Source organism: Saccopteryx bilineata, chromosome 3 (genome assembly GCF_036850765.1).
Source record: "Saccopteryx bilineata isolate mSacBil1 chromosome 3, mSacBil1_pri_phased_curated, whole genome shotgun sequence".
NCBI classification, from domain to species: domain Eukaryota; kingdom Metazoa; phylum Chordata; class Mammalia; order Chiroptera; family Emballonuridae; genus Saccopteryx; species Saccopteryx bilineata.
In genome coordinates, this window is record NC_089492.1 from 68,657,136 (window position 1) to 68,801,314 (window position 144,179).

Sequence of the window (144,179 nt, forward strand, 5' to 3'; positions counted from 1 at the left end):
TTTCATTTTTTCTAGGCAATCATTTTACACCTTTGCTGAGAATACTGTAGACAGCATGCACAAATATTATATAAGAAAGGTAATAAAAGCAATAAAAATAAGCTATAATTCTTCTTCCCAAATAAACGTATTATTAAGCTAATGTTAATTTTATGGTTATGCTAATATTGAAGTCTAGTAGTTAGGCTGAAATAAAAAGATCTGAGAGGAAAAGTAGTTAATATGGGAGAAATTAATATATTAAATAGCAAACAAAATTCATTATAGACTAATAACACAGGTCACAATAGAATTCTTCTGCAAAGTTTATGGAAAAGTAAACTTACGTTAAATAGTTAAAAGGTGACAATATGAAGAAAATATTGATTTTTGAGTTAACAGAGTTAAAATGAAATGCTTATTTTTCTATTTACTTTCATCTAAGCTTAATCTTTGCCTTAATTTTCTCATTCACAAAATAAGAACAAAAACACCAACTTTGCAGAGCACTAAAAAATAAATTATAAGTCCTGTTTCCCCACTGTGTATTATGGTATTGGAAATATGCTCTACTGAAATATTTTTCAATTTATTAAAACATTAAAAATCTCATATATATAATAGGAAAAAATACAATTTCTGTGTATTTTACATGCTTTGTTCTTTGACCTGTCCAGAGCAAGGGGCATCCTTACATGTTGTAGGACCTTGGCAGTGAATCAACTTTTCTTTCAAGAATGCATACTGGGAGACATGGGGTTGCAGACTATAGGCTTTTGAACTAAAAGGGGACAGAGAAAGCAGCCATCTAGTTGGATCAAGTGGAAGCTAATTAATAAGTAGAGAAAAATAAACTATAAATAAAGGAGATATACAAAATACTGAGATTAGTACATTCTGGGTATTGTTTCAAACCCGATTAGCCCCTCTTGTAAAAGATGAAATTGAGGAAACCAAGTTAATGAGAGATTAACTCCAGGCAGTCTCAGTTGGAGTCTAAACTCTAAGCTGCTTTAGTCCACCATCATCCTGTAACATGCAAAAGAGGTGTGGAGAGAGGAGCCTTAATTCTAGTCCAGCCCTGAGACGCTGCTGGGCATTGAGCCCCTAGCATGGGTTTTGTAGTGCTTACTATTCACTGTCCATAAAATTCCATTTTCTTGAGAAGATCTCTGTTCTTTAAGAAAATTATTCCTGACTAAAACATCCAGGAAAATGTTAAAATTCTACCATGCATGGTAAAAAATAAACAACAAACATTTAACAAAATTATTTCAAAGCAAATATGTTCATCTTTCTTTTGTTGCTTAATATTGAACAGTGTCTTTACATATCTGCACTGCTAGAGTCATTACATAGGCATGCAGCTTATTGTATGAGATGGGGAAAATAAAGATGCTTCTGGGGGAATGGTACAGATTGTCGCAGAGACATGCCACATGGCTCTCTGCATATCTGATTCTTGTTTTTTCTTGTCTGTTTCCCTTCCAAGTGAGCCTCAGCTCCTATTGTTAGTTTTTCATCCAGATACTGTGACTTTTTCTTTTATTGTGGTAAAAAACATAATGTTAATTTTACCATCTAACTATACAGTTCAATAGTGTTAAGTATATTCACATAGTTGTGCAATAAGTCTAGAACTTTTCCATCTTGTAACACTGAAACTATATCCATTATATGGTAATTCCCCTCTCTCCCCCTAGTCCTTGGTAACCACCTTTCTACTTTCTGTTTCTATAATTTTGACTACTTTAGATACTTCATATGAATGAAATCATAGTATTTGTCCTTTTATGGCTAGTTTATTTCACTTAGCAGAATGTCTTCAAGTTTCATCCATATTGTAACATGACAGATTTCTTTTTAAGGCTGTGTAGTACTCCATTATATGTATATTGATATTTTCTTTATCCACTTATTTGTCTATGGACATTTTGGTTGCTTCAGTCTCTTGGCTATTGTGAAGAGTGCTACAATGAACATGAGTATGCAGACATCTCTTCAAGATTCTCTTTGAATGTTTTGTGTATATACCCAGAATTGAGATTACTGAATCATTTGGTAATTCTGTTTTTAATGTTTTGAGGAATCTCTGTATTGTTTTTCATAATAGCTGCACCATTTACATTCTCATCAACAGTGAACAAGTGTTCTAATTTCTTTTCAACCTTGCTAACACTTGTGATTTTCTATTCTGTTGATAGTGGCCATCCTAATGGTGTGACTTGATATCTCATTGTGGTTTTGATTTGTGTTTCTTTTATGATTAGTGATGTTGAGCATTTTTTTATATGCGTATTGCCATTTACATGTTATTTCTTGGCAAATTGTTTAAGTTTTTGGCCCATTTTTAATTGGGTTATCTGTGTTTTATTGTTGTTGTTGAATTACAAATGTTCCTTACATATTCTGTATATTGACCTCTTATTAGATATATGATTTGAAAATATTTTCTTCCATTCTGTATGTTGTCTTTTCACTCTGCATTGTCTCCTCTGATGCACAGAAATTTATTTCTAAATTTCATGTAGTATTATTTTTCTATTTTCACTTTTGTTTTCTATGCTTTTTAAAAAATTGATTTGAGGAAGAGAGAGAGAGAGAGAGAGAGGAAGGGAGAGAGAGAGAGAGAGAGAGAAGAGAGATGAGACGCATCAACTCATAGTTGCTTCACTTTAGTTATTCATTGATTGCTTCTCATATGTGCCTTGATGGGGAGGCTCAAACTGAGCCAGTGACCCCTTGCTCCAGGTAGTGACCTTTGGGCTTAAGCCAGTGACCTTGGGATCATGTCAGTGATCCCATACTCAAGCCAGCAATCCCATGCTCAAGCTGGCAAGCCTGTACTCAAGCCAATGAGCCCCCTCTCAAGCCAGCTACCCTGGGGTTTTGAACTGGGAACCTCAGCATCAGAATTCATGCTCTATTCACTACACCCCCACTGCTCAGGCTATTTCCTATGCTTTTGATGTCATATCCAAGAAATCATTTCCAAATTCAAAGTCATGAAGCTTTTCGCATATATTTTCTTCTACGAATTTTATAGTGTTAGGTCTTTAATTCATTTTGAGTTAATTTTTATATATGAGTCAAGGTAAGACCCAACATCATTCTTTTGTACAGGGATATCCACTTTTGATCTTTCCCCATTGTGTAATCTTAGCACCCTTGTTGCAAATCATTTGGCTAAATATACAAAGGTTTATTTCTGGGCTCTCTATTCTGTTCTATTGGTCTCTCTTTTGTTACGCCAGTACCACACCATTTTAATTACTATTACTTTGTAATGTGTTTTGAAATCAGGACGTGTGAGGCCTTTAATTTGGCTCATTTTTTAGAAGATTGTTTTGTATACTTGGGGTCCCTTGAGATTTCATGTGCATTTAGAATTTTTTTTCCTATTTCTGAAAAAACATACCATTGAGATTTTGATATGAATTTTATTGAATCTCTAGATCACTTAAGCAGTAAGGACATTTTAAAAATATTAAGTCTTCTAATCCTTAAACATAAGATATCTTTCACTTATTTATATTTTCTTTGACCTTTTATAATAGAAAAAAATACTACAAATATTTTGTAGACTCAAGTCTTCCACCAAAAAAAAAAAAAAGACTTTTACCTCCTTGGTTAAGCTTGTTCATAAGTATTTTAACCTTTTTGATGCTGTAGTAAATGAGATTATTTTCTTAATTTTTTTCCTGTTGGTCATTTTTAGTGTGGAGAAACAACTAACTGATTTTTGCATATTGATTTTGTATCCTGACACTTCACTGAAATTATTTATTAGTTATAACAGTTTTTTGGTAGAATCTTTAGGGTTTTCTACATATAAGATCATGTCACCTGTGAATAGAAATAATTTTACTTTATCTTTTTTAAATTTAGATGGCTTTATTTATTTTTTCATGTCTAATTGCTTTGGCTAGGATTTCTAGCACTATGTTGAATAGTAAGGGTAAGAGTGAACATCCTCACCTTGTTCCTGATGTTAGGAAAAAAAACCTTTCAGTCTTTACCATTGAGTATAATGTTAGCTCTGAATTTTTTATATACAGTGATACCTTGAGATACAAACAGACCAACATACGAATTTTTTAAGATATGAGCTGCGACCTGGTCCATATTTTTGTTCGAGATCCAAGTGAAATTCTGAGATATGAGTCATGATTTGAGAAGCTACTGCTAGTTGGCGCAAGGGTCCAGTATCAGCAGTTTGATATATGAGTTGACTGACTTACGAGCTCGGTTACAGAACAAATTGAACTCGAATCTCAAGGTACCACTGTATGCTTCTTACAATGTTGAGCTAGTTTCCTTCTATTCCTAGTTTGTTGCCCACAACCTTTTTGTACTTGATCTTGCCTTAAAGATCCCTTTTTTCCCTTCCTTTATTAACAACTACTTACCTATATAACAAAATGAGCAAATGAATGAATTACATGTTCTTAAATAGGCACAGATAATTAAAAAACCATTAATTCTCTTTTCTTTTTCTCTCTCCCAACAATGCAAGCTTATCTCAATGGTTCATGGAGTTTTGTAGCTGACAAAAGTTAGATAATATCTATAAGCTTTAGAGAATTCATAGATTATGATTGTGGGAACAATTTTGTATTCTTGGTGATTTATCCCTATTGAGGATTGTTAAAATCTCAAATTATTGTTAGTGAAAATAACAAACAATTGATATATATTTTTGAACTATAGCTAAAAACCAGAATTTGGAAGATTTAATATGGAAACTAGCACTCTGTTTGTAATAGTAGCAGAGTAAAAGAAGAAATCATAGACCTCCTCAAATTATTTACAAAAATTATATGATAAATTTAGATATATTATTACCTAAAATTAGTGTTTGCTATTTTTAGAAATCAACTTATTGAGATAAAGTTTATATCATTTGCTCTTTTTGAAAGATAAATTAACTTAAGGAATGTATTTAACAGTTTATTATGCAAGAAATATCTTTAATGCTTTTAAGATTATTTAATATAATTTTTTTTTTTACAAAAAAATTTTCAGTATGGAAATGCTATTTTGTGGCTCTAAAATCATAAAAGTTCCCATGACTCCTTTTCTAAGTGTCTAGTTAAGACTTCATTTGCTGGGCTGATGATAGTAGTTGGCTCTAAGCCTGAGCCATAGCAGATGCTGAGGTGGGATAAGGAATGAATGAGGAAAGAATACAGACCCTGGAGTTAGATATCCTGGATTTAGGTTATCCTTGCCTCTTATTCCTTTGTGTTTCAGGACAAGCCATGTAACTCTCTCAGTCTCTAAGTTCGCCAGTGAAAAACATAGAATATAATAATAGTACTTGTTTAATTTCTCTCAAGCACTGTTTGGATAATCAAGTTAAATAATACCAGTGGAAATATTTAATAAACTCTATATTGCTATATTATTGGTAGTACCTCTAATTGTAATAACTCTCCTTCACACATATCTTAGAGCAGAGATGAAAATCTCACATCATATAGGTCTCTCATATGTAGAAAAACACAGGGTGATCAGCCTTCCAAAGATGTCTGAAGCTTGAGGTAGCATTTGGAAATTTAAAAGTATAGAACTGGAATTAATTTATTTTAATATAATCCTACAAAAAGGAAATAATTTATACCTTTTTCAAATGAAATTTAACTTGCCTATATTTTACAAAAACAAGGTTATATTTGTCATTCTTAACTAATTTGGGCTTTCAAATGTTCTGAAATGTTATTCTGCCATTTAATATTTCCTAAGAGTTTTCTACTTTAGTTCAATTCTGTGAAGCCATGTTCCATTTTCCAAATTGCATGTTTGCTTTGCATTGCTTTAACAGGAAGTGATCAGAGCTATACGGCCAGTAGTTACAGCCATCACAGCCAGACACGTACAGGTTCCCATTAGATTTGGACAGATGGTAGAGGAACAGTGGAGCCAAAAACTGGTGGTCCATGCCTTTATTCTAGCCTCACAACTGGCCAGCGAGTAAAAACACACAGGGCACCAAAACCCACTTACACAATCTCCGTTTTCACAACCAGGAGAATCTTTTCCTGTTTTTCCCAGAATCAAGGGTGCCCCACTAGCTTCAGCCCCCTCTGGTTCCCTATCTCCTTCTTTCTGCACAAACTCTGCAACAACATGGCTTCCTTCCTCCTCCTTCTTCCTCTTCTTAAAACTTTTTTGCATGAAACCACTCCTCCAGCACACTTTACATAACAAAGCTCCCTCCCAGGCAGGAAGCTAATTAGCAGTTTCACGTGGGCGGTGGCCATTTTTTAACAATAAAAGTGAGCAACTTAGAAAATACAAATTTTACAAACTAATTTGTCCAACAATAGCCAAGAGAAGAATTCTGAGAGACTGGTAAATCAGAAAGTTTGAGGGGAGGGGAAAGAGATGGAGGAAGCAAGGGAGGGAGGGGGAAAGAAAAGCATAGGTATTTTATGCATTTACAAAGCATCACCTGAATGTAGAGATAGACCCTCTTCTTGGAATAATCCAGTGAAGTAAAATTACCTTAGATTATGTTAAAATTGTCATTGGCGAGGGGAATATTTATCTAATTCCATAATTGTTGAACAAACCGATTGTTTCAAGTGTGAACCAAGCGAGTTAGGTTTACTTGTATTTTGCATTGTCGTGGGGCAGCACCATGTGTGTGTGGTCTATGGAAAGCTGTGGTGCTTGCCCTCAGGGAAGCAATTGCAAATTGTGGACTGCCTGCCACCATGGGGAGGGAAGATTGTTTGTTATTTGTTGGAGAAGGGGATTTCCAAGCAGCCTGTTTTGCTGTAGAGTCCAGAAAGAGAGAGGGAGTGCTAAGGGGCTTGGGAGTCCTGCTAAGGCTGATGGTGGGGGCCTGTGAGTCCAGAGAAGGGGAGTGGTCTTCCTTGCCTGTTTGCTTGTCTGCCTTTATGAGACTTTAATAAACAGAATGGCCCACCATTTTCTGGCTCCACTGTTCCTTACAGTCTGCCCAAATCCAATGAGAACCTGCATAGCCATGGCTACTGCCACTGGCCCTACAATAACGCAACAAGAGGTATTTGACTTTAGCCGAATTATATTTAGGGTGTGGGACAGGAACTTCTGACTTCGTAAAGCCTTATTTTTCCCTAGGTGTTTTGTTATTTTAGCCCCCTGATTTTCACCGATTTTGGAATTTTGAGGAAAAAACAGAAGAGTACAATCTACCCAGAAGAGCAGTAGAGAGCCTATCAGCAGTTCTATTGTGTCTCACCACAGGGAAATGATCCTCTTGGGTTGTGTGTGGGGCATTATCCGGAAGTGCCCAGGGCCCAATAAGGCAGCGTGCTAAGGGGCATGTTGTTTAACTGGTCTGTTCTTGGCACCAGCATCTTGCCTACAAGTAATAGTTTGAACCCACAGACTTGGACATTTTTATAAAATGACATATTAGAGGAGTTTTGATTTTACTGAGACAATAAAGCATGAAAAGAAAATGAATTTATTCTATGAAGTGGGGAGTTATATGCTATTTACAAAGAATATATACTAATGTATTGCAAGCTGTGTTCTGTAAAAAACTCTATCAGGGAGATTCTTATTGAAACCAGGCATTTTGGTTTAAATAGAGGAAACAAAAGGTTAAAGTCAGGCCCTTTAATATGCTAATATGAATCGCCGAAGCTCCCAGCAGACCTCAGTATACTTTCTCTTTCATGGAGTAGCTAATAGAACTATGTGCACCTCCTTAAAACTACATCTGTCAAGCACTAATTTGGAATTGACTGCTATACAGTTAGTTAATTTAAACAAATGTTAAAACTACCCATAATAAACAATGGGGTTTTGATATTAATTTTGAATTCCTCTCCTATCATCGATGCTTGGCCTGGTGTAAAGGAGATTACATTTATTGGGCAAACAAGTTTGTAACAAGTGTCTTTTACGTTTGTTTCTTGTATTGGGGCAGTGCCATTTGTATGTAGTCTGTGGAAGGCTGGGGGGGGGCTTGCCCTCAGGGCAGCAGATTGAAAATTAGGGACTGCCTGCTTGCTTGGGAGGGGTGATTGCTTGCTATTGTTTGCCAGAGAAGGTTTTTTTTTTCTTTCCCTAGCCTGTTTTGCTGAAGAGTAGAGAGAGAGCGTGAGCTAAGGGGCTTATGAGTCCTGATTTCTGCCCAGCATGTTTGGTTGGTGAGTGCTGAGAGCCCTGCTGAGGCTGGTGGGGGCCTAGGAGTCCGGAGGGTGAGGCCAGGTTGTGGAACTGGAGACCGAGTCAGGGCTTGTGAGCCCTGAAAGTGGGAAGCAGTTTTCCCTGCCTGTTTGCTTGTCCGCCATTATGAGACTTAAAAAACGGAATGGCCCACCATTTTCTGGCTCCACAGTTCCTTTACTCTCTGCCCGAATCCAATGGAAACCTGCTTGGCCAAGGCAGAGGCCCCTGGCCTTATAACATTGTTCTCTTCAATTTTTTTTTTTTTTTTTTTTTTGAAACCTGCTAATATCTCTGTGTGTCCCCAGTTCTCATTTTACTGTCTGCCCTGCATTTGCTGGGCCCTTTTCAGAACTGTTGGGCAAATAAGTTTGTAAAATTTGTGTTATTTGGTTTTGCTCACTTTTATTGTTAAAAATGGTGCTGGCCACATGGATGGCTGTTGCCCAGTGATACGCCTAATTACCTTCATGCTTGGGAAGAGGTTTGGTTATGATAGAGCTGTGATGGTGAACTGATGACATGCGTGTCAGCAATGACATGCGCAGCCATTTTTGATGACACGTGTCCGCATGCGGCTGCATACCAGAGAAATATGGGGCCACATGCTGAGAAGGATGTTTCATCCTCAGCTCCTGCACGGCCAGGTGCAGTAGCTGAGGATAAAACATTTGCTGTAGTGTAGACACTCTGTGCCGGAGGTCTGTAGGCCAAAATAACAGAACTCCAGCACAGAGCATCTAGTTCTGGGACTTCCAGTTAGGCCGTTAAGGGAACCTTTGACCTCATTTCTGGCGGGTGGAGCAGGGAGCAGCGGAATGCCACGGGGGATGCATCTCTGGGGGCCCTGTGATCGCCATTACCAGCAATCACATAACCACAGCAACCATCATCCAATCTACTGTTCTGAGGTGTCATGGATTTCGAATTGACCATCATTACTGAGATAAGTGAGGGGGAGACTGGGAGAGGCGAGGGCCTGTGTTATGGGTGCCGTTTCCCGCCATTAGAAATAGCAGCAGCCATCTTAATTTACATAAGATGCAACTTGCAGAATTTCAAGACAGCATCTGGGCTCAGGTGTTTGTCGACTTGAGGTCAAAGCTTGAGAATCTGGAAAGGTGCCACTTGGAGAATCAAGAGGAGTGCCACTATGAACAGGAAATTTGGAGTGGCTGGAACGGGTTACCAGATACTTTTAGCACACTGAAAAATATAGCAATGGCTTTACTCACAATTTTTCCCTTTACATACTTTTGTGAGACCTTATTCTCAGCGTCAAATAATATCAAAACCAACAGAAGAGACAGATTGACAGATGAAGTTAGTAGCGCTTGCTTGGGCTCGAAGTGTACAAAATACCAACCTTCAATTGAAGATTTAGCCAATGAAATTTAGCAACAAAAAAGTCACTAATAGGCAGGTTAGTTAAAGAATTCCCCCTCCCCCTCACTTATCTTAGTTCACGGCACCCTACACAAGTTAAATAATATCAAGACCAACAAAAGAAAATGACTGACAGATGAACAAAGAAGTCACTAAACAGGTAAGTTAAATAATTAGTTTCTGGTTTATTAAATACAATTATATATAACAATTATACATTTTTGTTATTTAAACTATAAACATCGCGAAATTATGGTTTTTTTCTCAAAGTGACACACCACCCGAGTTATGCTCGATTTTTTAGTGAATTTTGACACACCAAGCTCAAAAGATTGCCCATCACTGTGGTAAAGTGTGCTGGAGGAGGGATTTTGACACTGAAAAGTTTTAAAAGGAGGAGCTAGGAGGCCATTTTGGAGGAGACAATGTTGTTGCAGGAGAAGCAGCAGCCAAGATTGAGGTGAGCAAATGGGAAAAAGGGGGTGACTGAGGCTAGTGGGGCCTTTGATTCTAGGAAAACTTGGAAAAGATTCCCATGGTTGTGGTACTGGAGAATGTGTGAATGGGTTTTGTAGCCTGTGTGTTTGTTTTTACTCACTTGCCGAGTGCAAGGCTAAAAATAAAGAAAATGGCCCACCATTTCTTGGCTCCGTTGTTTCTCTACAATCTATCCAAATCAAATGGGAACCTGCATGGGCCAGGCAGCTGTGATGGAGGCTGCAACTACTGGGTCTATAACAACTTTTAATATTAATTGTAGAGAATTCTTTTTTTTTAATTTTTTTTATTATTTATTCATTTTAGAGAGGAGAGAGAGGGAGTCAGAGAGAGAGAGAGAGAGAGAGAGAGAGAGAGACAGGGGGGAAGAGCTGGAAGCATCAACTCCCATATGTGCCTTGACCAGGCAAGCCCAGGGTTTCGAACTGGCGACCTCAGCATTTCCAGGTCGATGCTTTATCCACTGCGCCACCACAGGTCAGGCAAGAATTCTTGGTACCTCGTTTTGTTATTGCTTTAAAACCGAATTTTTGTTAAGAAGGGTTTCAATGACTACTTTTAAGGAGATTTTGTTTTCTTCTAATGTGCCCTGAAAATGCCTGTAGCTAGTTAGTTAAGAATGACCTTGATTAGCATTTAATTCTGCAACATTGTCTCAGTAGAGCCCAAGCTCTATGTCTATCAGGCATCCTTGATTTGACTTCCCCATAGAGTGGGATACTCCTGCTCAACAGCAGGGCTGGTGGCCTCTTCAAGACTACTCTTGAGGTGGCTATGAGGATTCTACTTATCAATACCGAGACCAACTGTCACCAGAAGAAAGACACAACTGACACACAAGTTAGTTGCAAGAATCACATAGGCAGTTCAATACTCACATATCCTATGGTGTGCCTGAGCACAGCTTAGGGGGCTTCCTTCGGCATGCTCCTCTCAGCTCTCCTTGGACAGAGAGGTGTGGAGACAGTCCATGTTCAATGTTGGAATCTGGGCAATTACTGCAGCAGGGGGGCCTCTTAGTCTTAGTACCTTTTCTGGCCTACACCTTCTAACAGGTGTCAATCTACAGGATTATCACCTCAAGCCACCTTTTTGGGAGTTCCTCGCAGGGAGTCCTTTTTATATTAATCTACTAAAATGTCACATCAACCACTTTTAAGGGGTTCCTAGGGAAGCTTCTTGTTTATGTTTACCTACAGAGTTTTGACATCAAGCCACTTCTTATCTATATATAACTTCACAAACACGCTAACTGGGCCCTGCGTGAAAGGTAGTCTGCCTATCCTATCTGTACACACTAGATTAATTCCTATCCAGACAACAGAGCCTTATTTACTTCCTTAATTGCTTTTAATATTATATCCTAATTATTTCTATATATTTAATTACTATAACATTATATTACTGTAACAAACATTGTGAGTGCTGTCTTGATCTGTGCTTCACATACATTGTGCTTCACTATTCATTGAGTCTTGATCTGTGCTTCACCTACTTTGAGCTATACATTGAGCTATATATCCTTTTTAATTTCCCCCCAAAGCCATATCTGAGAAGTCCCTTGAATTCAAAAATCAAAATATTTTTGCCACATTTTTAGAAATTGTGAGAGGTATCTATCCTCTACTAGAAATGTAGGGATACCTATTCCTAGTCTTCTGGAGTCCACATGGTCCTTTTCACTGTTCAATAACTAATCACCTTTTTACCAGCAACCCAATTTCCTCTGGGCTATTATGTCTATCATTGTATTGGTCTCGGTGGAAGGATGTGCCAGTGATTTAAGCAATTGTCATCTACTCTGCTATACCTGGCTTTCAGATATTAGAGCAGGGATTATATGTAAATTAATATTTCTCCTTTGCTAGCTGGCCTCCTGTTTATCGCAGGCACTAGGTGGAGACAAGAAGGTCGAGGGAGGAAGAAGGGATGAGCTCCTTCCTCTGAACTGGCTGTTCCTGTCTCCGGTGGCCCAGCAGGGGTGTTTCACTCCTGTAGCTGCAGTTGCTTTGGTATCTGTGTCCAGTTTCTTGATGCATTTCTAGAGCCAGGTTTAGGCATATCAGCAGGAGCCTGGCAGAGCAGCCCTCTCAGGGGTCTGAGTCCAGATTCACAGGCCTTTCCTTTGAGCTCTCAAGGGACCACCAGCAGCTGGACTCTTCTTTCTCTCTCAGAGGCTGATATCAGCTGTGTAGGGTTTCTCCTAGTTTCTGGATGCTGATAACCCAACCTCTTCCCTTTGTTCTGGAAGCTCTGGGATGGTAAATGCTTACTGCAGTTATTACCTCTTTGTTTCTTTAGCATTCTTATTTCCTTTTTCAGCCTTTTAATTGCCCATATTAAAGTCTTTCTGTTACAATAACTAGTGTGACTTCTGTTTTGCTGACTGACTGACGGCCTTAGAAAAGTCGGAAGCCTTAGAGTCCAGGTTCTCCTTCTCCTTCCTTTGGATTTTGAAAAGGCTGAAAATAAATAATGGTTGGAGCACATTTATCATAGCAGGAGAAAACTGACTTTACTCTTTTTGTTGTGAAGCTGTAGCCAAGGTTCCTGTTTCCTAGTCCTCTGGAGCTCCCTTGAGGAATTTTGTTGCCAGGCCTGGTTTTACAGCCTTCATTCAAGTCCGAGCATTCCCTGATGTTCTTCCAAAAATGCCTCATATTAGCCAGAGTCATATTTAGATGCCTGGAGCCAAGGAATCCAAACCCTAAATATCAAAAATGTAGTTAAAATTTAGTTGATTCACTGACATCTTTACTGTACTGATGATAAAAAAAACTCCAAGTTTCACAGAATTGATCTAAGATGGGATTTTTCCAGTCAAGGAGAATACTAACACTAACGTGTACTCAAGAGGTAGGATCATAGAATTGTAAAGTTCCAAATGATTTTAAAAGTCATTTTTTTCTACCCCTCTTCTTCACTGATTCAATGTAGGATGTACTCTATAATATCATCTCCACTTATCTTCCAGCCTGTGCTTGGAAAATTCTACTGTTGGGAGATCACTGCCTCCCAGACTGCTCAACCTGTATTTGAACAGCTCTAATTCCTGGAAAATTCATATTTTTATTCATCTAATTTTAATTTTCTATAGCTCTTAATTATTGGTACCATTATTGCCTTCAGGAGCAATGGAGACTATGCCTGATACTTCTTTAACAAGATATCTCTAAGTATTTGAGAATTTTTCATCATGGTGCCCTTTTCTGCTGCTTACCCCCTAGTCACACACATAAATACACATAAAGCCTTCTCTTTTCTGGATTATATAGTTTAATCCCCATCCTTCTCTTCTTTTGTTGAATTATATTTTAAGTACCTTGGGCAAATAATGGTCTTTATTTTTAATCATCATTTTAAACTAATCCAAGTCCATCTCCAAATAACATTACACCACTTTACATATAGTACAAGTACCCTATAATGGAGTATTCTCAGTTCTTCCCTCACATTCCTTGTGATAATGCTGGCATTCATTTCATTTATTCATATGCTATCATCATGCAATGCATTGTTACCATTATTACTTTAAACAGTTATATTTTATGTCAGTTAAGATAAGAAAATTAAAGATTTTGTTTTAACTTCATTTATCTTTCTCTGATGCCCTTCCTTTCTAAGTTTCTGAACTACCATATTTCCCCATGTATAAGATGCACCTTGTTTGGGAAAAATTTTAGGTCTAAAAACTGAGTACATGTTATACAGTGGTTGTAGATTTTTTTAGTTGCATTTCCTTCTTCTTCGCACTTCTTTTTGCACTCATTGTTGTAGATGAGTAAAACTTTGAATTCAAAGTAATTATGTAATACATTTTTTTTTTCAAATTTCAGACCCCAAAATTAAGGTGCGTCTTATACATGGGGATGTCTTATACATGGGGAAATACGGTATATAATTTTCTTCTCCTTGAAGAAAGTTTTTATAATTTCTTACAGGGCAGGTTTGCTACTGATGAAGTCCTTCAGTTTATGCTTATCTGAGAAAGCCCAATTTATTTCAAGTTTCTTTCTCCTTCACTATTAATGGATACTTTTGCTGAGTATAAAATTCTAGGTTGGTAGCTTGTTTTAAGATTTTAAATACTTCATTCAATTCTCTTCTTGCTTGCATGGTTTCTGCTATAATTCTTATCCTTGTTCTTCTATAAAAAAAGTTGATTTTTTTTTTTAGATTCTGGCAGATGGTAGAAAAACTGTGGAGTTGGAAAGCATTGGGCCATTTCATTTAATAAAGTCTCACAATGGTGGACAAGCACACAGGCAGGAGAAACCTCTTCTCCGGCACACAAACAGCAAAATGGCCCCTCACAGTAGCGAGCAGGCAATCTGCCATCTACAGTCCCCAATCTCTCTTGCGGGCAAGTACTCATAGCCTTATATAGGCCATACACACATAGCACTGATATGTACCCATACACCAGTCAGGCAAAGTGCTTGCAGCTGATAATCCCATGAACTAGCCTAACACAGCTGCCCCACATAACCTCTGAGTTTTTAAAAGATTTTTCTCTGTCTTTGTTTGTCTGGAATTTGAATAAAACATGCAGGGTAAGGTTTTTTGAAATTTAACCTGCTTGGTTTTATCTGCATTTTCTGTTTCTGTTATTTGATGTCTTCCATTAATTCGGGAAATTTTCCTATCATTATTTCAAATGTTCTGTTATGTTCTCTTCTTCTCATATTCCAATTCCACATGTTACACCTTTTGAAATTATCTCACAATTCTTAGATGTTCTGTTTTATTCTGTTTTTTTGTTTGTTTTTTATCCTTTGCACTTTAGTTTGGGAATTTTCTAGTGATGTATAATTTTTAATTGATGTGAAATTCACAAACATAAAATTAACCATTTTAAAACATACAATTTAGTAGCACTTAGTACAGTCACAGTATTTTCCAAGTACTATTTATGCCTAGTTCAAAAATATCTTCATCCCCACAAAAGAAAATTACCCATTGGACAGTCACTTCCCATCTCCCTCTCCTATCAGCTCTTGGCATTCATCTGTTTACTTTCTCTTTTGATTGATCTATTCTGGATATTTCATATAAGTGGAATTATACAATATGTGACATTTGAGTCTGGCTTCTTTTACATAGCATACTTTTGCAATTCATTCAAGTTATAGCATGTATCAGTATTCACTCCTTTTAATGGATGAGTAATATTCTATTGTAGGTGCATGCCACATTTGTTTATTCATTTGTCTGGATAAACATTTGGGTTGTTTGCACCTTTTGGCTATTATGAATAGTTCTTTTAGTGACCTGTTTTCATTATCTTCTCAAAGGAGCTCAGTCTTTGTTTTCCTTGGCTATTTCTACTTTACTGATGAACCCATAAAAGGCATTCTTCACTTGCAGTGTTTGTAGTTTATAGCATTTGATTTTATGATAGGAACTGAGGTAAAAAGGCCTGTGATGTGAGGTTTTATGTTCATCTAATAAGAGGCTGGGCTGTATTTAATTTTGTTGTAGCTGTAGGTTGCAGAGACTTCAAATTCTTCTAATGCTCTGTTTTTATCTCTTTTTTGACTTTGGGCTTTCCTAAGCATTTCTCCTGAGAGAAAGTCTGCATCTTGGATCTTTTTCCCTATAACCGACTATTATATGGAAACCCTGTTGGTGTGGTGGTAAGGTGTAGGGAAGAGAAGCATTTTGTAATCTTATGATTAAATATGCATCTTTTTAAGAGCTTGTGTCCTTGGGCTGTGACCTTCACAAGTGTTTCTTAGCTTTCCCCTATTTGCTTAGGTGAGACAAGAAGGCTAGAGGGGGCTGGAGTGGGGGGAAAGCCCTTTCCCTAGGGGACATAAAGCTCTAATAAAGTCTTTTTCCTGGAGAGTAGCTGTAATGCCAGTAGGTGAGGCCAGACAGGTTCACATTGGATTGGGGCAGATGGTAGAAAAACTGTGGAGAGAGACAAGATGGCGCTGGAGTAGGCGAACGTACCAGCATCTACCTCCCAGAACCAATGTGGATTACAAACTAATTTTATGAACTATCAACTGGAAAAACCAACTTTGGACTAAACTAAAAGGACTCTTCAACCCAGGAATGCTGAAGAAGCCACCCAGAGACTGGTAGGAAAAGCGGAAACGCGGAGAGGGCTGCCCAGCTTCTCGGAGCGAACGGCAGCAGGGAGAGACTCGCGTGGCGGGAAGTGAGTTTAGCAGAGGGGAAAGGGCCCTGAGCCCCAGGAACAAAGCCCCAGCCTGCAGCCCCAGAGCACAGAAGAAGCATAAGGACAGTATTTAGCTGGAAACAAGTCAGGATACTGTTTGTGAGAGAGTCTGATTTCGCAGACCCAGGATCCTTCTTAAAGGGACCACGCAGAACATCTCTCTCACAAACACTCACCCAGGGCTCCTGGAGACGGAGGGAGAGGGGAGAGAACCACAGTAACAGGAAGAGAGTGCAATCTAGGAGGCATAGGGAGAAACATTTTTGGGAGATAGCCACTCTAACCCCTGGGACGAGTCACTCCCCAAAGCTGAAGTGAATATTTCCCCCGGAAACAGCAATACCAGCAAAGGGAAGCAGGAGAGCAGCCAAACAAGCTCCCCCGCGGCATTCAGAGCAGAGTCGCATAGAAGGAGGGAGCTTTCGGGTCTACGGTAGTGAGTCTTAGGGTCCGAGCTGCAACGCCCCCACCCACATGGCTGAGGGCGCACCAGAGAGCGGGCGGCAGCGGGAGACAAAAGCGCGGTTCTGCTGGCAGGGGCGGAAGCCGGCTGGCCACCAGTGGGCTCAGGTGTGAGCTCAATCTTGCCCGGCTAGGGAGAAGGGGGCGTGCAAAAGCGGCTAAGCTCAGCTGCTGGCAGCCTGTAATCCAGCCTCCGGGAGAAGGGCGGGAAACCCAGAAAGGGTAGAAACCAGCCCCGGAGCAAGGGCAGAGGAGCACATCCCTGCCCCGCCTGTGCAACCCAGGCTTGCGGTCTGACTTGGTAGCAGGCTCCTCCCACGGGGGTGGAGCCAAAAGTCCAGAAGAGGTGGAGTTCCGCTACGAAGCTGAGCTTGGGCACGCAGCCTTTCCTGGTGGTAGAGCCAAGGCTAGCAGCTGTTCCTTGAGTGGGATCATCCTGCAAAGGCAGGGCGAAAGCTCGGAAACAGGCGGAGACCCGCAGCTGAGCAAAGGTGCTCGCCAGTGCCCTCAGGACCGAGCATAACATCACACACGGGGGCGGGGCAAAGGCCAAGGCCACCAACCCTTGTGCACCCGAGCACGTGATCACAGCCACTCTCGTGAAGAGAAAATGCGGAGGCAGAGAAATACAACACAAATAAACCAAGAGAAATCCCCAGAAAAGGACCTAAGTGAATCAGATATAACCAAATTACCAGATGCAGAGTTTAAAATAACGATTGTTAGGATGCTCAGAGATATTAGAACCACCATAGATGGCCATTACAATAACCTAAATAAAGAGATAACAAATATAAACAAGGACATTGAAATAATAAAAAAGAATCAGACAGAAATGACAAATACAATATCTGAAATAAAGAATACAATGGAAGGAATTAAAAGCAGGATGGATGAAGCAGAGAATCGAATCAGTGAGTTAGAGGACACAATAAATAAAGGCATGGAAGCAGAGCAGAAAAAAGAAAAGAGACTCAAAAAGTCTGAGGAAACTCTAAGAGAGCTCTGTGACAACATGAAGAGAAATAACATCCGCATCATAGGGGTTCCTGAAGAAGAAGAGAAAGAACAAGGGATAGAGACTTTGTTCAAACATATTATAGTGGAAAACTTCCCCCAATTAAGGCAGGAAAATATTTCACATGTTCAGGAAGCACAGAGAACTCCATTAAGGAGAAATCCAAAGAAACCAACACCAAGACACATCATAATTAAATTACCAAAGCTAAATGATAAAGAGAAAATATTAAAAGCTGCTAGAGAAAAAAAGACAATCGCCTACAAAGGAGCCCCCATAAGGATGACTTCTGACTTCTCAACAGAAACACTTGAGGCCAGAAGGGAATGGCAAGAAATATTCAAAGTAATGCAGAACAAGAACCTACAACCAAGACTACTTTATCCAGCAAGGCTATCATTTAAAATTGAAGGAGAGCATGACCAGGTGGTGGCGCAGTGGATGGAGCATCGGACTGGGATGCGGAAGGACCCAGGTTCGAGACCCCGAGGTCGCCAGCTTGAGCGTGGGCTCATCTGGCTTGAGCGAAAAGCTCACCGGCTTGGACCCAAGGTTGCTGGCTCCAGCAAGGGGTTGCTCGGTCTGCTGAAGGCCCGCGGTCGAGGCACATGTGGGAAAGCAATCAATGAACAACTAAGAAGTCGCAGCGCGCAGTGAAGAACTAATGATTGATGCTTCTCGTCTCTCTCCGTTCCTGTCTGTCTGTCCCTGTCTATCTCTGCCTCTGTAAAAAAATAAAATAAAATAAAATAAAATAAAAAATTGAAGGAGAAATAAAAAGCTTTACAGACAAAAAAAAACTAAAGGATTTCACTACAACCAAACCAAGGCTGCAAGAAATGCTAAGGGACCTGTTGTAAACAGATCAAAGGAAAAAAAGAATATAGCAAAAGAGAAAAACAGTTTTAAAGAAAAAAAATGGCAATAAACAATTACATATCAGTAATAACCTTAAATGTTAATGGATTAAATGATCCGATCAAGAGACATAGGGTAGCTGCGTGGATAAGAAAACAGGACCCATACATATGCTGTCTACAAGAGAGACACCTTAAATCAAAAGATGCACACAGACTGAAGATAAAAGGATGGAAAAAAATATTTCACACAAATGGAAATTTAAAAAAGCTGGGGTAGCAATACTTATATCAGACAAAATGGACTTTAGAACAAAGACCATAGTTAGAGATAAAGAAGGTCACTACATAATGATAAAGGGAGCAATACAAAAGGAAAATATAACCATTATAAATATCTACGCACCTAATATAGGAGCACCTAAATATATAAAGCAGACTTTGATAGACTTAAAGGGCGAGATCAACAGCAATACTATAATAGTAGGAGATTTCAATACCCCATTAACATCATTAGATAGGTCCTCAAGAAAGAAAATTAACAAAGAAACAGCAGACTTAAAGGACATATTAGATGAACTTGATTTAATAAATATCTTCAGAACCTTTCACCCTAAAAGAGCAGAATATACATTCTTTTCAAGCGCTCATGGGACATTCTCTAGAATAGACCACATGTTAGGGCACAAAAGCGGGCTCAACAAATTTAAGAAGATTGAAATCATATCGAACACTTTCTCTGATCACAATGGCATTAAACTAGAAATCAACCACAATAGAAAAATTGAAAAACATTCAAACACTTGGAAACTAAATAGCACGTTATTAAACAATGAATGGGTTAACATTAAGATCAAAGAAGAAATTAAAAAATTCCTAGAAACAAACGATAATGAGCATACATCAACTCAAAATTTATGGGACACAGCAAAAGCAGTCCTGAGAGGGAAGTTTATAGCATTACAGGCATACCTCAAGAAGCTAGAAAAAGCTCAAATTAACAACTTAACCCTGCATCTAAAAGAATTAGAAAAAGAACAGCAAGTAAAGCCCAGAGCTAGTAGAAGGAAGGAAATAATAAAGATCAGAGCAGAAATAAGTGACATAGAGGCTAAAGAAACAATACAGAGGATCAATGAAACCAGGAGCTGGTTCTTTGAAAAGGTAAACAAGATCGATGAACCTTTAACAAGACTCACCAAGAAAAAAAGAGAGAGGACTCAAATAAATAAAATTAGAAACAAGAGTGGAGAAATAACAACTGACAACAGAAATACAAATATTGTAAGAAAATACTATGAAGAACTGTATGCCAAAAAACTAGACAACCTAGATAAAATGGACAAATTCCTTGAATCATATAATCTTCCAAAAATCAATCTGAAAGAATCAGAAAACCTAAACAGACCAATTACAACAAATGAGATTGAAACAGCTATCAAAAAACTCCCAAAAAAGAAAAGTCCTGGGCCTGATGGCTTCACAAGTGAATTCTACCAAATATTCAAAGAAGAACTAACTCCTATCCTTCTCAAGCTATTTCAAAAAATTCAAGAGGAAGGAAGACTTCCAAACTCCTTTTATGAGGCGAGCATAATTCTGATTCCAAAACCAGGCAAAGACAACACAAAAAAAGAAAATTATAGGCCAATATCCCTGATGAACTTAGATGCAAAAATCCTCAATAAAATATTAGCAAACTGGATCCAGCAATATATGGAAAAAATCATACACCATGATCAAGTGGGATTTATTCTTGGGAGGCAAGGCTGGTACAATATTCGCAAATCAATCAATGTGATTCATCACATAAACAAAAGAAAGGAGAAAAACCACATGATAATTTCAATAGATGCAGAAAAAGCATTTGATAAAGTCCAGCACCCATTCATGATCAAAACTCTCAGCAAAGTGGGAATACAGGGAACATACCTCAACATGATAAAGGCCATCTATGACAAACCCACAGCCAACATAATACTCAATGGGCAAAAATTAAAAGCTATCCCCTTAAGATCAGGAACAAGGCAGGGTTGCCCCCTTTCACCACTCTTATTCAACATAGTTCTGGAAGTCCTCGCCACAGCAATCAGACAAGAAAAAGAAATAAAAGGCATCCAAATTGGAAAAGAAGAAGTAAAACTATCATTATTTGCAGATGACATGATATTGTATATAGAAAACCCTAAAGTTTCAGTCAAAAACTACTAGACCTGATAAAAGAATTTGGCAAGGTGGCAGGATATAAAATCAATACTCAGAAATCAGAGGCATTTTTATACACTAATAATGAACTGTCAGAAAGAGAAATCAGGGAATCAATCCCCTTTACCATTGCAACCAAAAAAATAAAGTACCTAGGAATAAATCTAACCAAGGAGATTAAAGACTTGTACTCAGAAAATTATAAAACATTGATAAAAGAAATCAGGGAAGATACGAATAAGTGGAGGCATATACTGTGCTCATGGTTAGGAAGAATAAACATCATTAAAATGTCTATATTACCCAAAGCAATTTATAAATTCAATGCAATACCAATGAAAATACCAATGACTTACTTCAAAGACATAGAACACATATTCCAAAAATTTATATGGAACCAAAAAAGAACACGAATAGCCTCAGCAATCCTGAAAAGGAAGAAAAAAGTGGGAGGTATCACACTTCCAGATATCAAGTTATATTATAAGGCCATTGTACTCAAAACAGCATGGTACTGGCATAAGAACAGGCACATAGATCAATGGAACAGAACAGAGAACTCAGAAATAAACCCACAGCTCTATGGACAACTGATATTTGACAAAGGAGGTAAGACAATACAATGGAGTAAAGACAGCCTCTTCAACAAATGGTGTTGGGAAAACTGGACAGCTACCTGCAAAAAAATGAAACTAGACCACCAACTTACACCACTCACAAAAATAAACTCAAAATGGATAAAAGACTTGAATGTAAGCCATGAAACCATAAGCATTTTAGAAGAAAACATAGGCAGTAAGCTCTCTGACATCTCTCGCAGCAATATATTTGCTGATTTGTCTCCACAGGCAAGTGAAATAAAAGACAGGATAAACAAATGGGACTTTATCAAACTAAAAAGCTTCTGCACAGCTAAAGACAATAAGAACAGAATAAAAAGACAAACTACACAATGGGAGAATATATTTGACATAGCGTCTGATAAGGGGTTAATAACCAAAATTTATAAAGAACTTGTAAAACTTAATACCAGGAAGACAAACAATCCAATCCAAAAATGGGCAAAAGAAATGAATAGACATTTCTCCAAAGAGGACACACAGATGGCCAATAGGCATATGAAAAAATGTTCAACATCATTAATGATTAGAGAAATGCAAATTAAAACCACAATGAGATATCACCTCACACCAGTCAGAATGGCGCTCATCAATAAAACAACACAGAATAAGTGCTGGCGAGGATGTGGAGAAAAGGGAACCCTCCTGCACTGCTGGTGGGAATGCAGACTGGTGCAGCCACTGTGGAAAACAGTATGGAGATACCTCAAGAAATTAAAAATCGAACTGCCTTTTGACCCAGCTATACCACTGTTAGGAATATACCCCAAGAACACCATAGCACTGTTTGAAAAGAAGAAATGCACCCCCATGTTTATGGCAGCATTGTTCACAATAGCAAAGATTTGGAAACAGCCCAAGTGTCCATCAGAGGATGAGTGGATTAAAAAGCTTTGGTATATATATACTATGGAATACTACTCAGCCATAAGAAATGATGACATAGGACCTTTTACAACAACATGGATGGGCCTTGATAACATTATACTGAGTGAAAGAAGTAAATCAGAAAAAACTAAGAACTATATGTTTCCACACATAGGTGGTACATAAAGATGAGACTCAGAGACATGAACAATAGTGTTGGGGTTACAGGGTGGGGGGAGGAGAGGGAGGGGGTTGGGGGAGGGGAGGGGCACAAAGATCATGGCTTTTCAGCATTGGCCATATTCCCCCCTTAATCTATAGACAGACAGCAAATATTTACGTATGGTGTTCCCACTATAAAGACTGCTGTCTTAGGGACAAATGCTGACAAACTATTTCAGCAGTTCCTCCTTCTTCAAAGACTTATATGTAAACATAGAGCTCCATGTTTCATAGGACATACTCAAGCTCACTCCATGCTTCCTGGTGCTTTAGCACAAGGGAATGCCCCCCCCCCCTTTTTTTTTGTATTTTTTCTTTTATTTATTTATTTTTTGTATATTTCTGAGGATGGGGATGGGGAGGCAAGCAGACAGACTCCTGCATGCGCCTGACTGGGATCCACCTGGCATGCCTACCGGGGGGAATGCTCTGCCCATCTGGGATGTTGCTCTGTTACAACCGGAGTCATTCTAGCAACTGGGGCGGAGGCCATGGGGCCATCCTTAGTGCCCAGGGTGGATTTGCTCCGGTGGAGCCTTGGCTGTGGGCGGGAGGAGAGGGACCGGGAGGGGGGAGAGGGGGAGGGGTGGAGAGGTAGATGGGCGCTTCTCCTGTGTGCTCTGGCCGGGAATCGAACCCGGGAATCCTGCACACCAGGCCAATGACTCCGACGGGTCTACCATATCATGCTTTTTACTTAAAAAAAAAAATTTACATTTCTTTTGAAAGCTGATGAACAGGAGACACCAAATCTACCTTCTTTATTAGATCTAGCTAATAACACTGTTCTGTCTTTTTTCCAAATAGCTCCAGATATATGGAAAAGATTTATATAGGCGGATGGGGATCCTCAAACTCCTCAGCGAGATCTTCTGAGAATGGCTTTTAAGATACCTAGAGGCAGAAAAAGCCCAATAGAGATCAGGGGGAACTACCAGCTTTTAGGATACACCCTTAAAGGCTCCAGCACCCCAAAGGGGTCTCATAGGATGCCATCTGGGTCCTGCTTCAATAGTGGAAAGGAAGGTCATTGAGCTAAAGCCTGCCAGGCTTACACACCTCTGCTGTGAGGAAACAGGGACACTGGAAGGTGGACTTCCCCCTCGCTCCTCTAAGGGAGGGTTCAGTCTCTTCCAGGCCTGCTCCAGCCACCTATGACCTAACCTTGCCCAGAATGCTGGGGTTTGCCACTGAAGGCTGAAGGTGCCCAGGGCCGTCGACCCCATCTACGACACTGTGGACGAGCCTAGGGTATTTCTTCCAAGAAGCAGGTAAACTGATCTCATTTGCACAAGGGCCACTTAACTATGTTTTGCCTGAATAGTCAGGTTCTTTATTCTTCCCTCAAAGATCTCTGTTGTGGGTGTTGATAGTCCTATTTTCTGCTGCTTTGCTTAATATATAGTGTTTCCTTTATTCCTCCTACCTCAATGCCCCACTCATATTTCAGGCTGGGACCTACTCTTAATTTAGAGCTCTCTTTCCTCCTTTTGCCAACTTGTATTATGAATTTACCTTTGCCACCCAGCTTAGTGTATCCCAAGGTTCTCTTTACCAGGCCACAGTCACAGAGCTCCAGGGAAAAGCAACCTGGTCTCAACTCTCCAGGCAGAGGAGAACAGAAGCTCCATATCCACGCATGCTGCAAATGGCTTTTTCCAGTCTACCTGAATCATTACCAGCTAGAAGCAGCGGTCATTGGGACTTGGACATGAGCTGCAAAGTATAGAATGGTGACAACAATTCCAGTGCCATACGGACTTTTCCTGTGGGGAACTTTCCTGGACTCCTGCTCCCTGTGACAGCTCCTAACAGACTGAACTGTGGTTGGGTTGCATTTTTCAGGGATTTGGCATGGTGAGGGGGCCAACTTGGACTTGGGGAACATGTTAAGGACACTACTCATTTATGGATTCTTGCTGTATTGGCCAAGAGTTTGCTTAAAGGCTTTTAATCACTGTAAAAAAAATAGAGGACTAGATGAAGAAGATGGGGCACATATACACCATGGCATATTATTCAGCTAGGAGAAATGGTGACATTGGATCACTTATAGTGTAATGGTGGAGTCTTGGTAGCATTGTGCGGAGTGAAATAAGCGAATCAGAAAAAAAAACAGGAACTGCAGGATTCCATACATTAGTGGGACATAAAAGCGAGACTGAGAGGCATGAACAGGAGTGTGGTGGCTATGGGGGGTGGGGGGAGGGAAGGAGGGAGAGGGGGAGGGGAGGGGGAGGGGTACAGAGAGAACTGGATGGAGGGTGGCAGAGGACGATCTCTCTTTGGGTGATGGGTATGCAACATAACTAAATGACAAGATAACCTGGAAATGTTTTCTTTGAATGTATGTACCCTGATTTATTGATGTCACCCCATTAAAATAAAAATTTATTTATATATATATATAAAAAAAGAAGAGTGAGTCTTAGACAGATGTAAAAGAGGGAATCTGGTCATTTTTTAAAAATAAAACATCGTTCAGACTTAAATATAAATAAAACAGAAATAATCTAAAAAAAAAAAAAAAAAAAAAAGAAAAACTGTGGAGCCAGAAAGGGTTGGACCATTCTGTTTAATAAAGTCTCACAATGGCGGACAAGCACACAGGCAGGGGAAACCACCTCTGAGGCAAACAAACAGCAAAATGGCTCCTGACAGTGGCGGGCAGGCAATCTATGCATCTTCAATCCCCAATCTCTCTCGAGCATAAGCACCCACAGCCTTATATAGGCTATGAATACGTGACTCTGCCTTGTGCTCACACACTAATCAAGCAAAGTGCTTGCAGCTGGTAAACCCACAAGCAAGCCTAACACAGCTGCCCCACAGTAGCCCTTTGTCATGAGAATGTTCTGTGAATATTTTACAAAGATTATGGCTCCTCTTCCCCTGCTAGAGCCACAGGTGATCTGTATTAGCTCTCAACACTGTGAATACCTAATGGAGTTTTGGAGGTAAACACTACCACAGTATAGGTATAGGAGGCCCCCAAGACTAAGGCCCCAGGAGTTTCTAATTCTCATGTTAGCACACATTCGCCTTTCCTCAATTTGTCAAAATCTACTATTTAAGATTTCCTACCAGTTTATTGCCCCAGAAGCTTCTGCTTTAGGTAAATGGATGTTGGGCAAATAAGTTTGTAAAATTTGTATTTTCTGAGTTGCTCACTTTTATTGTTAAAAATGGCCACTGCCTTACCTGACTAGGCAGTGGCGCAGTGGATAGAGTGTCGGACTGGGATGCAGAGGACCCAGGTTCGAGACCCCAAGGTTGCCAGCTTAAGTGCAGGCTTATCTGGTTTGAGCAAATCTCACCAGCTTGAACCCAAGGTTGCTGGCTAGAGCAAGGGGTTACTCAGTCTGCTGTGGCCCCATGGTCAAGGCACATATGAGAAAGCAATGAATTAGTTTTTATCACAACGAAAAACTAATGATTGATGCTTCTCATCTCTCTTCATTCCTGTCTGTCTGTCCCTATCTATCCCTCTCTCTGACTCTCTCTCTGTCCCTGTAAAAAAAAAAAAGTGCCATTGCCCACGTGAATGACATTGCCAGCTGAAACTGCCTAATTACCTTCCTGCTTGGGGAGGGCCATTGTTATGCTAATGTTGCTGGAGGAAGGGTTTTTGTGCCAAGAAAAGTTTGTGAGAAAGGAGAGGAAGGAAGCCATGTTTTGCAGAGTTTGTGCAGAGAGAAGGAGATGAGGAACCAGAGAGGACTGAAGCTAGGGGGGTCCTTTGATTCCAGAAAAACTCAGAGAAGATTCTCCTGGTTTTGGAACTGAAGAATGTGTGAGTGTGTTTTGGTGCCCTGTGTGTGTTTTACTTGCCTAAGGGTTGCATGGCTAGAATAAAGGAATGGTCCACATTGGGCAGATAAAATATATTATGCTCACTTTGTTAAAGATGGTGCTGCCCACGTGGAAGCCCATCGCCCAGGTGATAGTGTTAATTGCCCTTCTTGCTTGGGATGGACGTGATTGTATTAATGTGTGTTGGGCAGGGCTTTTGCATCAAAATGTTTTAAAAAGGAGAGATCATGTTGTTTGGGAGAAGAGTGATTATGTTCTAGGAGGAGCCCATGAGAGAGGAGAGAAAAAAGACCATGTGGAGGAGAGGAGAAGCAGCCAAGATGGCGGAGTGCTGAAGGAGAAGCCAGTTTGTGCAGAGTTTGTGTAGAGAGAAGGAGAGGGGAAACAGAGGTGAATAAGGCTGGTGAGCTAGAAACTTTTGATTCTAGGAAACTCGGATAAGTCAATGGCTTTGGGAGCCCTGAATGAAAAGGAAAGTGTCTTCCCATTGTGTGTATTGCTTGCTCACCAGGTGCAAGCTAGGATTAAAGGTGATAGCCCACCAGTTCTTGGCTCCATTGTTTCATTACCGTCTGTCTGAATCAAATGCGAACTTGCATGGGCCAGGCAGCTGTGATGGTGACCGTGGCTACTGGCTTTACAGCCCACTAGTTTTTGACTCCTCTATTTATCTACTATCTGTTCAAATCTAATGGGAACCCTGCACCTGCCTGGCAGCAACAGTAGTCATGACTACTGGCCATACAATGGATCTCGGTTATGACTCTGAATTTACCTGCTGCTCCAGATTTTAGGGTTGCACTTTACTCTATGACTTCAGTTCTCTGAGGAGTCAAAGAAGATTTGTTGATTTTCAGGTTCTTTTGCTTTTTCTTATTGTAAGGACAAGAGTGAGACTTCCAAGCTCCATATATATCAGATCTGAAGCCAAATAATTATTTTTGGAAACTCAAGAAAAGCTTTTTACCTTGATTATGTACTTTTCAGTTTCTCGGAATCCTCACAGTCAGAAAGCTGTTCTCAGTGTCCTGCTGCGTTCTCAGAGCGCATTGCTTCAGTTTGTTCCTTCCTTTTTGTCCCATCTTTAGTTAGCTTTGGGAACAGCCATTACATAAATAATCCCATGCCTGAGAGAGATTTCTTGGTTTTCCCCAACTTCTCTTCTGAAGCTGAATAATGACAAATGTACTAGTCTTATTTTTTTATTGTTCTTTTCTGAGTTTTCTGAAGCTTCTGTGCTTTTGAATTGTTTAATTTCTTAAGCTCTTGGCAAAACTGGTAGTTTCAGGAGCAGTTCTGATGATTCCCAGATTTTTAAACCTTTTAGAGGTTTACAGTGAAACTGGAGAGTCAGAAAAATTGTATACAACTTGTATATTGTATACAATGATAAATCAAAATAGGAAGTAGTAGGTGCTAAGTTGTAATGTCAGTGGCCGAGGCCAGACAGGTTCACATTGGATTCGGGCAGACAGTATAGAAACAGTGGAGATGGAAAGGGTTGGGCCATTCCGTTTAATAGAGTCTCACAATGGCAGACAAGCACGCAGGCAGGGGAAAATGCCTCTGAGGCAAACAAACAGCAAAATGGCCCCTCACAGTGGCGGGCAGGCAATCCGCGCATCTAATCAAGCAAAATGCTTGCAGTTGGTATACCAGTGAGCAAGCCTAACACAGCTGCCCCACATAAGTATAAATAAATAGAACAGACAAGAGTGCTATGTAGTTCTGAAGGTGGAGTGATTGTTGAGGGCTGGTTTGGTGAGAAAGTAGCTATCAAATAATCGTAGGAACAAAGCCTGGGGTCTGTTGATTGCAGAGACCAAGTTTTGGTCAAACTAGAGCTAATTTCTAGGCCTCAGTTGTGTTTCAGCTCCAGTCTCAGAAAAGCAGCAAGGACAGCTAGGGCAATACCATAGCTGACATCAGGACCAGCTGTGATGACTGATGACCCCTGCCCTGGTACCAGCCAATCAGTAGAGACTATGACCTTGAAAGGACACACCTGGAAAGCTGAAAAATATTCTATAGAGATCCTCCCCTGAAACCTCCAAATAAAAACCTCAAGACGTAGATTCATTGCAGCTCTCTCTCTAGCACACCCATGCCTATCTCTCCCCCCAACACACACCCTGACATGTATGTTCTTGCTTTCTTTCTCTTAAGTTTCAAGGGCCCTTCTTTTGCCTCTGTAATTTGTTTCCTGAGTCCAGTCAGCAGAATGGAGTCACAAGTTTTATCATTTTTTTTGTTCTCTGAAGTATGCTAAACATGTAGAAAATGTAGCAGTCATCCAGAAAAAAAAATCATTAAATGACACAATTTTCTTGTTTTTGTATCTCTTATAGTTTATCCTAAAACTACTTGGAGTATTACAAAAATCATGTTATAGCTAGAATACTACTTTATGTAGTCTCCTGGGAAGACATTAAAGAATGTTGGTACACATTGTAGCCATAGGCTAATTTTTTTCATTTCACATGAAATGAAGATAATTATACGGCCTACCTGTCATTCAGTTATGCTCTGTTGCAAGTTCTAGAAAAAATGATTAGGATTTTTAAGTTTGGCAGCTATATTATTTTAATTAGCTGAGCAGAGTTTAATTGCTGGATCATTTTTATTCAGTTAATATTATGCAGTGCTTCTATATACAATGATTTAAATGAGAAGACAGAGTTGTCTTCAGCATCAGAAAAATATCTGAAGTTGGATGCAATGTCATACGATTCCAGGTCTGGTACCTTTGTATGCATTGCAGGATGGGGGCTGTTTAGGATCATTGCTAAAAGTATTTAGGAAACATATTTTAGGTCATTTGGTGAACAGTAATTTCCTCCTCTTAACATTAAATTCCTGTTAAGAGCCTACATTATTGATACTAAGCTATTTTCAGTTCGAAAAGCTGCTAGAATAAATGACAAGTTGCCAAATCCAAGATTCTACATTTGCTGAAGTAGCATTAAAGCTACACTCTAGTCTTCAGACTTCAAAAGAACTCTTTTTCTCATAGTTAGCAATAACAAATGCCTTTTAGCACCCTGTATTACTTACTACTTCATAAATCCTCAAACTTAATTGAACATGCACTCTTTAATCATCCAATTTCTACATGAAGAGTCTCAACCAAGGGACTCCCATGGACGTGCAGACATGTAGCAAGCTCTTTGGTGAATGTGCTTCCTGAAAGTGATTAACAGTAATGAATTCAACTGTCTCAACAAGCACAGGGACTCTGCCTTGAAGCCTCCAATTGTACTGATGGTTTGCCACCCTGCCCCCACTCCATATGTTTTTCTCTCTGAAATGGAAAATTAGTATTTCCCTATCAAGCTTAAGACATATATCAAAATTTAGTTCCTGGGGTCAGAGTCAGATGCACACATCTCAGTTTTTGTAAAGGACTGGAGAAACTGTGAATAGCTTTGGGGTCTATTTTGAGTTCACTGGTTCTCAAATAGCTTTTTCCCTACTGCTCTTGTATTTTATTTTTTTATTTTTGCATTGGAATGGCCTAAAGTTTAGTGAGAAAACATGAAAATTAAGAATATTGATACATCAGTAGACTTCCGATAAAATAGGTTACATTGAATAGTTGTCAGAGGGAGAAACACTTTTTTTTTTAATTTACAAATTTTCCTGTGAATAAGAATTGCTTGAAGAACATGTTAAGATTCCTGAACTCTAGGCAGATGTTGTGCTTCCCTCCATGTGGAGAGGAACTCAGGAATTTGCATGTTTAACAAGCACCCTAGGGGACTCACATGCAGACGTTTTGAGCAATAGGACAGTTTACCACAGGGCATCACTTGTGTGGAATTTGAGATGGTCCATGAGCATTCCCACATGTAATACTATGAATGTAGCTGTTGGTAAAGCTTTCTCACTGCTGCTCTCTTTTGCTCCTGCATTGGAAGCCCCTAATGTTTAGTGAGAACACATGAAAATTAAGAATATTGATACATCAATAGACTTCTGATAAAACAGACTACATTGGATAGGTGTCAGGGAGCGAAACAATTTTTTTTTAATTTTAAGGATTTTTCCCCAAAGATCACTTCTTTTACCTCGTTATTTACCAATTCTGCAGCCCAGCGAGGTTGCCTGCAACTTGCGCTAGCTCATACATAAGTGGGCTAACTCCCAGTCCATTTTTGCTTCCACCATACCATGAGATCTGTATGTCACTCTTAATTTAAAAATTTTATTATGACCAAAGTCACTGAGCTATTCTAACCTACTGCTGGCATTTTAGACAGCAAAGATAAAAAAAGTAATATAATCATGAGCCTAGAAAAAAAAGTAAAATACCAGTATTCCACCAAATAGATTAGTAATTATACAGGCAGAAATAAAGGACAGACATAGCTTCAGGGAGTTCTTTTGATCTGTTCTTTGTAAAAAAACAAAAAAAAACCCAACCCCAAAGCTTAATGTGTTCATACATGATTCTCAGTGACTCCTAGAAACTGCCTTTGTCACTAAAATACAGAACAGCCACAGAGTAACAAAAATCGGACAATTTTGTTCTTGTAGTATCTGTTTCATGTCATTTACAAATTCAGACCATTGAAACTGTCAAAGTAATTTAGTGACAAAATGGTCGGTTTCTAACTGCAATGTTTCTTCCTTTTAGGAATTAACATCATATCTTAACAAAAACTCATTTTAAAAAAAGTCACTATATTTATTTCCCATTATATATTTTACAAAATACATATGTCTCTATGTTGCTTATATTGGTAGCTGCTAATAAGCATTTCAGTTCACATAAAAATATTACATCCTTTTCTTCAATTAAAAATGGTTATTAAAGTAAACCAATTTCTCTCATTCTTTTCTTCCTAACTCTCCTCCAGGAAAGAAGGTGATGTTAATTTTATTTTTAGTCTTCATTGAATTTCATGCACAGTTTATTCACCTACAAAATTGTGAGAACATTTCAGGTTATTTCACATTAAATTAGAAATTCTCTATAAACAATTGTTTATTGACTGTAGATAGAGAAAACCAAACTGCTTTACATCACCATAAAAAAGTTATAGTGGTAAAATTATTTATCATTATTAAATAATTTGAATCCAGCTGTCTTATTTTGTTGACCAAAAAAAAAAAAAAAAAAGGAAAGAACTTTCAATAAAATTGATATGGGTGGGCACAAAGCATTAGTGTTTTTTAGAAGCACCATGATGATTCGAATGCACAGCTATGTAGAGACCCAACACTTAAACTAATAAAGCCATGCAATGAATGGGCACTTTGACTCTGAACAAGATGAGAGCTCTATTAGTAAATGGAAAGTGAAAGGGCTTGTGCTACATGGACTCAGGTCCGATGAAAAGTTGGAAACTAAGCCTGGCCTGTGGTAGTGCAGTGGACAAAATGTTGACCTGGAATACTGGGGCAGCTGGTTCAAAACCCCGGGCTTGCCTGGTCAAGGCACATATAAGAAGCAACTATTATGAGTTGATGCTTTCTGCTCCTCCCCCACCACCTTTCTCTCTCTCTCTGCTCTCTAAAATCAATCAATCAAAAAAAAATCTTAAAAGGTTGAAAAATAACATTTAAAAATATTGAGGTATAATTGACATATAACATTATACTAGTTTCAGGCATACATAATGATTTACCATTTGTATATATAGGGAAATGATTACCACAATAAGTCTAGTTAACATCCATCAAAAAATTAAACAACTTTAGTTAGTTAATTAAATTAATTGAATTTATTGAGGTGACAGTGATTAACCTAGTTATACAGGTTTTAGGTGCTCAATTTTACAACACATCGTTGTACACCATATTACGTGTTCAGCCCCCAAAGTCAAGTCTTCATGTATCACCATTTATCTGACTTTACCCTCCTCCACCTCCTTACCCCCACAGTCAGCACACTGTTATCCACGTCCATGAGTAACACCTTTTAACTTATTTAAATTTAAGCTGGAAAAGATAGATTCTTTTTTTTTTTTATTGTATTTATTTTTAATGGGTGACATCAGTAAATCAAGATACATATATTCAAAGGTAATATGTCCAGGTTATCTTAAAGTTCAATTATGTTGCATACCCATCACCCAAAGTCAGATTGTCCTGTCACCCTCTATCTAGTTCTCTTTGTGCCCCTCCCCCTCCCCCTTCCCTCTCCCTCTCCCCCCTCCCCCTGTAACCACCACACTCTTGTCAATGTCTCTTGGTCTCAGTTTTATGTCCCATCTACGTATGGAAAAATGCAGTTCCTGGTTTTTTCTGATTTACTTATTTCACTCCGTATAATGTTGTCAAGATCCCACCATTTTGCTATAAATGATCCGATGTCATCATTTCTTATGGCTGAGTAGTATTCCATAGTGTATATGTGCCACATCTTCATTATCCAGTCATCTATTGATGGGCTTTTTGGTTGTTTCCATGTCCTGGCCACTGTGAACAATGCTGCAATGAACATGGGGCTGCATGTGTCTTTACAAGTCAATGTTTCTGAGTTTTTGGGGTATATACCCAGTAGAGGGATTGCTGGGTCATAAGGTAGTTCTATTTTCAGTTTTTTGAGGAACCACCATACTTTCTTCCATAATGGTTGTACTACTTTACATTCCCACCAACAGTGGATGAGGGTTCCTTTTTCTCCACAACCTCTCCAACATTTGCTATTACCTGTCTTGTTAATAATAGCTAGTCTAACAGGTGTGAGGTGGTATCTCATTGCAGTTTTGATTTGCATTTCTCTAATAACTAAAGAAGATGAGCATCTTTTCATATATCTGTTGGCCATTTGTATTTCTTCCTGGGAGAAGTGTCTGTTCATATCCTCTTCCCATTTTTTTATTGGATTGTTTGTTTGTTTGTCGTTGAGTTTTATGAGTTCTTTGTATATTTTGGATATTAGGCCCTTATCTGAGCAGGTGTTTAAAAATATCATTTCCCAATTAGTTGGCTGTCTGTTTATCTTGTTATCAATTTCTCTTGCTGAACAAAAACTTCTTAGTCTGATATAGTCCCATTCATTAATTTTTGCTTTCACTTCTCTTGCCTGTGGAGTCAAATTCATAAAATGCTCTTTAAAGCCCAGGTCCATGAGTTTGGTACCTATGTCTTCTTCTATGTACTTTATTGTTTCAGGTCTTATGTTTAGATCTTTGATCCATTTTGAGTTAATTTTAGTACAGGGGGACAAACTGTAGTCCAGCTTCATTCTTTTGCATGTGGCTTTCCAGTTTTCCCAGCACCATTTGTTGAAGAGGCTTTCTTTTCTCCATTGAATGTTGTTGGCCCCTTTATCAAAAATTATTTGACTATATATATGTGGTTTTATTTCTGGACTTTCTATTCTGTTCCATTGGTCTGAGTGTCTATTTTTCTGCCAATACCATGTTGTTTTGATTGTCGTGGCCCTATAATAGAGTTTGAAGTCAGGTATTGTAATGCCCCCAGCTTCATTCCTTTTCTTTAGGATTGCTTTGGCTATTTGGGGCTTTTTATAGTTCCATATAAATCTGATTATTTTTTGCTCCATTTCTTTAAAAAATGTCATTGGAATTTTGATGGGAATTGCATTAAATTTGTATATAGCTTTGGGTAATATGGCCATCTTGATTATATTTATTCTACCTAACCAAGAACAAGGAATATTCTTCCATCTCATAATGTCTTTTTCGATTTCCCTTAACAATGGTTTATAGTTTTCATTGTATAAGTCCTTTACATTCTTTGTTATGTTTATTCCTAGGTATTTTATTTTTTTTGTTGCAATCGTGAAGGGGATTATTCTTTTGAGTTCATTCTCAAATGTTTCATTGTCCATGAGTAACACCTTTTAACTTATTTAAATTTAAGCTGGAAAAGATAGATTCTTAAAAAAAAAAAAAAAAAAGAAGAAGAGAGAGAGACTGGATTATATAAATATTGCCCTCCCATTACCATAAACACTGTTCTTTTTCTTTCTATTTGACAGGCTCAGAAATCAAGAATATACTCTCTATACTCTCATCCAAGTATAGAGAGTAAATTTGAGTCAGAATCACGACTGCACTTTGTGGCCCTAAGTGCCCTAGTTTCTTGTTAGACTGACAGGAACCTTTGCCTTCTTCCTCTCACACCCCCTTTTAAAAAAAATATTTTACTTATTGATTTTACAGAGAGAGGAGGGTGAGGGGTACAGCAGGAAGTATCAACTCATAGTTGCTTCATTTTAGTTGTTCATTACTTACTTGTTGCTTTCTGTATGTACCTTGACTGGGCAAGCCCAGGGTTTCGAACTGGCAACCTCAGCATTCTAGGTCAAGGCTTTATGCACTGTGCCACTACAAGCTAGGCTCTCTCCCTTTTAAAATGTTTATTATATTTGGCTCTGTTATATGGTCAGCTGTGCAGGTGTCTGAACCTATCATGGGAAGTTGAGTCCTTGGAAAGTAAAGGTAGTGCCATTGGTCCTGTGTGTTTCCAAAAAGCTTAGCCCATTGCAGACTCACAGTAATTAATTTTGGAAATGAGAAAGCTGCCTCTTGGGCATTAGAAACTGTAACAAGAAAGAGCAGAGAGAAGGGCACTTGAACATATTCTGAAGGTCTCAGCTATATATATAGTTATAGCTCTGTCATTTAAGAGTGGGGTGATTTAGAACCCTACTGAGTCAGTTTTCACATCAACAAAATGAGAAAGCTATATCCCATATCCCATACCCTTCTTCTTTTTTAGGGATAGAGAGAGAGAGAGAGAGAGAGAGAGAGAGAGAGAAATAGGGATGACAGGAAGGGAGAGAGTGAGAAGCATTAATTTTTCGTTGCGCCTTAGTTGTTCATTTTTTTTTTTTTTTGTATTTTTCTGAAGCTGGAAACGGGGAGAGACAGTCAGACAGACTCCCGCATGCACCTGACTGGGATCCACCCAGCACGCCCACCAGGGGGCAACGCTCTGCCCACCAGGGGGCGATGCTCTGCCCCTCCGGGGGGTCGCTCTGTTGCGACCAGAGCCACTCTAGCGCCTGGGGCAGTGGCCAAGGAGCCATCCCCAGTGCCCGGGCCATCTTTGCTCCAATGGAGCCTCGCTGCGGGAGGGGAAGAGAGAGACAGAGAGGAAGGAGAGGGGGAGGGGTGGAGAAGCAGATGGGCGCTTCTCCTGTGTGCCCTGGCCAGGAATCGAACCCGGGACCTCTGCACGCCAGGCCGACACTCTACCACTGAGCCAACCGGCCAGGGCCAGTGTTCATTTTTTAAAAAATTAATTTTAAAGGGGTGACATTGATAAATCAGGGTACATATGCTCAGAGAGAACATCTCCAGGTTATTTTGACATTTGATTATGCTGCATTCCCATCACACAAAGTCAAATTGTCTTCCATCACCTTCTAACTGGTTTTCTAGTTCATTGATTGCTTTCTCCTATGTTCCTTGACTTAGGGGCTCTAGCCAAGCCAGTGACTCCTTGCTCAAACTAGCAACCTTGGGCTCAAGCCAGTGACCTTGAGCTTCAAGCCAGCTGCCTTTGGACTCAAACTAGTGGCCATGGGGTCATGTCTATGATCCCGTGCTCAAGCCAGAGTGCCGTGCTCAAACCAGTGGCCTTGGGGTTTTGAACCTGGGTCCTTAGTGTTTCAGATTGACACTCTATCCACTGTGTCACTGCCTAGTCAGGCTCCCATACCCTTCTTACAGGGTCATCACAGGGATCAAGTGACACCATAAGACACCCAACATTTGTGGACTAACAGCTACTTAAAAATATATATATTAGGCAAAATGACAGGGTAAATCAGTGGAAAGAGAAATGGACTTGGGGTGAGAAGGCCTGGCTGGTACCAGCTTGACTGCTTACTTTTTTTACTTCTGTATACATATCACTTAGCTTTGCTGAGCCTCAGTTTCCTCATCTTTAGAATGAGAATATTTATCCCTAGCCTGCCTACATGAATGAAATTACTTTTATATAAAAACAGTGAGTTAGCATTTGCACCAGGCATGAAGGATATAGCCCTTAATAAGACAACTTGTGCAGTGGTGGAATTTAGTCTAGTGGAAGAGATTATGGAAATGAAACTACTTTGTAAATTGTAAACTGGTAAGCAGATGTGTAGCATTATGATTATTGTTAATGTTACAAGATAGAAAAAGCACATTCTAGATATACATTAAAAATTAATCTTTTATTTTGTTATGTAGTTACAAACATTTCAAACATAAGCCAACTCTCAGCAATTTCTGAATTGGTACTCAGAAAATCAACTTTAAAAAGTTGAATTAGTTTGGGTTTCCATATTTAATTATTATCATATATATATGTGAGGATATCTAGTGGAGTGTCTCAACTATTTAGAAAAAGATAGATATACTGACACCATTTCAGATTCTCTAACTGAATACTGGATATCGTGAGGTTCTAGAAGGTATCCCATTATTGTTTTTCAAGTCATTAGGACATCATATCAGGAATTTCTTGTGGTTTTAGTAAATGTGTTTAATCCAATCATGTCCTTATGGGCTGTGTCAATGGTCATGATGCTCTCAAAAGTGCCAGGGGGTTAGTGGTTGACAAGAGTTTATAGACTATGAGGAATGGGTCTATCATACATGCAAAGCATTTGTTTTAAATGATTTCAACTTAATTTAATGTTTAAAATAAGGGCTATAGTTATAATAGTTTCTGGCTTTTTCAAAAAATAATTCAAGTTACGTTTATTTATGTAATTTTTCTTCTCAGTGTATTCTGTCCCTCTACACTGACAGTATACACATTTAGCTTTCTAATTCCGTTTATTGTGTAAATTTATATGAAATGGCCTTTAAAAAGGTGAAACATTTATGTTCGGTGGACAACTTCTCTTTTATATAGTCTCCTTTTTAATTCTTTCTTATTGACATTATTGCAGCTGCAATTATAAAACCAACTCATCTTCACATATGAAATTGGGCAGAGCTTCATAAACATTGGAAGTACTAGGAAAATGAGAATGCCACAACTCCTGCTCTGCGAAATGAATGGTGACCTGAAGTGCCATGCCCTGATCACCTCGCTGTCAGGAGAGGTGTGGTGATGCAGACTAGAAAGCCCTCTGTGCCTGTCTGATCTGACTCCCTGGCACTCCAGTGCTTTTTCAGATGGAAACTTCTTTGCATTTGGTGAACAAAGCTCCTCTTCCCCGGGCGGCAGGAAAGGGATTATCCAATTAGGACTGTGTGAGGCTGCCAAAAGCAGAGATTCTAGTTGGGTGAGGGTCTCCCTTTGGCTCTAGTTCTGTAAACTGTGAGGCGATGACATTTGGCACCCATGTGCTGTGCTCAGCAATATATTTCAAAGCAAACCCGTTCAACTACCTTCAGGTTAGTGAGTACATCTCTCTCAAACCCTGTCTGCGGCTTGGACAAGAACTGCTGTTTTTTTAATGCAATCTCTCTCACACAAGGTTTATTTTGGGGTCCTTATGGGAATCAATGCTCAGAAACTATAAAATTCTTGATATTTTCATCCTGGCTTTAGAAGTCGTTGGCCTGATACTATCTGGTGTAACACAAAGGTCTAACAGCAGGAAGCTTCAAGGTGATTTCTCACAAAGAAAAGGGCAGGGAAAAGAAATCTAGTGAAACTGCAAAACTCTTCAACAATTTCTCCTTCAACTATAACATGGATACATGACTTTACCCAACAGGAGGGCAGGTTTAAAGAATGAGAGTACAGTATTTTGTATTTTCCTGACTAAGGTTAGTGTTTTTTCTTTTTTAACTCAAAGCTTATTTCCCGCTCACCTTTACACATATTCTCTGATAAAGTAATGGCTCTGAGACCTAACGAACCCCTGCCAATGTTTGCCAAAGAGGCTGTCGTGCAAAGGCTCTTGGCTGTTTTCTGTATCAGGCCATGGGCCCCTGGCTTAATGCCACATCCCCAGTGCTTGGAGCTGTGTGACACACACGTGAGGCCTTTGAGACCTACTGGTTGAGTGAATGGATGCATGTATCCTCTCTGTCTAAAGTGGAACATGTAGCCCAGGAGAACAGTTTACTGAGAATGGGTAAGGTAAGTACCTCAGAATTCATGTCTGAGGACCTACAGACTCATTACAATAAGTAGTTCATTAGGCCTCTGATCTTCCCAAGAATTAATATCCTCAGAAGTATTTCTTCCGAGACAAAACTTGTACATATATAATGTGACAAAACCTCAAGAGAATCGGAGAAGAGAGCATGAACTGTGGATGAGGAGAAGCTATTTCACCATGATTTGGAGTATGACCGCCATACCAGACAAAGATGAGGAAGGGCATCCTGGGGAGAGAACATGATGCATTGCAAAGGAGAGAAGGCATAACTGAGTATGGTCCTTGGGGCAGGGGGAGGTGCAGGGAAGGGTCGGTAGGAGAGCAGGCCAATGATGTCACTGAGGTCAATTTGTGAAGGACCATGCTATCAAACACGAACTTCCTTTAGATCCTAGAAGGAAGCTACAGAAGATTGTTGGTAGCTTGGTGATATAATCAGGTATTGAATGATTTCTGTGTGCTTTCTAAGAGGACTGGCAGTGTGCTGGTTCTCAGAGAGGCCAGTGATCAATGGACTTCAGTGTCCCTGGTAACAAGGACAAATACTAACCTCACACAGGGAATTTATGAGCAGCTCATTTGCCTCTGTAAAGGGAAAGTGTGTGACATAAAGGACACATGCTCATTCTTGTAATAATGTGCAAGGCAATATTTGGTTTGGAGGATATAAAGATGACTAAACTGGAAAGACAAGTAATTGTAAATTAAGATAGATGTGCTGCCTTTGAGAGGCTTACAATTTAGTTGGGAGACAAACTTTTAAGCAGCTCTCTACCAGATGCTGGTACAGATATGTACAATAGTATGGGAGAATCTTAATTCTGTGTGTTGTTCCCATTCTTTAATAGAAAGTAGCTGATTATATCTAAATCTGCCACAGAAGACTTGTCAGCTTGAACTGCACAAGCAGTTGTGAAGCTTGATCCAAGTAAGTTGGCAAGGAACTGAAGTCTGCGTTTAGCAAGATTTAGACAGTTACCTGGCACTCTGTGGCCAGAATAGACAGGTGGTAAATGCTCACTGAATGTGGGAAGAATTATATTGACAGTAGGGATATCTTTGACCTGGAATTATTGAAGTGTGAATTCTTGACATCATTCGGATCTTAAATCTGTGGCATTGGAAAATTTAACTTTTCTGAGCCTCAGTTTCTATAAAACAAAAGGACTAAACGAACCAATTTATTTTTTAAAATTAATTTTAGAGAAAGAGGAAGAGGGAAAGGGAGACAGGCAGATAGACTGACAGACATTGATTTGTTGTTCCATGTATTTATTCATTCATTGGTTGATTCTTATATGTGCACTGACTGGGGATCAAACACACAACCTTGGCATAGAGGTACAATGCCCCAACCAATTGAACTACTGGCCAGGTAAACCAGATGGTTTCTAAAGTAGATGTTATGCTTTATGATTTCATGAACTGCAGGAAAAATTCTTGTTCACATCTGCCATTGGAAAATATGGGCATTTATAAAAAAACAAGCAGGGATCTTGGCTTCCAGTTGAATATGAACACCAGGATATATTTGATATATTCTATTAGGTAGAAAATTAAGACGAGAAGGAAAAGATCCTCACTTAGTCCGGGGGCTTAGTGTCAGCCCCCAACAGGGTCTGAGATTAGAAGGCCAGTCCATCCCCCCCTCCTGCATGAGGATATTTTCTCCTTACAACTGCCAAGATGGCAGGCAGAACACTGTCAGAGTTGGATATTTACAGTTAGAATTTTACTCAGCCACACACCATAAGAGGAATATTGCTCATAAAAAGGACTTTCCAGAGAATCTAGTGAGTTTCAAATGGCATGTTTTAGGCATTGTTAGTTGCTTTATTTGACCTGAAATGAGCAGTCTAATTTACTCGGTAGAAATATGGAATGGTCATGAGAGTTTTCAGGCATTATTTAAACCAAATAATTAACATAAAGGCAATACTTAGTGAAAAATTAAGTGGTTAAGGAGAGTTAATGCAAATTGGAAAGAGAGAAGACTGAGGGATGTCTCAGGAACTCAGTACTTTATCAGGACAAAGGGTGGGAAAGAGTATGATGATAGTAGTTGATGAATGGGGATGTCGATGAGAAGATTTCACCTAAAAGAGCGAATTTCTTTCTTAAGTAAGCCTCCAACTGGATTAATTTGTGGTATAGAAAGTGACAGAAACAAAATATCAGGGGTATTGACTAGATTAACCAGGTTATATTTTAGGGAAGCCAATCCAATAAGCATCTAGCTTTACGGCAGGTAAACATTTGCTCTACTTCTTTTGATCTTGAGAGTTTTTAGAGAAAACAGATCTATAATTTAAAAAACTGAAGCAGCCAGTGTTATAGGTCCTAAACCCTACAAGAGACATCCACTTCCAAGTTAACTTATCTTTGAACTTTTTAAAGAAAGGATGGAGTTGGGGAGATTCAGACACTAAGAAGGATCTCTGAGGATCTTGCTTAAATGAATGATGAGTCAAATTGGTGATGACAGATTAGAGACAGTTGTAGTATTCCAAATACTCGGTTGGGAGCCTGTAATAATGGCTCTGTTCACGGGGTGCCATCAGAAGGTTCAGTATTCTCAGGCTCCATGTTAAATCAGAGAGTTTACCCTAAGAGTCTCCCTGACTGGAAGGCTCCTCCCCTTCGCATTCTGTAGTGTAGCAATCAATTCTTTGCCTATGTCCATGATAATATGTGTCATAGCAATTTGGTCATTATGTGCGATGGGAGGGTAAGTGGTAGAAGAAAGCCGTACCATTTCAATGGCCCAAGGGAGCTGCCTGTCAGGGGACAATTATTATAGTCCCGGGAGGGAACGCAATCTATGGGTTTTTTAATTTGTTTCCAGTAAATATTTGCTGATTCAGCATTGAGGGGGACCGTGATCACTATTATGAGGAGTTTGAAGGACTTTTGTGAAGTGAGGCTTCAACTATCCCTGTTTGGGAGAGTCTTTATGTGGGCCATTCATAAACCCTGAATGCAAAAATTAACAAACAAACAAACAAGCCCTGAAATAATAACAAGCAAGGTAAATGAAAAATTTAAATCAAAATAATAACAAAGACTATATTTAAAAGCTAGAATTAATATAAATAGTGTAAGAAAACTCTTAAAGGGGTAAGGATGTGTCACACTAGGGAAGACCAAGATGCAATGTAGATGAAAACAGAGAGGTCAAAGGTAAGAAAGCTCTACCAGAAAATTAGAAAAATAACCAACTAAGTGGACAGTTATTAAGAAGCAAAAAAAGCACTAAGTTAGACAAAAGAGTAAAAATTGCAAGAAAGACAAAGGAAACAAAATAAATGAATATTTCACAAAATGGTACAAATCAGAAGTTAAAAGATGAAAAGGATAAGAAGGATGCAAATGTTTACAAAATTTAAGAGACTAAGGGATTTTTAAAAAGGCAGGAACAAAAAATGAAAAGGCCTAAGGAATTCTTGGGTTCAGTGTTCTTTTTTCAGGGCAATGCGGGGGTACCCCTCAGCTTGAGATCCCCACCCATGTCCTCAGGGAGGAGATTCAAGTGCAGAGAGCAAGCCCCTGGCTTCTCTAGCTTACCTTACATTGAGAACCCTGGCTGCTGTGACCCTCTAAAAATGTCCAGGCAATGGTATGACAGCATCAAGTTCCCCGTGCTCCATACAAAGGTAATAAAGCAGTCAGGAGGGAAGGTATAGGCACAGTTTCTGAAAACACCATGGCAGCCTGTGTGTGCCATCAATCTTCACTGACTCCGCAGTTTCCGTCTCTGTACTGATTTGCCGCTATGGGGTTTGGAGGGAGGCACTGAGCTGTCCACAGTCCAGGAGAAGAAGGGAGGAAGAAGAGAATGCATACGTATTGGGCACTTACTCTGTATCAGGCATGGTCCTGGGAATGTTACTATGCTCTTTCTTTTGGCCTTTACCCTGTCTTATAAGGTAAATATTTAATGCCAGTTTTGAGGATGATGAATTGAAGGCATAGAGAAGTCATATAATTTGCTCAGTACTACATCCAGGAGTAGAAATGTGACTCTGAAACCCTTGGATTTTTTACCATGCCATGCAAACTGTGAAGAGATCTTGATCAGGGCTACTTCATGCTCCTTTAAGAATGACGAGGAAGCCAGTGAGAATGGAGGTTTTCCACTGAAGCCAAGCCAGGGTGTCAGAACACATCTGCCTGGCAATCCTGGTTAGTGTGAGGGCAAGGCTGAGCAGGCCTAAGAGCACAGCTCTCCACCTGCCAGGGAGGGGAAGGCCTCCAGCTGTGGGAAAGTAGCAGAGAGACTAGGAGTCCGGCTGGCAATGGTTCTCAGAGTGGCCACCAGCATTGGCACCATGTGTGAGCTTGTCAGAAATGCAAAGTCTCAGGCCCCACTTTACCTATGGAATTTGAATATCTGGGCATGAATATAGGAAACTGAGCAAGCTCGTTAGGTGTTTTTTAAGCACAATAAAGTTTGCAAGCCATTACTGTAGTGGGACCAAGGAGTTGGATGTGGGATTTGGAGGCATGTGGGATTTAAAGGAGGCTTAGGATTGGGGCAAAAGATGGAAAGTAGATGAGACTCTGAGCAAGTGAACAAAATGAGAGATGGAATTTGGTGGGAAGAATAAAAAAAAATTAGGCCCTGTGATGATGGGACAGTTGTGGGACTGGGAAATGGCCTGTAGTGAAGATCATGTTTGAATGCTCCCAGGTAGGAGCAGCTGAGTGGGCACTTTGCTTCCTTAGGCTTAGGTATGGTGGGGCTGTTGCCACTTATCTCAAGGGGTTGCTTTGATGCTACCAGGTAAATTATGCAAACAAAACCAAAAAAATAAACAAACAAAACCACCAAAAACCAGGGGAAGCTACTTCCCTACTTCCCCTGAGCAAATCCATCTCTACAAGGTTTGTTAGCATGGGCCCTTTGGAAAAGCTATGTCTTTGTTGATCCCTTATGTGTTTACACGACAGTTTCTTTGCCTGTGGATACTTTACATTCTCCAGTCTTGACTGGGTTGGGAAGAATGTTTGCCAACCTGCTTGATCAGCTTTTCTAGGAAACATAGGATGTTTTGGGCTCTTTCTCTGTGTTATGTCTGCGTTATGGGGTCAGGGCAACCCCTTCCTTTTCTACTGTCTTGTATTTGGAGACCTTTGAGCTGGGAATGGGGTGTCTTTCTGGCCAGGTGAATAAGACTAAGACAAGAAGCAGCTGGAAAACAGCATAATTTCATGGGCACTGATTTTATTGTGGCTGGGAGGGCTGTAATGAGGGGGGACTTTTTAGTTTCTGTAATAGGCTCCTCTAGATGGACGGTGGGAGAGAAAGGAAAATCAAACAAGCAGCCTGTTCTCTTGCCCCGGGCTCCATAATTTGCCTTTTACTTTCTGTATTTTCATATCTGAGTCTGAAAAGCAGAGGACCAAAACAATCAGCAACAGATGTCCTCGCACAATCTGCACGGTACATGAATTCAGTTAGCATGCAAATTGTCCTCCTAGGGCGATTCCAGGGGACTGCTGAAAAGACAGCAGGCCTGCTTTGCAAAATAGATAGAGGGCATGATTAAAATGTCTGGATCCAATCATATGTTTAATTACAATTCCTTTTTTATCTCAACTACAATGACTGGTAGCTATTATGACACAATATTGAAAATGTGTATGACGCATGGTGGCACTTGGAAGGCTGATAGGTGGTCTGTGTTTGATCAAAATGATCAAAGCTCCTTGCCATGGTGAGCCCCTGCTCCTTCTCTCTCATCTGATCCACTTAGATGAGCAAAATATGATTTACAGGAGACAGTTGATGTGATTTTCATTCCCCAAGACCAGCAGTGTCATTTTTGCACTGTTTTCCCTGAAAATAATGGAAGCTTGACAATGCTTATAAACCCACAGTGACACATCATACTCGGAGGTGTCTGCAAGGCCTCACTCAGGCTTCAGTCTGAATTTATACTTGTGTGTTCACACACTTCGAGATTGTATTATTGGTACAATCAGAAAAAGACAAAAAAAATCTTAAAAGCAGAGAAGAGAAACTCTTTAAAAATTTTTTTTATTAATTTTAATTTATTATGTTCACATAGATTCAAGTGTCCCACTGAATATAACTCCCTCACCCCCCACTCCCGTGACCCCCATTACACCCCTTTTGCCCCCCTCTCCCTAACTCCCTCCTTCTTTCCCTCTGTGATTTGCTGTCCTGTTATCTGTATTTATGTGTTAAGTATATATAATTTCACTAATCCCTTCACCTTCTCTGATCCCATCTGCTCATCCCTCTTTCCTCTGACAGCTGTCCCTCTGGTCCCTGTGACCCTGCCTCTGCCTCTATTCTGTTGCTAAGTTCACTTTGTTCATTAAATTCCACATATAAGTGAGATCATATGATATTTGTATTTCTCTGCTTGGCTTATTTCACTTAGCATAATAGTCTCCAGGTCCATCCATGCCATCACAAAAGGTAAGATTTCCCCTTTTCATGGCTGTGTAGTATTCCATTGTGTGTATGTATCACTGCTTTTTAATCCACTTGTCCACTGATGGACACTTGGGCTGTTTACAGATCTTGGCTATTGTAAACAGTGTTGCAATGAGCATGGGGGTGCATATGTTCTTTCAAATCAGTGATTTGGTATTCTTAGGATATATTCCTAAAAGTGGGATATCTGGGTCAAAAGGCAATTTCATTTTTTAATTTTTTGGGGAAACTCCATACTGTTCTCCACAGTGGCTGCACAAATCTGCATTCCCACCAGCGGTGCAGGAGGGTTCCCTTTTCTTCATACCCTGGCCAGCAGTTATTGTGTATTGTTTTGTTAATGAGTGCCATTCTGACTGGTGTGAGGTGGTATCATGGTATGGTTTTAATTTGCATTTCTCTGATGATTAGTAACAAACATTTTTTCATATGCCTATTAGCCATCTGTATGTCCTCTTTGGAGAAATGTCTATTCAGTTCCTTTGCCCATTTTCTAATTTGATTGTTTACCTTTCTGATGTTGAGTTTTAGAAGTTCTTTATAAATTTTGGTTATTAACCCTTTATCAGATGTATTGGCAAATATGTTCTCCCATTGTGTGGGTTGTCTTTTTATTTTGTTCATGGTGTCTTTGGCTGTGCAAAACCATTTTAGTTTGATATAGTCCCATTTGTTTATTTTGTCCTTTATTTCACTTGCCCGTGGCAATAAATCGGCAAAAATATTGCTACGAGAGATGAAGAGTTTACTGCCTGTGTTTTCTTCCAAGATGTTTATGGTTTTGTGACTTACGTTTAAGTCTTTTACCCATTTTTAGTTTATTTTTGTGAATGGTGTAAATTTGTGGTCTAGTTTCATTTTTTTTTGCATGTACTTTTCCAATTTTCCCAACACCATTTATTAAAGAAATTGTCTTTACTCCATTGTATGCTCTTACCTCCTTTGTCAAATATCAGTTGACCATAAAGGCATGGGTTTATTTCTGGGTTCTCGTTCTATTCCATTGATCTCTTCACCTGTTCTTATGCCAGTACCAAGCTGTTTTGATTACCATGGCCTTGTAGTATAACTTGATATCAGGAAATGTGATGCCTCCCACTTTATTCTTCATTTTCAAGATTGCTGAGGCTATTTGTATTCTTTTTTGGTTCCATATAAATTTTTGGAATATTTGTTCTATATCTTTCAAGTATGCCATTGGTATTTTAATAGGAATTGCACTGCATCTATAGATTGCTTTGGGAAATATAGACATTTTAAAGATGTTTATTCTTCCTTGAACATGGTATATGCTTCCACTTGTTTGTATCTTTTTTTATTTCTTTTTTCAATATCTTATAATCTTCCAAGTATAAGTCTTTTATCTTCTTGGTCAAATTTACTCGTAGGTACTTTTTATTGTTGTTGCAATAGTGAAGGGGATTGTTTCCTTAAGTTCTCTTTCAGACAGCTTATTGTTGGGTATAAAAATGCCACTGATTTCTGAATATTAATTTTTATATCCAGCCACCTTGCTGAATTCATTTATCAGGTCTAATAGTTTTTTTTACTGAGACTTTAGGGTTTAGTATGTACAGTGTCATGTCATCAGCAAATAATGATAGTTTTACTTCTTCGTTTCCAATTTGGATGCCTTTTATTTCTTCTTCTTGTCTGATTGCTGTGGCTAAGACTTCCAGAACTATGTTGAATAAGAGTGGTGAAATGGGGCACCTCTGCCTTGTTTTTTATCTTAAGGGGATTGCTTTAAATTTTTGTCCATTGATAATGATGTTGGCTGTGGGTTTGTCATAGATATCCTTTATCATGTTGAGGTATGTTTCCTGTATTTCCACTTTGCTGAAAGTTTTGATCGTAAGTGGGTACTGAATTTTATCAAATGCTTTTTCTGCATCTGTTGATATTATCATGTGATTTTTATCCTTCTTTTTGTTTATATGAGGAATCACATTGATTGATTTGTGAATGTTCCACCAGCTTCCCCCAAAATAAATACCACTTGATCATGATGTATTATTTTTTTCTTGTATTGCTGGATCTGGTTTGCTAATATTTTGTTTAGAATTTTAGCATCTAAGTTCATCAGAGATTTGGCCTATAGCTTTCTCTCTTTGTAGTGTCTTTTACCTGGTTTTGAAATGAGGATAATGCTTGCTTCATAAAAGAAACCTGGAAGTCTTCCCTCCTCTTGAATATTTTGAAATAGCTTGAGAAGGACAAGTGTTAGTTATACTTTGATTATATGGTAAAATTTACCTGTGAAGCCATCTGGTCCAGGACTTCTGTTTGCTGGTAGTTTTTTTGATAACTATTTCAATTTCATTTGTTGTAATAGGTCTGTTTAGATTTTCTGATTCTTCCAAAATGAGTTTTGGAAGATTGTTTATTTCTAGGAATTTATCCATTTCACCTAGGTTGTCCAATTTTTTTGGCATATAGATCTTCATAGTATTTTCTTACAATGCTTTGTATTTCTGCAGTGTCAGTTGTTACTTCTCCATTTTTATTTTTAATTTTATTTATTTGAATACTCTTTTTTTTTCTTGATGAGTCTGGTTAAAGGTTCATCAATCTTGTTTACCTTTTTTTTTTTTTTGTATTTTTCTGAAGCTGGAAATGGGGAGAGCCAGTCAGACAGACTCCTGCATGCGCCTGACCGGGATCCACCCGGCACGCCCACCAGGGGCGACGCTCTGCCCACCAGGGGGCGATGCTCTGCCCCTCTGGGGCATTGCTCTGCCGAGACTAGAGCCACTCTAGTGCCTGGGGCAGAGGCCAAGGAGCCATCCCCAGTGCCCGGGCCATCTTTGCTCCAATGGAGTCTTGGCTGCGGGAGGGGAAGAGAGAGAGACAGAGAGGAAGGAGGGGAGGAGGGTGGAGAAGCAAATGGGCGCTTCTCCTATGTGCCCTTGCCGGGAATCGAACCCAGGTCCCCCGCATGCCAGGCCAATGCTCTACCACTGAGCCAACCAGCCAGGGCCTTGTTTACCTTTGTAAAGAGCCAGCTCTTGATTTCATTGATCATCAGTATTTTTTTTTAGCCTCTATGTCATTTATTTCCACTCTGATATTTATTATTTCCTTCCTTCTACTTCCTCTGGGCTTTATTTGTTGTTCTTTTTCTAGTTCTTTTAGATGCAGGGGTAAGTTGTTTATTTGACCTTTCTCTTGCTTCTTAAGGTATGCCTGTAAGGTAGAACTTAAGGTATGAACTTCCCTCTCAGGACTACTTTTGCTGTATCCCATAAATTTTGAGTTGTATGTTCATTTTCATTTGTTTCAAGGAAGTTTTTTATTTTTTCCTTTATCTCATTGTTAACCCTTTTGTTATTTAATAACATGCTATTTAGCTTCTAAGTGTTTGAATGTTTTTCAGTTTTTCTATTGTAGTTGATTTCTAGTTTCATGCCATTGTGATCAGAGAAGATGCTTGATATGACCTCAGTCTTCTTAAATTTATTTAGACTTGTTTTGTGTCCTAACATGTGGTCTATCCTAGAGAATGTATCATGAGCACTTGAAAAGAATGTATATTCTTCTGCTTTGGGGTGAAAAGTTCTGAAGATACCAATTAAATTCAGTTGATCTATTATGTCATTTAAGGCTGCTGTTTTTTTGTTAATTTTCTATCTGGATGATCTATCCATTGATGTTGGTGGGGTATTAATGTTCCCTACTATTATAGTATTGCTGTCGATCTTACCCTTTATGGCCATCAAAATCTGCTTTATATATTTAGGTGCTCCAATATTAGGCACATAAATATTTACAATGGTTATATCCTCCTGTTGTTTTGCTTCCTTTATCATTATATAGTGACCTTCTTTATCCCTTACTAAAGCCTTTGTTTTAAAGTCTATTTTGTCAGATATAAGTATTGCTACCTCAGCTTTTTTAAATTTCCATTTGCATAAAATACTCTTTTCCATCCCTTCACTTTTAGTCTATGTGTATCTTTTGTTTTGAGGTGGGTCTCTTGTAGACAGCATATGTATGGGTCCTGTTTTTTATCCACTAGCTACCATATGTCTTTTGATTGGAGCATTTAATCCATTTACATTTAAGGTTATTATTGATATGTAGTTGTTTGTTGCCATTTTATTCTTTAAATCTACAATCCTCATTTTCTCAATTTCTTTTTTTCCTTTGCTCTTTTTACAGAAGGCCCCTTAACATTTCTTGCAGTACTGGTTTGGTTATAATGAATTCTTTGAGTTTTTTTTTTGTCTGGGAAGCTTTTTATTTCTCCTTCAATTTTAAATGATAGTCTTGCTGGATAAAGTAGTCAGTTGTAGGTTCTTGTTTTGCATCACTTTGAATATTTCTTGCCATTCCCTTCTGGCCTCCAGTGTTTTTGTTGAAAAGTCATATGTCATCTTTATGGGGCTCCTCTGTAGGTAATTAACTGTTTTTCTCTTACTGCTTTTAGCATTATTTCTTTGTCTCCTAACTTTGGTACTTTAATTATGATGTATCTTGGTATAGACCTCCTTGGGTACTTTAATTATGATGTGTCTTTTTGAGAAAGATGGGCTCAGTGGTACTGACCTCCAGGACACCTGTTTTCCTTTTTCTAGGAATGCTTCTTGAGGGTACAACTTTTCCTCCTGTTGTCTGTGAGTATTGAATGCAGTTGGTACTTTTATTGGAATGGTTATTCTTTTAGGCTGTCTTGCTCTAAGGGTCAACCTTGATCAGGTATATTACATACTGTGCAATGTCTGTCTTGTTGGGTGTATTTATTCTCTACAGTATCTGGTGCCTGCTAGACTCGTCCTTTGGGCATGCTGCTTGTATAGCTAGCTGAGTCTGGGGTTGGTGATATCTGCCTACTACCAACAGTTGTGTTGGTTCTAGATCTTCTTGGGTTGGCATCAGCTGTTGTTTGTAACCTGCTGTGGGCTACTTTTCTGCAGCTTCTGTTCTTTTCACTGTTTGTGTTTTTGTTTTCTGTGCCTGGGTAGTGTTGCAGGGGCCAATCTATGTATAAAGATCAGCTTCCTCCTGTTTAGAGATGACAGGAGCTCCATAAAAGCCCCAAACTCTGTAAGATTTGCCTTCACTTTTCAGCTGCTCCACCTCCCCTTGCAGCTATCTGGTCCTCCCACAGAGTCTTCTGTAGAAAGACTGTAGTGTGGATACAGACTTACCTCACCCTACCAAGCCCTCTGCAGGTTGCAAGCTTGTTGGTTTAGGGCAGCTGAGGTTGGGAGTACAATGTCAGTGGGACTCCCTACTTCACGGGTCTTGGTCAGGAGCTCAGTACAGGGAATGTGGCCTCTACTCCAAAGCCTATTCCCTCAGCCACTGCTGGATACTCACATTTTATTTCTCCCTAGCAAGGTGAGCCGCAGGTTCAGATTGAGTGTGGCCAACAGTCCCCTCTGCAGAAGTTCTTACAGCATGTGATACCCTGGTCTCAGGGAGCAAGACTGAGAGAGTCCCCTTCTGGAGCTGACTGTGCCCCCCCCCAAAGTTGGCTAAGCCCCTCGACCACATCCACCAATAAGCTTACAGGGACCCACACATTAAATGTCCATGCTCCAAGCCTCTCTCCCTTCCCCCAGTGGAATCTAGCCCAGCAGGGCAGGATAGCCAGCACCTAGGCTGGCTGACTGTGAAGCTCCACCCTATCCAATGCACATGAGCTGCTGTGCTGGTGCTGATCACAGAGAGTGAAATTCACCTCAGCTGGGCCAGGTATGATGCGCCCTTCCTTTGGATACCACTCTAGCAAGGGTTGTTAGGTCCTGACCTGATGCTCTCCTCAACTGTGCACTGATGTGCCAGCCCTGGGCCTCCCTGGCAGGAACCCAGCGCAGACCAGTGAGAGACACTCTAAGAAAGCCCTCAGCAACCTTCTTGGAGCTATAAACAATCAAGAGTTTGTGGCTGCCTGTGCTGGGCCCAGGTGCATATGGAAATACCAAGCTGCACACCTAGGCTGGCTTTTACTCACACTGGTCCTGCGGGAAGGTCCGCTTAAAAGGCCAAGGTTCCCTGAGTCCTGCCTCCTGCAGCCTCTGTCTGCTGGCTGCTTGTTGGGCTCAGCCACTGAAAAAACCTCTGCTAGAGTCTAGAGCAGGCATGGCCAACAGTTTTTGACCCCGAGCCAGATTAGAAAGCAACCTTTTTTACGGGCCAGATAAAATATTAAAATTAAAAAATGTTAAATACAAAAATGATTTGCTTAAGTAAACAATATTTTATTATGTAATTTGTTTATGAATAAATGTGAGTGAAAAAAATTTTAATATACAATATTATTTTAATAAAAATATTACATATATAAATATCCAAACTGTATTGCAATCAATCAAAACAATATTTAATTAATAGAATGAGCTTGAAGGGGTTATATTGCAAATAAAACAATTATTTCATTTTACAAACAGCCTGGACACGTTTTCAGTTATCAACTGCAGCTATTGTCTATGCTACAGTGCCACTTGATTCAGCACACTTGACCACAAAAATAACGAATTGTTTGACTTTGGGTGCGCACTGGCAAACTCCGCCTAAAATAATGTGGGTTTCACATCGCTGCTAAATGTCAAACAGTTCATATTGAGTACAGACAAGTACAAAAGTTATAAATCTTTATAATGAAATTTTTTTAAAAAATAAAGAAGTGTCATGAATCCATTCGACCAATTATTGAAAGTTAACCCTAGATTTGTCACATGCAGAATTCTTTTCTGCATTATCACTATCTTCTTAAATAGCTCGATTTCCAATAATCAAAGACGCTTCTGCTTCTGAGTAGCTGAGATTTTAAAGTAGCAGAGAATATTAAAAATGTAATCGCAGGCCACATAAACTCATTAGGTGGGCCGGATCTGGTCTGCGGTCCGTATGTTGGCCATGCCTGGTCTGGAGCCTGTGGCAATTCAGGGATTAGAAAGGGTGGTGGGTGTGGTGCCACCCCTAGCCCCAGGTATCAGTCTGTCCAGACTTTTTTCACAGATCTCAGTAGGGTGTGACCCCAGGAGTCTGGTGGCTGTGGCCTCTAAGACCCAGAAGTGTGGTCTGCCTGCAATCTGGACAATTTCCAATGAGTCTCCTGTGAGGTGGAATTATCAGTCTTAGACTCAGGAGCATGGGGGAGTGAGGAGAAGTTCCAGCCTCAACACCAGAAAACTGAGTCACTGATGTCTCCCTACCTCCTGGCCTCTCAGCATAACCCAGTAGCCATGATTGGAGCAGGAGAGACTCCTGAGGGCGGAGCTCTTGCTTTTCCCCAGGTTGGTGCCACTCAGAGGGGACTGCTCCACCCAAGAAAGATGGTGACTGCAGTATTGGAGAATGACTCAGCACAGGGGTTCATGTGGCCATCCCCCACAGTGTCTCTCCCTGGGCCTTCAACTTTATACTCTCCTCATGCAACCCTAGTCCTTTTACTTCTCCCTCCACTAGAACCTCAGGTAAGTGACTATGAACAAAATTTTCTGTGCAGGCCCTTTAAGACAGAGTCTGTGTCTCTGAGAGCTCTGTCTTTCTTGCAGACAGAAACCTGGCTCTTTTTGCCTCCAAATGCTATGTGAGTGCCTCTTCTAGGCTCTGGGGCTCTAGGCTGGGACTCTGGGCCTGGGGCTAAGGACCCACACCTCTCAGAGTAACCCTCCCCACAGTGAGAGTCACTCCAGACTTTTGGCCACTGCTCACTCCTTGGAGCCGGGCAGCCCTTGCCACGTCTCTGCCCTGACATATCAGTCTCGATGTGGCTTCTTCTGTGATCCTTGGTTATAGACTTCTCTTCATTTAGTCCAAAGTTGGATTCTCAAGATGATTGTTCTTAAATTAAGTTATAAACCTATTTGGTCCCAGTTGGAACGTCCGCCTACTCGATTGCCATCCTTGAATCCCCAACTCTTATTTCATTCTATTCATATATCCAGATTAATTTTGGGGGGATTTCAGATAAAACTACAAGTGAATTTCTCTCAAGATGCTATACTGAGCACGAATATATAGACTGCATATAAATTGTGAGTGTGTCATCAGCTAAAATGTCTATTGTGTTCATTATAAGAAATAATTTCCATGGAAATGTTTTTGTCATTTAGCTAAAACTCTGGAAGGCAGACAAATAGGGAACATAAAAACTAACTTGGATGAAGTGGTCTCTTCATTTTCCTTTGGGCAGAAACCTCCCTGTTGTTGGCCAGGGCTCTGTAGTTTGGGATGTGATCTTTTATTTTCCCTGAATAAATCTGTTTTTCTAAAGAAAAGTAAACAAACAACAAAACCAGAAAAAGAATCCTAACTTGGTTGGTATGCCTCATCATGGGTACTTCACATGTAACCAGTATTCTGGGGAGAACTAGGTTTGCCAACAGCTCAATAAAAATACCCAGTATTAATCTGGACTATACTTTGTCAGATAAAAGTCTATTCTATATTTCACAGCTAGGTAGCAGTCTGTTTTTCACATCTTGAAGGCATTTCATTAGAACTTCATACAACTTGGGTTGTGCTTTCATATATACTTGTTTCTCTAGTGTAGAGTTATCCTGCCCCACCTTGTTCTCCTTTTGCATTGGTTACTGTTGTAGAAAGAAAACAAAAATATTCTGAACCAGCAATAAGAAATCAAGTCAAGCATTTAATGTGCTGTTGCTGTGTGCTCAGTGCTGGCCGGGTCTGCGAGGGGCTCCCACTGGCTTGTTAAGGCTTACATCCTGCCCTCACAGACTGTGTGGCCTGGTGTGAGTCATAACTGGAGGAGAAGCAGAGAGAAGAGATGGATAGGAATACAGGTAAAGAGAGAGGTGGGGAGTTGGAAAAGGAGGAAGGAAAAAGCTTGGGCAGGAGGTTGGGGAGAGAAGGAAGTGGCTAGGATTGTAAGCCTTTATAAACTGTGCCCTGCTGCCACGGGTTCCCAAGGAAGGGGAGGGAAGTGGAGGACGTTCTGGGGAAAAGTGCACTGCTCACCTCCATAAGGCTTTTGCTTCAAACTCTTGTTGAAATTCTAGCCATAACCAGCGAAATGAACTTTGGATGAATCGTAAACTGTGTTCCTGGGATGTAAGGTTTATCATAAAAACGGGCTAATGACTTATTTAGCTCTTACACTCAATCAGCCCTACAGATCCTATACCAATAACTTACTTTTATTGAACTCATACCATGTGCCAGGCATTGTACTGAGTACTTAACAGGTGTTTTCTCATTTAGCCCTCACAAAAATCCCTTCTGAGGTAAATACCATTTCCCAGTGGCTCAGGTGAAGAAAGTGAGGCACAAAGAAGCTAAATAACTTACCTGTGGTTAGGGCTCAAATTGTCAGCAGGAGCATCTGGGTGTTTCACCTCCATACTGAGTTATCTAAGTATCTACTGATGACGGGGAGCTAAACTTAAGGAAGGTTTAAATGACTTAAGAGGAAACGACGACCCTCATCCCAATACAGTCTTACTATATTTTTGCCGCTGGAACTCCATCCCTTAATGATACGAGCCAGTTTCATTCTAAGTCTCTGCTTGCATTCAATCTCACTCTCTTTGGGAGAAGGATGGAGGTGGGGGGAGGGTGAGATGCACCATGTCAAGTAGGATGTAAGGTTGAAGTTTAAGTAGTTGAAGAGGAACATAAGCTGGTCTTTGAAAAACAAAAAGCTGAATAAGAGTGAGGAGAAGGAGGACACTCACTTTGCATAGTAAAGTATCTAGAAATGTAAGAGAGAGCATGAATGAAAATGAAGAAAAATAAAATTAAAATAAAAAAATAAAATGAAGAGTAGGAACCAGTATGTGGTCTCTGAAGAGCCACAAGAAGGTCATTCCAGGAGAGGTGGATGGCTTATATAGAAGAGGTGAGGACATTGGGAGGATCTTATATCAGGTGCCTTCAACTTCCTCAGTTTCACACAACCCTGGCCCCTCTTGTGATCTTATACTATTTGGAAAGGGCTGGGAACTGTGACAGTGTAGCCAGGAGGTCTCACATAACCCCACAGTGGGGAACATACCAGGATTGTCATGGGGCAGAAGTAACTAAATGTCACTGCTTCAGGGGGTCAGAGCCCCTTGGATATCCTGAGGGACTAGATCAGGACTCCCCAGAGCAGTCTATGTCTCTGCATTGGCTCATAAGTGTTTTTCAAATTCAGCTAGCTCATCATTAAGAGAAAGACTTTAATATTACTTTATCCTTTATAAGAGTATGCTGCCTGTGTGTGTGGTCAAATATGAGGCAATAACCCCACCATGAGGCAGACTGAGCTTTGCATTGGTTTGAGCCTGGAGATGGATCTTCCCTAGATCCTCCCAAGCCCCCACCTCACATCCATTCTCCCTCATGCCAGTAAAGCTTTGCTGTGAACTGGGGCCCAGGTCAGTGATGGGCAATCTTTTGAGCCTGTGTGTGAAAATTCACCAAAAAACCGAGCATAACTTGGGTGGTGTGTCACTTTGAGAAAAAATCCCCATAATTTTTTGATATTTATAGTTTAAATAACAAAAATGTATAATTGTAATATATAACTGTATTTAATAAACCAAAAACTAATGATTTAACTTACCTGCTTAATGACTTTTTTGTTCATCTGTCAGTTGGTTAATTTTGTTGGTCTTGATATTTTAACTTGTGTGGGGTGCCGTGAACTAAGATAAGTGAGGGGGAGGGGGAATTCTTTAACTAACCTGCCTATTAGTGACTTTTTTGTTGCTGAATTTCATTGGCTAAATCTTCAATTGAAGGTTGGTATTTTGTACATTTCGAGCCCAAGCAAGCACTACTAACTTCATCTGTCAATCTGTCTCTTCTGTTGGTTTTCATATTATTTGACGCTGAGAATAAGGTCTCACAAAAGTACATAGAGGGAAAAATTGTGAGTAAAGCCATTGCTATATTTTTCAGTGTGCTAAAAGTATCTGGTAATCAGTTCCAGGCACTCCAAATTTCCTGTTCATAGTGGCACTCCTCTTGATTCTCCAAGTGGCACCTTTCCAGATTCTCAAGCTTTGACCTCAAGTCGACAAACACCTGAGCCCAGATGCTGTCTTGAAATTCTGCAAGTTGAATCCTATGTAAATTAAGATGGCTGCCGCTATTTCTAATGGTGGGAAACGGCACCCATAGCACAGGCCGTCACCTCTCCCAGCCTCCCCTCACTTATCTCAGTAATGATGGTCAATTCGAAATCCATGACACCTCAGAACAGTAGATTGGATGATGGTTGCTGTGGTTATGTGATTGCTGGTAATGGCGATCACAGGGCCCCCAGAGATGCATCCCCCCCCCCCCGTTCCCCGCATTCTGCTGCTCTCTGCTCCGCTAGCCTGAACTGAGGTCAAAGATCCCCTAATGGCCTAACCGGAAGTCCCAGAGCTAGACGTTCTGTGCCGGAGTTCTGTTGTTTTGGCCTACAACCTGGCCGTGCAGGAGCCGAGGATGAAATGTTCTTCTTGGTATGTGGCCCCATACTTCTCTGGTATGTGGCCACATGTGGCCGTGTGTCATCAAAAATGGCTACACATGTCAGTGCTGACACACGTGTCATAGGTTCGCCATCACAGGCCTAGGTAATTCTGTGACTGGAGTTTTCACAAGTTCTTTAGCAGCATATTTCAAATCAATCTTCCAGGCATAAAAAGAAAAGTATCTTTTCACCTCAGGGTTTATCTAAACCTTTTTGAAGGAAGCCTAAACACTCTTTGGTTGAGATAACTCACAAAGCACTTAGTTTAGTTCACATTTTAAAACCCTAACATCAGAGGCAGATTAAGATTTGTTGGGGCCCAAGGCACAGAAGAAAATATTGGACCCCTAAGAAAAAGAGAGAGAGACAGGGAAAATAAAAATACACGTTAATCATATTTTTTTTTGTTAATCATATTTCTAAATAATAAAAAATATTATGTACTAGTAATGTTAAAATTGCACATAGGAAATCAAACTTGGTGTCATTAGAAAAAATGTGTCAAGTTGGGGTTTTGTGGGGTCCTTCAGAAGTCGGGGCCTAGGGTGCATGCCTGGTGTGCCTACCATTAAATCTGCCTCTGTGGGTGCCTCTTTCAGGTTCTGGGGTGCTAGGCTGGGGCTGAGGACCCTTACCTCTCAGGGCGACCCTCCCGCAGTGAGAGTCCCTCCGGACCCTTAGCCACTGCTCACTCCTGGGAGCGGGGCAGCCCTTTCTACATCTCCTCCCTTCCTACCAGTATTGAGGCGGCTTCTTCTGTGATCCTTGATTATAGACTCCTCTTTGTTTAGTCCAAAGTTGTTTTTTGAAGATGATTGTTCTTAAAGTAAGTTGTAATCCCATTTGGTCCTGGGAGGTGGCAGTTGGAATGTCTGCGTACTCCATCGCCATCTTAGAATCCTCCTTTCTGAAACAACAGCCAGCTGAAGAGACATAGGGCAGTATCCTGATCTAAGGAGCATCTGTCTTCATGCAGTTTGGGGCCTCTCCCTGTGGCATGTGGAAGTGTTCTACTTCACCTACCTGGGAAAACTCACACTAGTAATTTTTAAGATATAGAATGATTCAAGAACATATCTGGCCAGAGATGTTTCCACATTTAAAAACCCTGGTTTGAGACCTCGGTCCACTATTTGCCAGCAGGCAGCTCTTACTCTGCCTCAGCCTCAGTTACCTCCTCTCTCAAAGGGCCTGATCACCGTGGATGTTGGGACTCACTTTGTAAACTGACGAATGGTATATGCAAACCTAGGCAGAGGAGTGCAGTGCTGTTAGAAGGAATTAAGAAGAACTTGCGAAGTGGTTCATTTTTAGGAGGCATGCTACAAAGATGCTTTTGCATTCACAAAAGCATCCAGGTTTGAATCCTTCCACTTGAATTAAACACTTACTATGAGGCAACTAATTTTGAGTTCGGATTTCTTCATAAACAATGGAGATGGACATGAACCTATCACAAACCATCTAATGGTAAGATGTTAGATAACGACAAGACTATTTTCTTTGCAGTACTTGGTGTGTGCTTTTGGCCTCAGAAACAGCTTTGAGAAACCTGTACTGACTTGGTAAGCTAGCTGCCCTGCACTTTCTGTCATTCAGCACCTACGGCCTGGAGGAACAAAGGAGGAATCAGCAGTTTATGAAACCATGGCAGACTTATGGGAGGGTGGCTTTTTGGATAAACACTGCAAGGTTTTTATCGCTTCAAGATCATATACCAGAGAAATTTTAATGCATAGAGATCATTTTTAAATTAAAGTGTTAAGATGTATTTTCAAAGCCATTTGTTTTAATGGTGACTCGTTAGCTGTTAAAAAAAACCCACCCAAAACTTGAATCACTATTTTATCTTACAAATGTTAAGTATTCTTTGTAGACAGGAACTGTCTGTTAAAGTAATATTTGACATCCATTTAATCAAAAATCCTTTACAATGAAAGGCTGACATCTGTTTACTATATAAAAATAGGGTGCTGTGTATTTTTACTAGAAGAATTTTCCTTTAATAAGGCAGCCAAAAGTCATCTACACACACTAAACCAATTTACAGCCAAAACCTATTGAATACCAACCCAGTGTCATAGATGCTTAGCAATCCATTTCTTTTTCAGGGATATCCTGATTTGGTGTTGAATTTGTATAAGAAATATGTGTGTCTCTTTTTGAAGGATAAAATGTAATAGCAATTAAAAAGGCCTGGGTTAATTATTAATTTGGAAAGCTTCAATTTTTTTTTGTGCCCTCAACTTTGATTCCATTATATTGACAGCTGATTGTCCTTATTTAAGATAATCAAACTGCAACTGATGGGTCTTTTATATTTTTTAATCAATTGAAGTAGTAGCAAAGCCTGTGTGTTTGGCCAATTGCACCTGAGATCTAAGTCACCACAATTAGGAAGCGATCAGACAGACGGCAGTCAACTTGGTAAAGAGTTTAAATCTGTGTGTAATCTCATACAGGTGCTGCTTCCCGTGCTCTGGAAAATCCCTCATCACAAAACAGGCCAACTGAGCCACACCTGGGTTTAAGCACAACATCTGGACCTACTCTTTCCTACTTGCTCATGTTCTTCAAATCTTCCCTAAACAAATGGCACTTTCGTGCAAGTCTGACACCAGAGATTTGTAAGCCCTATGTGCCCTGCCAAATCCAGTTTGCTACAAAACACAGCTACCCTCCTTGAATCAAATACACTACAGATATGATACCCTGGTCATATATTTCAATTAGTCAAGCTTCAAGTAATTTGTGGAGGTCATTTCCACCAGTAGCAATAAATTTCATAATGGCATTAACAATTAAACAAGGAATTTTGGGGAAGGTTGAAGTCCAATGTCTATTAAATGCCCTAGTTTTCATTGGTTATATGCTCTTTATTTTCTACTCATATAACATTAGCTGGGGAAGTCATAATTAAATACAAATATATATATAATTAATGGAATGCCAGTTTTAAAATGTCTTGGTTTCCTTTAAAGAATCACATATCTGTTAAATTCCTAAATGTCTAATTTTTTTAATGAAACCACTTAATACTTAGGTGTACAATTCTAGGAGAGTTTTATAATTGATTAATAATTGTGTGTTATAGATATAATGTGGGCTTAGTATTATGTTAGAATAACTGAATTTACAAGTGGTCCAGCAAACTATTGGTGCAATATTTTGTGTGACCTCACTCCTGGCCTTTCAGAAAGTGCTTTTGTGGAATTTTGGAATTTCAGCTCAGGTGAGTGCCAGGGAGTAGGAACAGTCAGCATGAAGAATGAGCGGTATGGAGTAGGTATGCCTTTTCTAGCTCCCATAAAGTATGGAGGAACAATAGGAATGTGTGTGTGTGTGTGGGGGGATTATTAATGTATGTATACACTTAGGTAAACACAGCAAAAGATGTACTCTGGTGTTAACATTTGGTATTGCTAGCTAGTTCACAATAGTGAATTTATTGCACTTGCAAGATGCTCTGTTTATTGTTTGAAATCCTTGGATTCAGATGGCTTTAGTTAAGTTCATCATCTCTGAGAAGGTTTGGGGGTAAAGAGGTGGGAGGAATTGAGGGCTGGGGGTACAGTGGCATGGAGGGACTAGCGGAGAGTGAGGAACACAAAGAACATTTGTTATTTATATTTATACTAACAAGTAGCAATCTGGAAGGCAGACTCTTAAATGTTCAGAAAGCAGTCTCAGTTCTAAGAGGCATTGTTTTTTTTTGCAGTTAGCTCTGAAGTACCAAGTAATACCTATATTCCTGAAGGATCAGGACTGAGAGAGACTGCAGGATATCCTTTGGAATTGAAGATAACTTGGGCTGGTCCAGATGTTCCCATGATAGAGCTAACGGGAAGGTCTGCTAGATGAGCTGGTATATCTGCCTTGATTTGGTAGTGGTGTACTTTGGCACTGAATTAACTCAAGAGCCTCTTGGTTATGGAGTCCAGTCGTTCAAATAATGGAAGCACTTGATTTTCTTTTCCAAAAGTCTCTCTGCAGCATGGTTTATTTTTGGTTGGGTGGATGCATGGTCATGATATTATATGTATGAGTTAAATGGGCTTTAAGACTTGGGAAATCTCAAGTTGATAGTTTTTGTGAGAATTTTCTTTGCTTTCAAAACAACTGCAGTTGTAATAGATTTTTTTCCCCTCCAATCCTCATATTTTGTGGTGTAAATAGATAAGGTACTGAGATCAAAGTTAAAGATTTTGTGTGTCAGTTTCTTTTATCCAGAAACAGTGAAAGGTAATTTGGAATAAGGGTTGCAGAGAATGTGGGGAGTGGGGGAAAGAAAAAAGAGAAAAGCAGGCAAAGCATGAGAAGACAAAATGGAACCTGACATTCTAGAATATAGGCATAAAGATGACCTTTATAAGATCACTAATTAATGTAAAGGATTGGACAAAGAATTTGATGCTCAAATCTCATAATTTGGAATAAAATGGCTCTTCCAAGAGAGACATAGGCTACCTGCCCTAAAGTTATGTGAAGGTCAAATAATTTTTGGCAAGGAGGAAATATTCTGAAATAGATCCCAGTGGACAGTCAGTGGGAGCTTCCAAAGACACAAAGAATGTAAGTGGAGCAACTCAGGTTGTAAATAATTGGCTAACACATTGTCCGAGTAGTAGGAAATGAGTTTTGTGAAGGCAGAGATTGTGGGAGGAAATATCATTTCTCATCTTAGGCACAAGATCTGGCACAAGTAACTAATCAGTGTTTGAGCAGAGCTGTAAAGGTGTGAAAATCAGCCCAAATGAGCAAGGGTGGGAAAGTATTTATTAGGTAACGAAATAAGAATGGAGGAAAAAAAAAGATGATTTTCTGAATAAAAGAAACTGTTAAAAATAACACAGATTAGCCTTTTTTTATGAATGGAATTTAGGTTGGAAAAGTTAATCCTAAAACACTTTCTTGGAAAATATCTTTCTAAGTTTTCAATTATGTTTTCCAATCAAAACATACCCACTTGAGTATATAAACACAAGTGAAATTAAATAGCCCTATGAAATAGTTTAGGAACAAAAAAGGCAGACAAAAAGCTATCATTCAGGTCTGTGGTTCCACGTAGTTTATACCAGAGGAAGGAACCCATTGCACCTGCCACCTCACCGCTCAGTAGTAGCGGGTTGATTTCAAGTTTGTTGAATACCTACATTAGTTTAGTGAGGCTATGCAATGCTTTTTTTTCTTCATCCACTTTCTAAAATGAGAATATAATTTTTTTTCTATATAAGATCCAAATGAGAGTGTAGTGATAGCCAAACAGAAAGAAGAGGAGAGATAGGAGGAGGTGAGCAAAGGTAGGGGGGATGGGGACAAAAGAAACTTTGCTGGGGGCAATGAGCACACAACGCAGTGTGCAGATGATGTTTTATTGAGTCATACCCCTGAACCTGTATCCCAACAAATTCAATAAAAAAATCCAAATGAGAAATACTTTGGTGTTCTTTTTTTTTTTTTTTTTGAATGCCTATCTATTCCTTCAGTGCTGCTGATTAGGTATTTTGTAGATGGGGACAAATAAGGAAGGGTTTGATTGATTAAGAGACCCAAGTCTGTAGAATTTTAGTGGAATCCTTGGAAATGACTTCTATCATCCTTTTTGTAGGAGACAGAGCAGGTAAAAGAGCCTGAAATAGAACACTGAGGAAATCTAGTTCTTAATTTTGGTAGTTACTGAAAGGAGTGGTCTATTGGTGTTGTGAAAACTAAAGTGTTCAGGAACATGGTCTCTATTCCTTCACAAGCCCTGCAGGAAGCTGCCTGAGAAACTTCTCACTGCTGCAGCTGGTGGAGGTTCACAGCAGCAGGTTGACTGGGTAGCTGCCTCACCGTGCTGGATCCAATAAAGAGATCAACCTCTTCACTTTCTATTAGAGTCTTAAGTGGAACACAGGTTGGTCTCAGAGCTATTCTTTTATGCTTTTGTCAAATCTCTAAGGTTGAGGTTGATTAACTTTTGGATTAAGCCACACTCTGAAATGAAGTTTAAAATGTCTTAACCTTCAAATAGGAATGGAATTCTCACCAGTCACTATTAGAACCCACTGATGTTACAAATTTGTGGACGGATGTTATCCATTAAGGTGAAAGCAGAAAGGGGCTATAAAGTTGACTCAGAAGGCTAAGTACTTTACCTTCAGGGAAGCACATATAAAAATCTGTCCTGAACCATATATATATTTATTAATAGTTAAAGCTTTGAACACCTGGTTCTTAACTGGCCAGGCAAAGTCATATAAAATACTGACATACTTTCTACTTACTGTTATTTTGATCTTGAGACAGGTTACTATTTTTATTATATGCGCTTAGGAATTTAGCCTTAGTGATCAGTCAATCCAGAGGGCATTTACTTAATGCCAACCATGTGCCAATATAAATCTGAGGTAAAGTTTTAGGTTAGGACAAGACTTCTCAGTACCTGGGCTGGTCTAATTCTTGGACTAATGGAAATAATGGTTGCATTCAGTAGTTCTTAACACCCTTTCTTACTGATTTGACAAGTTGACATTTTTTCAGAGAGTTCAAAATCTGCAAGGTGCTGTATGCCTGGTTTAGTTAGCTGAACTAGCTGGAGATATGGCATTAATGAGGTCAAGGTTCAATTCCCATATGGCCTAGGTTGTTTTGAAGGAGAAAAACTGTTCCATAGTCACAGGCTCTATCTCTAACACTGCCTAGCTTCTTGATTTGCCAACAATAGCCTCGGTAGAAGGAGGATCACTCTAGAGAGAGTAGAGCTCAGGGAAAACTTGTTATCACTCCTGGAAAAACAATTTAAAGTTCACACACTGTGATGATAATTTAGCAGTGTCACCTCTGTCAATTAAACATCATCCAAGTTGAGATGGCCTTCACAAATGGAAGAGACTGGAACCCAAGTTTATCAACAGTAAAAATCACATTAATGGGATGTATGGAAAACAATAGCTTATTTTTATTTAGTATTTCTTATCTATCTGCTATATTCTAAGCTTTTAAAATATATATCAACTTATTTAATCTTTGTGATAACACTATGAAATACTTTCAATAGCCTTATTTTATTCATAAAGAAACTGGGGCATAGAGACCTTAATTGATTTGTTCCAAGGTCACACAGGTGGCCTGATTCCAGAGCTTCTTCATTAACCACTCCACTCAACACAGGTACTGCCTAGAGAGATGCATTAGCTTGGCAGTCAGCTCACAAATAGATGAGAGCTATCAAAGGACTAACTCCCAGTTCACTGGTGAATGGTAGCTACATAATGGTTTGATTATTTTGACTCTACTGCTGGACCAAAAAAGTCACTCACTAGCTAAAATTAGTTTATGAAATGTTCATCCTTTCAACAAGACACCTTAAACTAAGAAAACATATTCTTGAATGTTTCTTTGAAAATGATCTTGGGTGTTTTTCTAAAAAGTTTTCTAAATTAAAAACCATCTGTATTATCCACACAATAAAGTATCAGATAAGCTGTTGCACTGCTGCATAACACTAAACTAGACATTCAAAAATCAAAGGAAAAGACTTGGTCTTACCTCTGCTGCCTTCTTCCCATGAACCTCACAAACAAGATCAAGTCTCCCTTATGGGAAAAAAAGCCTCCCGTTGGCTCCAGCTTTCCAAAAGGCTGTGCACTTCCAAATGTCCTTGCTTTTTTTTTCATTGAATTTGTTAGGGTGACACTAGTTAACATAATTATGTAGGTTGTACAAATATCCTTACTTTTTAAGTTTAGATTCTGAAAATCACTTTCATTCCTTAATCCACTGTAATGTGCCTTCCTGATCTACTCTACTGGAGTAAGTCTCTTGCATACTACCAGTTCTCTCTTGTAAGTTAACTTTGTCTTCTCTGAGTCCTTTAATTTTGCCCACCCTCTCCATAGTGTTTGCTCCTGCTCTCCAACCCAGCCCTCATACGCATTATGCTCTCTCACTCCATGCCTTCTAAGTTTCTCCTCCCCCTCCTGTCTGTCTCATTTACTCAGCCTGGCTGACACACAGTCCTTGATCTCAGTTCTTATTCTGAACCCTCTCCTCTCCTCTCCTCTCCTCTCCTCTCCTCTCCTCTCCTCTCCTCTCCTCTCCTCTCCTCTCCTCTCCTCTCCTCTCCTCTCCTCATCCTCTGCTCTGCCCTGTGTGACCTCATTTTCATCCATTCACTCAGCAGTGACTTCTTTATGAGAGATGCCAGAATTCTAAGCTATGTAGTCTTAACTTCTCTTTTGAGCACCAGACATATAGAAAAATATCTCTTTGTGGGTTATTTTTCTTCCGGTTGGTCTACCAATGTTTCAAACTCAATTTGTCCAAACTATGAGCCTACCTCCACACTATTCTCAAAGTTATGCTCAAATTTATCTCTTACCCAGTTGGAAATCTGAGTTATCTTTAGCTTTTCCTTGTCTCTTATTTTCTATTTCCAAGGGTTTGCCAAATCTTAATTTTATTTCTAAAAACTTTACTAAGCACCTACTCTGTGTCAAACAACAGAGACAAAGTTGGATAAGGCTTTATTTCTGCATTAGGAGTCCTCTAGTTCAAGTAAAGGGACAGAAGGAAACCAGATTCTCGTGTGGTAAGTGTTATAATGGAAGCAAGTACTATATACCTAAGTGTCTTGGGAAAGCAAGGTAGGAAAGTGATGTGGTCTTGGCACTAGGAATGGAATGGAATAAAACCTAATGACGGTGTTTGTCTGCACACAGCAAACAACTTTTTTCTTAGCACCAAATAAACACTTACATAAGCAATGTTTTGTTAACTTGTTTCACCACCAGCTGAGAGGTTTTTTTTAAAAGATTTTTTTTATTGGTTTTACAGAGAGAGTAATAAAGAAGAGCAAGAAATATCAAGTCATAGTTGCTTCACATTAGTTGTTCATTGATTGTTTGTCATATGTGCCTTGACCGGGCAAGCCAAGGGTTTTGAACTGGCAACCTCAGCATTCCAGATCAAGGCTTTATTCACTGTGCTACCACAGGTCAGGTGAGAATCTTTTCTTTTTCTTTTCTTTCTTTTTTTAGAAAATAATTATTATTCTAAATGTGATCTGCCTCTCCCTTTTGGTAGTGATAATTTGAATATTATAAAAGTCTTTCTGTTTTGTGCTATGTGACACAGGTGAAATTTCAAATCACTCTGTGATTTCATATCACTGAGAGAGAAGAAAGGGGGAGGAAGAGATGGAAGAATTAGAAGTATTTATGGCAGTATTAGGAGTCAACCTAATATATCTAGGCAACTATGACCTTTACAATTTCCATTAATCCATACTCCTCAGGCCACGCTGACTGAGTCTCCTTATATAATCCTTCCCAACAGATCTGTTGCCTTCACATTGGTTTGCAGGTGAGGTGTTCTACAGCAGGAGGGACATTTAACATACAGTTCCAGAGGCTAGGATGAGATTTTACAAGAAATGAGAAACACAAAACATTTTTTTAAGGCAAACCAGGTTTCTAATGTAAAATACTCAGTTACTTTGACATATTTGCTATTTCTCTCATCCTAAAGAACCAGATATAAAATTAAATGTAACAACTATCTTTCTATTTATATGATCTTTGGAAATGTGCTCAAGAAAATCAGTTTTGGGAAAAATTTCATATTACTAATGGCATTCAGTGTGGGTTTTATTTACTTCTTAATATAATTAAACTCAGTTTTCTGACTGGTCAAAATGTATAATTTAAAGTGGAAGATGTCGTTGCTAATGTAATACAGCATTTCAGAGGCTCTTGTGGACATAAATGATATTTAGAGTTGTCTTATTTAATTAAAATAGAAAACTATTTTGAAATTATGATATTGCCAATAGAGCAAAGATATTTCTCCTAAAATTATTATTCCTATATACAGAATCACGTAATCTGCAAAGATGGCACTTTTACTTCTTCTTCCCCAATGTAGATGTCTTTTATTTTTAATACAGTAAAGTCACAGGATACAAAATTAATATACAAAAATCTATTGCTTTCCCATAGGCTAACAATGAAACCTCAGAAAATGAAACAAAAAAGCAATTCCTTTTACAATTGCAACAAAAGAAGAAAATATCTAGGAATAAACTAAACAAAGGATATGAAGGATCTATATCCTGAAAACTACAAAGCATTAAAAGAGATAAAAATAGACACAATGAAATGGAAAGATATCTTATGTTCATGGATTAGAAGAATCAACATAGTTAAAATGGCCATATTACCCAAGCAATATAAAGATTTAATCCAACTCCCATTAAAATCCCCAATGTCATTTTATTTCTTTATTTATTTTTATATTGATTTTAATTTATTGTGTTTACATAGATTCTAGTGTTGCCCCGAATGTATACCCCCTCCCCTGTATTCCCCTCAACATCTCCCTTGTCTCCCTCCCCATAGTTCCCTCCCTCCTTCCCTTCAGCTTTATCCCATCCTGTCATCCCCTTTCCCTCTGTTCTCTTTTCCTCTGGTCCCTTTGATCTTTCCTCCGTCTCAATTCTATTCCTAAATTCACACTGTTCATTGAATTCCTCAAATGAGTGAGGTCATATGATATTTTTCTTTTTCTGCCTGGCTTATTTCACTTAACATAATAGTTTCCAGGTCCATACATGTTGTTGCAAAAGGTAAGATTTCCTTCTTTTTCATGGCCCGATAGTATTCCGTTGTGTGTGTGTATGTATGTATGTGTGTGTGTGCATATATATATATATTAAAGCTTTTTAATCCACTCTTCCACTGACGACACTTGGGCTGTTTCCAGATCTTCGCTATTGTGAACAATGTTGCCATTAACATGGGGGTACATTTATCCTTTTGAAACAGTGCTATGGTGTTCTTGGGGTATATTCCTAAAAGTGGGATAGCTGGGTCAAAAGGAAGTTCCATTTTTAATTTTTTGAGAAATCTCCATATTGTTTTCCACAGTGGCTGCACCAGTCTGCATTCCCACCAGCAGTGCAGGAGGGTTCCCCTTTCTCCACATCCTCCCCAGCACCTATCCAGTGTTTTGTTAATGAGAGCCATTCTGACTGGTGTGAGGTGATATCTCATTGTGGTTTTAATTTGCATTTCTCTAATGATTAAACTTCCCACTCAGTACTGCTTTTGCTGTGTCCCTTATTCTTTCTCTTCTTCTTCAGGAACCCCTATGATGAGGATGTTATTTCTCTTCATGTTGTTGCAGAACTCACTTAGAGTTTTCTCAGATTTTTTCAGTCTCTCTTTTTTTTTGATGCTCTGCTTCCATGCCTTCGTTTATCTTGTCCTCTAACTCGCTGATTCAATCCTCAGCTTCATTCTTCCTGCTTTTAATTCCTTCCATTGTGGTCTTCATTTCTGATATTGTATTTGTTATTTCTGACTGATTCTTTTTTATTATTTCAATGTTCTTTTTTATACTCGCTATCTCTTTATTTAGTTGTTCGCTATGACCACCTATTGTTGTTCTAAGATCTTTGAGCATCCTAACAATCATTATTTTAAACTCTGCTTCTGGTAATTTGGTTATATCTGACTCATTAAAGTCTTTTCCTGGGGATTTCTCTTGATTCAATTGGGTTGCATTTCTCTGCCTTCTCATTTTGTCTGTGTGTAAGAAGGGTGTGGCCACTGGTGTCATCCAATGGCTGTGGCCTCTGTGTTCCCTAAGTGTGGTCTGTCTGCAGGCCCGCCACCCTTTCTTCTGCTGCCTTGGGTGTTTGGATATGGGCATTGCGGGTGCCCCCCGGCTGCTGCTGTCACTGCAGTTTCCGCCTCTCCTCCACAGGAGGGGCTGTGTTCATGTTCCCGGGTCTACAAGCATTGGCCTTCTCTCACGCCCACAGGTGGGGCTGCGCACTGTGCCCAGGGCCCCAAACTTCGGCACCACGGGTAGGGTGAGCGCCTTTGCTTAGCTGCAGGTCTCCGCCTATTCTCGGGCTTTCACCCTGCCCCCATGGGCAGAACTGTGCTCTTGCTTCAGGCGGCAAGCCCCAGGCTCCATGAGCCAGGCTGGGCTGCATGCCAGCACTCAGCCATGGGTCTCTGCCTGTTCCTGGGCTTTCACCCCTGTAGGTGGAGTTGCGCTTGCACATAGGGCTACAAGCCCTGGCTCCGTGGGCTTGGCCTGGCTGCGTGCAAGCGCTCAGCCTCAGGTCTCTGCATTTTCCTGGGTTTTTTCCCTGCCCCCACAGGTGAAGTTGTGCTCACACATTGGGCTGCCAGCCCCAGATCTGTGGGCTAGATGGGGCTGCGTACCCACGCCCAGCCACAGTCTTTGCAGATCCCAGGCTTTTGCCTTCTCCTGCAGGCAGGCTTACAGGTGGGCCTGCAGCCAGCTGGACTGCTTTCATGCACCCCTTCTGCCCCTACCAGGCGAGACACTGAGCTCATGCCAGGCCTCAGTCATGGCCTGCTGGGCTTTCTCCCCTGCAGAGGAGACCATACTTCCACGTCCCTCTGCCGCCTGCCCTCCAGTGAGCCCTCAGCAGTGTGGTTGAGCACATTGCACCTCAGACCCTAGTACTCAATACTATATTCCTTAAGCCTCCCTCCTTCTGAGCGACTCTGCTCTGAGTGCCGCAGAAGAGCTTGTTTGGCTGGTGTCCTGCTTCTCTTTGCTGGTATTGCTGGTTCCAGGGGAAATATTTACTTCAGATTTGGGGAGTGACTCAGCCCATGGGTTAGGGTGGCTCTCCCTCAAATTGTTTCTGCCTGTGCCTCCTAGATTACACTTTCTTCCTGCTACTCCAGTCCTCTCTTCTCTCCCCTTCCCCAGGAGCCCCAGGTGAGTGGTTGTGAAAGAGGTTTTCTGCGTGGTCCCTTTAAGAAGAATCCTGGGTCTGAGAAATCTGTCTCTTTCTCACAAACAGTATCCCGACTTGTTTTGCAGCTAAATACTGTCCATATGCTTCTTCTAGGCTCTGGGGCTGCAGGTTAGGACTTTGTTTTAGGGGGCCCAGGGCCCTCTCCTCTCCACTAAACTCATTTCCTGCCACATGAGTCTCTCCAGGATGCCGTTCACTCCCAGAAGCTGGCTGCTCCCGGAAATGCAGCCCTCTCTGTATTTCCACTTTTCCTACCAGTCTCTGTGTGGCTTCGTCAGTTTTCCTTGTTTAAAGAGTCCTCTTAGTTTAGTCCAAAGTTAGTTTTTCCAGACGATGGTTCTTAAAATTAAGTTGTAATCCATTCTGGTTCTGGGAGGTGGAAGTTGGCATGTCTACCTACTCCATAGCCATCTTGCCATCCTCGCCTATCCCCAATGTCATTTAAAAAAAATAGAACAAAAATCCATCAGATTTGATTAGGACTACAAAAGATCCCAAATAGCCAAAGCAATCCTGAAAAAAAGTACAAAGCCAGGGGTATCAACTACCTAATTTCAAATTATACTATAGAGCCACCATAATCAGATCAATGGAACAGATTTAAGAGCCCAGAAATAGAACCACATGTATATGGGCAAATGATTTTTGACAAAGGAGCCAAAAACACACAATAGAGAAATGAAAATTTCTTCAAAAAATGGTACTGGGAAAATTGGAAAGCCACATGCAAAAGAATGAAACTTGACTACAGTTTGGCCCTATGCACAAAAATCAAATCAGAATACATCAAAGACCTAAATATAAGAGCTGAAACAATAAATTACATAGAAGAAAACATAGGTACTAAACTTATGGGCCATGACTGTAAAGAACACTTTATAAATTTGACCCCAAAGGTAAGAGAAGGAAAGGCAACAATAAATGAATGGGATTATATCAAACTGAAAAGCTTCTGCACAGCAAAAGAAACTGCCAACAAAACAAAAAGGAGGTCAACTGAATGAAGATGATATTCTCAAACAATAGCTCTGACAAGTGGTTAATATCCAAAATATATAAAGAACTTACACAACTCAAAACCAAACAGACAATGCAATTAAAAAATGAGAAGAGGACCTGAACAAACACCTCTCTCATGAAGACATACAAACAGCAAACATATATATGAAAAGATGCTTATGTTCACTAGCTATTAGAGAAATTCAAATAAAAACTACAATGAGATAGCGCCTCATACTTGTTAGATTGGCTATTATCAACAAGACATGTGATACAAGTGTTGGAAAGGTTGTGGAGAAAAAGGAACCCTCATCCACTTCTGGTGTGAAAGTAAACTGGTACAGGCACTATGGAAAACAGATGGCAGTTCCTCAAAAAATTAAGAATAGAGCTACTATATGACACAGCAGTCACTCTGCTGAGAATCTACCGGAAACACTTGAAAACATTTGTTCACAAAGACATATGAATCCCCATGTTCACTGAAGCATTATTCATGATGGGCAAGACATGGAAACAACTAAAATCTCCTTTGATAAGGGACTGGATAAAGAAGCTGTGGTACATATATACAATGGAATACTACTCAGCCATAAGAAAAGATGAAATATTGCCATTTGTGACAACATGGATGGACTTTGAGAATATTGTGCCAAGTCAAATAAATCAGTCAGACAAAGCTAAGAAATATTTGTGGTATATAAAACTGAGACTCATAGACCTAGATAAAAGTATGGTGATTACCAGAGGTAGGGAGTTAAGAGGTTAATGTGGGGTAGAGGGAACCAAACATACGGTGACCGAAGGTGGTATGACTCTGGGTGATGGGCACTCAACTCAGTATATAGATCAAGTGCCATGGAAATGTACACCTGAAACCCATGTGATCTTATGGACCAATGTCACCCCATTAAATTTAGTTTCTCAACTAAAAAGAAGTATTAGAGACATAAAAAAATAAAATAAATAATAAAAATTAAATAAAATTATTATTCCACTTTCAGGGTTGGTATACTTGAAATTTTTTATTTAAGGAAACCCACCAGTTGAAAACATTACTTTATTCTTCTGTAAAATACATAAAAGAACATGGAACAAAAATGTAGTTAGTGAGGTAGTACACTAGTTGCCTTGGTGCACTGACAAAGTACTCACAGTTCTCTTTGAACATCTAAAAGTCTGTTGTATCATGCTCTGAAAAAAAAAAGTTAGCTAATTGACCTATTTAAAACTCTTCTCACTATGTTTCCAGCCTGGAGACTAGAGTGCTTTTCTGAAGAGCTGGGCTTTTTATGAGGTGTTAAGTCAACATTGCCAAATGTGACTTGTTGGAGCTTTCTACAGCCTCACAGGAGAGCAATGTAGGCTACTTGATCATCTGTGTATCTTTACTAGCTCATGATTAACCCTTCTTATAAGGAAATGTGTGGGATGTTTTGGTTATGTATAAATCATCATGAACAGAATGCATTTGTATTTACATAGGATTGAGGCCAAGAATCCCTCCATGTATTCATTTAATTTGTTCTGCAGACTTAAAATGTTGGCAGAACAGACTGCATGCATGGCATCTTGAGTAGTGATGCATTCTTGATACATTGGTGACAATGAAGAAGAATGGGTAAACCAGCTTGTGCTTCCTAGACTTTTAGAGGGAGCAGAGGATTTAGTTTCCAGAGTACAGTAATAATCCCTTACCTCCATGTTGTCCTCTCCAGTTCATTCTGTGCATGGTGTCATCTTCGCGGTGTTGTACGAGCTGCCCAACTGCCCTGAGAGCTGAGTGGCAGGTAATGCCCACCATTCAAAGTTGAGGAAACAAGCACTCAAAAGAATTTGCTTGAAAATATACTGAAAGTGGTTGTCAAATTCGATATTCTTTCTAATACTTCCACCAATGAATGGTTTCAGGAAGTTTGAAATGACAAAGCTTTAAAAAACTTTAACTTACAACATTTTGGTTGCTCAGGTCCTAGATTAAGCTGGTGGTTCATTTGTCCATAGTTGGAAATTTTATGATAGTATTGTCAGTCTACTTGAAAATCTAGTCTGTGAACAGTGTGGAAATGCATAGAAGAGGCAAGGAAGAAATTTAGGCCTGACCAGGTGGTGGTACAGTGGATAGAGTGTTGGACTGGGACGCAGAGCACCCAGGTTCAAAACCTTGAGGTTGCTGGCTTAAGCAAGATTATAGACATGACCCCGTGGTTGCTGGCTTGAGCCCAAAGGTCGCTGGCTTGAAGCCCAAGGTCGCTGGCTTGAGCCTAAGGTTGCTGGCTTGAGTAAGGGATCACTTGCTCTGTTGTAGCTCTTCCTCCCCCCGCCAAGGCACACATGAGAAGGCAATCAATGAACATCTAAGGTGCTGCAACGAAAAACTGATGCTTCTCATCTGTCCTTCTCTCCAACTCTCTCCGTCTCTGTAAAAAAAAAAAAAAAGAAAAAGAAAAGAAAGAAAGAAAAGGGAAGAAATTTAGGTATCTAATCCTTCTTTAAGTAGGTGGATGGAGGTGGAGGGGAAAGAGAATTCAAGCAAATATTTTAATGAATCCTAAGTGAATTTTAAGAGTTTGGATTCTAAATATATGAAACCTCATTACAACATTGTTTTTGAGGTTTATGCTTTAGAATATAATCTTATAGGTGAAATTTAACCCTTTTTGATGAAGTGCCAATTTTTGTAATTTTATGAAGAATATGATAGTCATAGGCTACTATACCTACTTTCTTGATAAAAGTAATTTTTTTCCTTGATAATGTCTTCTAATTAAAGAGGAATAAATCCTCTTTTTGTTATATGGATATTTGTGTATATCTCTCCCTTTCAAACTAAATTGTAAATTCTAAGAAATGGGAACTAAATAATATATATATATACTAGTTGTATAATAAATATTTGTTGAATCAAATTACTTTTGTAAAATTCCTTGGGTACCTTTCAAATAAATAGTTACTATATATTTCATGTCCCTATGTTAATCATTTGTGAAATTTTTTAATAATTTTTTATGATGGATTTTTATAATGGTTCAAACTTCCTTGTCTATACATAAAAAATTTACCTACTTAACTAAAATCGATTTCTAACAAATTTCATGGCTATTAAACATTTGACATATACATGTGCAGAACATAATGAGTGTATGGCTTTTACTAGTATGAAGGTCACTAAGGTATCATTTAGTGATTTAATGCTGTACTTGGTTCACATGTCAGCTCTGAATGTCTTAGCTCTGAAACTTTGAGCAAACAGCTAGTATTCGAAGCCATGTGTCCTCCTCTGTAAAACTGTGGGGCCAGCTCCTCAGACTGAATGAGGCAGTTACAGTACTTGGCATATAGCAAATTCTCCTGTATTAGATGTCAGATACTTTTGAATTGAGGATATTTAGTAATGGATATACAAATACTTTTTCAAATAAGACAATTTTAAGATAAATGTTATCCTTGAGTGGCAGTTGAATTGGTGTCACAACTCTCCCTCCCCCTCAATTTGAGTAAAATGTTACAGATTTTATGTTTCAAGATAAAAATAGATATTATAAAATGTTTAAAAAATGAAATTACACAACTGATTCACATTTCTTTCTTTTAATTTTTGTTAAATTTATCAGGGTGACAGTGATTAATAAATTATGTAGGTTTTAATTGTACAATCCTATAATATATCATCTGTATATTGTATTGTGCAGTGTGTTTGTAAAGTCATGGTACACTTTTGACCGGTCACAGGAAAGCAACAAAAGATGATAGAAATGTGAAATCTGCACCAAATAAAAGGAAAACTCTCCCACTTTCATACCTATTCAGTGCAGTTCGATGTGGGTTCACGCACAGATTTTTTAGGGCTCCTTAGGTAGCTATCCCGTATAGCCTCTACAGACTTGTCACTGACTGATGGCCTACCAGAATGGGGTTTCTCCACCAAACTGCTGGTTTCCTTCAACTGCTTATCCCACCAAATAATGTTATTCCTATGTGGTGGCGCTTTGTTATAAATGCGCCGATATTCACGTTGTACTTTGGTCACGGATTCGAATTTAGCGAGCCACAGAACACACTGAACTTTCCTCTGTACTGTCCACATCTCGACTGGCATGGCCGTGGGCTGCTCCACTATATACACGGTGTTACATCATCATCTGCACGTGCGCTTATGCTGCCACATCATCCTACAGAAACTGGGCAGGTTTTCTTTTTATTTGGTGCAGATTTCACATTTCTATCGTCTTTTGATGCTTTCCTGTGATCGGTCAAAAGTGCACCATGACTTTACGGACACACTGTATATTCAACACCCCAGTCACCAATTCACTTTTCTAGTTGATTTTTTTTCATCATAACTGTATATTAAGTCCTGCTTAAAGCTATTTTTTATGTAACAAATACATAGTAAGAATTTACTTCTTTTGACCTGTGTAGTTCACCAGTATCTTCCTTCTGTGGTCTGTTCTTTCCACTCCATTGTGTTTCCCAAAGAAGACAACACATGGTCCTGCCTCATCTGAAACCACTAATTAAATCTCTTACAACCCCAAGATGCTAAACTGTATTTTAGGGCTTCTAGGAATCCTTTAACTATCAAATGTTCACCGGCCTTTAGGAGGCAAGTACTTCCTTATTCCATATTATCACTAGTCATACAGCTAAGTAGTTTTTTTTATTTGAGTTGTTTCTGACAGCTGCTGCAAAGAGAGGGGGGAAAAAGCTAAACAGGTTGAAAGGATTCAACTATAATAGACATAGTGATTTCTAACTTTATTTGATTATACATATTTGCTAAAAATCCAGCTTTTCAGGCCCTTTCCCTGAAGATTCTGAGCCAGTAGGTCTGGGGTGGGGTCCCAAATCTGTATCTTGAACAATTGTGTCAGATGAGTCTTCCAATGTGGTCAGTTTGAACAAGACTATATATAGAAACCTAGGAGAGTGCAAGACAGCCTCAGGGAGACACTCTTTGTTTTCCTCCCATTTTAGACATATCAAGAAGCAAAGAGAGACAGCAAGTAAAATAACCTATAATATTATTTCTCAGAATTAGTATGACTATTAGAAATGGGGGCTCCAGTCCAGGTGTCTTGGTTGAAATCCAGATTCCTCCACTACCAGTGTGACTCTGGGAAAGTAGTATAATTTCTTGGTGTGGTGATTTCTTTATTTGTAAGAAAGCTATAATAATATTATGCCCTACGGCTATTTTGAAGATTAAATGAGTCAATACATATAAATGTCTTAGAATAGTCCCTGAAACTCAAAATAAGTACTCAACAAATATTAGTCATCCTTCAAAATAAGGATTGTTAACTATGGCATTCTTATCACTACTACATTGCAGCAGTTTGTATTTTCCAAAGACAACAGATAGTACTTCCCATGTCACATGTTATTCCACAGTGTGACCTTGCTACTCTCCACGTCAAGAGGAGAGTCTGATTCCTTTTTCCTTGAATCTTGGTAGGCCTATGACTTACAGTGGGACTTTCCAGGCTTGGTTATAGAAAGCAATGCTACTTGCTGGAATCCTCACGCTATGGACTCCTGAGGGACTCCTGAGATGACATGTAGTAAGTTTGATTACTCTGAGGCTGCCATCCTGGGAGGAAGCCAAGCCACACATAACTGCTTTGATTGACAGTCCTAGTCTTTGATTCATTCCAGCCTAGTCTTATGAGTGAAAGAGCCTCTAGGTAATTCCAGCTTCCTACTGTTGAGTCACCTCCACCTGTCAAGTCTTCTCATCTGAGATTCCAGACACTGTGGAGAAGAGATAAACAATTCATGCATGCCCTGTCCAAATTCCTTGCCTACAAAACCTGTGAACAGAATAAAATGGTTGCTATTTTAAGCCACAGGATTTTGAAGTAGTTTGTTACATAGCAGTAGTCATTGGAACACACATCTTTCCAATTCCATGCATGTCTTGTTCACTACTCAGCTTTGTCACCTAGCACATGGAAGCTCCCAATTACCTGTTGAACAATGTACTATATTTTAAGCAATTCCTCATTGTGGGGCAACTAGACAGTTTTCATTATGCTCAGTGATCTCACTTATCACTTAGAGTAAATGCCTGTAAGTGAAATTACTGAATCAGAATATTGTAAGTGGTTTTGATATGGAGATATTGAAAAATTCAATTGCTATTATTGCTTACAAAAAATCATCCAGAGAGAAACTGTCAAAGTAACATGATCAGCATGTACCTAAAGAACTAACATATGCTAATTAAATGTACATGACTGATTTATAAACCAGAATGATGACTTTTGAACAGAATACCAATGTATTAGGAGGTTAGCTAGCCTAGTGGTTCTCTACTTGATGTCTTATAGTCCAAGAAAGTTGTAAAAAGAGGTCATAAGCTGTGTCAAATATCCCTGCAAACCTAATTTATCTTATGTGCTCTTGAATTAAGGCAAGATGTTAATAAGCATAATGAATTTCATTTACTTTGACCAAACTTATAAGTTTTCTTGTGTTGTTCAGGCATTCTGATGCTGAAGTCATAGGACTTTTGAGGCATAGTTGCTATAGCATATCCTGTTAGCAGAGCTACATGCCAGACAGTTTTCAGATTGAACACACTCCATCTATCATTTGACTAACTTTGACAGGTAGTGTGGTAGCCAAAATGAAGGGTCCAGTAACAGTAAACAGTGCTTAAGTTGTCTAAATTCTTATATAAATTGATTGTTTTACGTGGCATCATAGCCACATTAGTGATTTATATGATTTTATAATGTTACTGTGAGCACTTGCTGATTTTGGATCTTTGGGTGAAACTTAGATTTCATAACATAGAATGCATTGCTCAATGTAACTTGTTTGGTCATCAAAAACCTTTCAAGTTATGTAACCTATGTGGACAAAATAATATAATATAAAACCATAAGGCAGAAGTTTGAAAAATATGTGTGCTGTAGGGAGTATTCTTTGCAATTGCTTCAACACTGAAAAATCACTTAAGATGTTTAGAAGCATAAATTTATAACAAAGAAAAATTGATAACTTTTTTTACATCTAAGGTAGTTAGAAAAACGTTTTTAAATCACTGGGGAGTAAATATGTTAGCTCTGGCCAGGTAGTTCAGTTGGTTGGAGCATTATCCCAATATGCCAAGGTTGTGAGGTCAGTCCCAGTCAGGACACCTAAAAGAATCAACTAATGAATGCATAAATAAGTGGAAGAACAAATGCATGTTTCTTTCTCTCTCTTTCTAAAAACAAAAAAAATGAAATGCAAAAACATTGGGATTTGGGGTTAGAGAATGAGAGGGTTAAATTCTAGGGAGGTGATCTGGGAAAGTATCTGGACTTCTGTGCACCTCATCTGTAATATTGAGATATTATCTCATACAATTTTTCTTTCTTTTTTTTTTAGAGAGGAGAGGGAGAGACAGAGAGAGAGAGAGAGAGGAGAGAGAGAGAGAGAGAGGGAGAAGGGGGGGAGGAGCTGGAAGCATCAACTCCCATATGTGCCTTGACCAGGCAAGCCCAGGGTTTTGAACCGGCGACCTCAGCATTTCCAGGTCGATGCTTTATCCACTGAGCCTTCACAGGTAAGGCTCTCATACAATTTTGTGAGAACAAAATCAGTTAACAAATGAAAAATCCAGTTACAATAGATGGCTCACTGGTGTTCAGTAAGTATTAGTGGAATTCAAAGTTATCTTTCTACATATCTGTTACTGGGTTTCAAAATTGGGGCATCCTCTTCATTGGATAGTACTGTAAACATAGTAATTCTGATTTTTTTCTAGCCACCAGATAATTCAACCTTATGCTGATTTATAATTTTCTCAAACTGTCAGATGAGATTACATCTTTCTTTATATTAGTTATATTACTGATAACCAAAGGAAAACCATATTTGAAACCATCTCCTAACGTGAGTTCCTAGATAAATGATGAATCATATCTGTTTCGCCCTATTTTAGTATCAATTTCTGAAGGTGACTTTTTCAAATTCTATTCTTAACTGCCTACATTATATTTTTTGGAACTTGTAGGTGTCTATGCTTTTATAATACCCATGAATGAAAATGTACTTATAATATTATTGGAAACCAACTTAGAATTAGTTTGGTTTTATTGTAATTTCTAATGACTTGATTAGGAAACTGAAGTCCAAATAGGTCAGAGGAAGAAGCAGAAGCAAACTTAGTTATCATCTAACAAAATGCTTTCATTTTATATATTTAGAGGGCTAGAGAGTCACTGGGGTCAAACACAGAGACTAGCTCTTCAGAATCACATCTTCTAGTGTAGTGCTTTTCCCAGTAACTTCCCTGTGATTTGGTAAGTCACAAATTTTACCAAATTAACAATAAAAAATGTAGACACCTAATTGCTAATTTAGAAAATGCCTCACACTAGATTTGAATAAGTTCCTTATTAAAACATTGGGCAAGACTGGGAGAGATCCTATGCTATAAAGTATGTTATGAAGTTAAAACATTTTTGAATTGAAACATAAGTGACTTTGCAGTGGTAAGTCATCAGGTGATAGCAGAAATCTTTAGTGTCCTTTGTATACCTTTTATTTTCTCCTGAGTATTAACTCCAAAGAAGGTGGCTGGAATACAAAAGAATGACATAAATTCCTGGGTAGATTTGAAGCTCAATTTGACTCCTTATATGGATAAACCATATCAAAGCTCACCTCTGCCTTTGGGCAACAGGAACATAAAAGTGTACATTAGGGAGAAAAAGATGGCAGTGGAGTAGGTGGATGCACAGACACCCAGCTCTAACCACCAAACTGGAATACAAATCAATTTAGGAAACATCAGCATGAAAAACCAACTCTGAACTGCAAAAACAGCTCTCAAAAACCTAGGAGCAAAGAAGAAGCCACAACAAACCTGGTAGGGAGTGCCTGAATCTCCCCTGCTTACAGGAACGGAGAGGGGGGGTGAGGCTGAGAGCCCAGAGGGGATCTCACACAAGGGAAAAGAGCAGAAACTACTGCTCACAGCCACTTGCCTGGCGACCAGGGAGTAAGGTGCATTGAAAAGACCACCTTATTTCCCAAGTGGAAAGGAAAGAGAGAAAGACAGACTGTGAGGGGCTAAGGAATGAAGGAGACGACCTCAAAAAGCTGACTCATTCATGCTGGAGGTGGCCATAGCTGGGGGGAGGGACTGAACCTTTCACAAAACAGAGCTGAATTGCTTCTGGATCAGAGATCTCTGGACATCTATCCAGCTCCAATCAGCACACAAGACACAGCTGAAAACAAGAAGTGGGGAGGAGGGGCAGTAACTCAGGTCTCCATGGAGATCTGAGATACACTTCCCCCTACTGAAGCTGAGAAAACACCCTGCCCCCAGTGAGATTAGTTGACTAAAGAGGCCTTCAGAGTCTCAGGTTATACCCATCACATTCCTGGATACAGTTTCAAGGAAGCCCCCTGCTGAGATAATTAACAAGACTATCACCTGTTAAGAAAACAAATAAATCAAGACTTCAAAGCTGCCCAAATCTGAAAGTGGATTACAGATAACAGCTGATACCAACCCAAGAAGACCTAGAAATAACACAACTGAAAACTGGAGGCAGACAACACCAAGTCTAGACTCAACCAACCCTACAAATGAAACACCCAAAAACAGACAATGAGAAGACAAAGAAGTGCAATCCAAATGAAACCACAAGAGACACCTTCAGGAGATGAACTAAGTGATATGGAAATAATCAAACTTCCAGATGTGGAGTTCAAAATAATGGTTGTAAGGATGCTTAGAGATCTTAGAACAACAATGGATGGTCATTATGAACACCTAAATAAAGAAATAGCAAGTATAAAAAAGAATCAGTCAGAGATGACAAATACAATATCAGAAATAAAGACCACAATGGAAGGAATTAAAAACAGGATAGATAGAGCTGAGGATCGAATCAGCGAGTTGGAGGACAACTGGAATGAAGGCATGAAAGCAGAGAAGAAAAGAGAAAAGAGACTCAAAAAGTCAGAGGAAACTCTTAGAGAGCTCTGTGACAACATGAAGAGAAATAACATCCTCATCATAGGGGTTCCTGAAGAAGAAGAAAAAGAACAAGGGATAGAGACTTTGTTCAATCATATCATAGCTGAAAACTTCCCTAAATTAATACAAGAGAAACTCTCACAAGTCCAAGAAGCACAGAGGACTCCATTAAAGAGAAACCCAAAGAAACCTACACCAAGGCACATCATAATTAAAATACCAAAGCTAAGCGATAAAGAGAAAATATTAAAAGCTGCAAGAGAAAAAAAAGTAATCACCTACAAAAGGAGCCCCCATAAGGATGACATTTGACTTCTCAACAGAAACACTTGAGGTCAGAAGGGAATAACAAGAAATATTCAAAGTAATGCAGAACAAGAACCTACAACTAAGACTACTTTATCCAGCAAGGCTATCGTTTAAAATCAAAGGAGAAATTAAAAGCTTCCCAGACAAAAAACAACTCAAAGAATTCATTACAACCAAACCAATGCTGCAGGAAATGTTAAGGGGCCTGTTGTAAACAGATCAAAGTGGGAAAAGAATATAGCAAAAAAGGAATACACCTTTAAAGAAGAAAATGGCAATAAACAACTACATATCAATAATAACCTTAAATGTAAATGGATTAAATGATCCAATCAAAAGACATAGGGTAGCTGCATGGATAAGAAAACAAGACCCATACATATGCTGTCTACAAGAGACACACCTTAGAACAAAAGATACACATAGATTGAAGGTAAAAGGATGGAAAGAAACATTTCATGCAAATGGAAATGAAAAAAAAGCTGGGGTAACAATCTTATATCAGACAAAATGGACTTTAAAACAAAGACTATAGTAAGAGATAAAGAAGGCCACTACATAATGATAAAGGGAGTAATCCAACAGGAAGATATATACTATTATAAATATCTATGCACCTAATATAGGAGCACCCAAATATATAAAGCAGACTTTGATGGATTTAAAGGGCGAGATCAACAGCAATGCTATAATAGTAGGGGATTTCAATACCCCACTAACATCACTAGATAGATCCTCAAGAAAGAAAATTAACAAAGAAACAGCAGACTTATTGGACACACTAAATCAACTCGATTTAATAGATATCTTCAGAACCTTTCACCCTAAAGCAGCAGAATATACATTCTTTTCAAGTGCTCATGGTACATTCTCTAGGATAGACCACATGTTAGGGCACAAAAGTGCTCTCAACAAATTTAAGAAGACTGAAATCATATCAAACACTTTCTCTGATCACAATGGCATGAAACTAGAAATGAACCACAACAGAAAAGCTCAAAAATTCTTAAACACATGGAAACTAAATAGCAGGTTGTTAAATAATGAATGGATTAAGAATGAGATCAAAGGAGAAATAAAAAAATTCCTAGAAATGAATGACAATGAGCATACAACAACTCAAAATTTATGGGACACAGAGAAAGCAGTACTGAGAGGGAAGTTCATAGCACTACAGGCACACTTTCAGAAGCTAGAAAAAGCTCAAATATACAACTTGACCCTGCATCTAAAAGAACTAGAAAAAGAACAGCAAGTAAAGCCCAAATGTAGTAGAAGGAAAGAAATAATAAAGGTCAGAGCAGAAATAAATGACATAGAGGCTAAAGAAACAATACAGAGGATCAATGAAACTAGGAGCTGGTTCTTTGAAAAGGTAAACAAGATTGATGAACCTTTAACTAGACTCACCAAGAAAAAAAGAGAGAGGACTCAAATAAATAAAATTAGAAATGAGAGAGGAGAAATAACAACTGACACAACAGAAATACAAATATTGTAAGAAAATACTATGAAGAACTGTATGCCAAAAAACTAGATAACCTAGATGAAATGGACAAATTTCTTGAAACATACAATCTTCCCAAAAGCAATCTGGAAGAATCAGAAAACCTAAACAGACCGATTATACCAAATGAGATCAAAACAGTTATCAAAAAACTCCCAACAAAGAAAAGTCCAGGGCCCGATGGCTTCACAACGGAATTCTACCAAATATTCAAAGAAGAACTAACTCCTATCCTTCTCAAACTATTTCAAAAAATTCAAAAGGAAGGAAGACTTCCAATCTCCTTTTATGAAGCGAGCATAATTCTGATTCCAAAACCAGGCAAAGACAACAAACACAAAGAAAGAAAATTATAGGCCAATATCTCTGATGAATATAGATGCTAAAATCCTCAACAAAATATTAGCAAACCGGATCCAACAATATATGGAAAAAATCATACACCATGATCATGTGGGATTTATCCTGGGGAGGCAAGGCTGGTACTATATTTGTAAATCAATCAATGTGGCCCTGGCCGGTTGGTTCAGCGGTAGAGCGTCGGCCTAGCGTGCGGAGGACCCGGGTTCGATTCCCGGCCAGGGCACATAGGAGAAGCGCCCATTTGCTTCTCCACCCCTCCGCCGCGCCTTCCTCTCTGTCTCTCTCTTCCCCTCCCACAGCCAAGGCTCCATTGGAGCAAAGATGGCCCGGGCGCTGGGGATGGCTCTGTGGCCTCTACCCCAGGTGCTAGAGTGGCTCTGGTCGCAACATGGCGACACCCAGGAGGGTCGCAACATGGCGACGCCCAGGATGGGCAGAGCATCGCCCCCTGGTGGGCGTGCCGGGTGGATCCCGGTCGGGCGCATGCAGGAGTCTGTCTGACTGTCTCTCCCTGATTCCAGCTTCAGAGAAAAAAAAAAAAATCAATCAATGTGATTCATCACATAAACAAAAATAAGGAGAAAAACCATATAATAATTTCAATAGATGCAGAAAAAGCATTTGATAAAATGCAGCACCCATTCATGATCAAAACTCTCAGCAAAGTGGGAATACAGGGAACATACCTCAACATGATAAAAGCCATCTATGACAAACCCACAGCCAACATCATACTCAATGGAAAAAAATTAAAAGCAATACCCTTAAGATCAGGAACAAGGCAGGGTTGCCCCCTTTCATCACTCTTATTTAACATAGTCCTGGAAGTCCTAGCCACAGCAATCAGACAAGAAGAAGAAATAAAAGGCATTCAAATTGGAAAAGAAGAATTAAAACTATCATTATTTGCAGATGATATGATATTGTATATAGAAAACCCTAAAGTCTCAGTCAAAAAGCTACTGGACCTGATAAATGAATTCAGCAAAGTGGCAGGATATAAAATCAATACTCAGAAATCAGAGGCATTTTTATACAGCAACAATGAACAGTCAGAAAGAGAAATTAAGGAAACAATCCCCTTCACAATTACAACCAAAAAAATAAAGTACCTAGGAGTAAACTTAACCAAGGAGACTAAAGACTTGTACTCGGAAAATTACAAAGCATTGATAAAAGAAATCAAGGAAGATACAAACAAGTGGAAGCATATACCGTGCTCATGGTTAGGAAGAATAAACATCATTAAAATGTCTATATTACCCAAAGCAATCTATAAATTCAATGCAATACCAATTAAAATACCAATGACATACTTCAAAGATATAGACCACATATTCCAAAAATTTATATGGAACCAAAAAAGAACACAAATAGCCTCAGCAATCTTAAAAAAGAAGAATAAAGTGGGAGGTATCACACTTCCTGATATCAAGTTATACTACAAGGCCATTGTACTCAAAACAGCCTGGTACTGGCATAAGAACAGGCATATAGATCAATGGAACAGAACAGAGAACCCAGAAATAAACTCACAGTTCTATGGACAACTTCTATTTGACAAAGGAAGTAAGGAAATACAATGGAGTAAAGACTGCCTCTTTAACAAATGGTGTTGGGAAAATTGGACAGCTACCTGCAAAACAATGAAACTAGATCACCAGCTTACACCACTCACAAAAATAAACTCAAAATGGATAAAAGACTTAAATGTAGGCCATGAAACCATAAGCATCTTAGAAGAAAACATAGGCAGTAAGCTCTCCGACATCTCTCGGAGCAATATATTTGCTGATTTATCTCCACGGGAAAGTGAAATAAAAGACAGGATAAACAAATGGGACTATATCAAACTAAAAAGCTTTTGCACAGCTAAAGACAACAAGAACAGAATAAAGAGACAAACTACACAATGGGAGAACATATTTGACAATACGTCTGATAAGGGGTTAATAACCAAAATTTATAAAGAACTTGTAAATCTGAACACCAGGAAGACAAACAATCCCATCCAAAAATGGGCAAAAGAGATGAATAGATACTTCTCCAAAGAGGACATACAGATGGCCAATAGGCATATGAAAAAATGCTCAACATCACTAATCATTAGAGAAATACAAATTAAAACCACAATGAGATATCACCTCACACCAGCCAGAATGGCGCTCATCAACAAAACAACACAGAATTAGTGCTGGCGAGGATGTGGAGAAAAGGGAACCCTCCCTGCACTGCTGGTGGGAATGCAGACTGGTGCAGCCACTGTGGAAAACAGTGTGGAGATTCCTCAAAAAACTGAAACTCGAACTGCCTTTTGACCCAGCTATCCTACTTTTAGGAATATACCCCAAGGACACCATAGAACAGCTCCAAAAGGAGAAATGCACCCCCATGTTTGTGGCAGCATTGTTCACAATAGCGAAGATCTGGAAACAGCCCAAGTGTCCATCAGAGGAAGAGTGGATTAAAAAGCTTTGGTACATATATACTATGGAATACTACTCAGCCATAAGAAATGATGACATCAGATCATTTACAATAACATGATGGACCTTGATAACATTATACGGAGTGAAATAAATAAATAAAAAAACCTAAGAACTATATAAATCCATACATAGAAGGGACATAAAAATGAGACTCAGAGACATGAACAAGAATGTGATGGCAACAGGGGGGAGGGGGGAGGGGGCGAAGAAGGAGTGAGGGATTGGGGGAGGAAAGAGGCACAAAGAAAACCTGATAGAAGGTGACAGAAGACAATTTAACTTTGGGGGAGGGGTATATAGCACAATCAAATGTCAAAATAATCTATAGAGATGTTTTCTCTCAACATATGTACCCTGATTTATCAATGTCACTACATTTAATTTAATAAATAAATTTTAAAAAAAGTGTACATTAAATGTTGCTGAATGTTTATTTTTACAAAATGATTTTATACTATCTTTCTTACATAGGCACTGAAAACAATTATATATTTAAATATGCAGAGTTTATACCTTTTATTCTTATCCTGAAAGTGAATTACTTAAAAAAAAGACACACCTTTTTTTTTTTCCTTTTCTGAACTTCCCTTACAAAATGCTACTATATCAGAACAACCAACCAGTTAACATTTGGCAACTAAGTAACAAGTAGGACAGAATGTACTGAGAACTTACTGCTGAGACTTCACGGTGGGTTAAAATCAACTCATTTCTTTCATCATCTCACATTTTTCTTATTTTCTTTTAGTTGTAGAATCATCAGAAAGCCAAGGGAAGCTTATATTAGTTTTTACTCCAGCAGTGCTTCTGAATGATTTTTCTAGCACCCTTTCTGTTTTAAATAGTGCTTGAGACAAGTGCTCCATTTTTGGCTGCTGATTTTAACAACTGTAACTCTGCAAAGGGCTTGAGTGGAAGTGAGAATTCTACAAAGATGATTAAATACAGCTATGTCTACCTGGGTTTTCTTTAGGCTGAATTTTTGATCATTAGAGTGTGGGAGGAAGGGAGAGTGAGAGGGAAGGGGAAATGATGGCCAGGATGTGCAGATTACCGGTATTTCAGCCTGATTTCGTGCAACATGTGGTGGAGGTTCACTGACACTGGTCGAACCACATGAATGTGCTGTTTTCATATGAAATGAAATTGCTGTTTTCATCGGTCCAAATGATTACATATCAGCAATTTCTTATGCTGCAACATCTTACAATAGGTAATAGTGAACACCTATGCTCTCATTAGTCATTAATTTAACATGAATTCATTCAGTCCCCTTGGATGGGACCAGCGTGCTCTTATTTTTTTCCTTTTCAATTGTGTCCTACTAGTCTTTTAAGACCAGGCTCTAAGTCACTTTCTTTGGGAGTTAATGGGTTTTGTTTCATTATCATTATTATTTTGCTTGGCAGAGTTCCTGATTTTTATATAAGGGTCATTAACTTATATACATAATTTTTGTCTTACTTTTCCACTTAATATATATATATTTATAATGAGAAATATTTCATGTTATAAAATTTTCATAACTATATTTCAAGTGTAAGAAGTATTTCTTTATTTTCTATTCTTGTATTTGAGGAGGTTTAGGTAGTTGGGTCACTGTCTTTGTACAGAAAATTTCCCTGTTATTTCAGATCATTTCTCTAGGATAGAGTCCCCAAAGTGGAATTACTTGGTCAAAGGGTATGAACATAGAAAAATCTCTTGATACATGTCAACTGAAAATAGCTGTATTTTTAATACCGCTTGATATATGAAGTTTGACTCCTCATCAGTCACAGGATACGTTAAAAACTGTTTAAAATGACTTGCTTACATGGTGGTCCACAACCGTATTCAGTGACAATGGCGTAGTCTGGATAAAGGAAAAGGTTTGGAATTGCTGGTATCAAGAGGACTACTAGCTTTTCTCCAAGGGAACGGCCTATGAATAAACTGATACTGAAAAGAAAGACCAAGTTCCCGATGCGTACAAGGTTTCTTCAAGTTCTGTTTATAATTATTTTGCCTGGAGGAAATGAGGGAAAAGGAGACCAAGTGTCAGCCTATCAGGGGAATTGTCTAAAGAAAAGATATAAAAAAAATGTTTAGGTTTAGATAGTGTGTTTTGGCTTAAAATATATGATAAATTAGAGATAATTTAGTACTGGTGAACAATTATCTATCAACCCCATTCTTAGAGTTGGAGGTATTTACTATAATGTATCTTTCTAAATAAGATAGAATAATTGGCTAGTGCTAATTAGATCCTAACTTCTCAGGCTTGAGGAAGAAATGAACCAGTGAGGAATAAGTGCCTACATCTGATGTCATAGCAGCAGATGAGGCAGGCAGTGGGGAGCTCAGGGAGAGAGAACAGGACCCAGAGTTGGTGTGACCGCTGCATGTGTTGCTGTTTGTTCGGATGATGCCTAGAGACCAGCCTACTCTGGGACCCAGAAGTAGGACCCCACAACAAATAAGCCATGGTTTAAGTGGCTTATGGATCACAGTCACATCCAGCAAAGAAAAATGCTTAAACCATAAGAGAACAGGTGGTTGTCAGGGCTTTGCAGAGACACGTCCATGGCAGGCAGTGGAGCATGCTGGTTTGGAGTATGGGCTCTGGATCAAGAGTTTACATTAGAAACTACTTGCTACCCCTTACTAGCTGTGTGATCTCATATGAGTTACTTAACCTCACTATGCTTTAGTTTACTCATCTGTAAGATGGGGCTAGTGATAGTCCATACCTCAGCATCACTTTGAAGATTAAGTGATATGATATGTGCTTAGAATGGTGCTTGGAGTGTTGTTAGTGCTGTTTTTATTTTTTTCTTTCCCATATGTTAAAATAAATATTTAATAGGGCTACAAAAAGGTTTTAGTATATTTTAAATTAGTACATTTAACAAATTCACTGTTTACACACACAGTACTGTGACTGTATGTATGGATAGCTTCAGCTGGGGATCAAATCCAAGTATAAACTCAGAGTTCTTTGTGATGTGAGATATGACAAATGGGCCTCCTGCTGTACCTCATGCAGACCCTATGGTTATGCCACTGCTTTCTTCCTTGATCACTACGCTGATTAAATGGGTGTCTTTTCCTTTTTTCATTAGCCAGTATTGAGGGTGCTTCATTCCTGAACCATTTGTTGGGCTAAAGAGCAGCTTTGATAAAGTCTGCTTCCCCAACTTTTCTAGCTGAGAAGCCGTTTGGAGCAGAAAACATATTGTTGGAATTAGTACTATTGAGATCTGGGTGGCCAAGCAGAGCATTGAGCTGAGGACCAGGGAGGGAAGCAGTCAGTCTGGGTTCATTCATAAACAATCATCGTTCTCCCGTTGCCCTGAAACTGTGCGGCTGAGTGGTAGATTAAACATGGGTCACAGGAAATAGTGCAGAACAGACAAAGGATTTCTTTTGTTTCTCTTCTGGTCAGAAGAAAATGAAGAATTCAAGACTTATCAGCACCAGTCACCTCACACTTTGAAAGGTGATCTAGAGTAGCTATGCTTGAAAATGTCCAATTCTAGACTAAAAGTAGGAGATATTATGGGTCCTTCTTTGTAATTAGACATTGCAAAAAATACCAGAAAATCTTCACACTTGTCGATGAGGTCTTTACAGAGGACTAGAAGACCTTTAGTCTTGATCAGATTTGCAAAAATCTTTGTTCATTTAGAAGAATGGTGCCTGAAATATGGACCAGGAATGCTGGCATTTTCAGTGATACAGAGAGCAGCTATCAAGTAAGGGTGTATTATTTCACCTCTGAAACATGAGCACCTAGAGCTTCAGTAAAGAATTGCTGTTGATTTTAGGTCACTTGTATGTGCCTGTAGTACTTAAGATCTTTTTCTTCTTTTGACAATTCAAGTTAGCTATTATGTAAGCTGTTTTTATAGCTTTTCCCCTCTCTTGGATAATCGCTTTTCCTTGTATCAATGTCTTAACAATAAAGCATCTACTTATGAAGTGCCAAAAGTAACTTATCTTTTGTTTTTCTTTAATATATACTGATATATAAAAAGATAAAATCTATAAACAGTGTTGGCTTTTACTTGAATTATATCCTTGTATGCTAAAACGAACTCAAGTAGACTTTAAAGATGTAATTATTTAAAAAATTGACTTAAGGTTAAACAAAAATTTAACTATCTGATTCCAGGGCTATTACTCTGAGTGAAAAGAAAAACGGCAAAATGCGAGTTGAAAAAATTCATTAAAAGTCATGGTAAAACTCACTGGGAATGAGTCAAATTGGAAAATATTGTTAAAGCCACAGTAGAATGTGTGTTTTGCCTCTAGGGTCATTTATTTGAAATCTTTCTTGCACATATGCCATATACATAGATTTCTATCTGTTCCAACTGTGCTTAAGCTTACAGAAAGCATGTTAAAGCTCTCAAAAGAGAATTTCATTATTGTTCTGGATAAATATTCCTACTTTTGCCTCGCATGGGCTCTCGCCAGGTAGTTCTCTCAGCTGTTGAGATCACTCAGTTGGTGTGCTGCTTTGTGTCTAGGGGAAGAGTAACCAGACAAGCTTGGAGATAGGGACCAGGCTGAGCAACTGTAGGAGATGCTGGGGAAGATGAAAGGCAACGGCAGGGTTTGCTGCAGCAGCATGAAAAATGCATTACCCGAGTGGGGTAATGATTAATGAAGGCCCTCCTAGAAACTCCTAAAGTTGTTAGCGTGGATTCTTAAATTCTTTTAAGAGTGCTTGTCTTTCTTGGTGTGTGTACACAGAAAAATGTAGTGTGATAGTACTTATACTTTAAATTACTAATTTAGATATAAATTCATTATTAGACTTAAAAATAGTGGAATACATTCCTTACCATTACAAGATTCTGACTTTATTTCTTATGCCCCGCTCACAGCTATAGTCAAAATTTATCTTTGATGTCAATAATGAAAATAAATTGTCATGTATTAACAACTTGCCTCTATGAATTATATTTTTCACACAAATAAATTGTGTCAGCATTATTTTTTTCAACTGATCAATGGAAAGCTTTGCTCGTGGGGGGAATATAAGCAAAAATTTTGTGGGCTGGAAATATTTACCTTGAGCACATCTGTAGAATAATAGAATTTCTAAGACAAAGGTCTTAGATCAGTATCATCTATTTTCATTTTGGTGAGGATGGACACAGAAGACGGCTAAATTTAGATATATAAGTTGATGCATGTATACTTTCTAGATTTAGAAAGGTGAAGTAATAGTTTTAAGAAAATATAATACTCTTCCATTTCAAAACACTGTGTTTTATATTAAAGTAATTTATCAAGAAGTTGTAAGTTATAAATCTTTAGCTTATGGCTATGGCAAGGGCCTCAGCTTGAACTCCAGCTATACAGTCTCTGAGATCCCAGCACATCTGAAACGTTTGTCATGTGCTTGTCTGGGAACTACTTGAAAAAAGTCCAAGAAGTCTCCTGAGAAGCAGTGAGTTATCCTAAGGAAGGGTCATCCTCAGAGGAGAAGAGGTAGAGGCAGGCCCTATATGAATGAGGGGGCAGTGTTCCTGTGTGTTACTCATCTTTTCCTCCATGTGCTCTGACTTTTTATGGGGTTTGTATCAGATCCCAGTAAAGAAGGCTCAAAGAGAAACCAGTAAGAGAGCTTTTTCACTTTTTTACTGAAACATCTAAGATATTAGGGAGATGAAGGTGGCTCCACTTCTGTGAGCTGGGTAGCAGAGTGTGGGAGGAAACAGGGCCTCTGTATACTACTGAGCAGGTTGTGTGTAGTACACAACTCTGGGGTGAAGGTGGGTCATATGCTAAGTCATAGGCAAGGGCCCTCAGAAGAGGTATTCTCTCCACTTCAGTAGAGAGACCTCAGTATTGGGTGAAACCATGAATAGCTCTGGTAAGATGCAGCATTAATATAGTTCCTGCCTCAGGCATGGATGGCTTGAATGACTTTGGAGGCTTAATAACCTCATGCCTAGTAGGAGGTGTCATTCATTCAAGTAGCAGGAGGAGATGAATATGAAGAAGCCATGTGGGAGCTGGCGGGAGTCTGGATTGTCAGCCCACTGAAACTATCCCATGGGGACCGGCAGACTGGTGGGAAGTCAGACTGGGGGAAAGAGGGAGGAAAGCACTAAGGAGGAAAGTGCTTCTGTCTTGAATCCCTACATGTACTCCTCCAAGCTCATGTAGCTTCTGCAAAAGTGGATGCCCTGCCTCACACTCAGTTTATAGTTCTGAAAATAAAAACCGAGAACTCGTTACTTGGTAATAAAGACTGTAACTGTCACTATTTATGGAATGGCCATTAAACGTTAAGGAATATCAACATTTCCTTAAATGGAAGTACATAGACTTTTAGTGTAGTTTCTTCCTGAAGGCTGACATGAGCCCAAGTCTGAAAGGGTGGTGGTGCAGGAACAGTGGAGATTCTCACGGCTGTCTAGGGAGATCCTCCTTTGTGTGGACACTGTTTCAGGAAGCGGTATTCCTTTGGCACATGCATTTCTGCTCTGCATGGCCCACGTCATTTCTGTTCTTTTTCCCCCTTCTTTTCCAAGTTGAGAGGATGGGAGATAGACGGACTCCTACATGTGCCCTGACTGGGATCTACTCAGCAACCCTCGTCTGGGGCTGATGCTCTTGCCTATCTGGGACCATGTTGCAATAGAGCTATTTTTAGTTCCTGAAGTGGAGGCTCCATGGAACCATCCTCAGTGCCTGGGGCTGATGTGCTCAACCAATTGAGCCTTGGCTGTGGAAGGGGGAGAGAGAAAGAGAGAGAGGGAAGAGGAGGGAGGAGGAGGGTTGGAGAAGCAGATGGTTGCTTTTCCTGTGTGTCCTGACTGGGAATTGAACCTGCTTTTCAATTCAGAGACTTAATTCACTCTCAGAGTGGATATGTGTCATCTTTTCCCTCTAATCTTTTACCCACTGGAATGATTCAGTAGCTTTTTCCATAACCATCTGGTAGATGGCAAACTTGAAGTTCATAGGAGTCAAACAGATTGTTAAAGCAGACAGCAAGTAGAGGTAGAATCTTACTTTAAGCTCAGATCAATGTCTTTCTACAACCACAGATATGTAAGGTATTCTCTTATAGAAGGGGTTGGGAACCTTTTTGGCTGAGAGAGCCATGAACACCACATATTTAATTTTTAATTTTTAATTTTTTTAAAGATTTTATTTATTCATTAGAGAGAGAGAGAGAGAGAGAGAGAGAAAGGGGAGAAGCAGGAAGCATCAACTCCCACATGTGCCTTGACCAGGCAAGCCCAGGGTTTTAACCAGCAACCTCAGCGTTTCCAGGTTGATGCTTTATCCACAGTGCCACCACAGGTCAGGCCATCACCACATATTTTAAAATGTAATTCCATGAGAGCCATACAACAACCCATGTATGTTACACATTATCCAATAAAAATTTGGTGTTGTCCCGGAGGACAGCTGTGATTGGCTCCAGCCACCCGCAACCATGAACATGAGTGGTAGGAAATGAATGGATTGTAATACATGAGAATGTTTTATATTTTTAACGTTATTATTTTTTTATTAAAGATTTGTGTGTGAACCAGATGCAACCATCAAAAGAGCCACATCTGGCTCGCGAGCCATAGGTTCCTGACCCCTGTCTTAGAGTAAACTCCTGCATCCCACTGTAGGGAGGCATAAATTACCTTAAGTTTTAGAGACTTACTTTTCAGTGAAATTGCCACCTTAGATATAGTAGAGCGTACCAACAGTGTTTTTTTAGATATGCTTCAGTGTAGAAATAGTCACATAACTAGATCATCAATCTAATTTTCCAGTTTGGTAATTTTTTTTATTATTAGGTGAGAGTTGGGGAGGCAGAGACAGACTCCTGCATGCATCCTGACTAGGATCCACCTGGCAAGCCCCAAGCTGGATTATACTCTGCCCATTTGAGGCCACTGCTCTGTTGCTTGGCATCTGAGCTATTTTAAGTCCTGATGTGAGACCACAGAGCCATCCTCAGCACCCAGGGCCAACTTGCTTAAATAGTTTGAGCCATGGCTGTAGTAGGGCAAGGGAGAGAAAGAGAACAGAGAGGGATGGAGAAGCAGATGGTTGCTTCTCCTGTGTTCCTTGAATGGGAATCAAACCTGGGACATCCACATGCCGGGCCAATGCTCTACTGCTGAGCCAACCGGCCAGAGGTCAGTTTGGTAAATTTTTAAGTCGTGATTGATTTCCTTGGTTTACTTTTATATCTAACTTTGCATAAAAGCTGCAATGATGACTTTATTGGTCCTGAGAAAGAACATAGCTTGTTTCTTTATGGTTTTCAAGGTTTTTACGGACTTTAAAGTCTGTTTCTTTATGAAGTAAGATTACATGGGCTTCGCAACTCTGGAGAAATGTGAACCCAAGCTTGGTTTCTGGCTATGGTCCATCTATTAGGATAATTGCTTTTTTTTTTAATGTTGTTATATTTATTTATATACAGACAAATGAAAAACTTAATAATAAGAATTATACGTGGGTAGGGTCTCTTGTGCAAATGCATCATTAACAGGAAAAGTTTCAGGAAAGAAGATTGGATAAGAATAGAAAATTATTCGTAGTTGGTTTGGAAAAGTTAGAGGTCCTAGCACTGACCCAAATACTGTTTTTTCCCTTTATTTAGCTATCATGTGTGTGATTTTTATTGTCTAACTAAATTATAGATTCTCTAAAGGCAAACACCATCACTTATTCCTGGTACTCTCTTTACCCAAGTGTGGTGCAAGCAGAGTAGACAACCATAAAATTGTTTTTGTGTTGAAATACAGACTTATAACTAACCTGGATCTTGATTCCTGTGAGGGCTTATGTTCTACAACCACCTCTTCTGCATCTATTTTATTTGACTTCCTAAGTGGCCATGTGCAGGAGATGAAGTTACCATTTCATGTTGTAAGGCTCGGACCAAATGTGAACTTTTCAGGAATCCTCCCCAGACTCCTCATTTTGGGTTAGATGTAGTCTTTCTGTGCTTCATTCATACTGCATTTGAGGAACTTCTCTCATTATTTTAAAGTTGATTTGACTTTTTTGCTTTCTCTGCAAGCCTGTGATCTCCTTGAGGACAAGGGCCACAGACGTCTCTGCACCCCCAGCACTCTCCCCAAGTCCTGCCACTGGATTATACATGCTCAATAGACATACATGTGAATGACCAGCCCTGACATTTCTTTCTAAAACAACAATCATTTGTATGTAGAAATATGCTAATTTACATATGGAAACATTTATTTTTAAATGGCCAGGTTAGCTTTGTACTCATTTGGAATTACTAAGAGCCATTGGCTTTGATTTAAATAAAATGTGGGATAACTCTTAAAGTAGAAACCACAGAAGTTAAGTCCAATTCTCCAGTGTAACCATGTTACTGGAGTATTACATATTCTCATCTCTACTGGCTTCTTCTATTCTGGGAGATGTTGGGAGAGTCTCCCATTCAGTGTATATGGGCAGTAACTGAAAAAAAATGAAAGTCAATAGCTCTTTCCTGATGTATGAATATGACATTATGTATTTGATTCTCATCTACAGCTACTGTGTAAAAGGACTGTTGCTATTTGACTTTTCTCCTTATACCTAACTTAAGTGACAAGACTACTTGAAAAATGCAGTTCTTCCCTTTCACCTTCCTGTCCAGCAGGCTGGTCTCAACATCCGGGATTTTTCTGTTTGTTGTTATGCCACATTGTTTATGGCTGTGCCTCCCTGATTCCTTGAAATGTTACTTCTCTTTTTCTTCTTCACTTTTAAGATGATAAAAATCCATCTATTCATTTCTTAGTATATTTATAAAAGTACTTTTTTTTTTTTAAGTGACAGGGGGAGATAGTAAGACAGACTCCCACATGTGCCCTGACTGGGATCCACCAGGTAACCCCCATCTAGGGCTGATGCTCAAATAAACCAAACTATCCTCAGAGCCTAGGGCCGAGGCTTGAACCAATCAAGCTACTGACAGCAGGAGGGGAAGAGGGAGAGAAGATGGAAGAGGTTGGGGAAGAGAAGCAGATGGCTGCTTCTCTTGTGTGCCCTGACCGGCAGTTGAACCCGGGACTACGCTCTATCCATTGAGCAAACCAGGCAGGGCCTAAAAGTACTTTCAAGTGGGTCCATTGTTTGATTTTGTTCTTAACAGTTATGAGACATTTGATAACTATATTATCATGTCTCTATTCTCAAGTGTCTGGATGTTCCTGTTGAATTGCCAAAATGGTTTCCTGAATTTGTACATAGTTCTGGCCACTGGCCTACAAATCACAGTATCACTGTAAATTTTGGTTTTGAGTATAAGTAAAATGTGTGTTTATATATCCATATTCTATACATTTAGAGGAGGGATTTTTCTTCTTCATTTATAATAATCATCACAGTTGCTAGGGTTTTTCTGAAGCATAGCCTTGGGAAAGGAGCTGAAGAGTAGTGTTGGTGCAGCTTGCTGTAGCTGAGTTTATGACTTACAACTCTTAATCCAAATGAAATACAATTTTGTTTGAGGTAGATCTGCAAGGGGGAGAATGACTATTAATTCTGCAATTCCAAAATAACTAATGTACTTGGTTTGAAGCCAGGTATACTGTGAGTTCTGGATTTAAGTACTCTTGTGGGAAATACAGAGAGAGAGACTTTAACATATGGATTCTCAGAAGAAAATGCAACTGTTCTGTGCAAGAAATACTGAGTTATTCTTAGTACTTTTTAATGTGTGGTTGACGATATATTTTTGAGTGGTGCCATTTTTAACACTTGGAAATTCAAGCCAAAGATCTTCATTTCCTGGGATAATTTTAGTAACTCACCCATTCATACAGCAAGCATTTAGTGAGGATTGATGATATAGCTCGGTACTAGGTTTGATGAGAAATGCAAGGAAAGTAGAAGCAAGATCTGTCTTCATTGAATTTTAAATACTGTTAGAGCATAAAACAGATCCATGCTTGTGGTGTATATATGTGCATGCACACATATAAGTGGAAAACAAAATGGTACTGCATATTAATGTATTAAAAAATGCACATTGACTCCCCACTGTGCTATGATGTAGGCAGAGGTTCTGTAGCATCTGCCTTTGAAGAGCTCATAATTTGATGGTGTGCAGTGGGGAATAGATGGGTGGGCTGATAATCAAGGGATGAGCCAACTATCTGAGTTGTCATGAGAATGCTGTTGACACAACTACAGGTTCTGCCTGTGAGACCTGGGGAGGCTTCAGAGAAGAAGGGGAGTTTGAGGAGGTTCTTGAAAGAAATTGTAGCCAAGTTGTGTTGTGTGTACATATACCCTGAGAAAGGGCAAAGAAGGAAAGAGAGTCATGTGAGGTCAGAAAGCCTCCTTTGGGAACTGACTTATATCTTGTGAGAAATTTCTATATCACAATGCTAAATATTTATCATTTATAATATTTGATATACGCATGTCAAAAATTGAGAAATGGGAAGGGAGCCCAGGCAGGAGAATCATCACAGGCAAAAGAGCAAGAAGTAGAAATATGAACACGTAAGAACGTTCCACTGAAATGGGTCCTTTTACTAGAAAGAGATAAAATTAGATGGCTTTAGGGATGCAAAGCATCTGACTGAAGGATTGGGTCAAATGAGGAATGAAAGCTGTTTAAAAAGTATAAAATCTTATGTGGGTGCTACTTATTTTAGGGTGAGGCAGCATCGTATATTTATTAAATGCACTGCCTGGGTTTGGTTCTCTGGCTCTGTGACATTGGGCAAATTATTTATTCTCTCTGTGCCCTAGTGGAACACACACACACACACACACACTTTTTTTTCTAGGTAATAGAAAATGATTATCGGTCCTTAAGCAGGGGTATGATAAAATAAGGCAATATGTGAGGAAGATTATCCTGGTTATGATATACAGGGTAGATTCAAGTGAGGGAAATTTCTGGCGGCTGGAAGATGAGATGGGACAGATTTCATGGATATATGGAAAGAGACAGAGCTTGGAGTAGGGCAGAGAAACATGAATAGATTTGAAGAGAAGACGTATTTCAAAGAAAGGAAGAACTGTTAGGACTTGTATGGGGGGGTGTGGGGTAGGGAGTAGCTGTAGCCAAAGATGACTCTGCTGTTGAGATTCTGAGAGGCCGGGAAAGGAGTGGTGCCATGGACAACAAATCGGGAAGTTATGCATGGATGGACCTCAAAGCTCAACAAATAGATCTACAGCACTTAGCCTGAATTTGCTCAAATAATAATAATCATTAGCTAGAATTTCATCTTCCTTTGTGCCTTTGTGCAATTCTTTTCCCATCTATTCTAGGAACCATTGAGGATGTCAGTGCTCTTTGAAAGGCAAGCAAATTCTAAATGGAGAGATTTTTATTTGAAAACATATAGTTTCAAAGCACTTAATTATATTAAAAATAAGACAAAGATAAAGAAAAATTTAACTTTTCAACTGCCTGGAACTTTACAGAATAAAGTTAAAAAATTATTTCAGTTGGGAATTAAAAAAAAAAAACCCTCAATGAAACAAGATAAAACAAAACAAAAACTAGGTCAAGATATGACCCTGAGGCAAAGTCTTAAATCCGAAAGGTCAACAGGTCAGTATACTTTAAAAACTGTAATTATAGCCCTTAATTCTTCACCGGGCTTCCTGTGTCATGTTAAGGCTACCCACCCCCAGACCCAGAGCCCATAATGTCACTCAAGGCATCCTTATTGCTTCTCCAGGTATTAAAGAAGCTTGATGTGTTTTTGTTCCATTAATCTTTTCTCAGAGGCCAGTGATGAGTTCATCTGACTCTTTTCCATCAAGTTGAAAATTCTTTTCAATTAAAAACTCATCTCTACAGATGGTATTAGCATTAGGAGTGGCCTATTCTGTCTAAAATAACAAATATTAAGATATTTCAGGACTGGTTCTATAAATCATTGGAAGTAGAATTGACTGAAGGGTTTCAGTTTTGTGTGTGTGTGTGTGTGTGTGTGTGTGTGTGTGTGTGTGTGTGTGTGTTTAAAGTGAGTAGAAGTTGAACTGATGAGAATTTGGCCCATATGCTTTATTATTGCTAGAATGGATCAGTTTCATCTCAGTGCCTGCACAGTTATGTTGCACATTAATGTGAAATATTGTGAATGTTTTAACCAAGGTATCAACTATGAAATAGTTTATCCAAAACATTATGATTACAAACGCGATAATAGAAACAGTTTAAACTAGGAGAGAATGCTCTGTTAAAGAGGATTAGAAAGACCATTTATTGAATAGTATGGATTTCTTCCAAGCCCCTGTGTGCAGAAAGCATGCAGTGCGTGAATAATTCATCTAGAAATTCTATCGTGAAGTTGTATCAGTTTCCAGAGTAAAACCTGGCCATGGAGGAGGAAAATACATCAACATCTGTGACAAGCTCTATGAAGAGACAGTGGCAAAGCCTTTCAGGCACCAGGAGCAAAGCAAAATATAATAAATTCACTTAAGTGTCAAATTTGTGTCGGCTGAATAATGACACCATATGTCTGGGTTGCTATGTCACTGTAGGCTGCTCTGAAAAACCACATGGCTTCATAGAAACGGCTGTCAGCCTGGGGAAAAACTTTGCTGGCTACTGCTTTTCTGTCCAAGAAAACAGAGGCTGCCCATTAAGTGCAACATCCAATTATCAGAAATAACTGGAGATTTTTGTTTAGTTTTAATTAATTTGTCAGCATCAAGAGTTAGCTTGCCGTTAGAGTTGGGCATGTATGGCTGAGCTGTCTTAAGAGCATTTCTTCAAATCCTTCAAATGATTTGTTGCCAGGCTTTGAAACTCATCAGTTGGCCTGCTCTGTGTGAGTCTTCATGACACACCCTATCATCATACAGCACTCTGAGCCACTATCCTTGCAGGATTTTATAGGCAGTCTTACTAACCCTCACCATATCCCCAGGAGGAATTGAGGACTCAGATATTATTTGGCTCCAAGCAAACTGAGGCACAGAAAGGTTATGGCCACATCAGCCCTTGGAAGACATGACTTTGGAGACAACTCAACATTCTTTACGTGAGGTAGTTGTCATTGAACCAAGGAGTGCCAGACACCCTTTATGGGAAGTGGGGTTTGTCATTCTCTGCTGGGCCTCCACCTCCTTCTGCTGACATGCACAGTGCCGGACCAGTGCCTGCTTTGTGGCCACGTGGCCACTCCAAAGGCTCGGTGCCCGGTTCAGTAGCCACGTGAGTGAGGATTCCGCAGGTTGCGTAGAAGGATGCTGTTACCAGAGTGTTTGTGCTTGAACACAGGCCTCACTGCATGACAATTATGTCCTCTGAACAGCATGGGTCTCTGCAGAGTTCACAGCCCACCTCTCTGTGGAATTGGCAGTCCCCTCTCAGCTCTACACAGCTGGCTGTGTGCCTCTGTGGTCCCTCATAATCACCAATAGTACTTAAAGTCAACTGTGGCCAAGATAAAGCATTTGGAATGGGTTATAACTAATTTTAATCACAGGGGCATAGGCAGGACTAAGGAAATTGTGTGAATCAATAGTTTATTAGAAAAATTACATATATAGTATATTAATTTTCCACAGAAGAGCATTCCCCCAAAGAACTTAAAAACACTAAATTAACTTTTATCCAGTGATCATTTTAAGAGTGGTTTCTAAGAAAATGGTGAATATCTGAATCTCTTGGCGAGCTCTCGTGTGTATGAGTGAGTATGTGTACTCACAGAGACACGGATCTGCTGGGTCTGGGGAACAGCCTGGGGTCACTAAAGCGCCTCCCCCAGAGAAAGCTGATGTGAAGCTGTTGGTTCTTCAGAGGGCCACACATGCCCAGTTCCTCTAGCCTTGCCTTGTGGGAGCATGCAACACCAAGTGCAAAGTGGAACAGATGAAAAAAGATCTGTGGTTTCCTTGCCAGACAGAGGTGTTCCCCTTTCAGCAGTGCAATGTAAAGAAATGGAGAAGATACTGTAAATGCAGCAGTTCAGACTGAATCTGAAAAATGGAGTTTGTGGCATGTAAAGGAGGTCTGGGAGCAGCCAGAGCCAGCGTGTTTCTGCTTGATTTCTGCCCCACCACCATGCTTAGTCCCATCCCAGCAGTTTGTGGCAACAATCCAGTTCTCTGTTGGCTGCTTTGCCTTCTCTTCAAATAAAGGTCAGAACTTATTCAGAGAAAAGATGACCCCATATTCAGAAGTGGAGCCTATTTCTCCACCACCTTGAGACTGTGACTGCTTTAATCAATAGAGTATTTCAGAAGTGACACCATGTCAGTTCTCAGACGATACCTTTGAAAGGACTGGCAGCTTATGTTTCTCCTCTCTTGCAGCTTTCGTTCTGGAGTTGCTCCTCCTTGCAACCTAGCTGCATGCTGATGAGTAGCCTGAATCCCATGGAGTAGCTGCATTCAAGCATTTCAGTCAAAAGTTTTAGCTAATCTCCTGGCAAAGAGCCAATGTCAACTGTCAGCCATCAGAGTGAGCCATCTTGGACATTGCAGCCTAATTGAGGCCCAGATAACTGTAGCCCAAGTCAACATCACATGGAACAGAAGTACAATAGCACCCAACTGAGCCCAATGGAAATGCAGAATTACAAGGATTAACAGAAGAGTTGATGTTTTATACCACTAGGTATTGGGGTGGTTTGTTACAACTGGACAAAGGGTCAATGTATTTCCCAGTCCATACCCGTCTGAAGGTAAACAATTGAGCCATAATTGTAGTTTCAATCTAGTATTTTGGGCTATACCTTCACCTACTTAGTGGTAACTTCATTCCCTTTATATTTTCCCCACATAAGTTCTCTAATAGATATCTAGAACATATGACTTGTGAATTAGTCCCTTTGGCCACCATGTAGCATTGGCTATTTTTTAAATTCTTATATTGATGACTCCTCTGACATGAGGTAATGACCCTTCTCCTGCTGACACTAAGAGTAGCAGCCTAGACTCCAATGTCTCTGAGAGCAACACTGCTGTTGATGGCTGTGATGACCGTAAAGATGACCACGGGCTTGCCAATGCCCGAAGGTGAAGGCCATGGTATCTGTATCGTGGTGACATCTTTGTTACTAATTACTGGCACCATTGTGATTAATGTTTTGAATTTGTAAGGTCCCATGGGATTTTAGAAAGTAGTTTATTATTATAATTGTTGACATAAGTGCCTATTTCCTTATGCTTAATAACTGTTTAATTGAAATCAAAAGTTAAGTCATACTGCTTAGAATCTATTATTTTTGGCAGGGAGGATCCAAATAATCTGAATTAAGAACCCTTATCAGTGTTGCTGAAGTTGAAACATTTAGCTTATAAAGAAACTGACTAGACAAGTTGTTATAACAGAGTCCAGTTGGGGATGCTTCTTTGTCAGGTTTTCCTTAATAGGAACTCATGTTTTATTTGAGTGAGTAAAGTATTTGTCTTGCTTTTTATTCTTTAAATAACACGAGTAGAAGAATGATTTTTCTCTTTATACTTTAATGATAACCTTAATACATCCTAGCCTAACAAATAGCACATATTTAAGAAACAAAGATAGGCCATCCAGATGAGAACAAATTTTCATCTCTAATGTACTAATTAGGTAAAGTTTAGTATTACATTTATTACCCTGATATAATGGGATTATTTCTGAGACATAGTGATATATATTTCTCTTCTGTCTATTCTAAAGGGACTATGTCCCCCTCAAGGACTAAAGTTGAAACAGATGGGATATATTTGAAGTATAGGGTAATTGATGAAAAATATGAAGGTAAATCCTAACTGGTGGTGGTGCAGTGGATAAAGGGTCGACTCAGAATACTGAGGTCACTGGTTTGAAATCCTGAGCTTGCTGGCTTTGAGCACTGGCCTGTCAGCACAAGGTCTCTGGTTTGAGCAGGGAATCGTCCACATGATCCCAAAGCTCTTCAGCCTGAGCCCAAAGGTCACTGGCATGAAAAGCCTAAGGTCACAGATTTGAGTAAGGGGGCACTAGCATGGCCCTGGTCAAGGTACAAGCGAGAAGCTCAATGTACAACTAAAGTGCTAACAACTACAAGTTAAGGCTTCTTGCCCTCTCCCTGCCCCCCCCCCCCAAAATATAAAGATGAATATAAATTAACGAGACAAAAAAAATGGGAGAACAATAGAGAATAAACAAACATTGAGCAAGAAGGCATCAAGATGGAATTGTCTTCTGAGATTATGGTTTTGTATGTAGTTTTGAAAAATTGGAGGAAAGAAGAAAGTCCTTGTTACCTGGGCAACCAGACATCAAGAGATTAATGGGAAGATGAAGAGGAACTTTAGGCGTGAAACAGAATCTTCTTTGCTGTTCTCCTTTGAGATACTAAGAGAAATAAGTCCAGAAAAGGATTCTACTAACTGATTAGACAAGTTCCTACAGTGATGTGGTGATTGGACAATGATTAATCCCTTGTGACACTGATGCAGTTTCAATGTCATGAAACATCTTAAAAAATCGAAAAGTTGGAAAGAATTGACCTCCATACTTTTTTAACCCCAAAATAAAGTTTTGGGGTCCATCTTCAGAAAGTTAAATACCAATGTTAGAGAATTATTGCTGAATAGTTCTAAAAGTAAGTTGAGCTCCTTTGAGTTATGTTAAATGTGGTAATTTTCATAGTACAGTATAAATAGGTCCTTGCTTAGTTAACTTGGCTGCTTTTCCTCATAATGAACATCTGGTTAAATTCTTATATACAAATATGAAGGAATTATGTTTTTTGGAGATACAATTCTGGGAGCCCATTTGACACTTGGAACTCACTTTATCCTGCCAAAGGATGCTCTGACAACTTTCAAATTTTGAGACTCATTTTGTCAGACACATTGGCAAGATGTCTGCATTTGAAGTATAGCATTTTTAGGAGTAGGACCCATTAGCCAATTTGGAAGATTGTGAATTTTTGTTGGAACAATGAAGTTGAGTTCTAAACCCTTTCACCACATGTTATAAATATTAACAATGAAGGTAATGTGGGTGGTGGAGATTTTTTCTGAAATGGGGATTTCAATATTGGCTGAGATGATAATAAAGTCATTCACAGAGAAACAGAACAGGAGGTTTTTCTAATTTTACATTTGCCTTATTTCTCATGAAGAAAACAAAGGAGTAAAAGACAGTTTCAGCATAGTGGTTAAGTTTATAAAATTAATGGATATAATGTGTTAGGCCAGATTATATAAGCATTTATAGTTTGAAATTTTGATGAGGCACATTGCTTAGTAGCTAAGAAGGCAAGTTTTACAGTCAGATTCCCTAGGCTAAAGCAATAGTCCTCTTGCTTATAAGCTATGTGAACTTGAGGCATAGAGAAATTATGCAACTTGCCCAATTTTCTTACCCTAGAGATTAATTATAGACTAGAGTTAATAATAGGACTGAACTCATAAAATAGTTGTAAAGATTTATTTTCGTTCTTGGTACAATATCTGGGAGGAAACTCTAAGTGCTCAATAAACATTAGTTATTGCTGTCATTATTTTTGAATAGAAAAAATTGGACATGAACAAATTTATTCACTTAGGGAGAAAAAGGAGAAGAAATTTTCATTTGTTAGAATTCCCTAGTATCTTTCTGGTACCAGGAAAGACTATGAAGAAAATGAGAGAATTTCCACAATTATGTTCGTGCCTTCATGGGTTATTTCTTAAATGAGAATCTTATTTGTATTCCTTAATATGTTGAGTAATGGGTTTAATTCCTTTTATACCATTCCTTGAATAGATGCTAGGCTGGAACACCTCTTCTACCTTGTTGGACATGAAAGACCCTCTAGCATCTCCTTCATTTTATTATTGAGCCAAAGTTATTTCAATGGGAAAGATGTTAAGTGGGCACAGAAAGCACTGGTGGCTCCAGAGTATCTTGCCTCTGCCACCTGGCTGGTAGCATGGGGGGGGGGGCACTTTGACACAGCACTCAGGAGTAGGAGAGTGCAGTCCCAAATTTGGTGAATATACAAAGAAAAAAACATTATGGATGAGCTTGTCGTCTGCCCATCTGCAGAAGTAAGCTTTGTGATTGGAGTCTCAGTTGTGTGTTGATTATGAAGCTAGTGTGTTTCCAAATTGTCATGTAGGAAATTCAAAACTGTTCAGTTAAAGGCCCTAGACCTTTCCCTTGCATCCAATCAAAGTCAGCAGGGTGTTTTTCTTTCCCCAGAGAAAAGAATCTACTTAATACATTTAGATTACATATTCAAAGGGATCATTGCCTTTAGGGATGATGATAATTTACCTAAATTCTAGAAAAAGATTGAGAGTCTAATTTATTAGAGTGTGAACACTGACCAAAAGATGGCTCCTTCTGTCCTCCTGGAGAATTTATTCCTGGGAATGCAGTTGGGTAGCCCAGGCTATCAACCTTTGTGGTACTTCCCCTTAGTGTCATATTGACAGCTGCACTTACCAACCTGCCTTTTAAATGTAATTTAGATTCCCATATAATTTTTCCTTTAAAGGAAAGAATGATCTGATCATGCTCAAGAGCCACTCTGTGCCTTTGGGAGTTACCTGTGGATTAATATAAATTGGTGTTTTAAACTAGCCTCACATCAATCTCTAGAAGCCAATTGTCCTGGGTCAGTAGAAAAGAAAAAACCCAACATGCAAAACATTCAAGAGCACCCTTGCTTGACCTTATTCACCTGCCACAAGAAACCAGAAGATCAGGGAAAGCAAGCCTCTCTTCCACCCTCCATCTACAGAGACTACATTCCCATCAGACTAGGCAATCGTTTCCTTCTTCATAAATTGGCGGAGTGAGAAGAAAGTAATTAGATTGACTAAGGAATTAGCAAGTATAACGACCAAGATCCTGTGAGGTTTCCTAATCTCAGTTCCAATTATGATGTCATTGGCACGTCATCGGAGAAGACACTTGATTTGTGCTCTACATATTTTCTTGGCCCTGAATCAATTCTATTCAAAGAACTGAAGGCGAGTTTTTATTTCTTACATCTCAAATTCTTGGCAAATACCCAGAGAAGTACACTATCAAGAAGTAGTCAGTGTGTTTGTTTAAAGTCTGTCTTATTCAGTGGGGTGTTCAAGACTGACTGCTGAGGAAACACGTCTGATTAGCTACAGAAAGGTAAAAGCATACGATAAAAATATGGCTAATATTTAATCTTGTTCTCATCTCTATGCTGTTTGTTACTGAGCAGTTTGAATCTTAATGTGGTTCTACAGACTCTTATCTTAGAAGAAATAAAGTAACTGCCAAAGTTTTTAGACCCCAGACAATAAAACATTTTAATTAGACATATCCTGTTTATTATCATAAAATCTAGAAAAAAAACACAAAGAACAAAACAGAAGAACTAGATTTGCCTTTCCTGTTTAACTTAATTTGAGAAACCTTGTTAAAGACAATCTAGATACCTTTTGAAAACCAGTTTTAGATGAGTCATACTTTTTCTTGACTTAAAAAAAAAAAAGTGCCAATCAAAACAAAACTTTGGCGTGTGAACCTTTTTGGAATGGAGCTGCCCTCTGCCTTACCTGTGGAAAGAGCAGCAAACCCTTGGGAGCCAGCCAAGGAAATGCCCTCGGGCCCCAAACCTGCAGTCAGAAACCACTAACAAGGTTACTTCTTTGCACTGACATTCCTTTCCCCTTTGCCAGGAATGTAAGGAAGATGAGCGACCTTATAAACTCCTTGCTGCCTCTGCTCCCCCTGCAGTCACAAGTCCTTTGTTTATCTTTGCTTTTCGAACCCTGGGAAAAGTATATCAAGGTGATTCGGCCTGCCAAAAATTTGTGCACTTAGGGCCTGGCGCCGTGACAAACGCCTACAGAGAAGATAAAAAGATGTCGGTGTTTCTTAGTATCATTTTCTCCCTGGTGATGTTTCCAGAGACTTGAAAGGAGGGCTGTCCTGAGGAACTGATTAAACTTGTGGTATAAAAGCTGAAGTCGGTGTGAACAACCAGCTCTCTCTGCCTCCACCCTGGTCCAGCAGTCCAGGTAATGGGGGATCACTTGCCACAGAAATTAGAGCTGGCAAACTCCAGAGCAGCCCTCATCCCCTTTCACCTGGCAAGTGGAGGACTGTGCCCTGTGGTCGCCATTGTTTAGTCTGCTTGCATTTTAAAATGTGCTTCAAATTTCCTTTGGGAGTTTTCTCCCTAGAAGAAAACTTGGGAAACTTGTTTGGCTAATAAATTGAAGCTTTCTTTGGGTTACGCTCATCCCATTATTTTGAGGAGTCCTTGCCTCCTCTGTGCTTTCTGGTCTTATGGAACTATTCAGTTCTCCAGTTTCTCCCCCTCCAAAGAAGGGGATTGTATCATCATTCACAAACGGTGTGGGAAAGACCAGAGAAGGGGGGCCCATAGAGTGTTTAACCCATCTCTCCTTGACTAGTCATATGTGGTGGCAACATTTCTTCAGAAAACCCTAGGTTTTTCAAAATCTAGTGTCTTGAAGTTGGCCTGCTGTGTTATGATGATGCTGTGTCCAGCACCTAGAGAATACTGTAGTAATGTAGGCCCTGAGCCTAATGGGGTTATCTGACATGAATCCTTGACCACACTGAGGTCAATAATGTTTTCAAGGAATGCTTATCTCCATATCCAAGGCCATTCTTCTCTCTGACTGGATTTTTCAGGTTTTGTTGACATCACTCCACAAGAATTCTGTCTAGAGCTCTTATTTTCACTAATCATCCTCAAAATTGTCATTTGGGAAGGCGTTTGCTAAGCTAATGAAACTGCAGAGCTATTGACTGGGGGACCCCTTCTCCTGGCCACCCCAGGGTATTTACAGGTAACAGTGCATACTGCCTTTAACCTGAAGGAGTGCTCCTCCAACTCCAGAATTCCAGATGCTTGGCACAGAAATGGCAATTGAGGAGCACTTTTATCCTTTGTGAACATATCAAAGAGAGGGAGGGGTACTTATCAGAACACTTCATATGGCATGACACATACATAAAATATAAACATCTGAGAGCCAGCTGATATATTTTATTTAACTTAATCTTTTTTTTATTAATTTTAATGACATTAATCAATCAGGGTACATAGCTTCAGAAAAAACATCTCCAGGTTATTATGATATTTGATTATGCTGCATTCCCATCACCCAAAGTCATCACCTTCTATCTGGTTTTCTTTGTGTCCCTCCTCTCCCTCCATTCCCTCCCTTCCCCTCCCCCTGGTAACCACCACACTCTTGTCCATGTCCCTGAGTCTCATTTTTATGTCCCACCTATGTAAGGAATCACATAGTTCTTAGTTTTTTCTGATTTACTTATTTCACTCAGTATAATGTTATCAAGGATCATCCATGTTGTCATAAATGATCCTATGTCATCATTTCTTATGGCTGAGTAGTATTCCATAGTGTATATGTGCCACATCTTCTTTATCCAGTCATCTATTGACGGGCTTTTTGGTTGTTTCCATGTCCTGGCCACTGTGAACAATGCTGCAATGAACATGGGGCTGCATGTGTCTTTACGTATCAATGTTTCTGAGTTTTGGGGGTATATACCCAGTAGAGGGATTGCTGGGTCATAAGGTAGTTCTATTTTCAGTTTTTTGAGGAACCACCATACTTTCTTCCATAATGGTTGTACTACTTTACATTCCCATCAACAGTGTATGAGGGTTCCTTTTTCTCCACAGCCTCTCCAACATTTGCTATTACCTGTCTTGCTAGCAAGATACATAAAGACACATGCAACCCCATGTTCATTGAAGCATTGTTCACAGTGGCCAGGACATGGAAACAACCAAAAAGCCCGTCAATAGATGACTGGATAAAGAAGATGTGGCACATATACACTATGGAATACTACTCAGCCACAAGAAATGATGACATCGGAACATTTACAGCAAAATGGTGGGATCTTGATAACATGATACGAAGCGAAATAAGTAAATCAGAAAAAACCAGGAACTGCATTATTCCATACGTAGGTGGGACATAAAAGTGAAACTAAGAGACATTGATAAGAGTGTGGTGGTTATGAGGGGGAGGGGAGAATAGGAAAGGGAAAGGGGGAGGGGGAGGGGCACAAAGAAAACAAGATAGAAGGTGACAGAGGACAATCTGACTTTGGGTGATCGGTATGCAACATAATTGAATGACAAGATAACCTGGACTTGTTATCTTTGAATATATGTACCCTGATTTATTGATGTCACCCCATTAAAAAAATAAAATTATTATTAAAGAAAAAATAATAGCTAATCTAACAGGTGTGAGGTGTTATGTCATTGTAGTTTTGATTTGCATTTCTCTAATAGCTAATGAAGATAATCATCTTTTCATATATCTGTTGGCCATTTGTGTTTCTTCCTGGGGGAAGTGTCTGTTCATGTCCTCTTCCATTTTTTTTTATTGGATTGTTTGCTTGTTTGTTGAGTTTTATGAGTTCTTTGTATATTTTTGGATATTAGGCCCTTATCTGTGCTGTTGTTTGAAAATATCATCTCCCATTTAGTTGGCTGTCTGTTTGTTTTGTTGTCAGTTTCTTTTGCTGTGCAAAAGCTTCTTAGTCTGATGTAGTCTCATTCATTTATCTTTGCCTTCACTTCCCTTGCCTTTGGAGTCAAATTCATAGAGTGCTCTTTGTAACTAAGGTCTATGAATTTAGTACCTATGTTTTCTTCTATGTAATTTATTGTTTCAGATCTTATATTTAGGTCTTTGATCCATTTTGAATTAATTTTAGTACAAGGAGACAAAATGTAGTTGAGTTTCATTCTTTTGCATGTGGTTTTCCAGTTTTCCCAGCACCATTAGTTAAAGAGGCTTTCTTTTCTCCATTGTGTGGTTTTGGCTCCTTTATCAAAAATATTTGACCATATACATGTGGTTTTATTTCTGGGCTTTCTATTTTGTTTCATTGGTCTGAGTGTCTATTTTTCTGCCAATACCATGCTGTTTTGATTATCATGGCTCTATAATAACTTAAAGTCAGGTATTGTAATGCCCCCAGCTTTGTTCTTTTTCCTTATGATTGCTTTGGCTATTTGGTTTTTTTTTATAGTTCCATATAAACCTGATGATATTCTGTTCCATTTCTTTAAAAAATGACATTGGAATTTTGATGGAAATTGCTTAAATTTGTATATAGCTTTGGGTAATATAGTCATTTTGACTATATTTATTCTTCCTATCCAAGAACAAGAAATATTTTTTCATTTCATTATATCTTGTTCAATTTCCCTTAACAATGCTTTGTACTTTTCATTATATATATCCTTTACATCCTTTGTTATGTTTATTCCTAGATATTTTTTGTTGTTGTAGAAACCATGAAGGGGATTTTTTTTAGCTTGTTTTCTGATGTTTTATTGTTAGCATATAGGAAGGCAATGGACTTTGTATATTAATTTTGTATCCTACGACCTTACTGTATTGATTTATTGTTTCTAGTAGTCTTTTTGTGGAGTCTTTGGGGTTTTTGATGTACAGGATCTTATCATCTGAAAAGAGCAAAAGCTTTACTTCTTCTTTCCCAATATGAATGCCTTTTGTTTCTTTCTCTTGTCTGATTGCTCTGGCTAGGACTTCCAGCACTATGTTGAATAAGAGTGAAGAGACTGGACAACCTTGTCTTGTTCCTGATTTTAGGGGAAAAGTCCTCAGTTTTATGCCATTTAATATGATGTTAGCTGATGGTTTATCATAGATGGCATTTATTATGTTGAGATATTTTCCTTCTATACCCATTTTGTTAAGTGTTTTAAACATAAAATGATGTTGTATTTTATCAAATGCCTTTTCTGCATCCATTGATAAGATCATATGGTTTTTGTTCTTTGTTTTGTTGATATGGTGTATTACATTAACTGTTTTACATATGTTGAACCATCCTTGTGATTCTGAAATGAATCCCACTTGATCATGATGAATTTTTTTAATGTGGTGTTGTATTCAATTTGCTAGTATTTTGTTTAGTATTTTAGCATCTGTATCCATTAGAGATATTGGTCTGTAGTTTTCTTTTTTTGTGTTGTCCTTGCTAGGTTTTGGTATGAGGGTTATGTTGGAGTCATAAAATGTGTTTGGCAGTATTGCTTCCTCTTCAATTTTTTGGAAGACTTTGAGTAGAATAGGAGCAAGTCTTCTTTGAATGTTTGACAGAATTCACTAGTATAGCTGTCTGGCCTTGGACTTTTATTTTTGGGGAGGTTTTTAATAGTTGTTTCTATTTCCTCCCTGCTTATGGGTCTGTTAAGGCTTTCTGCTTCTTCATGACTCAGTCTAGGAAGATTGTATTGTTCTAGGAATTTATCCATTTCTTCTATATTGTTAAATTTGGTGGCATATAGTTTTTTATAGTATTCTACAATAATTCTTTGTATATCTATGATATCTATGGTGATTTCTCCTCTTTCATTTTGGATTTTGTTTACATGAGTACTTTCTCTTTTTTTCTTGGTGAGTCTTGCCAAGGGTTTGTCAATTTTGTTGATCTTTTCAAAGAACCAGCTCCTCGTTTTATTAATTTTTTCTATAGTTTTTTTCTGTTCTCTATTTCATTTATTTCTGCTCTGATTTTTTATTATTTCCTTTCTTCTGCTGGTTTTGGGTTGTCTTTGTTCTTCTTTTTCTAGTTCCTTAAGATGTAAAGTTAAGTGGTTCACTTGGGCTCTCTCTTGTTTGTTCATATAGGCCTGTAGTGATATGAACTTCCCTCTTATTATTGCTTTTGCTGCATCCCAGAGATTCTGATATGTTGTATTGTTATTTTTATTTGCCTGTATGTATCTTTTGATCTCTGTGCTTATTTCTTCTTTGACCCAGTCATTTTTTTAAAAGTATGTTGTTTAGTTTCCACATTTTTGTGGGTTTGTTTACCTCTCTTTTGAAGTTGAATTCTAGTTTCAAGGCTTTATGATCAGAAAATATGCTTGATATAATTTCAATTTTTCTGAATTTGTTGATGTTATTTTTGTGGCCCAACATATGGTCAACTCTTGAGAATGTTCCATGTACTAACTTAATCTTTACTTCTGCCCCTGTTTTGCAGTTACTATTATCATTTCTATTTTACAAATAAGCAAACTCTTGGTAGTTTAAATAACTTTCCCAAGTAAGAAATGGAATTAAGTTTGAATTTTTATAATCTGACTCCAGAATCTACGTTTCTAAATCTCATGTGGTGTCAGCAGTGGTAATGGTCGTGATAATAATAATAGTGGTGAACATTTATGGAGGGCTCATGTACCAGACATTATGAGAAGTCCTTCATATGTGTTGTATTTATCTTCATCATCTCATGAGGTAGGTAGTTTTACTATATCTCCTTTACATATGCAAGGAAAATAAAGCATAAAGGGGCAAAGGTTATATTCATTTAAAGTTATCTCATTCAAGAGTACGTTCATGGTTAAATAGCTAGTAAGTTGCAGAGTTGTGGATTTAGAACCAAGCAAACTGACTCTAGAGTCTGTGTGTTCCCTACATCCCTGCCTTCCTTGATGACTCCATTTTTATTTTTATAGAGAAAGAAGTGGCCCTGCCATTACCGTGGCCTTATGACATGCAGGACTTCAGACATGGCTTTAGAAACTGATTCACTCATACCTTACCCAAGAACTCCTGTACCTGCTGAGGACAGAGTTGGAACCCATAGGAGTCAGGAAGATGACTGAGCAAAATTCCAGTCTCACTCATCAATTTTTAGTACCCTCTCTCTGTGCTCTTTTATGTAATTACATATATTTCAAGCAGGACCAAACTTATTTCCTTTTAGTTTCTTGTCCCCTATTCCTATGTAAAACAATGATCTCAACACCAACCAAACACTGTTTTTCAAAAGGTCCTCTGAATTGACATCACATGCTCAGGAGGAAGAGTTTAGTTCTAAACAGAAAGAAAGAGAGAAATATAGGAGATTCTAGCCTGAAAGTCAACTGGGATATAGATACTACATGTTTTTATCCCAAAGGACCAAGACACCACCCAGGAGAACCATTGACTTGAGAGAATAAGGAACCAGGCAAGATACCCCTCAGTAACAAAGCTTGGCATTAGTTGGGAAGGTGAGGTGACAATTCTGAAAATGGGCTGGTATGTTTATAGGGCTGTGAGTAGAAATGGAAAGAACTCTTACTCATAATCATAAGTAATACTGCATGGTTACTCACTGTCAGAGACCAAAGAGGCATTCTTTCTCACTTCTCCATTCCCAGGCATTCAGCATTCCCAAGTTCATTGTGTTTCCATTGCCAGCATAGCTAGTTTAGGGATGACCACACAATCCAACTGGAACCAGTCCTTGGTCTTTTGCAAAAAGAACTGGTAGGAAGGAGAGCTTATTTCCTCACAGAATGCCTGTGAAGGAAGCCATCACGAAGGAGGGCGGATCTGAGAGGCAGAGAGAAACATCGCTTGAGTCTGTGAATTTCTGTCCTTTCCTGTGTAAGCCAGTTGAATTCGGATTTTCTGAATTTTGCCACCCAGAATTTCCACATTGGGGTTGACAGTGATGAATTAGGTCATTTTTTAGTTATATCTGTCAGGAAAAACCTCTCTGAGCATCTTCAAGTCTGTGTTTCAAGGTGCACTATTTCACCAGGATAGGATTAGAGGTGATTTTTTTTTTAAAGAAACAATTACTTTTTTGTTAATAGAAAAATATTATATATACAATTTCAACTTTTCCTAAAATTTTGTGATGGTTAACTGATCACACTGCTGCTTTGTCTCCAGCCACTGAGCATTGAGGCCTAGCATTTATGCCTCTGAAGTCCCAGGGCTAATTTGGGAGAGTGCTTACAGATGTGCTTTCGCCCTTGCGCACACCTCATCTGTCTTCCTCCTGCGAGGTGAGGTCTAGTCTTCTTTCCTGTAACATGGTTTAGCATCTTTCCTAACCCAACATGTTTCCAAATTCTCTAATCTTGGGGGTCAATTGCACAGTCATTTGTCAAATAAAATAATGAATTTATTGCGATGTGTGCAAACTGGGAGATGATAATGACTAATCGCTTCCAGAGGCGAGATGGTCTTTTCCAAAGAGACTGGAGGGAGAAGGAACCAAGTGTGTGACCAGCTTTGTCCTCCTGCCTGTTCACCGCCTGCTCTAACACACACTCACACTGTTCACACGAGGGGCAGAATGGGAAACCTTATTTGAATAACAGTCTCTCAGGTGGGTGAGAGACTCTACTTGAACCCAAGGTCATGTTTGTGCTCCATTTGGCTGCTGTACTTTGGGTAGGAGCAAGAATTGTACATGAGGGGGAGAGAGGGGGAAGCCTGGGGCCCTTAAAATGACTGAATTTACTAGCTACTCTGAATTGGCTTCCTGTATTTCATCCTGGGAAAAAAATTCGGAGCAAGTGACAAAAAAGTACTGGCTTTTTGAATACCCTCCGGGGGAAGCTTTCTAATCTTTCAAAAAGTCTTTCAAATTGAAGTTTAAAGAGAATGTGTGCTGCCCCCATGTGCTCTCCAAATTCTGCCTTCAGTGCCTGTTGCCTGTGCACTGAGTTCCCCTGGAGGTGCGTCTCCGCATTATGGGGGATCACTAGATGAATCATGATAGCTGTTGAAGTCCAGCCACCTACTTGCACAGCACAGCGCCTATTGTTAACAATACTGTATTGTGTACTTACACATCTGCTAGAGGATAGACCTTAGGTTGTGTCTTTATCATAAAATAATAATAAGTGAGAGTTCGGGAGGAAAGTTTGGAGGTGATGGATAGGTTTATGGCATAGAGTGTGGTGATGGGGTCATGGGTAAAGGGAGACATATTTCCAAAATTGTCAAGTTGTATGCATAAATTATGTTTGTATGAATTTTTGTATGTAAAAAAAATCAAACTGTCCTATTCTACTAACATGGGATTATTTTTCAATTCTAAGAGTAGGGAGGGTACCATTTGCTCCCAATCACTCATCAGTGTGCACTTTTAGCAGCACAAATGGGAAGAGGGGATGTGCTTCCCTAGTGGGTATGTGCGTATCTTTTTTCTTGATCTCCTTACACAGGTCCTTCAAGCACTACTGAGGGTTCATGTGCTATTAAAAAAATGCACTATTAATATTTTCCTTCAAAGTTGTGGTAACTTCATAACATATTCTATTATTTTATTATGGAATTTTAGACATATTTTGAGACATAATATCTTTAGAGTTAAAAGTGCAGATAATGGTGTAATGAACCATCATATACCTCTCACTAAGACTGAATATATATTTGCTTCATTTTTTGAAGTATTTGAAAGTTAATCCTAGACCTATAAAATTTTCTTCCTAAATGTTTACTTTCATGTGTATCACTAAAATATTCTTCTTCTATAATAGCACTTGTGTCATTTAGAACCTATAAAATGAATAATTTTTACTAGTTAAGATAAATGATATGTTTTTAAAACTTTATGTAACAGTGAGAATATTTAACATGTTTTAGAATTTATACCCAGAATTATCTAGAAATTGGTATCATTGTTAACAGATTGGTAATATTGTTAAGCAATATTTTTGCTTTTTACAATATATTTGGTAAAACCATAATACCATGTATAGAATAAAAGATTTCTTGTGTTTTATCTTAGTGATTTTCTTTAAAAAGCTCATTAAATGAGTCTGTGTCAGTTTCCCCCTCTCACATTCTTTAACATAATGTTTTCTTCAAAATACATGTGCTTTTGGCACCATGAATAATCATTTATTCCTTTATGATTTTTTTGTAAGACTTGATGGCTTACTGTGAGAACAGCTGAATCGCCTCTCCTGCTATACTCCTGCTGCACATGAGAACAGATGACATATTAAACTGTTTCCATTTTATGGGGTTTAAGTCACTAATGTGTTAGATGGTCAAGTATAAGAATTATGACCTTTAATAAAAGGTCTCTTCAAGGACCTTGTTAGGAGCTCTGTAGATGCTTTCTAAGGAAAGCTGTTAAAAGCTGACCAATACAAAAGGTCATCTTGGACACTGGGAAAGGCTCTAGAATTGAAATAAAAGGAGCATGTTGAGTTTTTGCATACATCTTACTCCCTCTGTGACCTAGGGCCAGTCAATTTTCTCTGAGCCTCAGTTTCTCTATTTGTTATTAGAGCTGATCACAGAGTTATAGGGATTAAATGATTTTATATATATAGAAAGTATATCAGAAAGTATAATGCTCTTCACTGACATAAAGTGAATAGGGTGTGTTATGGACTAAGCCATGTCCTCCCAAAAATTCATGTTGAAACTTTAAGTTCCAATGTGACTATGATTTGGAGCTAGCACTTTTAGGAGGTAATTCAGGTTAAATAAATTTGTGAGGTTGAGGCCCTAATCCAGTAAGATTGGTGGCCTTAGATGAAGAGAAGATCTCTCTCTCTCTCTCTCTCTCTCTCTCTCTCTCTCCACACACAGAGGAACGGCTGTGTGAGGACACAGTGCCATGTGATCACCCTGATCTCAGACTTTCAGCTTCCAGAACTGTGAGAAAATAAGCTTCTGTTGTTTAAGACGTAAGGTCTATGGCATTCTGTTAGAGCAGCTCGGGCTGACTAGAACAGGGTGTAAGAGAAGAATGCATTCTATGTACAGTGGCTGCCTTCATCCAACTAAAGGAAGATCAGGACAGTGGATTGACTTTGTAGTAGGAGGAAAGTAGATTAGACATAATGCGCATGTTGAGAAAGAACATTGGTCTAGAATGATGGTATTGAGCTTCTAATATTGACACAGTCATCTGTCTGTGTAATCTTGGGCAAGTCATGGAGAAAGAAAACCTTTGGGATCTTAGTTTCCTAACTTCTAAAATTAAGAGATTTCAACAAAATGGTTTTTTTTAAAGGTCTTTCTTCTTACTCTAAGAGATTTGTTTGAACTCTGTGATCATTTTCCCCTTCCTCTGAAGAAACAGTGAAACAGCTGAGAATGCTCTAGAAGGATTGTGGAGGTGACCTTTTAAACCTTATCGGCCTTGAACAACACACGCTGTTTACCTGGAGTAGACCTGCTAGTTTCTCTCTGAAGTTCTGTCTAGCCACCAGGTTTGCTAGTACCTGGTCTTTATTTTAAACAGTTTATGGATAGAGATAATGGATTTTTATATTCAATAGGGATAAGCTGCAGTGAGACAGTAGCACAAGAAAAGTATGCTAAACCTTACTGTACACTTTGAGAACTGTTTTATCTTGAGCCTGGCCTTATTACAGTGATTTGAATACACACACACACACACACACACACACACACACAGTCGTGGGTTGAAAGGTGGCCTCTCGAAAGATATGTCCACCTGGAACCTGTGAATGTGACTTTATTTAGGAAAATGGATTTTGCAGATACAGTTAAGGATTTTGAAGTGAGATCATCCTGGGTCATCTAGCTGGGTCCTGATTCCAATGACAAGTGTCGTACAAGAAACAGAAAAGGAGAGAACACAAAAGGGCAGAAGGCCATGTCAAGACAGAGGCTAAAACTGGACTTTGGCAGCCACAAGCCAGAGAATGCCTGGAGCCCTCAGAAGCTGGAAAGAACAAGGAGGAATTCTCCCCCAGTGACTTCAGAGGGAGCGCAGCCCTGCTGACACTTTGACTTTGGACTTCTGCCTTGAGGACTGTAAGAGAACAAATTTTGTTATTTTAAACCACCTCATTAGTAGTAAGTCATTGTGACAGCCCTAGGAAACTAATATACATGTTCCTTTCCCCCTGTACTTTTATTATATACCATTTCCCTGTAGATATATTAAGTAGGTTTAAATACTTTTGCATCTTACAGAAGACAGACATATTTCCAGATTTGAATACCTAAGCCACGGGGGGTTCCGTCACTGAAAGGTGAACAGCGCTCAGCATGCCGGTCTGTTTGGTGGGTTGTTGAGGGGAGTATTCTGGGCCGTCAGTTTTGGGAGATAGAGGAACAGTGGTAGTGTCAAGTGAGAGAGGTTATTTTAGTGCAAATGTCAGCCCTGAGACTTGGGGCCTAATAATTCTCTGTAGTGGGGGCTGCCCTGTGCACCATAGGGCATTTAGCAGAGTCCGGCCTCCCCCCACTAGATGCCAGCACTGTTCCCTCCCTCACCAACTGTGATATCTTAAAAACATTTCCACAAGTTGCCATATGTTCCCTGTTGAGAATGACTGGTTTAAAAGATGACACCAGTATAGCCTTTGTGATAAGGATAAGAAAAGTGTCTGTGAAAAATACCCAACAATATATCAAAATCAACAAGAATTTTCTCAGGAGAGCTATTTTCCTAACAATAACCAATGAATCCTTTTTAACCCAGAATAAAAGTGGATCTATGTGGGAAAAGATCTGTCACATTCACAATGATCACCCTGACAATTTTTAATGTCGAACAGGATCATCTCCTGTGTCAGAGGAGAGAACTTTCCTCAGAGTGGAAAATGATATATATGTACATATGTGTGTACACATGTATTACACAGGTATACATACATATATACCCATGTACATGCATGTATATATGCATGCATATGCTTAAATGCTTATTAACAAAGAGGGCTACAGGGCTTAATTGACGACATCGTCTTACTTGGGAATTGTGACATTTCAAAGCATAATGAAATCATTTAATGATGATGAAGCAAATTAAAAGCCTTGAGGAAACTCTTTTTACAGAAAAGGCTACAAGCCACATTGTTAAAAGGGAACATAACTGGGACAATGATGTTGCTCTTGATTTCAAAAAGCATTCACTTCTCTCACAAATCTAAGACTCACCCAGCTAATACGACACGAGAATTCTGTTCTTTCATTTTGTAGTCTGCAAAGTGCTTATTACCTACTTGGAACTTTGTAATCTTCACCATGCAATTCAGTGAGTCACCCAGTCGAGAATCCTCTATTTACTTGTATGCACAGTCGTCTAACGTGTTTCATATCATGTATAATTACAGTGAACACATCTTTCTAAAGATACACTTGTGGTAAGCCTGGGTTCTCTCACATCTAGAAAAATGTTCACATGCAGGGAAAAAAATGTCCTTTGACAATCCCTAAATTCTTCTTTAGCTAGAGAAATATTTATCTTTACCTTTAAAATATATGTTTCAAAGGATTTCAAAGGATGCAGACAGAGACGGCAAGTGGCTAAGAGCTGTTTCCTGGCGTGGGAATCAAACTGAACTGGAAAAGTTGAAGGCTGATCTAAGAGTTCAGAGAGCATATTAGAGTGACACCACTTTCCAGAGATGTCAGGAATCGTGAGATAACCCCTGGAAGCAAATCAAGGATTTTTGTGGAGAAACTCCTGTGGTCCCACGGAGCAAGACAAATTATAGGGACTATCTTCTTGAAATTGGTTTTTAAGATGGAGGTTCATAAATTACAAGTGGTTCACAGATTGTCTACAGATGTTAAAAGCACTCCAGTTTAATCGACAAAAGGTAAATTAGCATAAGAATGTTGAAGGAAGACAAGAAGGAGCTAAAAGGTTTGCTTGCACAGGGTTTTGTCCCCTTTAAGAGAAAAATATTTTTCGGCAGGGCAAGTATTTTGTTACTGTTGGTAGCACATTCTCATTTTTGCAATTATTTGCAGCCTGTTCAAGGAGGAGGGGGGTGGGGCATGTAGTCACTGAGGCTGTAGCTCAGTCTGGAGCCTCCTCCCACAAACATGAAGTTTGAGAAATACCCCTGTTGCCTGAAATAATTTAGAAGAGGCCGATTCCGGCTACAGAATGCACCAGTAGGCTTTAGAAGGAAATGGCACCTGCTCCTGGCCTGTGGCCTGAGGCAACATCACTCGCCCCTTCAGGGCCAACATGTCAACCGCTGTGTGGATGTTGATGGCATGGGCCGGGTTTTTCCACAGTTAAGTGGGACAAGAACTCATTCCTTATGTATACTTTTACTGGTACAAGTGCTGGGGTTTGCCTGAATGAGCAACTCCAAACCCAAATATGTAAGTCTCATTTGTGGTTACTAGGTCAGAACCTGATGGAAAATTTGACCATAAGTACAAAAATGTCATGTGAAAAATACATCTTCTGGTACAGAAAGCAGGAAGGAATGTAAAAACTATACTGTGTAACCAACACTTGCTTCCCTAATTTTCACAGCAGCTTGCAGTGGGTGAGGTGACAGTAGCCCTCCCACCACCGCTGGGACCTGAATTCTCCCAGTGGAGTCACTGGCCTTGCAGGCCTGAGTCCCTGCAGGTCTGGGGATGAGCCCTCTCTCTGTGCCCACCATGGAGGCTGTCTGGGGCAGCTGAGGTCCGTCTCTGCCTCAGCTTCCCGTCCCAGTGGCCCTCGTCACCCCAGATCCAGAGGCTGCCTTGGCTAATGTTGGGGCAAGGTCTTTCTCAGGGGGCATGAACTCGTTCCTTCTTGGTGGACACACCATTAGGCCCCTCACATCTCTCCTGCTGCCCCAAGTTATTCAACAACACCAGTAGCTTTTTGAAAATGGACCATTACGGTTTGTCTTCTTTTGTAGGTAAGATAAAAGATTTAAAAATATTGTGATACTTATAATAAGATACTGTTTCTCTCAATCTTATAAAAGACTGTGCATGGACTCATTGTTAGAAAACCTAGTTCTTTATATCAAACTAACAGAGCCTAAAGCAAAAGCATATATTTGAAAATACAAACTCCACTCACCTTGTCCCCCAATCAGGAGGCTTTTCTGGGAATTCTGGAACATGTTTCTTTCAGGGTGGCTGGTGTTTTCAGCTTCTTGAAAACCATGCTCTAAGAGAGTTTGTGACCGACTTCCCCCACCATCTCCACAGTCAATTAGAAGCCTGAAACTCAAACCCAGGTCTATCTCCAGGGTATGTGCCAAGTTTGCTTCCAAAGTCCCTCTTCTTTTAACCTGAATATGTCAGCCACTGCTCTCCATTTTGAGAATAAAAGCTAGCTGTTTTTCACTTTCTTACTTCTTTCCCTCTTGTATTCTTTTCTTCCACACTTTGAAATGGAAATCTCATCATTAAGAGACAAGACACTGTGAGCATTAAGGGGTCGTAGGGTGGAGGAATGTGGAGCCTGGGTTTTGGAGGCTGACTCGCTGCTTTAAAATCTCCTTTCACTACAACTGTGTACTTATTCCCTGGGTCTCAGAGTGAGGGGGATTATGTTTCCTTATTGTTGTGGGGGCTAAGACAGTTTAGTCATATAAAAAATACTGAGCACAAGCCATGCTTGGCAAAGAAAGAGCCACTGCATCCCACCATCACGGTCAGCATTAAAGAGTTAAATTGGCTTTTTGTTGTCGGGATTGATGAAGAGCTTTAAAAAATGGCTGAGGGCCCTGGCCGGTTGGCTCAGCGGTAGAGCGTCGGCCTGGCGTGCAGGGGACCCGGGTTCGATTCCCGGCCAGGGCACATAGGAGAAGCGCCCATCTGCTTCTCCACCCCCACCCCCTCCTTCCTCTCTGTCTCTCTCTTCCCCTCCCGCAGCCAAGGCTCCGTTGGAGCAAAGATGGCCTGGGCGCTGGGGATGGCTCCTTGGCCTCTGTCCCAGGCACTAGAGTGGCTCTGGTCGCGGCAGAGCGACGCACAGGATGGGCAGAGCATCGCCCCCTGGTGGGCAGAGCGTAGCCCCTGGTGGGCGTGCCGGGTGGATCCCGGTCGGGCGCATGCGGGAGTCTGTCTGACTGTCTCTCACGGTTTCCAGCTTCAGAAAAATACAAAAAAAAAAAAAAAGAAAAAAAAAATGGCTGAGGCAGGAGGGGGAGCAGCCAGAGGAGGGTGGTTATTATGTATACTTTGAATACACAGATTCTGTAAAATACCCAGACCAGTGGATTGGAGCTGCTGCCATCTTCCTTATCTCTAGAGATTCATTCCATCTTCAAAATAAAAACTTGGGGAATAAAAAATGTCATTTAATCACTTTAGTATCACTTTTCCTTTTAATTTCTCATTTTTTATGCAAAAATCTTCATGGAAATTCAAAAAGCTTTAAAATGCTCCTTAAATCTCCACAAGAATTTTTGTCCATTTGTGTTTTCTTCTGTCTGTCCCTATCACAGAACATGGTTTTATGGGGAGGGGGGCTCTGAGGGGAATTCTTCAGTTTTGTCTATCTACAGATATATTTGAACATCATTTCATTTTTTTTCCTGGATGTGAGTTTAAGAAAGGTAGAAATATCAGAAAGATTTAGATTTTTGATTAGCTGATTTTCCTCAAACATTGGTTAAATTTCTGAGCAGTAATCATAAAGAGTAGTAGAGTTTTCTGAGCGGCAGTGAGCCACGTGCTTGCCCTGAGCATGACACCTCCGCTCTGCCTGGTCTCCCCAGGCGTGACCTGCCCAGTCCCTTCAATTACTATTCTCATTCCTGTCATTAGATAAATGGTTACCTTTGGGAGAAAGGGAGTCAGATGTACTTCTAGACTTATTTACTTCTTGATGATTTAATATGATCCTGCCAGGGATTTTACATTTTCAACATTTGAGCTTGGGTATAACAAAGAAATGGGTCCCTAACAGTAGGATGGTGAAGGAATTGTCCAATGTACACCTCGTGCTCCATGCAGGAGAGGAGTTAGTAGTGCTGTGAGTAGTAAGGACCCCCCACCTACCATCTATCTGCCCCTCAAGAAACCCCAATGACTTAAATAAATTGGGGATTGTTTCTATCTCATGCAAAAGCAGAATGGAGATGGGTGGTTTAGGACTGTGCCATGGCAACTTCATGAGAGATCAAGGACTTGAGCTTCTACTTTGTCATCTTCGGGATGTGGTTCTTGTCCTCATGCTCCCAGTATGGTACCTGGAGCCTAAGCCAATGTGGGCATAAATCAGGGGGAAGAAGGGAAGGGAGAGGGCAAGAAGAACATTTCCCCATTGCATCAGGAGCCTTCACAGAGTTTTTGAAGCTTGGTCTAGTCCTTTCTGCTCCTCATACTCCACGGCCTAAACTCTAACTTGTGACCACCCCTAACAAAAAGGCAGCTGGAACATACAGCCGCTTCTTTAGTTCTTTGTAACTGATCACGCAGCAACCCTTTAAAAATGGGCTTCTCCTGGAAAGGAAGAGGAGAGAGTGCATTGAGAATGCACTGGCTGTTGGAGAGGTATCAGCAGCTCTGTGCTCTCCTTATCTGTCATAAAGTGGGACATCAATATCCTACTTTGAAAAGCACTTCATAGAATAGAGCCAAATCTTAAAATCTCCATAAAAATTTTCCCGTTAGTCCTTTCTCCTATCTCCATTGCAGAACATGGTTCAGGTTCGTAAGGCTGGGAAGGCTCAAAGCAAACTCTTCAGTTTTTACCATCCACAGCTATAGTTGAAGTACTTTCCATTACTCTCGCCATTTATACTGATACCCATTTCTATGGTAAATCATCCCATCTAACAATCCCAAGCATTAAACACCTCCTTAAAACTACTCATATGGTTTGCTCTTCAGCTTCCAACAAGGTTTACACCATCCTCCCAAAGAGGCAGTCAAATTGATCACAGCCACCTGTTCCCCCCCCCCCACCCAGCTGAAAGGCTGCGGCTGGAGAAACACACAGCACCAACCTTTCAACCAAGGCAGCGCTCACTTTGAAGTCACAACAGCAGTAAAAACAGCAACAATTAAATTTGTCTTCTTAACTGAAACAGTTGCCCGTGAATGTCTAAGTTAATACATTTTGGTATCGCCCTGATTTTTCAGCCGTGATTCTTCTTCATTTCAAATTTGTGCTTGTACCTCCTTAGAAGTTCTCTGAACTGCTTTTTCACTATAAATGGCGCTACCTTCTCATGGTAGACCCTGGGCTGTTGTCTTTCCTGTCCCTTTGCCTGCAAAGTGATTTTCCTGCAACGCCAGCTATAAGGTAACTGTTCCTTTATTCTTACTTTTGGTAAGTTATCAGCCCTTGGCAAGAGATCACACAGAAACTACAAACGGGTATAAGCACCCTGCCTGCAGTCCCACAGGTTGAGCCAGGAACACTTTCTCGTCCAGACCCTATCCCCTTTCAGGTAGCTCTGCTCTAGGAGGTTCACTTCTGCTATCGTCTGCATAGTGAGTTTCTCCCTGGTGTCTACATTACCAGCTTATTCCCCGACACCCATATCATGTCATTGAAATTATCTTGCACAATGAAGTAAAAGAGAAGTTCTAAGCAACGTGTGAAATGATTTCATCAAAGAGAACCACTGAATGCTTTCGGAATATGTTAGCCAGGTAAACTTAATTTTGAAACTCTTGTATCCATGAATTTGTTGTAGGTCCTGCAATTACATTTTTAATACCAAATAAATTGAAACTTCATTAAATTCCAGCTTTGATGGAGGACTGAGCTCTGAAACGTGATTGTTTGGGGTGAGGCGCAGATTAGCAGAGTGATTTCCTCTTCTCTGTGCATGGAAAAGATCATGCCACATTTAGTAAGTACCTACTGGAATTCTTAACTGCAGTTAAATCATGTTAGTATTTTCCTTTGGGTAGAGGCAGAGTGGTTAAGCCTGCTGAACATTCCATCTAGGTGAAAACTTGGCATGGAGCCTCGTAACCTCAGGCAGTGAATCTGAGCTCAGCCACACATTTCTACACCCCCTCTCCCCCGGCATCCCTTCTAATACATAGGAGGGACTAAGTTTTAAAGAGGTAGTGGAATTATTCCTATTGACTCAAGAACTGAGCAGAGCTATTAGAAAGAAATCTTCGAGTCCTCTGTGGGATGAAAATAATTCTTCCACTGTGAGACAGTGATGGAAGTTTTGTGAGCCAAGACGAAAGCAGCTGAAAAGGGCTAGAAAAATCCTCATGAGCGTTTTTCCACTCCTCTAAGTCATTCAAGTTGGCTTAAAATATTGAAAGTGATTTTTTTGTTCAAATGGCTCCGCCTGCCATACATAACCTGTCAACATAATGGTTCCTGTTCTCTCATAACTTTTCAAAGTGTTATATTGAAGCAAGAGAAGTTTATTCAGAAACTCTGCAGTGCTGATGTTTCTAAAGTTGTTAATACTTTCGGATGTTACTTTTCCTGGTGGTGTGTTTAAAAGAGAACTGGTTTTGGGAAAAGTTTTGGAGTTTGACTCTGAGTGTATTGGCCATGAGCTTGGCCATTTACATACCCTCTGAGTCTGAGTATTCTTGTCTGAAAAAAATGGGGGAAATCACAGCCAAGTTGCAAACATTGCTTTCTCAATGCTAGTGATGTTATATTACTTTATTTGTAAGATTATTTTATTATTTATAGTGGTTTCCTGGATTTATAAAGAACTAAAAAGTAAGTCACATGAATGCAACAAAGAATTTCTTTTTTAAAAATTACATTTTCCTAGTCAGGGCACACAGGAGAAATGCCTATCTGTTTCTCCACCCCTCCCCTTCTCACTTCTCTTTCTCTCTTTCTCTCTCTTTTCCCCTCCTGCAGCCAATTGGAGTGGATTGGCCCCATGCACTGAGGATGGCTCCAAGGCCTCCACCTCAGGTGCTAAGAAGAGCTTGGTTGCTGAGCAACGGAGCAACACCCCAGATGGGAAGAGCATTGCCCCCTTGTGGGATTTCCACATGGGCCATGGTCAAGGCACATGTGGGAGCCTGTCTCTGCCTCCCCTCCTCTCACTGAACAAAATTAATTACATTTATTGGAGTAACATTGGTTAATTACATTATATAGGTTTCAGGTGTACATTTCTATAACACATCGTCTATGTAGTCCATTGTGTGCTCACTACCCAAAGTCTAGTCTCCTTTCATCACCATATAAACAGTTTCCTCATAGAGGCTCTTTATTTTGGCAGTACACATAATATTGTCATATACGAGCAGGTATAGTACAATATAGTACAATATGTCTGCAGGGCTAATTCCTAACAGTGAAATTACTGAGTCAAAAGAAAAGTACTTTTTTTATTTGATAATTCTTAGCAGATTTCTCTCCAAAAAGACTGCCCCAATTTTGATTCCCCTTGACAGTATATGGGAGAGTCCAATAATCCATGCCCTGGTCAGAGCTGGACACTTTCAGAGTTTTCATTTTGGGGCCACTATGAGAGGTAAGACCATCTATCATACTGACAAGTCCATCAGTACGGGATTCCCACCTGAAAGTGCTGGGGAACTCCCGGAGGCCTAAGTCATGAGGTGTTAACCTATGTATGTTAATAACATGGCCAGCCTTCCCCCCTCTATTGGCCTGCACTACTTCTCACTGTTTAATTGCTGGGTTTAATTAACCAACACTCCCCAGCTTCTGATTATTTTCCAGGCTTTTGCAGAGAGTTATGTTTCTTAGTCCAAAGAACACGAGCAAGGGACGAGCAAACCCTTTATAACACAGTCTCTTATTCCTAGAGAAACTTCCCTGGGCTAGTCCCATGCAGCTGACAGAGAGGATGATACTCAAACTTGAGTATGTGTAAAAAAAATCACGGCATTGTGAAGAATAAAGATTTATGCAGTCTCCTCAGTAGACTTGTTCTGTAGATCAGGGATGAAGCCTGGGAATTTGTTTTTGACAACACCACAGATTAGTGATTTTCAACCTTTTTCATCTTATGGCACACATAAACAAATTAATAAAATTCTGCAGCATACCGAAAATATATCTTTTTCCCAATATGAGAAAAAAATAGGTACAGTTTTTATTCATTCACACTGGACAGCTATTGTGTTGGCTGTTGTCATTTTTGTTTTTTTAATTTGACAATCTAAGAGAAAAGAGGTCAGTGCCCCTGACTAAATAGTCAGGTATGGCATGTTTTTAAAATTTTGAAAATTGCTGCCATAAACGATGCAGGCAGCCACCAAACCACTCTGTTTTAGAAGATTGCCAGCAGTTGCCTGGCCAGGTTCAGTCTCTGCAAAGATGTCTTCTGTACTCATGAGTGACAAATCAGCCCCCGGCAGGAGGTTGAGTTTCCCCAGAGACTGTGTACAGCTTAGAGCTGTGATATGGAGGCTCCCATGGAGGTACAGCTAAAAAGCCAACGCTTGATGGCAGTGAAGAATGTATTTAATTGACCTGCTCCCAGTCCATTGCCTGCAAGCAGCTCTCCTGTGCCCCATGGCATGGCGACATCCTACATCTTAACTACCGCTCTCTGCCCTTCATTCCTCCTGAGTTCCTGTGACCTCTGCTGAATGGGCAAAACTCTATGGTGTAGAATTGTGGCGTGGGAGGACAAAAGGGGTAAAGGAAATCCAGAGATAACTCTTGTTTGTCTTGGGGTTTTTAGCTCTTTAATCAAGTGTGTAAATGTTGCTCATAATTGATTTACCAGCCCTGGCTCTGATAACTTCTGATTCCTTTTGTTCGCTCAGTCTGCCCCTGCACGGTTCCCAGCACATGGCACAGTCAGGATGCGTTTCTCGAGTGTTCACATGTATACACCCTCGTTCGACACACTTCTATTGGGAGTCTGATTCTGGGCAGGCATTTTGGTCCTAGGGATATGATAGTGAACAAGACAAACTTGTCTACGCCCTCATTCTAATTGTCAAGTTCACCGACAACTGTAGTTCTATCGAGTGCTACAGAAGGATGTGCAAGCTTTAGTGGGAATGTGCAATGTGACCGGGAGATCAGATTTAGACTGGCATTCCTTCAGAGAATCCAAAACCAAAGAGAAAAAAAAAGTGATGAATCTTTGTGATCAGTATAGTAATCTCTTTCAGGGTACTTTAAGTCTAGTTGTTTTTTTGTTTTTTTTTAATAATTTTATTTTTTTAATGGGGTGACATCACTAAATCAGGATACATATATTCAAAGATAACAAGTCCAGGTTATCTTGTCGTTCAATTATGTTGCATACCCATCACCCAAAGTCAGATTGTCCTCTGTCACCTTCTATCTTGTTTTCTTTGTGCCCCTCCCCCTCCCCCTTTCCCTCTCCCATTCCCCCCTCCCCCCCGTAACCACCACACTCTTATCAATGTCTCTTAGTTTCACTTTTATGTCCCAACTACGTATGGAATAATGCAGTTCCTGTTTTTTTCTGATTTACTTATTTCGCTTCGTATCATGTTATCAAGATTCCACCATTTTGCTGTAAATGTTCCGATGTCATCATTTCTTATGGCTGAGTAGTATTCCATAGTGTATATGTGCCACATCTTCTTTATCCAGTCATCTATTGACGGGCTTTTTGGTTGTTTCCATGTCCTGGCCACTGTGAACAATGCTGCAATAAACATGGGGCTTCATGTGTCTTTACGTATCAATGTTTCTGAGTTTTTGGGGTATATACCCAGTAGAGGGATTGCTGGGTCATAAGGTAGTTCTATTTTCAGTTTTTTGAGGAACCACCATACTTTCTTCCATAATGGTTGTACTACTTTACATTCCCACCAACAGTGTATGAGGGTTCCTTTTTCTCTACAGCCTCTCCAACATTTGCTCTTACCTGCCTTGCTAATAATAGCTAATCGAACAGGTGTGAGGTGGTATCTCATTGCCGTTTTGATTTGCATTTCTCTAATAGCTAAAGAAGATGAGCATCTTTTCATATATCTGTTGGTCATTTGTATTTCTTCCTGGGAGAAATGTCTGTTCATATCCTCTTCCCATTTTTTTATTGGATTGGTTGTTTGTTTGTTGTTGAGTTTTATGAGTTCTTTGTATATTTTGGATATTAGGCCCTTATCTGAGCTGTTGTTTGAAAATATCATTTCCCATTTAGTTGGCTTTCTGTTTATTTTATTATCAGTTTCTCTTGCTGAGCAAAAACTTCTTAGTCTGATGTAGTCCCATTCATTAATTTTTGCCTTCACTTCTCTTGCCATTGGAGTCAAATTCATAAAATGCTCTTTAAAACCCAGGTCCATGAGTTGAGTACCTATGTCTTCTTCTATGTACTTAATTGTTTCAGGTCTTATGTTTAGATCTTTGATCCATTTTGAGTTAATTTTTGTACAGGGGGAGAGACTGTAGTCCAGTTTCATTCTTTTGCATGTGGCTTTCCAGTTTTCCCCGCACCATTTATTGAAGAGGCTTTCTTTTCTCCATTGTGTGTTTTTGGCTCCTTTATCAAAAATTATTTGACTATATATATGTGGTTTTATTTCTGGACTTTCTATCCTGTTCCATTGCTCTAAGTGTCTATTTTTCTGCCAATACCATGCTGTTTTGATTGTCGTGGCCCTATAATACAGTTTGAAGTCAGGTATTGTAATGCCCCCAGCTTCATTCTTTTTCTTTAGGATTGCTTTGGCTATTCGGGGTTTTTTATAGTTCCATATAAATCTGATGATTTTTTGCTCTATTTCTTTAAAAAACGTCATTGGAAGTTTGATGGGAACTGCATTAAATTTGTATATTGCTTTGGGTAATATAGCCATCTTAATTATATTTATTCTTCCTAGCCAAGAACAAGGTATATTCTTCCATCTCATTATATCTTTTTCGATTTCCCTTAACAATGGTTTATAGTTTTCATTATATAAGTCCTTTACATTCTTTGTTATGTTTATTCCTAAGTATTTTAGTTTTTTTGTTGCAATCGTGAAGGGGATTATTCTTTTGAGTTCGTTCTCAATTGTTTCATTGTTGGCATATAGAAAGGCTATTGACTTCTGTATGTTAATTTTGTATCCTGCGACCTTACTGTATTGGCTTATTGTTTCTAGTAGTCTTTTTGTGGATTCTTTGGGGTTTTCGATGTATAGGATCATATCATCTGCAAAAAGTGATACCTTTACTTCTTCTTTTCCAATATAGATGCCTTTTATTTCTTTGTCTTGTCTGATTGCTCTGGCTAGAACCTCTAGTACCACATTAAATAAGAGTGGAGAGAGTGGACAACCCTGTCTTGTTCCTGATTTAAGGGGGAAAGCCTTCAGTTTTGTGCCATTTAATATGATGTTAGCTGATGGTTTATCATATATGACCTTTATCATGTTGAGATATTTTCCTTCTATACCCATTTTGTTGAGTCTTAAACATAAAATTGTGTTGTATTTTATTGAAAGCCTTTTCCGCGTCTATTGATAAGATCATGTGGTTTTTGTTCTTTGTTTTGTTGATATGGTGTATTACGTTAACCGTTTTACGTATGTTGAACCATCCTTGAGATTCTGGGATGAATCCCACTTGATCATGATGTATTATTTTTTTAATATGTTGTTGTATTCGATTTGCCAGTATTTTGTTTAGTATTTTAGCATCTGTATTCATTAGAGATATTGGTCTGTAGTTTTCTTTTTTTGTGCCATCCTTGCCTGGTTTTGGTATGATGGTTATGTTGGCCTCATAAAATGTGTTTGGAAGTATTGCTTCTTCTTCAATTTTTTGGAAGACTTTGAGTAGAATAGGAACCAAGTCTTCTTTGAATGTTTGATAAAATTCACTGGTATAGCTGTCAGGGCCTGGACTTTTATTTTTGGGGAGGTTTTTAATGTTTTTTTCTATTTCTTCTCTACTGATAGGTCTGTTTAGGCTTTCTGCTTCTTCTTGACTCAGTCTAGGAAGGTTGTATTGTTCTAGGAATTTATCCATTTCTTCTAGGTTGTTGAATTTAGTGGCATAAAGTTTTTCATAGTATTCTACAATAATTCTTTGTATATCTACGGTGTCCGTGGTGATTTCTCCTCTTTCATTTTGGATTTTGTTTATATGAGTTCTTTCTCTTTTTTCCTTGGTAAGTCTTGCCAAGGGTTTGTCAATTTTGTTGATCTTTTCAAAGAACCAGCTCCTTGTTCTATTAATTTTTTCTATACTTTTTCTCTAATTCATTTATTTGTGCTCTGATTTTTATTATCTCCTTTCTTTGGCTGGTTTTGGGTTGTCTTTGTTCTTCTTTTTCTAGTTCCTTAAGGTGGGAAGTTAAGTGGTTCACTTGGGCTCTCTCTTGTTTGTTCATATATGCCTGAAGTGATATGAACTTCCCTCTTATCACTGCTTTTGCTGCATCCCATAGATTCTGATATGTCGTATTGTCATTTTCATTAGTCTGTATATATCTTTTGATCTCTGCACTTATTTCTTCTTTGACCCATTCATTTTTTAAAAGTATGTTGTTTAGTTTCCACATTTTTGTGGGATTTTTTTCCTCTTTTTTGCAGTTGAATTCTAGTTTCAAGGCTTTATGATCAGAAAATATGCTTGGTACAACTTCAATTTTTCTGAATTTGCTGATGTTGTTTTTGTGGCCCAACATATGGTCAATTCTTGAGAATGATCCATGTACACTGGAGAAAAATGTATACTCAGTCACTTTGGGATGAAATGTCCTGTAGAGAATCATATCCAGGTGCTCTAGTGTTTTGTTTAAGGCCACTATGTCTTTGTTGATTCTCTGTTTGGATGACCGATCTAGAGCCGTCAGCGGTGTATTGAGGTCTCCAAGTATGATTGTATTTTTGTCAGTTTTTGTTTTAAGATCAATAAGTAGCTGTCTTATATATTTTGGTGCTCCTTGGTTTGGTGCACATATATTAAGAATTGTTATGTCTTCTTGATTCAGTGTCCCCTTAGCCATTATGAAATGGCCATTTTTGTCTCTGAGTACTTTTCCTGTCTTGTAGTCAGCATTATCCGATATGAGTATTGCTACACCTGCTTTTTTTTGGATGTTATTTGCTTGGAGTATTGTTTTCCAGCCTTTCACTTTGAATTTGTTTTTATCCTTGTTACTTAGATGAGTTTCCTGTAGGCAGCATACAGTTGGATTTTCTTTTTTAATCCATTCTGCTACTCTGTGCCTTTTTATTGGTGAGTTTAATCCGTTTACATTTAGTGTAATTATTGATACTTGTGAGTTCCCTATTGCCATTTTATATCTTGCTTTCTGTTAGTTTTGTGTCTTGTTTGATCCTTCTCTTTCGTTTTTCTATCTTTTGTTTTTATTTGGTTGTATTCCATACATGTTTCCTCTGTTGCTATCTTTTTTATCTCATGTGCTTCTGTGGTGGGTTTTTCAATGGTGGTTACCTCTGAGTAATGAAAAGGGTCCCTACCCTGTTCATTGTAGCAAACTATTTTGTGAGTACTTTTGCACTCCATCGTCCTTTGCTACTGTTAATCTCCATCTTCTCCCCCTCTTTCTTTTTGTTGTTGTCACAGTTTAAATTTGGTTTTATTGTGTTCTTCTTGGAGCTTTTACTTGTGGCTCTGTTTTTTTTTGTTCTTTGTATCTGATTGGAGAACCCCCTTTAGTAATTCCTGGAGTGGGGGTTTTCTGATGATAAATTCCCTCATCTTTTCTGTATCTGTGAATGTTTTTATTTCTCCTTCATATTTGAAGGATAGCTTTGATGGGTATAGTATTCGTGGCTGAAAGTTCCTCTCTTTCAGGACTTTAAATATTGGGGTCCACTCTCTTCTAGCTTGTAGAGTTTCTGCTGAGAAATCTGATGATAATCTAATGGGCCTTCCTTTATATGTTGTATTCTTCTTTTCCCTGGCTGCCTTGAGAATTTTTTCTTTGCTGTTGGTTTGTGTCAATTTTATTATGATATGCCTTAGAGTAGGTTTGTTGGGGTTAAGAAAACTCGGAGTTCTGTTTGCTTCTTGAACTTGAGGCTTTAGTTCTTTCCACAGGCTTGGGAAGTTCTCATCTATTATTTGTTTGAGTATGTTCTCCATTCCATTTTTTCTCTCTTCTCCCTCTGATATACCTATTATTCTTATGTTATTCTTTTTTATGTAGTCAGATAATTCTTGTAGGGCTATCTCATTTTTTTTAATTTTTTAGTCTCTTTCTTCTTCTCTCTGTTGTGCCTCAAGTTGCTTGTCCTTTATTTCACTAATCCTCTCTTCTATCTGACCTGTTCTATTAGCTAAGCTTGTTACTTCATTTTTCAGCTCGTGAATTGAGTTTTTCATCTCTGTTTGATTTGTTTTTATAGTTTTAATTTCCTTGGACATATATTCTTTGTGTTCATTGAGTTGTTTTCTGAGCTCCCTAAATTGCCTTTCTGTGTTTTCTTGTATATCTCGGAGGATTTTTAGGATTTCTATCATGAATTCTCTGTCATTTAGCTCCAAGGTTTCCAATATATTAAATTTTTTCTCCATAGATTTTTCCTCATCTAGCTGTGTTACCTCTCTTTCTTTTGTATCCATGATATTCGATTTTCTCTTCCTTAATGGCATCTGAGGGTGGTTTTGTTGATAGTATTAATGAGATTTAATAAAGAATAAAAGTTAAAAAAATAAAAAAATAAAAAATCGAAAAGTTGTTTTTTTTAAAAAAAAATTAATAATGAAATAAAGAAAAAATAAAATAAAAATTTTAAAAAAAGGAAATTATTCCCCCCCTCCTTTTTTCCTCTCCTCTCCTCTCCCCTCTTTCTTGAGAAAATCTTGTGGTGAACTGTGAATTATAACAAACAATGCCTGTGATGGAGGGCCTGAACTGAGGAAAAGTATTAAAGGGGCAAAAAAAAAGAAAAAAGAAAAAAAAGAAAAGAAAAAAAAAGGGGGTATGGACCTACAAAAAGCAAATAAGGAAAAAATTTGGGTCAAGAATAAAATGATTTGCTTTTAGGTGTTGGTTGTCTAAGAGTTATGATGAGAGGAATAAGAGGAAAACAGAAAAATGGGGGGACAAATTAAAAAATTACTATTGTATTTAGTGGAATAAGAACTAGATAAAATGGAGGGCCAGGGATGGGAGCACTGCTAGTGAGTTAAAAAGGTGAAGTAAAAATCCCCCAAAATGCCACAAACGTAAGTTTGAGTCCCAGATAAGATAATTTGTTCGTTATTGAGGTTTGAATGAGAGGAGATGTAAAGGAGAAAGGAAGAAACTAATACAGAGGGAGAAAAGAAAGAGAGAGAGAGAAAAAAAGAGGGAACCACTAAAAGAAGAAAAAAGAAAGGAGAGAGAGAGAGAGAGTTAAGGGTTTTGGAGTGCAACCCTCATAGAGAGAAAGTAAGAGGAGAGAAAAGATAATGGGAGATGTAACACTTATGGGTAGTGTAGTTCAAGGAGAGGAGAGAGTAAGACCGGCAGAGAGTCAATCGGCCAAATTGGAGGAGGAAAAAAAGTATCAAGAAGGAAGATAAGAGAAACAAATGAACAAATATAATAAAATGGGATAGGTTATAAAGTCTGCAGATTATTTTTGATTTTGAGAGGTTATCTTCTTGCTTTTTCTTTTCTCTCCCTCTTCCTGGTCGGTGACTCTGTACCCCGGGTTCTGCCCCTTTGGCACGCTCAGGTAGAGGTTTGCAGTTGATAAGTCTCTATGGCAATGTCATGTATTGTGCTTTAGTCTCGTTGGCAGTCGAGGCTCATTAGCATTTATAGGCTCCGACAGTGAGAGAGTCCATGTTCTTGGAGCCTTTCTCCTAGTCTTTCCTTCCTCAATTAGTAGCCTGATAATCCAGCTATGGGGTTGCTGCTGCCTCTGCCTGGATAGTAAGATGCTCAAAGAGCTGGTAATTCCCCACTCTATTTCCACTCAGCACAGGGCTCTGGGTAAGGCTCAGTCAGTCAGAGCTGCTAGCATAATCAGGCGGGCTTTCCGCCCACTCAAAGACCTCTGGCTCTGCCACTCTGTCCGGTAACACAGGCGGGCACCCACTTCGGGGGTGCTTGGAGGAAACTCTCACTCACTATCTGCGTGCGCAGACCAGGATATCCGGCCAGCAGTCTCATGCTCTGAGTGAAACCCCCAACCGCATGGAAAAGTTGCAGCGTTGGAATTGGCTCTCGCTCCGTCCCCTTGCGCAGCTTTTGCAAGGCGCTGGGGCATCCCGAGATTCCGCTTTGGCCCACACAAAGGCCCCTGACTCTGCCCCTCTGTGCGATAACACGGGCGCACACTGCCGAGGCACTTGGAGGAATCTCTCACTCACTATCTGCGTGCACAGACCAGGATATGGGGCCGGCCGCGTTTCCCTCTGAGTGAAACCCCCACCAGCACGGAAAATTTCCACCGTTGGAATTAGTTCTCGCTCCCTCTCATGAGCGGCTTTCCCAGGGCGCTGGAGCTGCCCAGAGATTCTGCTTTTGGCCCACAGAAAGGCCTCTGACTCTGCCTCTCTGTGGGGTAACATGGGCACCCACTCCCGGGGCTTAGGAAGAAATCTCTCACCCACTAACTGCGCACCGACCAGGAGATCAGGTAAAATGGCTGCTCCTCTTGTCTTTCTTTGTTTGGGTTTGGCGCGAGTGTTAGCTTGTATTGCCCAGGTTGCCACAGGCACAGTTTTTCCTCGGCTTGGATCTCCGTGCCACAGCCTGCTTCGGCCGTTTGTGCCTCGGCCTGGATCTATTCACCCCCTTTGCCTGCCTCAGTTTCTATATTCACAGTTACCAGAGAAAGCCGCCCTGTTTAGGTTAGTGAGGAAGGTGGAGCATTTCTTACTCCCTAATTCCTTCGGGGTTTGGTTATATATTTAGCCAATTTTTCACTCGACCATACCTTCGGGTGTATTGCGAAGCATCTGGAGGCTCCAAGTATAGGTTTTTCTGTTTCTGGTTGAAGATCTCGTTGAGTTTTGGGGGAGATTTATCGGTTTCGCTTCCTACCCCGCCATTACTCTGACGTCATCTCAAGTCCAGTTGTTTTGAAGAAGAGTCTACCAGGATTGACAGGTTTGTCTTCTAGAGTAGTTCTATAATATATAGGGCTTCTTAATCACAGGGCTTGGTTCATTCTCTAGGTATGTAGGTATCTTTGGCTTCCCCCCCCCTTAATATCCAGACATGTGCAAAGTTTCTTATGATTTTTCCAACATCAAACTAATTTTAGGCCCCAGACACGGCTTCCAGACAGAGTGTTCATGTGACCCTTCCTGAACGTGCTCAAAGAGTGTGATAACTACCACTGAGAATGATGTTCTGGTTTCTCTGAGCAGTGTGCTTTGTAGACAGAGTTACTGTCTGGGACGGATGGCTAGTAGACAGCTTGAGTATCCTGGAGTGGTTGCTTTGTGGATAGCTCTTCCTCACCATATTTAAGGACATCTGCTGTTGGTAAGCCTGTGAAAAAATTAATTTGTTATTTGATCAGTCTGCATATATAAGCTGGGTTAACTGGGTTCTCTCTCTCTCTCTCTCTCTCTCTCTTTGCTTCTACTACACAGCGGTATAGTTATTAATACTTATGTATTATGGAGCAATACTCCAGTGTTGCTGACACAGTGACATAATTTAAAATGTTCTCTTATCTTCAGGGAAGAGGCTTATAATATGCTTATTAGTATCATTATTGGGGCATGAACCCAGAAATGGTTGTGGAATTACTAAGTGAAACATCCCTGGACTAATCCCATATAGAATCAGTAAAATCCAGCATTACTCAAATTTAAGGTTGCATAAAAATTAGTGTTTATAAGGAGTTTATTCCTTCTGGCATCATAAGGTGATATATTAAGAACCATCAAAATCTGATGAATGCCTGTTAAGTATTCTGAAGAGTGGCATGATGCTTCCTTAGAATTTCTGAAGTGATTCAGAGATGGTCCAGGTCAACTCAACACATACTTATTAAATACCTAATCTGTTCCAGGGACACTGTGCTGGATGCTGGGAGGTAATGAAAGGATGAATAAGGTAAACTTTCTATCCTCAATACTTCACTAACCTGGGAAATTTGTGGAACGTCATAATGCAGATTGAACGGTATAAAGATAGTTAACTACAATACCATTTTTCATGTAGAACACCATGGAGTCTGTGTGGCTCATTACAAAGGGATGAATAACACGATAATGCCTGCTCTGATGTGTCCACCAAAGAACATGATCTCATTTTCTATCTTTCCTAAAATTGTCATATCTAATATAACAAAGCAATCTGGAACTGAATGAAATCTCTCTAAAAGTTATGTTATTGATTTACCATTCACTTTTAAGCATCCAGTGTAACTGTTGCCTCTCTTATGTGGCTATTCCGCCTGACTTCTTGCTTTCACCCCTTACATCCTTCTCAGATGGTTCCCTTTCTTTGCTCACAGCTGAGAAGGCCCAAAGGAAAGACTTTTGCCTTCTGAAAATCAAAACTTTTGTCTATAAATCAACCAAATTCCTTCTAGATACAGCCTTTCGAATTCGGTCGGCTACTGTGCTAATTTCCCTTAAAACAGGAATGTGCCCTTGGCACCAGAGGAAGGTTGGGAAGGAATCACAATCTGAAATAGGCTGTCATGGTATGAGTTTTACCACTTTGGGTGGCTAACAGCAAGTTAGCCTGCATTGAAACCTCAGGGTGACATGAGGATGACTTCTTTAGGGGAGTGAGATGCAGCATCTTGAACCAATACTCATACAAGTGTCCAAACAATTGTTTTGGCTGAAGAACAACCTTGACAAACTCATTCACAGGAGACTGTAAATGCTACCACTGCAGGTGCTTAAATAAAGCCACCTCTGGAAGGAAGTGAGATTTGAGCCCCTTCCTCTGAGGAGTTAGATGGAGTTAGGATCCTGGAGTGGAGAAAAATGGGAGTTTGTTCTAGATCACTTTGGGTACCTTTGGAGAGTTAATAAATGTCACTGTTGAAAGGCAAGAACCTGATCCCAGAGGACCTTGTACACCATTGCCAGGGAGCATGAGTTTCCTAGGGATACAGGAGGAGGCGCTAGTTTGGGTGGATAGATAGAGAATAATAAACAATTAACTATTTACTTTGCACCAAAAACTAAGCTACTGCTTTACATGGATTATGTCATTCAGTTCTTAGAATGATAAAGTGAAGTGAGGCTTGGAGAAGCTAAGTGATTCTTTCATATTATGCTGCAGATAAACTGTGGTGCTGTGATTGAGTTCAGCCTGACTCAGAAGTCTAGCTCCCACTCTTCTATTCCACAGCCTGATAGCATTTCTTAGCTTCTCTGCCACATGAATAATTATGATTGCTCAGTGTCAAGTAATATGGATGCTTATATTTTCTAGACTCTGAAGAATATGAGTGTTATATTTTTTTAAAGATGATCCTTCCTTTAGAATCTGTGTTTCATAGAAAGAATTTGATGAAATGTGAAGGCTTCAGAATCAAGTGAATTACAAAGTGTGATTTGTCCTCAAATCACCATGGCATTTAGTAGTGGTGAGACTTTGGGGTAAGAAACTCAACCTCTCTGAGCCTTAATTTTCTCATCTGTTAGGTCAAGAGGAAAACGCTCACCTTATAGGGATATAGCGACAAATTGTAGTAATGTCTATAAGGCATCTAACATAACATCTGGCCAAGAACACGCAGTGAATAAATTATTATATTATTATTGATTTCCTTGAATCTGCCAGCAGGGCTTTGGTATAATCCCCTGTAGTAGTGGTCAGGTCTCAGCTGTCCAAATGCAGTTACAGATGAGGCATAGTGTACCTTCCTTTTATTTCTGTGATCCTCTGGTGAGCCTGCTCTACCGGGGTCATGGGCACAATGTATTGCAGAAGCTGCTCTTTTCATTTCTGTGACATGTACATGAAAACATATTGTAAATGCCCACTTTTAAAAAATAAACTAAACATGTAACAACCACACATGCTATCTTAGAATCTTCCTAAGCGGGGCTGCAATTGGTTCCTAATGCTATCAGGCTGTGGAATAGAGGATTGGGAGCTAGACTTCTGAGTCAGGCTGAACTCAGCTGACTCTGAACTAACCTGACCCTCAATCCCTTCAGCATATAGGAAGAGTAAGGGGGACAGTGAACTAAGGCTTCCTAAGACACATACCACTGACTTCCCAGGCTGTGGTTCTACTCGGGAAATTTAAGTTTCTGAATTGTTAACTGAGGATGTCATGAAGCTTCTTTTAATAATGACACAAGTTGGTCAGATGTCTTTGCTCCAGGTAAAGTAGGGTTTTGAAGGGACTTATTGCTGAACATGTTTAGGCTACCCAGAATGGTACTCTAAACCTTTTGTTGTTGTTGTTAAGGATCTTCTATTTTGTTTTTGGAGAAACAGGCAGAAAAGTTCTTGGGGTATGATTGGCAGCAAGTGTACAATTATTAGCACACTGCTTGTATACCCCTAAGAGGTTATTCCATGTGCAACATGGCTCCAGCTCCATGGAGAAGAGCACCTCAGCTGTCTGCAAACCATACTGGATGGTGAACTCACACTGACTGCTAGTCTCTTGGTTTCTTTCTTAATTTCATCACCTCAATATTGGTTGATTACAAAGGGGCCAGCTACTTCAGGGAATAAAAGGTGACTGAGGGTCCCCACCTCTGTACCCACCTCTTGTGAGAGGACTCCAAGGGACATATCCCAAGTCTATAAATAACTACTTTATGAAATACTGAATGAGGAACGCCTTAAGAGATATAACAGCCAAGTGCCGTGGAGATTCCAAGGGAAGGCATGTTAAATCCAGAGATGGGGAGTCGGGAAGTTTCAGAGACAGCAACTCCTTCCTTGTGGTTAGAAGATAATTTGTTAGTGGCAGTAAACAGGTAAAAGGCAAGTAGGTCTTAAAATAAAGCCATACTCTGTCATTGCAAAACTGACTCTGAGAGTGAACTAAGGCTCTGAACAGTGAACTAAGGCTTCCTAAGACACATATCACTGATTCTGTTCCAAGGAGTGATATGAAATTTTTTAATGCAAGATGTTGCAGCTTATTCAATGAACCCTAAATACACTAATTTAAATACATCTGCATGCCTAGATTTTTGAAGACCGGTCTATCTCTCTAGAGAGCAAATTAAAACTTTCTAGAGATGTTACTAGTGTCAATGAATCCATAAATCTATCATTCTGTTTAGTTCATAACATCTTCAACCCCAAAATAAAGCAAACCTGCTTTCCTAACATGTCTTGACAGTCTTAAAAAAAATCTCTCTTTTTTTCTTTTAAGTAAAGATCTTTTCATTCTCAAATTATTTGTTGGAGTGCCCTGGCCAGTGGCACAGTGCGTAGAGCATTGTCCCGGAGTGCTGAGGTCACCAGTTAGATCCCAGAGTTGCCAGCTTCATCCTGAGGGTACCAGCTCACTCCTGAGGATGCTGCCTCGACCCCACAGTCACCAGTTGGAGCCTGGTCAGGGCACATATGAGAAGCAATCAATTACACAACTAAGTGGAATGAGCTGATGCTTCTCTCTCTCCATCCTCCCAACTCTGACTCCCTTTCTCTCTCCAAAAAAATTTATTTGTTGCAGAAACATGGACAGACAAAATAATTAAATAGGAACCACATCCCCATTTTAGCCAAGTTTTACTGTGGGCCTGGCCTAGCCTGTACAATTCTCCTCAGGGCTTTGAGTTCTTCTAGCTTGGCTGGAATTTTATAATTGAAAATTTTTCCATCTGACTTTGGCCTTTCAAGAAAATACTGTGCAAATGTTTCATTTTAAATCACACCGAGTTTGAAGGGTGTCAAAGCAGATGTTCAGTTCCTGTTTCAGCCAGGAGCCTCGCCCCAGGAAGCAATCTCAGCTGGTCCTGTTCTTGAACTGCGGGGATTGATCTGGATAAAAAGTGGCTTGTGACCATTCCATTCAGTGCCTACCCATGTTGCCCACATTACTCACCGTCTACCAGAAACACCCCTAAAGGGCTGGGACTTATATCACCTTTCTTTTGGCATACACATTGGATGGACCCGGCGCATTCTTCCTTGCCTTCCCTTTCTCTCGTGCTCACTTCCTCCCTTTTCGACCCCCCTTGCTCTCTGAAACCTGAATTGTTGCTTGTCACTGACTTGCTGCCCAGGAGCTCTTTATCCTACTCTCCAGTGTGAGCTTTCCAAATATCCTCCCTTGCCCAGTGCCAGCAAGGTCCCTTTCCTCTTTTGTATCTGCACTCTGTCCTTCCCCACTGGCATATGCTTCCTTATGTTAATAAACATCTTCTTATTGTCTCATGTCCTCACAGCAAAAACAACAGAGATTAAAAACAAAGAAATAACAATGAAAAACTATTCTAGATGTGTTACGGTCATTTCTGATTTCTTTGATGGCCAGACTCTTGGTGAGACTAAGCTATGTTTCTTAGTTTTGAGTTTTTTCACTAAATTCTGTTTTCCTCCCCAAGATCTGTAGAAAAACCACTCTCTCAAAGGTTTCCAGAAGAGGTTTCTTGACTCATCAAATGCAGTGGCAGTCTCTTGACTCTTATGTTAGTTGACTTAATCCTGACACTGTTCCCCACCCTCTTCCTATCCACTGTCCTCCTGTCCTTGAGGGAGTCTTCCACCCCTCTCTCCCATCCGCCCCTCAAAGGCAGTGGTTTCTCAGGGTTCTGTGCCTGACATCCTTTTCTTAGACTACATTTTCTCCAGAGTCATCTCATGAAGATCCAAATCTTCTGATATCATGTTTATGCTAATGACTTCTAAATCTGGATTTCCAGCCCTAACTTCTCTCCTGATTACTGAAAACTACTTAAAAATTCTGCATGTGTGTCTGCATCTAGCATCCTTAAACTCAACAGTGCTACATCCAATTTATCTTCCTGATTTATTTTTCCCTCTAAACTTGCTTCTTCCCCTGCATACCTCATCTTTGTTAAATATATTCCTCTCAAAGCCAGACAAGCTGAATCCTTTTGACACGTTCCCTACCTTTATTCTCCTCGGTAATCAATCCAAAACACTGTCAATTTCACTACCAAATTTTTCTTAAATTATGCCTTTTATCTTTATAGCATTACTTTAATGAGAATTTGGACTGTTTCATTTGTCTCCTGGGTTCTAATTTCTCACTTCTCCAAATCATCATTTCCATTGTTTCTAAAGCTCTCCTTAAAAAACATAATCTAAACCATCATGTTTCTTACTTCTTGCTTTTAACAGCCTCTCATTGTCCAAATGATTAAATTTGAGTTCCCAAGTATGGCATTCAATGTCTTCCATTATGTGCAGTTAGGAACACACTGGAATACAGAGTAGGCACCTTTAGGTTCCCCGGCCTTTGCTCTTGCTTTGTTCACGCCAAGATGGCCCTATAGTTCCCCTGCTCCATCCCTTGCTCAGCTGCTGCACCTTTTCTAAGACTGTCCTAATGCTCCCAGCAGAATTAGCTACTCTGAACTTGACAACATACTGTAATGGTCACAGCAGGACAGCAGGGAAAGAGCCCTGATTTTTGCATCAGACAACTTGAATTTAAATTCCTCTCAAGCATTTGGAAGTTTTGTAGCTCTCGGTGGCTTCCAGGTGGCCTGGAGAGCCTTTGCCCACTCCCACGCTGTACTCAGGAAATGGCAACTCTATTCTTCCAGTTGCTCAAGTTACAAACCTCACTGTTAGTCTTGACTCTTCTCTCTTTTCCACCCTCTGCATCTAATCCATCAGCAAATTATCTTGGCTCTGCTTTTCAAAGAATTCACAGTCAGGCCACTTCTCCAAACCATTGCAGCTACCACTGGAGCCCAAGCCACCTTCTGCTCCACTCTGGACTTCTGCAGGGCCCTCCTTGCTGGTGGTCCTCCTGTTTCAGTCTGTTCTCAGCACAGCATCGGGAGTGGTCTTGCCACACTGTGTGAGCTCTCACTCGTCAGCTCAAAACTCTCTCATGACTTTCTGACTCATTCATAGGTTTACAAAGATAAAGATACCCTTAATTTTCTCTCCTCATCTCATATAACCCTTTTCCTTCCTCACTTTCCCTTGTGTTTCCTCAAACATGCTGGGAACAATCTAGCCTGGGCCTTGAATTTGCTCTTGTCTCTACTTGGAACGCTCTCCCCGGTTATCCACACTCCTCAGAAAAATGCTCTGTGGCCGAAAACTTTTATGAAGGTGACAATAATACAATAGATTGTTCTCTCTCTCTCTCTCTCTCTCTCACTCTCACTCTCTTTCTCTATATATGTTTATATGCATATATGTGAATATATATATAATGTATGTGTATATATATATGTTATATATATTTATATGTATTCCACAAGCATGCAAAGGGGGAAGTAAATCACATTTATTGACCTCACAGAGCTAGGTTTTAAGTTGGAATGATTTCTTTTTCCATTTGTTTTAAAACATTTATTTTTATTGATTTCAGTGAGAGATAAAGAGAGAGAGAGAGAGAGACGGGGACATCAAGTTGTTTCTGTATGTGCCCTGACCAGGATCAAGCCAGCAACCGTTGCACTTGTGAACAATACTCCAACCAACTGAGCGTTCTGGCCACGGCTCGTTAGAATGATTTCACTGCATAATTTAATTCTCACAGGAGTCATGTGTGTCCATTTTATAGGAAAAGAAAGCAAGGCTCAGAGAGATTAAGTAATTTACCTGAATTGGAAAGCAGAGCTGAAATTTGAAACAGGGTCTTACTTCACATCTCATGCACTAGTCTTGTTATATTATGTTACTGTTGCTGCAATTGTTGTTGTTGTTGTTATTATTAGTAGTGTTTATATCCACCAGGCACTTGCAAGACGCTCCAGATACAATAATAAATGGAAAACGGTCCTGTGCTGAGCAAGCTCAGTCTGGTGGGAGAGCCATCCATCCTCACACAGTTCTCAGCAGCAGTGCAGCATGATGTAATGAGAGGCCAGGGTGTTGGTGGCAGAGTGCACAGAGAGCTCTGGAGGGAACCAATCGTCCTGTTAGACCATTGATGTCAGAAATAAGCTCAGCCCATCACCCGAGAATGCTGTGGGAATCGAGGGAGGGCCTCCCATGGGCATGGAGCAGAGCAACCCAAGTCATTGCTGAGAATGACCGCCACTCTGCTGTTCACTTATACACTGTTTCCAAGTAGATATTCAAAATCTATGCCTCCAGTGTTAGCATCCTCACTAGTTACCAGGCAACAGTCAAAATTATTGCCTCAGGGAAAACACAGCGTTGCCAGATCTTCTTCCTTTTTTCCCCCCTCAAAATGATCTTAAAATTTTTATATTTGTGTGAAATACCCTAATGGCTAAATGTTGGCAATTGTTTTTCTATAGTAGAATATCAGCTTGCCAAACGACACCCATCTCCCACAGGCCAAGCGTGCCTTCTGCCCCACGCCGGCCCCGTCTCTAGCATCTCCTCCAATGCCCACCTCCCACCCCCGCCCCGTGCTAGGTCTGCCCAGCCTTGAGGAACGTCCACCGGCCCAACACATCAGCCCATTCCACGTGTCTGTGCCTTCTACCTGCGGGTGCTGTTACTTCTTCTTGCATCCTTCCTTCCGCTACTTCCCTGCCCTTTTTGATTTTTAGAACTCAATTCAAATACCACCTCCTCCAGGAAGCCTTTCTACTTTCTTCTGCTCTGATTCAATGGGTTTCTGAGCTCCTGTTATGGATGCTACATGCCTCCATCTCAGGCCTCTGAAACTGACAATATTTGGAATTTTTCTACCCGCCCCATGCCCATCTGTTAGGCTGTACAGCTCTTTTTCTTAGGTTTTTTGGTTTGTCTGTTTGTTTTTTAATTTTAATAAATATTTTATGAAGTTAATGTAGAGTTACATGCAGCTGTAAGAAATAAGTCAGAGAGAGACTGCAGACACTTTTTACCCAGTTTCTCCCCGTGGTAGCATTTTGCAGAACCACAGTATAAGCTGGCAAGCAGGCTACTGACATTGAAACACTCCACCAGTCTCATTCAGATTTCCCACTTTACTTGTATTTGTGTGTGGCAGTGTGTTTGGGGGTGTGGTGCGTGTGTGAATTTAGTTCTGCGCGTTTCTGTCATGGGTAGGTTCGCGTATCCACCACCATGGTCAGGATGCTGAGCGTTTCCATCACCAGGGATTCCTTCTGTTGCCGTTTATAGCCACAACCACTTCCTTTGGGAGAGGTCCTTCAACCACTAGTCTGTGCTCTGTGTCTAAAACGTTGTCATTTCAAAATAATATACAAATGGAAAAACTCAGTATTTCACCTTTTGGGATTTGCTCTTTTCACTCCATTTAACTCCCTGGTGCTTTATCTGAGCTGAACCTCTTTTGACCACACGGTGAGGTGGGAATCACCTGGCTAAGGGGAAATAGATGGCCACCCCATCTGGGAGCAAGTCTGTGGTTGGCCTGACTAGAAGGCATTTATTTGTCAGCTAGAATGACCTGTACTCTATTAGATATCTACTTAACCCTGAGAAGTGACTGCATTTTCATCTGTAAGTTATTTTCTTGAATTTAAGTTCCCAAGTGCTAGGGAAGCCATAACTTCTCTGCCTTGCGGGATACTGAAGAGCATCCAAAGGCCCGAAACCTGGTGACCTCTCGGCATGTTGAAAGGATACTAAGGAGACTGGAGGGATTTGGGGTTCATCTTAGGATCTTTGGCAGTTGGTGATATAAAAAATAGACCAAAGAAACCAAATGTTTGAAAGTTCATTCTACCCTTACTAAATTCTTTAAACATCCTAGGTACTAGTTTCCATGAAATTTTAAATGTCTGGTAAGATTTGAGATTTTAAAAGGATACAAATTTGAATTAGACATATGATTTAAGAGTTTTAACTTACTATTTTTTAAAAATCTATTTTTTTCCTATAATTTAGAGAGTTCATGTTAGTTTATGCAATTTTTTTCCTTTCCAAGTTTATCTTAGTAGAAAAGCAGTGCTTTTTCCAACTAAAAGAATTAAATGCACAATGCAATATACAGATCATGTATCATAGAAATGTACACTTGAACCTATTTAATCTTACTAACCAATGTCACCCCAATAAATTTTATTAAAAAATTAAATTTAAAAATAATTAAATACAGGATGATGAAAGGTGGTAGGATAAACTAAGATTGGGTTAAAATTCTGACTAGGCTCTATAATCAATTGAACCAACTCAATGACTCCATCCTAAATAATTATAACTCATACCTTATATAAAATTTAAATGGCAAATGTTTTCTTTATAAAAATATAGT